Source organism: Strigops habroptila, chromosome 8 (genome assembly GCF_004027225.2).
Source record: "Strigops habroptila isolate Jane chromosome 8, bStrHab1.2.pri, whole genome shotgun sequence".
NCBI classification, from domain to species: domain Eukaryota; kingdom Metazoa; phylum Chordata; class Aves; order Psittaciformes; family Psittacidae; genus Strigops; species Strigops habroptila.
The window spans coordinates 8488091-8632269 of record NC_044284.2 but is presented as its reverse complement, the minus strand read 5'-3'; the positions used below and the strand labels follow the sequence as shown (position 1 = coordinate 8632269).

General features: G+C 42.6%; 1 protein-coding gene and 1 long non-coding RNA gene across 5 annotated transcripts; one reads left to right on the top strand and one right to left on the bottom strand.

Moving 5' to 3' along the window:
- The first annotated feature begins 46548 nt into the window (after window positions 1-46548).
- LOC115612022 lies at window positions 46549-119459 on the top strand. Its single transcript, XR_003992853.1, has 3 exons — window positions 46549-46797; window positions 95321-95436; window positions 119179-119459. It is a non-coding gene; the product is annotated as an uncharacterized LOC115612022 (long non-coding RNA).
- Window positions 110415-125159, bottom strand: PLEKHB2 (pleckstrin homology domain containing B2). 4 transcript variants are annotated; one of them, XM_030495811.2, is made up of 9 exons: window positions 125043-125156; window positions 124168-124173; window positions 121538-121585; window positions 120771-120923; window positions 119915-120017; window positions 118932-118971; window positions 116440-116529; window positions 115174-115288; window positions 110415-114580 (listed from the first exon to the last, which is right to left on the bottom strand). In XM_030495811.2, the coding sequence occupies exons 3-9, from the start codon at window positions 121572-121574 to the stop codon at window positions 114444-114446; spliced, it is 675 nt and encodes a 224-aa protein (XP_030351671.1). In that variant the 5' UTR covers window positions 121575-121585; window positions 124168-124173; window positions 125043-125156; the 3' UTR covers window positions 110415-114443. The 4 variants fall into 4 exon arrangements, with proteins under 4 accessions (XP_030351671.1, XP_030351670.1, XP_030351672.1 ...); XM_030495810.1 differs by lacking the exon at window positions 124168-124173 and having other exon boundaries at window positions 125043-125159; XM_030495812.1 differs by lacking the exons at window positions 124168-124173; window positions 125043-125156 and adding an exon at window positions 123927-124147.
- Between the last annotated feature and the right edge of the window lie 19020 nt (window positions 125160-144179).

The window sequence follows — 144179 nt, the reverse complement described above, 5'->3', positions numbered from 1 at the left end:
ACTGTATGGATCCTCCAGCAAATATGGGAAGCTCTGGAGGATCTGCAAGACACTTGGGTCACTAATGCTCACCTGCTGTTCCCTGTGCCTCTACTCACTTTGAGGACTTCAACTGCCACCATCTACCCCCAAAACTCCACTGAATGGAGATCTTGTAGTCCGCAAAGCTCAGCTTTGGACTTTGCTACCTTTCCAGCACATTCCCACCCTTGCCTGCAGCCCCTCTGCCTGCCTTTTCCAGCTGTCCCAACACAGACCTCTCAGACCAGCTGTTTTCTCTCTGCAAGGAGAGTAGTGAGAAAGAACACCTGCCTCAGCAAGTGCTGTCCCTAATGTGCTGTGCTACATCCTGCTTTGCCCTGATGTGCGGGAAGGAAGAAGGATATAGCTGAACATTTCTCAATGTGCAGAAGAAATGAGCCAAAATAGATAATGTGCCTTTTATTAAAATAAGCAGTGGTTAAAAAAAGCAAAGTGAAAATCAAGCCTCCAGGTCTGAATAAGTATAGAGTTCCTTTTTCTGCAAGATTTCCATTTATAGTAAGTTAATAAATGAGAAAGACATGCCTGATGTTTTTATAACAAGACTAGTGTGTGTTTATAGACCATTATAAGACGATCCAGAAAAAGTGTTATAGATGGTTACCTGCTGAGGTTACGATCAAGCTGTGTGACTCCCAACAGCTGATCAATTTTTAAACCTCTATTCCTCTTCTGAATCCTTTACAAACCCTGTGCAGAACCTTCACATGAAATAATGCTAAATATTGAGTGAGGTACGTATGTGCCACTTCCTGCTGGTTCTTGCACGCTGTGGGCTGCCATGCCCCTCGTTCCTACCAAATGGAGCTGCTGCTGGAGGCAGGCTGGGAATGGGGTGGATTTTGCTTTGCAGTAGCAGCATGGGGATTGGGAGTACTGGCAGGGGAAAGGGACAGGAGTAAGCTATTCTGATTCATTAGCCAAAATACCATGTTTGCAGCTTACACCTTGAGGGGCCGTAAGCATGCTTGAGGACTGATTGCGTGAATCTGGGCACACTGCAGCTTCTCCACCACTGTTCCTGCTAGCAGTTTTCTGACAAACAGAGAAAATATGCAAAAAGGTTTACATGGATAAAACTCACTTTCTAATTATCTCTCCTCGGAAGTCTAGCTCCCAAAGGAGTAGGAAGAGGGAAGGAGATTGCTTCTCTTCCTTTTTTAGGATCAAAACACTTCATGCTGGTTTCACTGACTTCCACCAGCATATGTCCTGTTTTGTCTTCCTCAGTGGTGTGTCTGCACCAGGTCCCATGTTCTCCTCAGGGCTGTGTCCATGTTTTGTCAAGGCCACAAACTCTTCCACACCCCTGGGGCTTCAGCTGCCTCTAATCAAGCCCAGCTCTGATATGATGCAGCTGTAACCTGGAATCAGGCTGCTGGGGCACAGCTGTGTGAGGCTGAGCTGGGACATGCCTCAGTGAAGGTTCCGGAGCTGCATTTGAGCTGCATTTGAGCCACATCAGTGCTGGTGTTCAGCCTTATGCTTTGCTGATCTTAACTTTGTCTTCCTACATTGACTTCCTGGCCTGACCTCGGACCTCCCTGCGCATTGCTGGGCCTGCTCTACTTCACTCTGCTCCCTTTGGTGCTGTGGGACTGTTTCCTGTACTTGCCTTGTTGTGGATCTTGACTCATCTCCTCTTGCTGAGCAGCTCACTCATGATACTTTTGGAGGTGATCCAGGTAGGAAAAACCTGTCTGAGATTCCATCTTTTTCACCTTGATAATTTTGAGTGCTTTCTTTGGTTTGTGGTAAGATACTGGGAAATGGTGTATTGAGTTTGCATGGCAAGGTTTTGGCAGCTGAGAGGCTACAAAGGTGGCTTCTTTGGGAAGCTGCTAGAAGCTTTCCTATGTCTGATAGAATCAATGCTAGCCAGCTCCAAGACAGTAACTGGTGAGTGATCTCTCCTTGTCCGTATCTCAGCCCATGAGCCTTTTGTTATATTTTTTCACCCCTGCCCAGTTGAGGAGGGAGAGTGATGGAGCAGCTTTGGGAGGTACCTGGTGTCCAGCCAGGGTCAACCCACAACAAATGGACAGGGCTACCAGTGCTTTTTCTTGATTGTATTTTGAGGTGCTTTTGCAGTATGGGATTACTTTTCTTCCTGTTTGCATCTTCAGTGATTCTCTTTTTAAAAAGTATGCTAGTTGCAGACTCTGTGTTTCTAATTGTTCTGAATTCTTTTCCTTCATTCCTAAAAGAAAAGGACTGCGATATTTTTGGGCCAGTTTTGTAGCACACACAGTCTGTTGTGCACCAGCAGACAGTCCCACCATCTGCCAAGCAATTAGCTGTTCTCACTTAAGCACCTCTGCTCTGTGCTCTCCAGGAGGAGACTTGGGAGTCTGCTCTTCACTCCTTTTGGGCAGGAGATGTTTCTCCCTTGGTCTTAAGTTGGTTGAGAGCAGCTGTGTGTACAGCGAGTTGTAATGAAAGTAACTGGCTGTGTAATGTTGCTCCAAATTCCTGCACCTTTGGCTCGATCCCGCTCTGTGTGCATTGGTGCTGGTACTGGATGCCAGTTCAGAGTTCAATGTAGTGTTTTCCAGGCTCTACCCAAGAGAAAACCATCAGATCCCCCATGGGAGCTGTAAAGCAAAATGAGCTACAGCCAGTGTATCCTCAAGAGGCTCAGCCCCACCTGGAGACATTTACAATGGTGTTAATAAGGAAGGGAAAGGCAGAGGCAGTTTTGCAGCCTCTTTTCTTTTTCACAGCAGGCAACACTTATGCAATGAGGAGGGACTACTGGTGGGTGGAGTGGTAATTCCATCTGTTCTTTGGCCTTCATCCTCTGCCCCAGTAAGTCTACAGTGGGTCTCCTGTGGGCCATAGGTTTCTGCCTACTGCCTCCCCTCACCTGCCGTTCTCTGCAGTCTCCAGAGCTTTCTATTGGGAAGGGTCAGAGGAGAGGGCTGCATTTTGTGGCTGGTATTAGATGGAAACAAGTTAAGCACCATTCTTAATTACAGATGCTGTTTTGGAAAGCAACCTAATTGTTAATCAGATTTGCAGGAAAGAGATCTCTCCAAATCAGCTCATTTGATTTAGACTCAGGAGTGATTGATTGTAGGCAGGTAGCTAATCCTTGGACTGAGGGAGTTGTGGGATTTGGTTTTCTGGTTAGTGTGTTTGTTTGTTCTATTATGTAGCAGGAACAGTTGTTTTAACCTGTAAAATGAAACTTTAGCAAAGTAAATCTGTATAAAATGCTGACCTATTTTTATGTAGCCCTTCCTTTGAGTGTTTCTTTGTTCATTATTGGGTATGATGTGGAGTGGAAACTGAGTGGCTTCATACAAGTAATGGTCTCTTAACCCACATAATCTCATATGGTAAATTTCTTCTTGTCTCTAAATATTGAGACCAATTCTAGGCTTAATATGCCAAAGGCTATTAAAAATAATAGCTGACTAGTGTATCTTCTGCAAACTCAGGATAGCAGGGAATATTTGCTTGAATGTAGCATTTTCATACCCATACCATAGCAGTTTGTAAAACCACGGTTTTTTTCATGAAGAACAATGTAAACAGGAAAGGCTGCAGAACTTTGCAGAAGTCAGTGTGGCTCCCTGGAAATGAGCTAGCTCAACCCAGCTCTCATTTTCCACCTGTCTGGGCTCAGAGATAGACAACGGGGTTTGAAAATCTCACTTGAAAACTTGTTCTCTGTTTCACTGCAGTGTCATCACAGGATATGAGCCTCTGTCCCAGTGTGGGAAGTGAACTGGCTTATGAACAAAAATGTTTCCCAAAAGAATCTGGACAAAATTGCAGACCATAATTTAATGCAAGAAAGAGGGCAGGCACTGAAAGGTCAATACGATGGTGGATGATATTTCACTCTGCTTAGAGTTCTGCAGCTGTTTGCTGTAGCAGGAGGGTGATGGGGGGAAAGACAAATCCTAGCAGTAGTGTATCAAAAGATTGTGTCAATATGTCATGTGGAAGTGCTTGCTTATGGAGGTGTCCACCTGGCACCTATTGATGCTTGCAGGAATGCTCTGCAACCCTGGGGAATCAATGGCTTTATGCTCTCACAAGCTGCAGGTACTGTAGTAGGGATTTATGGGGAGGCAGGGAAGCCAAAATAGGCCAAAAGCCTTCTTCCTTCCTCCTTTACCATTGTTAAAAATGATTCCCACACCACGTGGGGAAGGAGGCACCTTGCAGCCCTTTATTGCGACTGTAGCTGTATAGTGTAAGAGGTACAAGGCACACAGCTGGCTGAGAGTGGGAGTAATAGGGGACTTTTGTCTCAGCATGGAGCCCCAGGTTTACCTGTAAACAACCAGCATTTTTATTTCAGGGAGGCAGGAAGCAAGCATGTTTTCCTGCATGCCATGTCTTTATAAAATGGCCCAAGATTCAGAAAGGCATGAAAAAGATGTGGCCAGGAGAGAGGGCCTCTTAATGCTTTGCAGAAGCCCATGATTCAGCCTGCTCTGTGTCCCATTAAAGTCTCTGCAGATTTGTCCCAAACTCTGTGGTGCTTTAGAAGAAACCGAGGTCATTGTTCCTTTGGGGTCAGGGATCCATGCCAACCTACAGCCCCTGGGGTCTGCCCCCAGCATGGTGCACAGGCGGTTCAGAGGATTGCTCGTGGAAGAGAATTGTTAGTGGAAGAAGGTTGTGCTGGACAGTGTCTCTGTTGCACAGTATTAAGTGCAGCTTGCTTGGCACACAATTCCTTAGTGTAGAACAGGTAACTGTATTTGGGTGAGGCTGCACAAGTGATTCTTTTGGAAATTGTCAGTATCTGTCTTAGCTTTCAAAATCTGGTGATTGTCATATTCATCAAAACAAATGGCATCTTCTTTGGACAGATTAATTAAGGGGGAAGGCATAAGTTGGTGTGGTAAATCACTCTTACAAAAATGTGACTTTCCTGGAATTATACCTTAGTAATATATATATATGCTGCTCTGACTTACGCAGCTTTTATCATTATCATAATTGAAAATGCAGAAGACATTAACCCTTGAATACCCTTCAGAAGTTATTAGGCAAAGAACACAAATTATTCTGAATTCCCCTGCTTCCTATTATGCACATTTTTGGTCCTTCATTCTTTGGCATGAAAATAGAGTGGAAAATACACTACAGATAACAAAAAAAAAAATGTATTGTGGATTACTGCTTTAGAGGCGGGGGGAACCTTGTCAGTGGTTGAAGATATAATCCTGCTCAAGTGTTTTTACTAAGTAACTCTAAAAGTGTGTGATTTGTGGAAAGGAAGCTCTGGAGGCTTCTCTTGAGATTCTTGGTTTATTCTTAGTGTTCAGCACGATGCTCACATAAACTTCATAGCTTTCTCAGTGGTTATGGTCTTGTCATATATCAGCAACATTTTAGCATAGGGGAAACAAGTATCTTTAGGTTTAAAGGTGGTTTCCTCGTGTAGTAGTATTTGATTGCTGAGGTGCAAGAACTAGGGAATGCCCCCGATCAGGAGGCAAAAGGAAGTTAGCCAACAGAGATGAGAGTAACGTGATGTGTGAAGTACAAAGAGCTCAGACTGGCACAAGGAATATGGGGTTTCAGCTGCTGGTATGATCATCCACCTGCCTACCTGTTAAAGACATCTGCATATTTCACGATCTCTTGTTGCCAGGTAGGAATTGAAAGGCAAGTTGAGCTGTATGGTGTCCCGAGATGGGGTTCTTTCACTCCTCTCTTGAAGCTCTTCTGTATGATGCCATTACATGTTCTTTGGGCTGTAGGAAAAGCCAAGACAGAAACTGCTATCACAGTCTAGCAGCAGAACACTCACCTGAAATTTGGTGCGGGAAGTTTCCTCATGCCCTATCTCCTCTGCATGATGTGGGAAATGACAGGCTGAACCCTGTTTGCAGGGTGAGGTGTCTGATCCTCTCAGAGGAGCAGGCTTGACATCTCTCCCAGGCAGCTCCCTTCAAGTAACGTATCTCCCACCACATGAGACTGCAAAAACTCCTCTTTTGCTTATGTTTTGGCGTGGTTGGTGCAACTGCTTTCTATGTCCCTGTGTGTGAGACCTTTTCCACCAGGGTTGATGTCACAGGAGGTGCCAACTCTGTGTCTGACAAGTTATAGGCCAAGTGTCAAATCGCTTGGGCTTGTCAAGACTGAACAGGCAATTGGATGTGACCAAAGCAAAAACATGTTGGTGGCTGGGGAAAGCCAGGGTCTTGCACAGACCTAGACATATCCAGGATGGAGCAAAAGCTCTCAGAATTGCAATTTTGGACTGGAGTTAAATGTAGGTGCTACATGTGCCTCTCTCCCTTTTTCCTTTCCTGACAGTCTCCAAGTCTTTTTCCTGGATGTAGCCTTTGGCCTTTCCTGATTATTTTCTCTTGCTCTTTGCTAGGTTGGTGTGCCTGATTAGAAAAGTGTGCTCCTGTGCACTACCATGTGTGCTGCTCTAAGGAAAGTGCTGGGTAACAGTTGTATATATTTTGCTCAGATGTACTGTGCATATCGGACCATTCAAAAACTGAAGCTCAAAGTGCTGAGACTCCCCTTGCTACATGTATCAGTGATCCTAAATAAGTAATGACAGAAATGTAGTTAAGATGCAAATGTAAAATATCTTATTTTCAGCTTGGCTTGCATGAAGCTATTAATTTCCATTAGCATTAATGAGAAATTACACCCAAAGGTTTTCCCCAGGCAGGAGTTCTGATCCTCCTTCACAATTTCCCTTTTACAGTATCTTTCATTCCAGTATATTTGTATTTTGCAAACTTAATTAAGAATTAATTAGCAGTATCCATGGAAGGAACAGAAAATGGCATTTTCCCCATTTACCAGTGACTGAATAGAGGTTGCCCAGTGGGATGTGAGACTCCTGGCTCTGAAATTGGAGTCACCTGTGCCACCATCTTCAACTTACTGGGGACTTCCACAGGGTTGTGTCCAACTTGCATCCATATTTATAACATAATGTGCTTTGATACTTGTGTACTAAGTTGATATATGAGAAAGCTGTCCTTTGTAGCTGAGCCTTAGTTGTGTTTGTGAAAGAATCTCACTTGCACACAGCAGTTCTCTTATGATTGATGTTTCTGTTCAATACCCAACAGATCTGTTAAGACTTTCATATCTGCGTTTGTAGAAAAAGCAGACGATTTTAATGGTTATCTGCAGAACAAATTACATTTTGGCTGTAAACTGTGACTGATGCTATGCAACAGTACAGCAGGATATCTACCCTGTGATTACCTACTGGATATTCTCTATCTGAATGAACAGCCTTAGTGCTGTGCATTGTGGCTAGCTAATTTCTACATATTCATTTTAGGTCAAATTCCTATCAGTCAGATTTGTAAACCAAATTCACATATGATGGGGGAGTATGTTCTCCTTTGCAATTATGATGATTCACCAGTGGTGTAACTAATAGAAGAACAGGAAACTGAGAAATTATACCCTTCTGCTTGAGGCTGCGAGTGCAGCTTTGGAACAGAGATGATAGGAAACAGAAAGACTGAGAAAGAAGGGGAGAGGTTCAAAATACTGAAAAAAAGGCAAGGAGCTGTGGAGAAGAGAGACAAACAGTACGCTGGGACAAGAGAAGTGATTACAGCACACAGGAAAGGCTGAGGAAGCTGCTTTTGATAAAGATAGATAAAATAATGAATATATCAGAAAAAGCATTTCTCTTTCCACAAAGGGAAAGAGATGATGGACAGGGGCTAGCAGAGTTGAGCACATCTGTATGGCCCACATGGAGGAAGCTGACTGTGCAAGTGTCCTGTTGGTAGATTCCCTACAGTAAATCCCAAGGTGCTGCAGAAGCCTTACAAGGCTTTTCCCAGATAGAAAATCTGTATTATCACCACCAATGGCAACAGGGAGAGCTGGAGTGTTAGGAAACTATTGTAATATACCTTTCTTGTTATTAATTCTGGACATAATAGCTGAGGCTTATTAGTGCAATTTTGGTGTTAATAGCTTAATTCTTTAGTTTCTCAGGAGGTAAAAAACCCAACCTATGGATGTGTCCCATTTTGAAACGAAAGCTCAGTGGAAGTTTAACCTTTTTTGAGGAGAAAACAAAACCAAACCAAACAACTCCAAACTTGTGGAGTCACTGTCCCTGGAAGTGTTCAAAAAACATGTAGACGAGGCCTTTAGTGCCATGGTTTAGTGGTGGCCTTGGCAGTGATGGATTTACAGTTGGACCTGATGATATTACAGGTATTTTCCAGCCTAGTTGATTCCGTGATTCTGTGAATATCCCCAGCTTTGTGTACAGAAGCAGCCACATGTTCAAAGTCAAGCATTTGGCCCACTTACTCTTCTGATATTTTTTACCTTGACTCCAGGTATATTTGAAAGATGGGCTTTGGAATGTGTTCCAGAGTGCTGAAAGTTGCTGTTAGATTTTCCTCGTGCTGTCCAGAAAGATTCAGTTATTGAGTATTCAGTATAACCTTTTGGCTGTTCCTGATTACTACCTGTTAACTCAGGAACTAGCATTTGGATAAAGGAGCTCCTAGGATACGAATCTGAGAAGAATTTATTTGGTGAAAGTAGTCCTTGAGATACGTTACAAGCTGGGATCCTTAAGTAGATAATCAATTTATGTCGTTTGGTTTGATAATGGCAATGCAGAATTGAGGGCAAAATCAGTAGTCTTTCATTTATTTTAAATCCAAAAGGAAACAAAACTTATTTTTCCTAGCCATAGTAAGTTTTAAAGTGTTCTCCACTTGGTTTTGTTATGGTCTGTCTCTGATAACCTTACAGGTTGCTTCTTCCTGGCTTTGCAGTCTGTATGTTGGACAGTATCATAACTTCGGCTGCATTATGGATCACTTTCCTTAGAGTCCCTGTTCACAGGTCCATATGATCACGAATGTCCACTTTCATTTCAGAGTCTAGCTGGCATTGCCTGGTTGGAAACTTGAAAAGTGGACGCTAAGGACTCAAACCTAAAAGGAAAAGAAAAAATACTTGAAATAACTTCCAGTTGTTCAACATAAATAATAGGATCATCTTTTATTAAGACAATCTTGTAGCTTTTGTTGGATCTTAGTCTTTCTATACCTCTGGATTAACATTATTAAATTAAACCTCTTAATTTGTATCTTCGCATCTTAAAAATAGTAGGAAAAATAAAATCCACTCCCTTTCTACATGTACCTCTCTCTATTGAACTCCTGTGAACTTTGAAATCTTATTTGGAGAAGAAACAATCCCAAACTGTAATAAACATGTCTCTGCCGTTTTGTGCTGGTTGAAAGTTACTAATCCTTTTATGTCATCCTTTGTGAGGATGATCCTTGTCTAGTCCCATATATTGATTACAATTAAGCATTACGCAAAACCTTTATAATCTCAAAGGATAATCCTTTTATGATTTTCCTTTCCACCTTCTTTTTTGCCTTAACTTCTTGCACCCCAGCTGATCTACTGGCTGTCTTTTCTGTTTCTCTTCTAACAGAAATGTTGTTCAGTGAATTGATTTCTTATTTTGCTAATATGCAGCTTTGTGAGACATGCCACTGGACACTGCCACAGCACGGTACTGTCAGTGTGACAGTGGACATCTCTGGCTATGTCATTGTATGTCATATAGGATGGAGAGCCTAAGTCCGTTTATGCATATACTGATTAATAGGGATGATCACAAAGAACATTTAAACTGGTTTTATGCCATAGCATTTGTTGTGGTGTATTGGTTTATACCTATGCAGCTTTGCTAGCTTGGGCAATTGTCCTCATACACAGCCATGATGAATAATGTGTGGTTTGGGATGGGGTGGGAGATGTGTTTGTTTGGTTTTGCATTGTTGGAGGCACAAATTGATTTAACTACATCACTTTTGAAAAATCATGCTGAGTAGGGCATGATCTAAGTCATTCTTGAATTTGGTCTGTCTGGCCAAAACCGTATGTAATGTATGTTCTTTCCCTTTAGGACCAGGACATTAAATGCCATCTGTAAAACTGCAGCTCTTTAAACAATCGTTAAAGGCAGCCCCAGAGCACATAATTTCTAAACCAAACTCTAATGAACTGTCTGGGCACACTTCTCTTAACTCACCAGCCCCTGCAACCCTCGGTTTTGCTTCTAATTCTAAGAGAGAGCTTATCCGATACCTCCTGACCCCTAAAACCTAATATGCTGCACTAACAGATTTACACCAAACAGTTCTACTGTCTTGTAGTTCTAGTTCCTGCTGGTGTGTGTTACTCCTTCTAGATTGACCCTGCACCATGTTCAGAAGTTTGGGAAAGGCAGTCAAGCCCAAAAGAAAACCAGCAGTCCAGCCCTTGGGATCAACACGTTCTAACCATGGCATGGTGACTGCTTGTAGGCACAGCCACATCATCCTATGGCTCTGAACCCTATCACCAAGTTTGATTCAAGTTGCAACAAAGGGACTGAAGATTTAGGAGTTGATCCCACCAGACCACTAAGAGAAGGTGGGGTTGGTACCTTCTGATGCCAGGTCAGGAAAGGAGCTACATTTGGCAGGCAGAAGCCAGCACCTATGCTGAAAAGGGATAGTTGCGAGAAGCAATTTTAAAAATTCACAGCAACCAAACAAAATGTTTCAGAAAGACACGTAAGGAAAGGTACGCTACAGGGACCATTTGTTATCTCTGTGCGTGTGTTAGCTACTGCATTCTAAATAGAGATTTGTTTATAAGGAAACACTAACACAAGTGGGAAGGTAGGAATCCTCCTGCCTATCAGTGACTCATCAATGCAGGGCAGAACATGATTGGAATAGGCAGGCTATGTGGTATAGTTAGTAGGATACTCGCTCAAGATGTTCTGTGTGGCCTAGAGAGTCACGTCTACCCCCTGCTCTTGGGCTTTTAGCCTGAACGTTTTTCACACCTGTGAATTTGTATAGCATCTTGTCTTGGCTGGAGTCTCAAGGTGTTTCCGTAGCATGAACAATACGATAGTGCATTCACTGCTGTGCATAGCAATTGTGCTGTGCCAATAATCAGCATAAACAAGTTGGCAAAGTGTCTTGAGTACTAGTTCAAATTACCTCTGAATGCAAGATGAGAGTTATGAGAAGGTTAATCACCTGTTTAAACATGCAGTTTCTGTTTTGCCTTAGCAGGATGCTGCTAAAAGACTCTCTCCCAGGCTACCACTTAATTACAATTACTGTGGTTACAAGGTTAAGCAATAAACTCTCATTTGGTCTTTCAGCAGGTCAGATCATTCATTAACAACCTCAGGGTGAAGGCCAGCCTGCTCACATGCTTAAAACCCAACCGGACTTATCCCTGGCTTTGCTAAATCTCACTTTAGTCTTGAGGGTTCAGCAGCAGAGTTGGAAGGAACTAGATCTGCAGTCATTCCTTTTGGGCTACGCATTTTCCTTTCTTCCTTCTTCAGGGTTAATGCAGGAGTCCTTCTGGTATAGTTTCAACTTGTTAGGTTCTTCAGAACAGTTTGTATCTGTAATTAAGCATGCACTGACAAAACTGGCTTCAAAATAGCTGCTAATAGTTTTTTAACAGTGCTTTTTCTTCTGGTGTGTCTCCTATAAAGTTGTTTTTAGGTTTTCACTGAAACTCCAAACTCTGAAACTTGAGGTTCTTTCTGTCCCTTCCTACCTACTTATTGGTAGCAAAAATGGCAAAAAGTTATGCATTTGTGAGCATTATTCTGCTTGTTAATTTTTAAGCCAACTTTCCATCAAGTGTTTTGATCAAAAAACTATCCAGTGCTAAAATAACACTGGGTGCTACCAAGTAGAAGCAGTCTTGAGCTTCTCAGGACTGTCTCTTGAAGAGCCTGCAGGTAGCATTGGCATATCCCACGTCTCTAGGAATCAAATAATTCTGTAAGGAAACAAAAAGTAAAAGTTAATTTTGTGGTTTTACAAGCAAACCGACATCTTAAATTTTAACATCATAACATAATGCAAAATAACATCTAATGCCCTAAAACAACGTAGCAACTTCAGATTATGCAGGCTGTTCAACTTCAATGTGACAAAAAGCACTGCTGTAGAAAGCTAGATGGTGAGATACTAGATGAAGAAAGCACTAAGATATCTAACTGATGCCCTTGCAGCACTTGTTAAATAGCTCTTTTGATAAAGGCAGCTGTAAAAATACCTCACATGATTATCAAAATGAAATATTGAAGATAGATACTAGACAGGAAAGGTCTCTGTCATCAGCTGCATATTTTAAGAGGAACCCAAGATTTCTTGGTTGCTTCTTGCTATGACAGTCAGCATGTGGGAGGAATTCTGGCTCCTTGGGAGTTGGTGCTGCTGAAACACCAAGTGAGAGTTTATTGCTGAACCTTGTAACCATAGTAATTGTAATTAAGCATAGCCTGGGAAGAGTTCCATTAGCAGTGTCCTGCTAAGGCAAAGCAGAACATGAATGTTTCCTGTAAAGTAAAAGTTCTGCCAGAATTCTGTTCACAAACATAGAAAGACTTAATTTGTCTAAACAAAATGTTTCCATTTTACTAAAGCAGTAAGAGGAAATCAGGCTACACACTTGGACAATTCCTTGGTGAAAAATGACCAGCATTGCTGTATTCCTACAAAACAATTTCATTCTATCAAAAGTATATTTTGTGATAGGAAAACTTCTCCCTTTGATACACTTTGGCCAGTTGTGGCCATACATCTGACATGATATGCCTTAGCTATCACGCTGGTGATGATACGAAGCAATCGAAGCTTGAGTCAGGCAAACAAGACTGAGCAACCCCCTTGTCCCTGTGAGGAAGACTTTACTTACCAGAGCTTGTAGCTGAATGTAGTTGGACCTTCTGCTTTGTCGACAATGCCAGTGCTAAAAGAAGAAGGTCACTTACTGATTAAACAGTGTAGGACTTATTTTCTTCTGCAGGATAACACTTTCTGCATTTTACAGAAAGAGGTTTAGCCTTTGTGGATGGGACTTTGTAGAATCATAGAATGGTTTGGGTTGAAAGAGACCTCAAAGCTCATGTAGTTCCAACCTCCTGCCACAGACCAGGTTGCTCAAAGTCCAGCACCCCCCCTCAAAGACAGAACTATGACTTACTTTACTCTTAGTTGGAAGAAAACTCATTTAGAAATTAAGTATTGCTCTTAATGCTTATGATTTTGATATCTCGGTTTTCAGAAGGGAGGCATATATTACAAATAATGAAGTGGCACTGGCATTTTGATGCTGCTCAATTACAGCATGTGTCTCTCTTGAGGATGACAGTTCTCAGACTGTGAGTGTGCCTAACCGGCATATCTCTGGAGGTGACTTTTTGTTCATGCTTGAAAATTTATCATAAACGCTGTTGCCTTTGTCTTCCATTTTTTTTAGCTCTTAGCTTTATGGGAGGGAGGAGGGCAAGGGCAGGGGTGGGGAAGAGGATAACAAAGGAAAGACGATAAATGAGAAGAGTGATGTTTGGTATTCCAGGAAGGTAAAGAAGAAAGAAGGCCAATTCTGGCAGTGTCCCAAGAAGTGCCACTCAGCTGTGGCTGATTCTTCTGGAGAGGGTTAATTCCCTTCTGAAGCAGTCCCAGAAGACTGCTTTGAAAACTTGCATTCACAAGTTATTTCAAGGATGTTCCTTATCGTAATCAGGGCTGCATATCAGAAACTATATAAATTAACACTCATTAGAGACCATAAATAGCTGCAGTTTGTCTCTTAAGAATCACCTGAGAACCTCCCTTATTAAATGTAAATGCAGCCATCCCACCCAGTTACAGGGATTTTTCCCACAAAAAGAACAGAAAAGAAGGGGTCAACTGAAAGGGAACTCTTTTCCAGACCAGACCTGAAGGACTGGGGTTTCTTTCTCTCCAGGTGAAACTTGTCACTTGTGTACTGTAATGTCCTGTGAGTCAGTAAAACCAAAACCATGGTGTTTTAACATGCTGGTCAAAATTATTCCCTCGGTTCCAGTAAAGTCCTTTCTCAGCAGTGCTCATGGTGCCTGTTTTGATACTGTATTCCCTCTCAGTGGAAAACCAGTGATCAGAAGTTCATCACAGTTGTATCTTGGATTTGGATCCCCTTTTGCTGGCCCACTGATGTTCACATGCTGCCATGCTTCCACACTTAGCAGCAGCCAAAGCTTAACCTGCTGCAAGGCCCCTGTTTCTGAACTGCTGCAGAAAACCTGGTTCGTTGGTACATGCTTGCCTGGTTACCTGAAAAATAGAGACTTGTTATTTGGATGTTGCAGAAGACATGCCAAATCCAGGGCTGGGCAGGACTGTAGAGCAAGGAGGAAGGAACCAAGGCAGTCCTATGAGAAAGCTTATGGGAGGCTGGATGGTAGACCTGCCTCCACTACCAGGGGAGCTGCACCATGATAAGGGCCCACGTGCAAGAGCGCAGTGGCATTTGGGAACACATGCTGTGCAGAATTTAAATGTATCTCTTTTCTCATTAGTTATTGAGGAATTGGTATTGTAGGCTTTCAAAAGCAAATGCAGAGCTCCCCTTGAAGAAACTAAATTCCCTGGGTCACGATGCTGAAGGCCCAGCTTGAGCTAAGGTGAAAGGTGTACCACAATTAGCTGTGCTGGTTATCAACTACCAGGCAAGGTAAATGCAACATAAATGTTTTTACATGCTTCTGCTGGAGACATCCTTTCCAACTTCTTTCTGAGCTTGAAGTACTGATAAATATTTTGAAACCAGTTCTAGACATAGATACTTGACTGTTTTTTTCCAGAACTCCAGGGTTGTGTTTAAAAGCCTGCCCGTGGCAGTCAGGTCTCTTCTCTGTCCTCATCCTTCTTTATGACATTGAGCAACTGTATGATATTAAACAACATTTCTTGCAAGAGCTTTATCCAAAACTTGCTAGTCTCTCTACTGCCTTCAGTGGATTTTAGTTGGTACACATCAGTTCAGTCTTGAGAACTCCCTTATTCTCTTGGAATCTCTACAATTATTTTAAGCCCATTGACAATTGGCACAGCTGTTCTTTGAGTCCATTAAAGACCATTAGAAACAGCTCTCCATGGATCTGAAAACCACAGATTAAGAACCACTGAACTAAATACAATTTAAATAATCCCTCAAGCACTAATAGATACTTTTATTTGCTTTTCCCTCTCCCAACTCTGATCAAATCCAGCCTTTTCTGTTTTACCTTAAGGGGTAGAAAGTGGTTCAGGCAGTGCATTGCCAAATGTATGACTATAGGAAAGTGCAATTGCTTCGAGGAAGTTACCCTTCACATGAGCCATTTAAGGGGAAAAGAATAAAATAGCTTCACATAAAATTGTATAAACTCCATGGTTTATGGCCTAATCTAGGAAAAGGTAGTAAAATAATACCAAGTTGGAAATTTTTTAATTAAGCCCACGCTTGTTGTCTTAAAGTTTGTTTATGAACCTTAGCAAAGATTAATGTACAATAGCAAACCAAACAGTTTGTTATTGCAGAGCTTGTTGTCATGTAATTTGTGCAACTGAGTAGAAGAGAAATTATTACATTCAAACAAGCTTATGTTCTGTAGCTAAGGGAATTTCTTTTGGTTCTTTTGGTTGTTGGGTTTTGGCTTTTGTTTCATAAAGTAGGAGTAAATAAATAAAGTACTTAAGCTACTCTTGGAGTTTCCCTTGAGGAGTGGGATACACACACACGCCTCAGGCCATCAGGTCTGGATTCTATTGCTGAAGGCAGAAGGCTTGGGTTTCCTCAAAGCCATAGTTGTATATTGTCATAGATGTAGAATTAAGTGGATAAATCATTGGTCTGATCTTTAAAATAGCCTGTTATATTGAGGGAAAGACCCAGCATGAAAAATCATATGAGAACACATACCTTTATATTGGTTTTGGGTTCTCAAAATCTTATGGAAGAGGGTCAGCTGCAGAACTGCTCACAGGCAACAGTATTAAGTGTCAGAAAAGTGCAGAATCCTTACTGCCAGCTTCATTTTCTCTAATGAATTAGCTACAACCACCTCATTAAGGAGACTGTTCTTGATCAAACTTTTCTGTCAGTTTTCTTAATGACCAAATTGAATTTAACCTTCCTCAACTTGAGACCTATTATTCTTCACCTTAACGACAGGACTTGATTTAAACTATTTTTCTTCATCCACTATATTATTATAGTAAGTACTAAATGTTAAAAAGAAGCCATCCCAAGACCTTGCCATACTAAAATGGAAATCTTAATCTCACTAAAATTAAATGACAAAAAAACTCTGAGGGTATGGCTGGCTGAACAACCTCTCACCTCATCTCAAAGCCCTTTACATGTTTCCTCCAGTTATTTGTTCCTGACCCCATATGACATTAGCGCAGGAGCTCCTCAGTTGTGGAGAGGGTGTGCAGGCTGGCACTTCACTCTGAGCACCCAAATCATTGCTTGGGCACAGCAGTTAAGAGCAGGAGTTAAGGATGGGGAGGAATGGGAGCAGAGCAAAGAACCTCCTACCCTAGTGTTTGCACAGCTGTACATCACCACAGTGCTGCACTCGAGGAATGCTCTTATACTGTGGTGCATTATGTTTTCTATAGTTTTGTTGCTGCAGGATGTGCTGAACACGATGTGCTGGCTGTCATACAGCTATCAAACCTGGGGTTTTAGGCCATGAGCAGGATTTTACCCTTAATGCTTCTACATTATAATTTGATGATAGTAAACGATGACTAACTCTTTGGATGTCCTGAGCGAGACATCTGGGGAATGACTTTCACCATTCTCATAAAGCGTTGGGCGAGGCTTTCTGAATTTGGATGTCCCTATGGAGAAATGAGGCTGGCACTGGTTGTGGGATCATTCGGAGTTGTAGCATGTTTATTTCACTCAATTGAAATTCTTCAGGAAAAATATGAATCACCCTGAGAGCTTTCCCTTTGAAAAGTACAGGCCACCCTCCGCAAAGCAGCAGTTCTTGGGCTGAGTGCTGCTGTTGAAATGACATTCAGAACTCTCTTCAAAATACTCATTCTGCAAAACCTTGCCTTTATTGGGACTCAGTGCAATATCAGAAAGAGGATTTCATGAGGCAATGAATATAATCTTTTTTTTGTATTATGGTTTATTATTTCTTCCTCTTTTTGTCATAAAGCAGGAGTAATGTTCATGGCATTGGAGGACACATGCACAATAAACAGCTCAGTGGTTCTCAAACTCCTCAACTTTGCTTTTGCACTTAATCACTCAGAGGAAACGTTTATTGCCATGCACACTCCTCTGCTGTGAACATTATCCTTTTAATTGTAAAACATTGCACTGTACAAGACATACAGCAGAGAATGCAGAATAAAATCTGGTATCTGTTTCTTAGGCAGGAAGAATCTGTGGTGGGATCCTTGTCCCTTTGGTCTGCTTATCTTGACTTGACCTAGTACATATCTCTTCTCTGACTCCAGTGAGCCTTTGGCTGGCAGCCTCTTTGAATTGTGGGGTCCTCCTCTGAGACCTCAAGTCAGCTTCCAGCTTTGGGGTCAAGCCCTCAAAGATCGAGTTCTCCAGGGCCAGATTTTCTGCCTTTATTTGGTGAAGAAAAGGGAATGTTTGTAGAGTAAGCGACAGTACAAAGTAAAAGTCTGCCAGAATCAGACTTTGTCACTACTATAGCTTAACCCTTGCTTAAACCCTTCCTTTTCTTGGACTTACTGAATACCACTGTCTTGTTTAACTGTTGCCTTTTATGTTGGAAAAGAGAAAAAAAATCAGGAAGTTAAAGTCCAAATTTGACTTAAAAGGAGGTTGCAGTAAGTATTTTTATAGATTCTCTGTACCATGGGGAAGAACTCCTACTGTGTCCTTTCCCCCCATCCGTTGATGCATAGAGGCGTAAGAGGGACACAGTGGGCAGCTCAGGGAGAGGCTGTGCGGCCATCCCAGCCCCCAGTCATGTTCCTGGGAACAGGCATCCACAGCCTGCCTCATGTACATCCCCCTCTGCAGGAGTTTGGCTCCTTTGTCACAGACTAAACACAGAAATGCAATGTGGAAGCAGCTCAGCATGCCCCTCATGCCTCCCTGCCCCAGAGCCGCTCCCAGGTATGAAGGCACATCTGTACATCCTGGAATATATCTTGCACCTACCCAGTCCCACAGACAGCACAGCACAACCCCCAGCTCTGTGAGCCTTTCACAGTCAAGCCTGGAGCAGAGATGACATTCTCTGTGCAATTATGGGCATCTGACCAAACAAGACATAACCATAGCCCAGAGAGGCTTTTTCAGCATGTAAGCATCTACTGTCATTCTGCCCCCTATACAGATTCCAGAGCAGTATACCAAAACTCTGCATCACAGATTCCTACCTGCTGTGGTTTGAGTGCAGACATGCAGAGTGCCACGTATTTTATTTAACCTCTTCTGTGCCACCTTGGATTGTGAGACACAGAGTGCATGGTGGGAGGTTGTGCCTCATGTAAGATCCTTTGCTCTTCAGCTCCTGAAGACACAGGCTTTCATGGCTCCCCTGGCAGGGTGTGAAGCCCCAGCTGTCCCCCAGACAGTTCTACTGGGAGCTCCCAGGGTCCAGTGACAATCCAGGAGATACAGGAGTTGTCAGGCAGCAGTTGTTGCCCACAGTTCCATGCATAACTGGGGAGAGCTGACAGCTTTTGAAGAGCCAGAACAGTCTCCAGCTGCTGTCTCCCATGGCCTCTTTCTGGGTGCCCTCCTCTGTCCCTCCCCTCCTGCAGAGGAATGTGAGGCAGAAGGGATTTATCCACAGTTGGGTCTCCTTTGCTGGAAGACCTTCCTACCATTATTTCTGACGTCTTCAGTCTGACCCAGTGCTGTTTCTCCTTCTTGTGCTCATCCTAAATCCCTTGTGCTTAGGGCACTCTCCTTGATAAATGATTAGCTGTCACCTCCACTTTGTCTCTCCAGCTCTTTTTCACAAAGCCAATGGAGTAATAGGACCTTAGAGATTCCTTTTGAAGTGTTTTCATCTTAAATTCCAGCATCCCTGGATTCCTTCCTCCCTCCCTCCTTTCAGTTGTACCAAAGGAAAGATTTTTACATAATGTTGTAGATTCTGAAGCTCAAATAACAGACATTGGTACGGATAAGAAACAATCAGTCCGTAGGTGTGGAACAGAACTTCATTGTGCATCCCAAAACATACTAGATGCTACATAAGAAAATAGTTACGTTTCAAATTGTGATTGTACTTTAGCAACTGAGAGTCAGACATACTGCTGTCATTTTGTGCTAGCCCTTCTGGAAGGCACCCAGCATGCATTACCCAGTGATGTAACTGTGTGTGATGTGCTTCTGGTTTATGTATAGGTAGTAGAATAGTGACAGACAGCTTTTTCTATTTAGCAGCAGGTTTATAAGGATGAAGAAAAATGCCTGCATACCTGTATTGTTCCCACGGCACTTGAGCACTTAAATGTCTCTTTCTGCTTGACATCCTTTGTATTTTAATAACACACAGAGGCATCAACAGAGATTGGAACTATTATGTGAGGCACTAAATGAATATGGAGAATGGCAGCACTTGCTCCAAGTAGCTGACTGTCTAAAATAGACAAAATGGGCACTGAAAGCCCTATTATCTCAATTTATATGTGAGGCTACAGGATAAATTAAGACACAGTCTATAATAGTGATAGTCATTGAACACCTATCTATAGAGTCCCAGACTAGTATTTTTTAAACAGAATAACTGGTGTTTTCTTGGAAACAAGTTAACTGTCTTCATAATCAAGATGTAAGATGAAGTAATGCAGGTATTGAGACAGAAAGCTAATATGTTCCATTTTATTTCCATAGGAACAGACCATTAAGCAAATCAAGACTCTTTTTTTTCCAAACAGGTGAAGTGCAACATTAAAATAGAAAGAGCCCTAGTTGTCCTTTCACCACTTCGATGCCTCTTGTGTTCCCTGGCTTGACTGGAGTTACTTTAGTTTTAAACTATGCTAAGGAAAAGAAGAATGTTGTCCTAACAGTCCATCCCAGAGACTCGTTTCTTGAGGGATAAGACCTCAGTGCAGAGTTTGTTGCTGTGTTGCCTGGTTCCCAGTAGCAGTTTGCCCAGCTTTAAAAGAAATCCTCCAGTTTTCAAACGTATTTACATCTAGGTGCAGTAGTCAAAGAGGAGAAAATGGTCCCTCTCATTCATCTTAAAATGCTAAAGCTAATAAAGCCACTATTCCTTCAGGAAAGTCAGAGTGTCTTTTGAGATTATCAGATCCACTGCCCACTGTTGTTAAGTCTTATCTGCAGCTCTAATGCTTTATTTTCTGCAGCAGATGAGTAACTGCATGTGGCAGGTTTATAGAAAACGAATTCCTCACCTTCAGTGATACTTAAGGAGAGCATTGGTACCATCTGCACTGATCCCATTTCAGCCAGCTTACGGACAGCTGGGATGTCTAGGCATCCACTCTCCTCATTAATCCCCCATTCCACTCCGATAAACTTCTGCAGAGATGGCAACACATTGCAGATGGAATTAATCCACCATGGCAGGAGCTAATTAAGAGAACAAATCTGAAGCAGTGCCTTATGGCTTTAATTCCCTTTTTATACCTGCAGGGCAAGGACTGTTAAAAATGAAAAGAAGTTCAGCATAAGCTGATGCTGGCATTAACCATGTCTGCAATCTCAAATACTGTTGCTCCTGCTCATTTCAGCAAAGCCTTGGATCAGAGTCTAAAAAAGAAAAATAAATTTAAAAATTAATGAAGTATGAAGAGTACGGGGGGGGGAGCAGTTTTCATAAGGTATGTTCAAAAATCAACCTCACCACTCTCCTAAGAAGCTGATACAATTAATCTCAGCATCAAAGCCGAGTTTTGCGGGGTGGCACGTGTTTCTAGGAGACGGTACTCGGACAGGTACAAAAGGTCTTTTCAGGAGCAAGTAGAAGTATAAATTATCTGAGATAGTGTCATTTGTAACAAGAAATAGTCCTGTACAAGCTGTTGGTGTGCGAGGGTAAAAGCAACCATCTGTGCTTGTGTTTTCCAAAGGGGAACTCTCTTTTCATAGGTTTTGGAACTTAAAATCTTCAACCATTAAAAAAATAATAATCCTGAAGCCTTTCATTATCCACCAGTTCAACTCTGTAATGGGCCCCCCTGTCTAAAGCCAAAACCAGGGGATGATGAAAATGAAAACCTCTGCACATGATTTTGCAAGATAGGAGTGCCAGCATATAAATGACCAATAGCAGAGGAAATGAATGAAATGTGCAGAAGAGCATATGGGAAATGTTAGAGCTACTGGTGATGTGTGCAGTATTTATGTGCAAAGCCTTGAAGTATGTTTTCTGGATCAGAGCCTTACAAAATGTGTTATTTCAAACTTAAATAGCTCTATTTGTAGTGCACTGAAGCACGTGCTTGGCTTTCAGCATATGTTTAAGACCCTTCTCTGCTTGTCAAAACAGTTGGGCCTAAATATACAAAAGATATAAGCCTCATGATTAGTATTATATGATCTGTCTTAAGGACCCTTGCTATCACAGAGGAATTCCTAGTCCTGACTTTATGCTTTAGGCTCTCTAGGCGGTGAAGCCGCTGGTACCACAGAAACAGCTGTGGTTAGGCAGTTGATAAAGGCAGTTGTAGAAAATGTGGAGTAATTGCCATTTTCTTTTTCCAGGAACTGAGGCATCTCCTGCAGAAAAAGTTAGAGACTTGCGTCTCTTCCTGGAATTAATTTCTTATGCTCTTATGAAACTAGAGTGGTGACAAAATTAGGTCAGAGCTTGCTTTTGTTCATGACTAGTGATAGCCCTGGAACTTCCACTCCATCCTAGATCAGTGGTCTGAACACATAAGGTGAAACAAAAGTAGCTCTAGACCTATATGGCACTCTTAATTGCCTTGCAGCATCATCCAGAAACATGTCTGCATGCTGACATTTAGGAGCGAGAGACTATGTTAGACCAAGAGTCAGCTGCAACTCAGTAGCATTGTTTTAAAGACTGTGGTTCCAGCTTGAACATTTGCCAATACGTGAGGCTTGGTCATCTTTGTCCTCTTGTGGACCTGGGCAGTGGTCCCTGTGAGCCTGGACAGGGTTATGGTGGTGGGAAGCGTCATCAAAAATTCACTGCAGAGATTAGGCTTAGGAAGGGAATTGTGAGCCCAAAAGTGGACAGCCGAGGGGGAGCTGCGGAATTGCTGTCCTAGGGGGAGAGGGGCAACTGCAGCATCATTGAACAAAGCACCCTACAAACAGATCCACACTAGAGGCATCTGAGATAATTACTGCAGATCCATCTTTCCCTTACTAGCCTTCCTGGGCTTGGGATACTTTGTACGCTATTGCTTCATACTGCTGCAGCTTTCCTGTCTGTTGAAATCAGTGGAACTTCTGTATGCCCTGCAAGTTCAAGGTTGCTCTGAAGCGCAGACAGTAATTGGGTTGGTAGCAAGTCCTGCGCTGAGTTAGGGTCAGGCAGATATTCTTATAGCCCGTGCACAGAGCATCTCATTAAAAGAATGTGTCTGATCCCAGAAAAATAACAGCTTGTGAGCAGAACATAATACGTGCTTTTGGTCAGGGTATTTGCCACTTGCTGTCTGTCTGTTACTTGCAATAAATTAGAATGATGTATTCTTAAATCCAGTTGATAGCTGGTTCTGGACGATTAAGATGGTTTTATGTATGGATCCTTGGAGTCTAAGAACTTACGTAGGAACAGATACCTTAAATAGTAAGAGGTCTCATTATTTTCCAAACTATGCAAATGTCATATTTTTTACTGCTGGGTTATTTACGTCCAGCTGTTTACACGTAAAGAGGCAGAGTCTGGGTAAATTCTTGAAGCTGTGTCTCTGAGCATTGATGCTACAAAACTCAAAGTTACTTCAAAACCTGCAGACAGACAGGGCTCCTGGAGGTTTGGATTGTCTCAAAGCAAGCAATTAAGCTTAAACTGCTAGATTGACTTTTTAGAGGAATTGCTGTGGTGAAGAGGAAAAAATAAGTTACAGAGTCTTTTGGCCTTTGCTCTTTGGTTGTAGCTCAAGGAAGACTGAGTATTATTGATCAGGGTTTTCAGTTTCACATTGGAAAAAAAGATTGAAGACTTCATTTTACCTGTGGCAGGCAGGCAAGCAGCAGCCCCTGCGTGAGTAACTCTGCGCTCAGCAGGTGCTGGCCAGCCACAGCTTCACTCCCCTCCTTCGGACTCCACAAGAAGAAATTGCAGAATGCTGTCTCCAAAGATGGGATTTGAATAAGCACCAGACATTTGAATGCTTACTGCAGTCTTACTGAGGGGAAAGGACACGTTGCCTGTGTTGCAGAATGACGTTATCTAAACTGAAAATGTCCCTTCTTTTCTTTGTACACACCAGATTTTAGCTGGGATTGTATTTTGAAACCGTAAGCTCCAGAAATGCATGAAGGCGAGATACAAGAGGCGGAGGTGTCCCTGCCATGGGAGAGGGCTGGAACTAGATGATCTTTAAGGTCCCTTCCAACCCTAACCATTCTGTGATAGGGGGGCTATCCAAGCTCTTTCATATCCCAAAGGTTCAAGTCAGACTTAGTTTTGATTTGGGGTGCAGTTTTAATCCTTAGATTAGATGCAGTATGTTCTTACATTATTTGTTAATGAAGGTTTGCTCTACAGCTCTGCATGATCATTGACAAATAGCTTCTAAACCAATTGGACATTGGTTAGGAATGATTTAAGCAAGCAATTTACCATTATTTGTGTAAATAATTGGTCAGTTCATGTGAGTACCTGTGAATGAATAAGAGACTCAAATCAAGGGACATTTGTTCAGACCTTTGCAGATTTTTTTGAAGCAGACCCTTCTGTCACAGAGAATTACCGACTCCCTTTTCACTGATGGACAGTAAGAGGGAACAGCCCTCAGAGGTGGCATTGTGTGGAAATCCAAAATCAACAAGCATCTGCTTGGAGACATCCCGTGTCATATTAGATCCTCCTAGATCAATTTCTGGTTGACAGCACATGTGCAAGACTGATGCATGTGCATCAATCAGAAGCATACCAGTGATTCCCACCAACAAGTAGAGCCAAGTGGAAGATAATTACTGCTAATTTCAGAGAAGTTGTTTGATTCATAGGTAGGAGGAGCTGGACTCTGGATTCTTCTGAGTAGACAGCTCATGTGTTGAAGAGATAGGAGTCTTGGAACAGACTCTTTAGGCAGAAGATTACCATATTTATTTGTTCTGTAGGTGAAAGAGTATTTCTGACATTTGGCAATTCATGCAAAGGCTTTCAATTTAGTTTTTCTCTAGTGCTTTTTTCTCTCACTAGTTCAGATGGCAGGTTACTCTTTCATGTTTCCCAAATCAGTATGTCTTCAGATCAAATGCTTATAAAAGCATAGTTCAGTAAAATAACCCTGGCCTTCTGCAGAGAGTCAGGGCAAACATCAGAATCTCTTTGTTTTAACCAGCTTTGGGTTTCAGAGTCTGATGTTTATAAATCATGTGGTATATAACTGTTATTTCACTCGGTGACCTTAGCAGTTTTGTTTTGGGATTTTATATCTTTTAAATGAAGATACATTCTTGTAACTGAGCAGAGCAAGTGTGAACTATTTGTGGTGCCATGGATAAATAGCAAACCTGATTTAAAACAATATACAGTAGAGTTGGGGTGGGGGAGAAGGAAGGATGGAGAGGTCTCGGGTGCCCTTTCACCCTCAGGTGAAAGAGGAAACTTGGAAAGGGCTGTGTCCACCTTCCTTTTTGCCGTCATGTATTCTGCCTGGTCAGATCCTACACACACACCCCCCCCATCAGAAGTGAACATCCCCTGTGAAAGCAAGCAGCTAACTCTCTTGGCCAGTTTCTGCCCTCACCACGTGGAGGGAGGGTGGTGGCAGGAGGTGGAGCAGAGGTGGGGATGTCAGGTCCGGGTTGCTGGCTGCATGCTCTGTCTGCCTGGCCTGGAGACTTGATGTCCTCAGAGTCCTGGGGCTGGCATTTGTCCCAGACACCACCATGCCTGGCTACCACTCTGACAGAGTAAACTAGAAACAACAGAGGCTTTGAACAGACAATCCGGAGTTAAGCTATCCATCAAAAACCTCTAAAAAGCACCCTGGGGAGTTGAGTTCATAATAGAACGGGGGGAGGGGGGAAAGGGGAGTTTCTAGTCAATTCTTTTTTTTGATGTATCAAGAATAAGGTTTAAGAAGAATTTAAGCACTTTCTTAAAATAGTGCCTTTAGTTGTGTGTGTGGAAGTAACAAATCTTTCACCTCATAAAACTGATGCTTTGTACAATCTCCTGATGTTCACTTACCTTGGCTGTTAATGGAAACTTGCATTCCAGCATAAACTCCAATCATCCCACTGAAAGCAGCGGGGAAGATTTGTCCCTGGTGACAGCCATGGGCCATTAATGCACTATACACAGTGGATGTGCTCTCCCCTTCTGTTCACATGCTTCAAAGCTATCATAGCAGTGAGCACTAAATGATCAGAAGTGCACAGCGGGGTGGAAGCAGTGTGCTCCTACCCATGGAGGGAGGTGAGCCCATCTCTAAAACTGGCAAACTGCCTTGGAGGCTATGCCATGCCTACATTTATATCCCAAAGCATATGGAATGAAATGTGCCAGTAGAGTTCAGCACAAAGGGCTGGCCACCATGTAGCACCTTAGCTGCTGAGCTCACTAATTCCAAGGGCTGCCACGCATATGGGTTTTCCAAGACTTCATTATTCCATGGGAAGAAGGGAGCTGCAGTACCTCTGCATGAGTTTTCTTGACTCTGAATGGTGGTTTGTGCTGGTACCATGGCTGCTCCATGCCAAAGCCTACTGCCTGGGCTCTAAGCTGATCTTTGACTAGCATTTCTGGTATGAAAATCAATACTACGGTTATAGAGTTTATTCTATACTGAACAATTCACTCGTGGAAGAGTTTTGCAGCATGAAGCATTAGCCAGGGTAGTGGAACTGGCTGTCCCCTTTCAGGAGAGGGCAGGGAATTGTTCAGTATGGAATAAGCTCTATAGGAGAGCTGGGCACACACTGAACAACCAGGCTTGGGTTGAGGGATGCATAAATAATAGTACTGGGAGGACAGGAGTATGTGCCAGGGGAAAAGCTGGTCTTAAATTGGCTCTTGGGAAGGACAAAGGGAAATGTTAATTAAAGAATCTTGGAAGCCCTGAAGTTCATCTCTGCAGGTCAAAGTAGAGCCATACCAGTTACCTAGTACAGAGGAACTTGACAAAATTCCTTTTGCAGCTGTAACATCAGGCGGGAGGTTATGTGTATATATGGGGGGGGAAGTGTATATATGCAAATGTGGGTGTGAGTGTATGTATATATGCTTAAATCCAATTCCATTTGTGCACAACAGGCCAACATTTAACTTTCTGGCATGGCTGCTAATTGTACTATGTTGGCGTAAATCCCCATATTCTTACTGTAAACTGCTGCCAGGAATGAAACATTGTTCTTATTTTCTATTTCCTTTCTTGGAGGCAGTAAATTAAAAGGAAGATCAGAGTCACTGAACGCCTAATTTGCAAGAGAGGCTTAACTGCTTGTTCCCGGGATTTAAAATGTATTTTGCAAACTTTCATCCTGTTCAGATTGAATTTCACCGATTGGAAGTGACATGGGCAGCCTCGTCCCTGCGAGAACAGCGCAGTAAAGCAGATGGCTGGACAAGGCGATGTTCTATTATTAAACAGATCAGCAAGAAGCCTAGAAAGAAGCACACTTACAGCCTTTATATCTCACAAGGCCATATATTTTCTCTAAGATGAGGGAAAATTAATGTGGCCTCTTTATTGGATGGAAAAGGCTTTTCAGTTTAACCTTGAGCTATTTCCTTTTACAAAGAAATTGCATAAAAGCAACAATGAAAAATTTTAATCTCCTTACAGGATAATGGGAGAGAGATCATCTGGAGTTTATAAAGCATCTTAGTTAATGGATTCATTTTAACAATGACAGGTTTATCCACCCACATTGGCAAATCTTGATTTATTTTTTTTCTTGAGTGCATGCATCCAGATTACTCCTCTTAAAGCACAGAAAGGAAGTGTCACACTAAGAACAATACCAGCACTCTCCCATCTCTTCTTTCACAGTCAAGATGGAAAGTCCTAGCATCCTGGAACCCTGACACTCAGTTCTGCAATATGGGAACTACCTAAATCCTAATGTCCATGTGCAGCTGATTCATATTCCAGCTGGTTCAGATGCGTAACCTCTCTGTGTGTCCTTCCGTTTGTTCCTTTATTTTTTTACCACCACCAGCATTAACTGCTTGCCTTCACTTTAAAGGCCCAGCTTGATCTCTTCCTGTCCCCATAATCACTTCTCTTACGTTGTCAAGACAGTGTCTCCCTTTTCCATGCAGCCAGGGATGCAGCTGTGCTCACCTAACCTTAAACACATATCTGTGTCCTCTGCAGCTATCAGGCCCTTCATATCTGGAAGGACCTTCCTGCAGGCTGTGCCATTCTGCTTGCTGCTAACACCACTGCTGTGTTACCTCCTTACTTCCTTGGCTACCTTTTTGCTTTCAGGCACTGGTGTCTTTTTGGTCTGTTAAGAAGAGATTGTCTCTGCTGTGTCTGTGTAGCACATAGCTCTGTGTGTTCCTGGTCTACACCACAGCTCCTGGGCCTTACAGTAATACAAGTAATTAATAGCAGTTCTTTTCACCATCATCTGGAAATACTTGTCAGCTCTGTGGCATTTGTTGTTTAGTGAGCCTGGTGAAGCAAGTCTTGCAATCAGGGAAGAAAGCCGAGTTGGTTACCAATCCAGGAGTAATAAAACACTGATCTGTGTTTAGTGTTCATTTTATTTTTCACTCGCTGAATACATTACAATTCCTTAAGTGGGGCCTAACTTTGCCTCAGCAGATGCCTCATATGTTGTGAAATTCCTCTGTCTGGGATGCAGGTGTTTACCAAGGCTGCTGGAGTGTCTGCTCTTCTGCTCCTTGGTTTCTCTAATAAACAGGCATCCTAAGATGCTTGCTGGATTAATTGAGAAGTTGCTAGCAGGGAATCAACTCTGCTTGTGCCTGACCATTTGGTCGGCTCTAATGTGAAGGGGGGGGGGGGGGGGGGAACCTCTTTCTTCTTTGGGAAGACTCCCTGCAAAGGCTTTCTGAAGGCTCAGGGTCAATGAGGCTCCTTTGTTCAGCACCACCTCAGTGAGTATTGGGAGATTTCCGATAAGATCCCAATGCCTCCTTCGGGACGTTACTAACCTTTAATACTTCACAACAGCATACATGCTAAGCAAAAAACTTTATACATGTTGTGTGTACTGTAAGTGGTCACAAAACTACTCTCCTGTGCATTTCATTTTTCTCTGCTTCTTAGCAGTGCCATTAGTGGTAAAGCCAGAGCATTTCTGGGGAATGCCGCCAGTGCACAGCAGGCAAACAGCCCTCTACCCACCACCCTGGAGCCTTAATTTTCCCCAGTGGTCTGAGAAGGCAGATGTGCTGGGTACTGCTCCAGGTCTGCTGACCTGCTCCTCCTAATCCTGCAGATCTGGAGGAAACAGGAGATTGAAAGAGCAGCTGATTCGCTAAATTAGATTTCTGATCATGTTCCCAAACCTCATATAATGCAAATTACTCAGAAGCAAACGCTCACTTTGAAAAGAAAACTGCAACCAATAATTCCAGTGGGGTGAAATAAGGGTTTTGAAGGTGGAACCTGTGCTGGGAATAATGCTCTAAACTAACAAGCACAGGAGTGAAAAGCTCAAACTTGCTACTCTATTATTTTCACGTTTCCTCTGGATCAGTTTCTCCATTTCCCCTGCATTGTCTGAATCAAGGAATTCTTAATAGCCTAGATGTTGTCTCTTTGCAAAACTACTTAGGAAGCATAATGCAAGAAAAGTGAAAACAATCTTTGCGATACCAAAGCCTCGTTTAGTTTACTGGTCTATTTATTAACCTTACCTTGATTCATCACTATCAAGCTGTATCTTCCAAACCTGCAGAGTAGGTTTGGAAGGAAGAAATCTTAACCCTGTTTTCTTCCTTCTGTGAAGTCCAAATGGGCTAATTTTGGGAGAACTCTCCTTTCTTCTGTGACAAATTAGCACATAAATTGCACATAAAAGTACACGGCTTCACATCCATGTGCTAAGAGGTTGCAAGCCCTGGATGTGGAGACCAACGTGACTTTATTCTCTGCTGATGAATCACTTCCAATTTTAAAAACAGGAAGTTCACCTTATTATGGATGAAATGGCACGTTCTCCTTCCCCCATTTCATGAGCTGTGCTGTTTCTTGTATGCATATAAGCTCAAATACTTGTGTGCTCGTGTACCAAATCCTACAGTGGAGACACCAATACCCTTCCTCATTTCATGTGTACTCTCATTCCTTGAAGGCAAAACCAGATCTCAAAGAAGAGTCTCAGATCAGAAGCACAAAGAATGACAAGCCTCTTTACCCTGTGATTATCTTATTAGCCTCTTCTGGAGGGTTATCCATAAATGTCAGCTTTTTAATATATGCTAAAGAAAATTCTTCATTACCAACTAATTCTTCATTACCAAGTAATGTCAGACTGCACTGGATTTCATCTACTAGAACACTCAATCAAGAACCAAATTTTATTCTCTAGAGGTTGGGGAGACTCATCCCTGCATCCAAAATGCAGCTTACGGTGCCCTGAAACCTGCCAGTACTGACCAGAGTTTTTCAGGGTGAGATATTCAGATGAAGGCTGTCATTCTGCCCTTCTAAGTAACAACACTCTGCTGTAAGGAGCTAAGACCCCCTCTGTGAGCCAGGACCTCAGGCTAAAGGAGCTTTCAGGCTGATGGAAAGAAGCTGTGCTACTTCATGTACTGTTATTAAATATCCAGTGGTCTGGAGACTGCAGTGTGCCAGTCCCATGTGACTGAACCCAAGGTCACAACAGAACCATTCTCACTTTTTCTTCTTTTTCTATCCAGTGAATTTACAGTTACTCCATATGAGAGGAAATACCATTAGTAAGAGGCACGATGAACTCTGCTATGGATATTCTGTGGCCTAATGACATTCTCAGTATGGAGCAAGGTGATGAATTTGAATGTGAATTCTCCATGTCCCCAGGCAGCTCTCTGACTGCCAGGCTGCTCACAGACAGACAAGGCTCTGCTTCCAGAGCCATTTGTATCCATTGCTTTGGGAAAAATGTCTGACAGAGGTGGGTGGGAACTGCTGTTGGATCATCAGTACTTTCATTTTGGTTCAGTTGATGCGTTTGCTCATGTGTGACTTTTTGAAGTGATGTGTGTTTCTGCTACCAAACTGATAATTCCTGTATTCAGTTCTTTTCCTTCTTACTTCTCTGGCAGTTTTAATTCATATAGAGAAAGGAAAAGGTGGGGGGGATATGTGAAATAAATAGTTTTTGGGTTTTTTTTTCTCGAATGTGTTCATTAGTCAAAATTAGCCACTGAATAATTTACATGGATGATTCTTAGTTAACCTATTGTCTGTTAGCAGTTCGTTACCCATACTCAAATTGCAGATGTTTTGATTAGGTACATGAAATGCATCATACTGTGATCTTTCAGGGTAGTTTCTCTGATGTCAGCAGAGACTCTCCCCATTTATACTAACAGCAGACCTGAATTTAGCTCAATGTATATTTCTCTTGATTACAGAACTTAAGCAAAGCTTCCTGAAATCAATGTAATCTTAGTGTTCATGACTCTCAGGCTTGAGTGCGTTTTCAGCTATGTCAGGAAAATAGGAGGGTTTCACAAACCCAGAGACACCAAATCCTGCACAGCAAGTATGAGGGAACAGGCTTGCTTTTCTGCATGACCTTTCATAGGTTCTTGATCAGTAGCCCATAGAGGCTTGGTAGATCCTGGGCTGAAAATCATGGGTTTAAACCTCTAATTAGGAGTCTCAGAGTCAGGCTCTGGATGTGAAAGCCGACAGCTCTGAATTGGCTTTCCTTGGGGATGCCAGTGTAGTTATGGATACACTTATTTTACAGTTCTTTAGTCTTTCCTCTCTGCAAACAAGCTTTTCTTGGAACCTTTGATTTCCACAATGGCCTCTGGTTCATTTAGAAAGGACTGAAATATGTGTAGAATATATATTGTGAGAGTTTGGCCTGCCTGCATCTTCTCCAGGAGTCACCACCGGGCATCTCTGAGGACACCTTCAGAGGGTTTTCCTTAAACCCTCTTGGAACGCAGTTCTTCATCACCGTGGACAAATATAGCATTCTTACTGCATTTATGAAGCTGAAAAAAAGGTGAAATCATTATTGTTAGTCTACAAACAAGAGTTAAATGCCTATCATCAAATGTAAAAAGGAGTAAATATGGTATAAATTATTCTAATAGGTTTGCACAAAAAAGAGCAATTAAACTAATGCAGTTTGACTTCTTTTCAATTAATAATGTACCCAATCATTTCTACATTGTTTGGAAAGACTATGTGCAGATAATATTGTCTTATGGCCTAATTTTTTTCATGCAATTAGTTGCATACATTTGCTGACAGGCTAATTTATGAGCAATTGCTTTAAAAGCAGAACTATTTTGCATTTAATTACATTGGGTTGTAATCCATCTGTTGACAAATTTGTGTGTTTTGCTATTTATTTGCTAATGCATTCCACTGCTCCAACATGATCAGTCACACAAGTTGAATATTTTTTTGATTATATAAATACCATAGGGTAATTAAGGGCCAGATGTATGGCTGGTGGGAATGACTAGTTGCAGTATTTCTCCCCCCTTTTCCCCCTCAGTTGAACCTTTTATTACTGCTCTGTGGAGAGTGAACAAAACTATGATTAAAACTGGGATTCTGGGGCTGCTGCTCCTCAGCAGCTGCAGCAGGGGAAGGTGGGGAGATGTTAATCCGATGGGGCCCTCCAGTGCATTGTGCCCAGGACTTGCTGTTTGCTTGTGTGCAGATTACCTCTAAACCATCATGAGCAGCTTGATCCTGTTTTAGTGGGAAGCAGAAGGCAATCTGGGAAATCAGGTTTCTGGATTGAGTGTTTTCCCTCTGGGGAGGAGGAGGGGTCAGCTGGGTGGAACAGCCCCTCAGGTGAGGTGCCTTTGGATGGCCTTTGTTTCTGTGAGTTTCTTGCTGTATTGGTTGGCAATTGATGCCTGAACTGTATTGATGCCTGCTGTATTGATTGGCAGGGGGTGCAGCATGCAGAGTGGTAGTTGTTGGGAGAATGTTGTTTCTCTTGGCAGTTACTGCTTGGACTTACTGAAGAGTGGTGGTGGTTGGGTGTGTACCCTTGAGAGAAAAGAGAGGTATGAAGCTGAGGGGTTTCAAGGCAGGTGTAGTACTGGGACTTTGCGTCATCCATGGAGGAAGAAACAGGAAAGCTCAGAAAAATGTGGACCTGGTAAGGGGTAGGTGGTAGTTGCCTGTGGGTGAAGGAGCTTGCTTTCTTTAGTGAGTAGTTCCTTCAAGACCAGTTGAGTTTAGGCTGCTCTCACAAAAAGAACAGCAATGGATAATAAATCTTAAAGTCTTTGAAAAGTCACTTGCATCTGGACACCCCATAGTACTTGACAAAGCACAGTGGGACAATGGACAAAGCCACCTTCTTACAGCACCAGCTGCAGGGTGCAGTGTTGGATTCCCTCTGTCATTCTTTCCCATGTTGACTAATACATTACCCCCTAAGAAATCCCTTTTGTTTGCATGATAATTTGAGGCGAGCTGTACTATCCAGGAAAGAAAAGGGTAGCAAAACCTGGCTCTTGATAGAGCTTCTAAGACTGTTTAGTTCAAGGCCCCTCAAAATAGCTCTGCAGAGTGCCATGCACAAGTGGCAGTAAGAGCGACAGCTTCTGATGTACCAAAAGCAAAGATTGAAAAATGTGCATAGAAGCCTTTTATGGTGACAGTGCCTGTAGAGATGTGCATGAGCATGCATATGCTCTGGCTGATTCATTTGCGCTATTGTCATAGAAGCACAGGCTATTGATTCTTTCCCCAAAATAAAGGTCATTATAAGACTTGTGAAGGTAGGTGTTTGTACACTGGGTCTGTCTGCATTTACTTCAGGTTCAGATACGCATCAGCTTTCTCAGCCTCCGAGCAGGATTGAATTGAATACCACATTTTCAGGCAAACAGTTTCTGACTTTGGATTAAAGACAAAGGTCAAATTAGAATTCTCTTTGTATGCTTTGTGTGTTGGAGTTTTTTGGTTTTGATTCTTTGTGGCCTTAAATAACTGAATTTCTCTTTCTCCTGAGTATGAACAGCTGGCAGCTGTACAGATTATGAGAGTTCAGGCATCTATAAAAATATCAGTTCCTTTTGAAGTGCTTTAAAGCATAAATTATAGTTAGATAATATCCTCAGATGACAATATCAATCTGTGAAAAAGGATTTTCTTCCCCTACCTCCTTCTGCTTTTAATCTAGAAATTAAAGACAATAGGGACTGCAATTATCAAAGATGCCAAGAAAATATTCCCTCTTGGGGGTTCCACCTAGAAGTTGTAGTTTCTGCTCAGTGTACTTTGGGAAGCTCAGTTTATTGTTAATGTGCTTTTGTAGAGCTAACAGCCCCCATAAAGCATGGTGCTTAAAGGAATAGGTAGACACTTCGTGAGAGTCAGACAAATAAATAGCATGCTTTTTATTTGAAGCACAGATGACTGCAATTGTAACTGACTGAATAATTCACAGTGATTAATTTGAAGAGGTTTTCCAGGTTTTCACTGTTCTTTGTACATTTAAGCAGATGTATGGTTTATTTATACATATTTCAGGGTAATTGTTTGGTCTTGAGACTGCTGGAAGGCAACTGTCATTTGAAATATTCAGTGTATAGACAGATTTCACAAATTCTGTGGTATTTTTGCCTTACATGGCAGGGAGTTTACATGGAGATGGGTTTATTGCTTAAATTGCAAGTCACATGTTTGATAATACTGCCACTCTCACCATTTTGGCTGTCCTCATCAGATGGTCAGGGAGAGGAGACGATATCGTAGAATTCATGTAAGCAGCAGGCTGAAATGTGAATTTTGCAATCGGATTTATTGTTGCTCTTTTTATGGTAGTGGTTCCTAGTTACTGTTACAAACAAGGCAAATGATTATGTCGGTGTTCCAGCCAACTGGCATCCTAGAAGGCTTCTCTGCACTACCTCAAATCATACTTTTCCTGCCATTATCATCTTAACTTCTCTTTAGGAGCAATTTTCTCATTGCACTTAATTGATTTGGATATTGCTTTGTCCTTGTAAGCTGAGATGGTTACAGAGGAGAACAAGACAAAGATTGCAAGAGAATGTGAACCCCACCTTGTGCTTCTGAGAAGTCACTGATGAGCAGAAGCCATTGGGGAGGAACAAAAACAACCTCCTCGTGTCCCTGTGTTCTCTAGGTTTATTTGCGATCAAGAGCTGAACTAATATACTGTGGAGAGCAGGGGGAATGGGAAAGCAGTACAGAGGGAGCAGCTCTGAGATCCAGCACATCAGCCCATGTCCATACTCCTGCTATGCCAGTTGAGGGTGTAGGACTTTTAAAGTATTTAACACATTGCAGTTTCATGTTGCACGTTCAGTTTCAGAACTGAAGAAAAGCATTTTCTCCTAAGGTCTCTGAGCTGGTTTCCCAGCTGAAGAGGTCCAGAGAGAGTTTGTAGAAGTGGAAGTAAGGGAATTCTGAAGCATGATGAGGCTCATCTGAAACTTAATCACTGTTGGCCCAGTTTTTACATTCAAAATCCAAAGAGCTGCAAATACGAGTGTGGGAAACAGCAGTGATTCTATCCCATGTCTTTCATCATGAGATCCTAGTGCCCCCCAGAGTCTGACTAATAAAATCACTCAGACCAAGATCCAATGAATGGGCTTTCCTCCCTGAAACAGATGGAAATATTTCATGGCATGGTGCTTGGACTTTCCCAGTTGTTCTCTTAGCTGTCCGAAGTAATTGAGTTCAGATGACCAAGACATAGATGTTGCAAATTCTTCCCGAACTTATTGGCTAAAGGAGGGCAGGAATTATTTAGTGAGGAGCAAAGACACAGATCTGCAGAATTGTGAGGAGGGAGGAAGTGATTGCACTGCAACTGCCTTGTTATTTACTACAGCAGCATAATTTAGGCCACTCAGGGTAGGAGTGAGATGAAGATGGTGTTTATATCATTAACTTTAGACATGTAACTGAAGTACAGTTTGGTGCAGTCTCAGTTAGCAGCAGATGTTCCCACTGAAGTTGGAGTGATGGGCACTACCTGAGGGCCGTTCAGATCACAGAAGTTAGGTGACACAGCACCTTCTTCATTCCTTTTTGTGGCTCTTCATTCACCCAGGTCCCATTTACTCCTTTCTTCAGACTTGCTTCGCAGTTGCAGCTCATGTGCCTGAGACAGCTTCACTTATAGCAGGCTGTGTTCCTGTGCACTTGCTTCCCCTCAGTTGCTGCAGCACTACATCTTTAACCAGGAAGGTAGGCTGCTGCTCAGAACACTTTTTTTTGAGTACGAGGACAGTACTTCTGCTACATCCAGCTCACTTTCTCATTACACTTTATAAGAAACATTAATGTCTAGGAAAAAAGAAAAGGCAGATTTTATCTGTTCCCAAGTTAGAACATAAAACAAACATCAAGGCATTGTAACGCCAAGACATTTTAGGATGCTTTTCAGAACATATACTTGACTTCAGTCATTCCAAATCTATTTTGTAATTGCAAAGCCATTTTGTGATCCTTTGAAACCAATTCTAAAGCTATTCCACAGCCATTCTGAAAATATATAAAGAGTTTACACAAATATTTGTCTTCTGTATGTCTTTTTTTTCTTTTTTTACTGTGTTGATAATTTTGACAGTAGAAAAAAGTGTCTCTGCAGAACCCAAGGTACTCTTAAACCCCTCACCATGACCTCTCTAAATGGCTGCTTGAAGGAGTTGCATTCATCTGGGCAGTGTTAGTCCAAAAAAAGGAAAAGGAAACCCACTCAGTGCAAAGTTTTAAGGCCAGATGGAGTCATTATCATTTAGTTTCAACTTCCCCTATGGCACAGGCCACACTACTTCACTGAGGGTTCCTTTGTCAAGGTGAGCAGCAGAGTTTTACTAGACCACGAAGTTTATTACTGGCTGTAAGGTTTCATCAGCTGGCTGGAGGGCATGGCAGGCTGGTTTGCTTGCTGAATAGGAGAAGGGTCTAGTCTGTCTTGTCAGATGGTGAGAATAGTAAACACAAGATTGAAAACCACTAAACAGGCCACCCGCTTTAGGAATATCAGTGAGGTTTGGATCAGCACACTGCCTATTGTATTATTTTCTCCTTGCCAATGCTGTGTGAGCAACATGATCAGATTTATAAAACCATTCACTGTCCAGCTGTGTGTAACCCTGATGCTAAGTAGGTTTTCTTTGACTACCAAATAGCGTTGGCAAAGCACAGATCATCTACCTACTAGACACAGCCTATCTCAGACAAATTAAAGCTTTGTTTAGAAGCAGCCATGTTAAAGCATAATTCCATCATCAATGTGTAAGGGCCAGGAACTGAACGATGTGCATTTATTTAGAGAACAACCTAGTCACAGCTATATAATGCCAAGTATGAAAAGCACAAAGCAAAGGGGAAGGTAGAGATCTGCTTTTGCAACAATGTGCTATATTCACAATGCGAGAGTGTATGCACTGAGTCAAAATAATGTGTAATGAATTATCAAGTGTTATTATACAAAGCAGATAGAAATAAAACTGACATTACATAAAAGAGATATGATATTGCTACAGTAATCACTCTTGAAAGCAGAGGAAGGATAAACCAATATGATCTGGTTGTGATTTGAAATTGGTGGAATTTACATCCTCTGAGCATCTTTTTTGGCTCAGAAGGAAATGAGCAGGCTTCCCGCTCCCTGTGTTTACGGGAAAGGCAGCTGCATAGCTATTCTCTCACCCCAGTCTCATCAATACTGGCTTTCATGTTATTAGTTCTCGAGATTGCTCTCACAACCATTCAGCCTTTAAGATGTGGTTATTGTGCTTTTTATAAGTGAATTGAAAAAACCACAAAGGTTAGCTATATTTCTTCTCAGTGAATTCCTTAGCAGAAGGAAACATTCAGTGATCCCCCTTTCTGTGAATGTAGTCTGACAGATCAATGCATTTTCTGGGTTCTGTTACCCTGCTGAGAATTTATAACAGATTTTGAGGCCAGACCACATCTTCTCTTCTGGCCAAGGATAAGTTAATTGGGTAAACACGACCACACAGTCTCACAGAGTTGCTAGGTTGTCACTCTCTGCAGGGAGTTGGGGCATGTTGTCCCCTGCCCCACAGGAGAAGAAATGCCAGTCGGAGCATGTCTCTGCGTGGAGGTGCCATCTGCTTATGGGTCTTTTCCCCACTTTAGCAGTACTTTCTGTGCTGGGAGGGCTGTAAGCTATTTACATGCTGCGCAAGAGGGATACAAAGGTGAATTATTGATGAATGATACATAGATATTTTTATTTGAACTACAAGTCTATTCTCTGGGAGGGTTTTGTTGCTTTTATGCCAAAGGAAGGTATGATTTTGCTGATGATTTCTGCCTACTGACATAACTAATTACTTAATGAAGGGCTTTTGCTTTCTGTTTAGAGATAGCTGAGATATTAAGAGAGCACATTAATGCCCTCAGAAACACAGCGAGACTTGAGAAATCCGTAAAGATATATTTAGTGGTAAAAATTATTCCACATGATAATTTGTCAATTACAGTGTTCTATCAGATATCAGATGCTTGAGATGAAATCTGCTCCAGCTGGGGGAAGGATCCATTTTCTGTGCTTTCAGACGTGTCTGGAAAGAAAATGCTTTTACTTAACAATTTTTTTTCATGTTTGCTGTGTTTATAGGATTTGGGTTACATTAAGCATCAAGGTGGGTTTGCTTAGGGCTAGCAGGTGATTGAGAGGTATTCCCAGCATGGTATAGGCATAAGTTGATGTTTTCTGCATTTGGTAAAGGATGTCATAGAAAATGCTCCTAAGTAAACTGCCAATACTGGTTCAGAGAGGGATGGAATAACTTAAGTAGCCTGGTTCACCTGCCTCCTGAAAGCAAGACTAAATGATATTAAAACTATAAACAACCATAATAGAAAGTAACTTACAAGCCCAAGGGGTATTTGCCTATGTTCACAGCACACAAGCTTAATAGCATTTTGCTCCTTCCTGCAGCTGAGTATTGGATTGTTTCTTGTGTAACTACTCCTCTGACACATGGACATCACTCACATCCACAGAAAGGAGAGTTCAGCTCCTGAAATGAATCTGTGCCGGGCAGGCCACCCTTGCAGGTGGGAACCCTTGCTGCTGTCCCAAAGACTCAAGGGGGGCCTCGTCTTTTTAGGACCTCTATAGAGAGCAACTGGTAGAATAGTCTGTGATATCACTAGGAGCATCTGCTATAAATGGAGCCCTTCCCCTGTTGTATATAATATGTGGGTAATATACTGATTTGCTTTGTTACAATTTCTGTCATTTTCTTACCAGTTAGCAATGAAAAGCCATAGTTTCAGTGACAGAGAGGCTCATGCTCTGCTTTGACTCTTGTTTCAATAGGAAAGCTTACACAAGGAGGACTAATGGAAATTATAGCTATTTATCCACCAAAGCTATGAAATGATACATTATGATTCCCAAAGTGCTGGGTTACTGTACTGTGACAAATAGAATAGTTTCTGAAGTACCCTTGAGTGAGAACAAGTGTGCAAAAAGGAAACTAATACTGGAGTTGGGTTTTTTCCCCAACTATTTAGCTGCCAATAGAAGAAGTTATAACTAAAGTTTATATTTCTTAAATATCCCCGGGGGGGGGGGGGGGGGGGGGGGGGAGGAGGGAAGAGTGTGATGGTTAAAAGCTGGTAAAGGAGTGTGTGCTTAAAGCCTGTTGTGTTTTAACTGGGAGGAGGAATAAATGCAATTTCTACGCATTTAATTAAGAATTGTTTCTTACACTGCTTTTCTGGGCTGTATACAGCCACTGATCCCTGGAGCAGGACAGTGCTGCACCCTGTAGTCACATTGTGCTGTGGTGTAGGTAGGACTTGTTAGTGTGCTTGCGTAGTTCATGTTGTTCTTTTCATCGTTTGGTGCTCAGTTTGTTTGAAAGGTGAGCATCAAAATCAGGAAAGAGGCAATCTGTGGACAAACATGCTAATAACACTTTGAACTTGTGTTTGTTACACTTCTCAAATCTTCCCTCTCTTACTAAGCCTACAAAATGCATGAAGTCTAAGCAGCTGATGAGCTGCGACTCCTGCTCATCTTTCATTTTCTGGTCTGATTGTTTCTTGCTGCCACCACTGTTTCCCCCTGTATAAGTGGATTGAAAACCTGCTGAGGTACACATCTTTTTCTTAGTATATTTGGTTCTCTCCCTGGGTGAGTCACACTAAAAGCAATATTAAAAAAGAATGATCGTGGGATTACAGTGCTTAAAGAAACATGAAGCAGTACCCTCAGCTCTCCTCTGCAGAGGACTTCGAAACAAACTTTTCAGTGAGACATTAAAGGACATTAGTCTTGGCATTTGCCAAGGTAGGCTTAGAGGCAGGATGCTTGCAAGTACCTACATGTTAAGAGATTTCTGACCAAGGGCTTTTTGTTTTCCCCCCCCCTCCCCCAAGTCCAGTAGCTGAAAATGAAGTGAAAGTACTTGCACCACTTGCACAATGAGAGAAATTAGTGATTTATTTGGTGGTGAAATAAGTACTATAGTCACTTCAGATCAAGATGAGATGAGCAACATGTTCTAGGTCAATCACGAATGGATAGGTCTGATACAGATAGGACATGGTGAAGTTCTTTGTCCTGTATATAGTATGTCAGAGGAGTGCCCCTTCTGACCTTAACATCTAAAGAAATATCCTTTATCCTTTACCTTGTGGGTTTGTGAAGTATTCAACCAGATGAGGAGAGACAAAAAGCCTGGGAACAAGGTCTTTGGTAAGTGAGGTTTCCTTTCCCTACCTTTTCCCTGCAGATAACTTTGTTGATTAGCAGTTTTGACATGTGGCTTGGTTTGTTGCAGTTTTTTCTTAGTAATGAAGAACAAAAATTAGGCATCAGTTCCTGATTATGACTATTGTGCAGAGTTTTGAAATAAAATCAGTGGTATGTGGCTGAACCTGCCTGATAAGTTCTTTAAAAAAAAAAGTAATAATGTCTTCATCACAGCAATAAGGAGATAAATTGTATGTTAAATGGCAAAGCACGGCACTGCATATTTCACGCTCTGTAATGACTTAAGAGTTCATCATGATAAATGTTATTAAAATAAGCACCAAAGGGATCAAATGGGATGTTCTGCTACCTGTGCTGAGATCTTTTCAGCTCAATTCGTGCTGCATTGCCTTTTGCATAGCCACTCTTCAATATCACTTTTAAAGAATGTGAAAAGGCAGGAAAGTAAATCCTTTATGGTGAAAGGCTGCACAATTAAAGACAAAAGGGGAGTTGCCTTGAAGCTTTCCCACTGCCTGTAAAAAATGAGCTTTAGGTTTTACAGAGGTGGCATTATTTTTAAATGTCAGATCTGGGCCTTATTCCCCCCTTTAATATAAATGTCAGTGGCATTTTGCTGGGGAATCTTTTTGTTTCACTTTCTGCTTTGATAAATTCAGACTGGCTTTCAACCTTGCCATCTACCTTTGTGTATTAATAACTCTGTTGACCGAAGTTCTGCATCAGGATTTTTCCAGAGCCATGAATAAAACACATGTGGTGGACCAGGTATATTCCAGAATATCAGCAACAAGGTTTAGCATGAGGTAGACAAGTGCTGTAGTGTCAGTTGCAGGGGGGGATAAAATACCATGAACCCCCACAGTCGTAACCAACGCAGAGAACTTCATGAGGTGTCCCTGCCAATGGTGGGGGGGGGGTGGAACTAGATGATCTTAAGGTCCTTTCCAACCCGAACTATTCTATGATTCTGTGGTTAGCATTTGGGCCACCGGTTGAGTAGATGAAGAAAGAGCGTCTTCCTTACTGGGAAGGGAAAATAAAGCCCATAGCACTTCTGTGCTTTAAGTGAGTTAGTTCTTAGAAAGCTGTATAAGCACTGAAGAAAAATATGATGGTGTCAGAAGACTGCTGTTTGGCACCCAAAATTATCTGTACTTCCAGATCAGCTGGCAGGTGCTGCTGAAATACCACTGGCGGGTGGGGGAGGAATCACTTCATCATGAGTGCATTAATCCTGTCCTTGCTCTCTAAAAAGATTCAGTGCCTAGTACCTTCAGACACTTTTATAGCTACCATTCATACAGAATAACACACCAGTGGGAAGGCAGCAGTGGCCTGTTGGCAGTGTTATTGCTCACTTGGGCTTGAAGGGTGGAGGAAATGCCGGGCAAAGTATCCCCATGTGCTATCACTCACCTTAACATCTGCCCAGGGGTACTGGGCTAGAGGGACCTTTGGTCTCATTCAGTAATGCCATCTTTACTCTGGGGGCTCTTAAGAGCCGGGATTACCCCTTTCATTTGTATGTATTTTGATACTTTAAAAAGTATCCCAATTTCCTATGTGGGTGTTTCCCACCCAAAAATATAGTTGGTTGCATTTAATGCAGATAGCTTTGTCTAATCTGAAATAGCAACAACTGCCTTTCTGTATGAAATAAGTGTTGGCAAAACCTGTGCTTACCACAGCAGATTTCTGCCCTACCTTGCAAATGCCAGTTAGTTAATCTCCAAAACCCTCTAAGGCTCACAGTGTTGTTTTATGTCCTCTCTAAATGATACTAAAGCATCCAAGAGGTCTCGTATCTCATCATTCTTTCAATAGTTCACTACTAGCATCTCAAGACTGAAACATATATTTCTGTAAAACCTTTTTAAGCTGTCTGTAATGATGCATAAACTAAAAAGTAACATTTGAAGGATTGGCATGAAACCCCACTGTGTTCATGGTACATTGTCTCTGAGTTACAAGCTTTTACAGCCGATTTTTAGTGTGTTCAGATACTTAAAGGTGTTCAACTATATTATGCCAGAGCTGTTGGACATGTGAAGTCTCTACTTTTTCACATCTTAGAAACTCGCGTGGATCTGTCCCTCCTGAGAAGCCAGTTTGAAACCAGTCCTTTAAAGAGGCTGCAGAGCCTGTGCAGCTGCTCATGCTGCTTTGCATGCCCTGACACACCTTCATCTTATTCCACAGATGTACGTGCATGTGGTATTCTCAGTACTATGGTAGCAAGTACCTCTCTGGTACAGGAATCCCTGCTAATGAGGACTGGGTCATCAAGCCAGAGACAATTAAATACTTCATTTCCCACCCCCCCCCCCACCCCCGGCTCCGTTAATGTTCCTTTATAAACTTCTAAAACACCTAATTGTTCAGCATCCAACTTTGGCCCAAAAGGCTCTGTTGGCATGTCCCTCGTCTTCATGTTCTGTTTATTGCAATTTCACCTCCTTGAATGTAAAACAAAGACTTTATGCTCCTTTTGGGAAATGGGAGCTGAAGGCAGACTGCCAATGCTTGCAGAACAGAGAGTGCCTGAGGTGGCAGCCTTGGCTCTGCAGCTACAGCTGCTCTGCCTTCCAGGCAGGCTGAAGTGCATGAACAAACTAAAATGTCCTCACTGAGTAGAAATACACATGTTCTAACACAAGTGAAAGGAGACTCAGGTCCATGACTCGCTGTGGTGCAGATTAAGAAGACTAACAGCTCACTCTACTATCCTATCTATCTCATCCATGCACAGCCTTTCTGTCTTAGTGGCAGTGTAATGTTAGGCCAACAAAGTTAACCATGCATTTTTTTCTGGAAGGTCTACTTAGGTATCAGGACAACTAGGATTTGTAGATAGCAAAGCTCAGTCTTCCTTTTGCACCTTGGATTCCCAGAACTGAGTCAAGGCATGCACCAGGTTTGGTTTTCAGCCTGCCCTCTGGCTTACTCTGCTAAAGAAAGGAGGCATGTATGGCACTGTGATTTGAATCGGGATAGGATTAGCAACAACATTGTGTTTGAAGTGGACATCAGGAGCTTAATGGGCTCTACTGAGCTTTACGAACAAGTGTAAAGATTAGAGACTTGACCAGCAAAGATGGATCCCACAAAGCAGATTGACACACATGGACATTTTGAGGCTGTGCAGACACATAAGGCTAAGAATGGAGCCAAAGAGTATGGATCTAATACTGTAATGTGAGGCCTCCATTTTCAATGAAGCCATGGACATAGGAGAATAGCTCTTGACATCTAGGTTTTAAAACACAATTTAAGAAAATAAATGAAGGCAGTTGACTGAGCAGTGACAGTAACAATTTGTATGATATGGTGTGCTATTGTTTGTTTTAGGACCAAATTCTGACATATTAAGTAAAAGAACTCAGGGAGATGTCCAATGTGGGATTCAGCGGGATACTTTTGTATTAAGGTACCGACAAACAAGAGTGGCAAATTCCATTGGTTAAGGTACACTTCTTGATCAGAAAGGCTGGTGGTTGCTGATAAAGGTGGGTTAAGCTCTTAAGCTTTTGTAGTGGTGATGAAAGCTAAAATGTAAGAGTACACAAGGAGTGATTTTTGTTGTCAGATTCCTGTAATATGGCTAGCTGCCAGACTCCTTGCAAAAGTGCTGCTGGCAAGGGGTGTTCTCTTTTGCAAAGCAAAGCCCAGGTCTGAGCTGGCAAATGCCTGATTCACGTGTAGTCTTTGAATGTATTGAACAAAAGTCAGCTGTAATGCAAACTCACCTGAAAGGCTGCTCTGATTCAAATTTGACTGTTTCCCGTAGCCAGTTTTCGAAAATGTCTTTTACTTTGATGTGTTGTCTTTAAATATTTCTTTAACAACTTTCTTCATTGCCTTTGAAAAAATCTTTGATCTCGTAAGTTGAAAATACACCTGACAAAAATAGAAAAGCTGATGATGTTTTTATTAATATAAGTTTAGTCAATAACTTTGAAGGTTGCTCTTCCAGTCTGGGAAGGAAATACAATGCCAATGCAGCTGCATCTCCTTTTGCTACTTCGGTGCCTTTTCTTCCTCTATAGCAGTTGCTAAAAGCTAGAGTTCCAGCTTGGCCCAATTCCCTCTCCTCTTCTTGCATCTCTTCCAGCAGCTACCAAACATACCACACCATCCCACCACCTCCTTTCAGAGGATTTCTCTCATATCGCCTCCTTTCTCATTGCATCAAACTCAAATGTCTCATCTGCATTTCTTCCTTGGTTCCAGTTTTGTTCTGTTAGTCTGTTGCATTCCCTCCAGTCTGCCCATGGTGGCAGCTGCAGTGCCCTCTTCTGCTGATTTCTTTCTTTTTATACCAGAAGCACCCCTCTTTCTCATGTTCTATATGGTGATATTAAAAAACTTCACCAGCAAATGGAAATTCCTCCTCAAAAAATAGATGAGGAAAAAATGGGTATTTTTTTACTTGCCTCTAGAGCATCATGAGCTCAAATTGTTGTTTTGACCTAGAAGCCACCTTGTTCTCCAAAACCCCTTTTTTGTTGCCAATATTGCCAGGTATTCTTCCCAGGAAGGAAACTGTTCTAATAAAAAGGAAGCCTTGAGCGGGGAAAAGCTGGTGCATTCTGAGGTTGCAGATCACCCAGTATATGTGGAATAAAACAGTAGATTCTGCTCTCAGAATCTGGGCTAAGAAACCAGTTGGAAATGTTAGAAACAGGTTATAAAGACATAAATTAAAAGGAAGAGTCCAAAAGAAAAGAAACTTCTTCCCATTCACCGCCCTTCCAGACACAGGAGCCACATGGACACTGTCCTGGAGCAGGGACTGAGGACATGCAGGATGCAGGCAAAGCATTGCACAACAGGCTGCAAACTCCCTGTTTAGGCCTCCTGCAGCTGCACATTGCTGCCTGCTGTGCTCCAGAGTTAATTTACTCATATTTAGATCTGGGTGTCCCACTGTACAATTCTCCTTCTGGTTCTCTATGGCTTTCATTTTGAAAAGGAAGAACTTAACCTCAAAGGACCTTCCATGCTGAGGCTGAATATTTTAACAAAATTTAACTTTCTGGCCTGTTTTGTGGGAGCCAGTGAGTGAATCTCAGTTAGCTCTGCCACAGGCTAAGGGGGCTCAGAGGCTGACAGACCAAAGGGAGTGATACATCAGAAGCAAAATCAATGCTGGTCAGCCTTGAGTGCTACAGCGGAGGAGCACCATTAAACAGCTGCCAAGGACCATTCACTCTCTGTGACGTTCTTCCGTTTTGCTACATTACTTATGGTTTCCAACAATGACCTCTCTTGGCTCAAGGGATTTTTTTGAGAGAAATTTCTATATTTAAATTTAATGAGTTGTGAATCTACTCTAATGCATTGTGAATCTAATTTCAAGATTCTGTCAGAGGTTCGTTTGACACTTGACTGACTTGCTTGACACAAAAATAGTCCTGGAAAATTAACCCTTCTTTGCTAAGCCTCTATGCTGTGAGTAAATGGTAGCTAATGCTAGGAAAGGAATGAAGCTTTTCATGGGAGTCATGATGCCAGAAGAAGGCAGGACTCACTTCTCAGGGCTCACACAGGTGGTACAAAAAAGTAGTAATGGCTGTAAATAAAAAGGCTTAAACAATCTTCCCACACAGTAGTCAAGACTGGTGAAGGCTCTGGGGGAGAGGCATTTACCAAACTAGAACAGTTCAGAGATGTGTTAAAAATGAAGTAGCAATTGGTGTTGGTGGATCTGCTGGAGGTGCACATGCGTGTCCATGCTGACTTCTGGTATATACTCTGTGTTCCTGGAGTTAGAGATTCCTGTAGAAGTTAAAGATTCCTGTAGGGTGTTGCTTTTGTGGAGCCCAGTTAATGGTGCCCATTAACTTCAATAAGCCAGTTTTAGTCTTCCAGAGAATCTTGCACATGTTTCTGCTATCCCACAGACAGAACAGAAGCTCTGATTTCCTTATGTCTTAGTTCAATATCTTGGCAAGAAGTGATCTTCTATTAATGTCTGACAGTTTTGGATCATGTAAAGACAAACACAAGAGGCCAAAAATCAGTGGTGATGTTCACAATCCATTCCTCTATTGTTTCAATGAGCAGTTTGGTTTTGTTTGCTCCTGCATTTGACAGACTGCGAAATTACTGTCTCACTGTTAACAGGGCAAATGAAGAGCTTAGTAATGTTTGTGTGCATTGAAATACCTGCACTTCAAAAGAAGATTGGGTTTTCAAGAGCTTCCCATGGAAATCTCGCTCAAGTAGTTTATACATCTTTCATCATTGCATGTTTTCCTTTCCTTTGGTTTTACATGCGAACAGGAAACAGGAGCTTGTTTCTTGGGTCTCTGCTTCCTGTAAATACCAGAGCTGTTGTGTAATCCTAACTGAAAAAATATGCTGTAATATTAATTTACTTGTGTTTTTAAAAAGAAATCATGTTTTAAAAGGAAACAAAACCATTTCATACAATTTATGGGGGGTTTCTTGTTTGCTTTTTGTTTTTCCAGAACACTCATGCCTTTCTGCAGCAGTTCAATTGATTTCCACCATGGATACCACCAGAAACCTGAAATATGGAAAGCACTGATATACTCACTATCCTGAGAAAAAGCATCTGAAGGCCTTTACTTCCCTGCTGTCATGTTGCAGATACACACCAAGTGTTCCACCTTCTTCATCCTCTTCCTCTGCCCTGACTTTTGTCTGCTTGTCCACAAGATCAGCTCTGATGTCGTGCAGATGACTTTGGACCTACCTTATTGCTATGGACTTGTCTGATGTTCATGGGACTCTTGGCTGACCCTTGTACCCAGCATCCAGCCCACTGCCCTTCTTGCTTGGGCACAACGGGACTGCACCAGTTTGGGGAGGACACTGCCTCTGTTGATGCCTGTGGCTTCCGAATCATCTTTGCGGATCAGTCCCCTGACACTGGTAAGATGTGTACTTACACTCAGACTGATATTTTCTCAAGAAGTTCTCTAATCTTTAAAAAATTTTGCTCTCTGCATTAAATCCATATCTGAAAGAAGTGGTAGATCAAGTATTTCAGTCTACAAAGGAGCTTTTATTCTGCAGTGCACATGTTAGTGCATGCAAAGGTAGCCAGCTGCAGACCGCACTGCTACTTTCTGATTTCTGCCTATGAACTTGTCTCTCATGTGGCCACAAAGCCAAATGTGCAGGCTGCTATCTTCAGGGACCACAGTGAATCTTACCTGACTTATGTCTGGCTCCAAAGTCCACTTAAATAATTATAAATGTCTTGTGGATTGTGTGGGAGCATTTACTGCAGTAAACTATGTACTCTATTGTGCTCTTGAACCAAGACAGTATTTCAGTGCCTACTGCTCCAAGAGAGTAGTTTGGTTGACTGAAATTCCTCTGTTAAATTCTTATCAAACATGTTTGTTTAGATGTATTAGGGAGGCTTTTGACCAAATGTGGCAAGAAATCTATTGTGCTTATTGTCTGTATTTGCTTATTGTTTGTACTTGTGTGGAGCATCTAAGGTAATAGAGCTCTGCTTTAGCTCTTCGCATTAGTAAATAGCAAAAAATATCCACATCAAGCTAAGTGACATTCAGAGTTAGGCTGTGTCTGAACAGCTTTTCAAAGTCAGTGTTCTAATCTTCTAATCCAAACAAATAATCAAAGTAAAAATCCTCTTTCTGTAACTGCTAACCTAAAACACTCAGCCGGACCCCCCTTCTATTAACTTCAGCAAGGGGGAGATGGTCTTCAAAGGTGTTTCAACTTTTTAGATCAGGGTGTTTGGTTTTGCTTTTGGATGGTGGTGTTATTTGGTTTCATTTTATAATATTTAAATCAGATCTTTGCATGAGGCAGACTTGCAGCTACTTACGGGAAAGTCAAAGACTTTGTTAGAGCAGGAAATAGGCCTTTTAGTTCCACATTCAAAGGCACTTTTTAATGTGGCTGCTGAATTGGATTCATCAGAAGTAAAGGCTAATCTTCCCCTTGACATTTATGGAGCTGGTTGATTACTTCTCTTCTGAACCATCTATGTAGAGCATTGCAGGTTTTTATAAATTCTTTCTTGGAAATGCTTTATATTAAGAGGTTTTCCCAATTCCTAATTTAAGTTCTGCACATTCATAATTGAAAGCTTACAAGGAAAAGCATTAAAGAAAAAAAGCTGGCTCAAACCTGGCAGAGCACACTGGGAGAAAAAAGTATCACTGGGGCAAAACCAGCTTAACTGCAGTGGCCAGAATTCTGACCATCATAAATCCACTTCCTGACATTAACTGAAGGCTAATGTGGCAGGAGGGTGAGCTGGCAGCCTGTGCAGCAGCTGGTATTCATGCAGGGCTATGTACTGATATTATTACAATACTTACACTGCACATAGAGGTGGAACTGAACAAGGGGACCCACCACATATTCTTTGCTGAAGAAAAACCTTTTAATTTCTTCTATGATTTACACAATTTATTTGAATTTACTTCTTCCTGGTTTGGAAGTACTCTGGCCCTGTAAGAGGGCTACCTAGGAAAGGGAGATAGTTGTTAGTATATATCGTTAAATGCACATGTATATATATGCGTGTGTTTTATATTAGAATAACAGTAGTAACTGAGGAACCCATGTGAGAGTCCTACCTATATGTCCCACTATTTGAAGACTCTAGTTTGAGTAAGAATTAGTTACTGTACCACAGAGTTGACAACTATGAAGGCAGACATAATAATCATTTCTGTCCCTATTTCTAGGGAAAATGATGCAAAGCAAACATAAGGACTCAGATTTCTGTATGGTACATATCTTTATAGGCCTTGAAAAGGGATCAGATTTTCAAATTAGTTCTCTGCTTTTGAAAACTGGGCATAGCTGTTATACTGCAGGTATTAGATTTGAAGGTTTTCTTTAAATCTTGGCACGTATCTAACGTCAACCAGGCGCTCTCTAAGAAAACAAACTGGCAAACTCCCATCCCAGAGCTTACACCTCAAAATATTCTCCAGTGGTGCTGCTGCAACCCAGAAACAGGCATCTATGGTGGACCTTCTGGCTCATCATGCATAGCCCTCTGCTACTGCCATCAATCCCTTCTAATCCCATCTGTAAGTTTATTGGGCATCATCTTAAAACAAAATAGGTTCCTCCTTCCATTCAAGAAAAATCTAGTTTCAAGCTTGAATTTATCAGTGGTTTATTCATACTTACTTATTCTTGTCAGTGTTGTCCTTTAGGCATAGATAGCTCTTCCCCTTATGATTGCCTTCCTGCTTTCCCAGTCCCTATGTTGGATTTACTGGCAGCGAGTTCAGTTTGGCTTTGCCAAGGTTACATGAGCCTTATTTGGGTCCTCTCTTATCAGCTGACCTCTCCACAGCTCGTTATTCTAAGAGCCCTTCTCCACATCTCTTGCAGATTGAATAATTCTTTCCCCATTTGGGCTGCTCAGGCCCAGAAAATGGTGTTTCAGGCTCTCCTTATCCAAATACTCCATTCAAAAGTGAGAGGTCTAAGTTCGGTTTCCTTCTCTGAGTGAATATGAACAGCTATTTCACATAAACTAGAGACCAAACCATAAGGTATCGTGAGCTGGTTGTATTTTCAATCACTTGTAGATACTATTTCATTCACTAGAAGTTAAATGTTAACATAGGGTGGTGGTATCCCATAGCACTGCTTGAGAGTCTTAAGCATGAGGCTAGAAAGCCATTCTCTTTCCTATGTCAGCAATGTCAAAACTGAGGAGAGCCTCACCTCTCCTTCCTGCAAGACCTAAGTCCTGAAACTGTCGGAAGAGCTTCCTGGTAAATGTGTCTTCCTTTTCCCTCAAGCAGAGGCAGGAACTTAACCTTGCTCTCCCTATACCAAGGAGAAAAGATAGATGCCGTATCAACAGTTTTTCCAGGTTTAATAGCATCAAGAATAACTGAAAATTGAAAATTTCAGTCTGGTCTGGTTTTTGTTTAACCTCTATTAAGCCTGATGCACTGGGGGGAGGGGGGGGAAGGTGGGGAAAAAGTGGTTTGCCCTCTAACAGCCACTGGGAAGACTGGCTTTTTGCTCATCTGAAAGCTGCTTGGTCCCATTAAGAACGGATAAATGGGTGTGAACAAAGATGAAACACAGCTTCAACATTCATACAGTGGAACAATGCAGCCATTTGTTAAGAGGCCTCTTAGCTGGTTAAACACAAATGGTGAGAGTCAGCTCATGTCATTCATATTCTCTTATTATACAGCCTTATTACAGTAGGCGCAACTTACTGGTTTTGCACAAATGTAATCCATGATGACGAACTAGATTTTATTCACTTTGATCAGGGAGAAGACCAGAAGATTTTGGAACAGTATTCCTTTTTTTTCTTTAGCTTTTGGTAAGTAATACATTCCCCTACAAAGTTAGCACCACAGAATTAATAGCACAAGGTCAGAGTTAAACTTGTTATATGAAAATTACACTTGGTAATGATCTGAGCTTTAAAAACTATCTGATACCCATTTCAGAAACGAGACAGCTCAATTCCTTCCTACATTTCATTTGTTTTAAGGCAGAGAATGGAAATGGTATCAATTTTTCTGCCAGCATATTAAAACATGTTTTTATTAACAAGTAATTGCATTGGGTCTTGGAAAGCATTAGCAGCAGCAGCAGCAGAAAATAGTTCTGGAAAGCTGAAAAATGTATTTCAGGTTCCTTTGAATAAAAATGTGAAGCTGATCCAGCAGGGTATTTCCCTTCCCTGAACATAAGTTGGGAGAATTTTACATAGGTTCTACAGCCAGGAGCTACTTTAAATCTCGTTTTGAACTCAAGTAATCTGTTAAATAAGTATTCATTTGGGTGAAAAGACACCCTGTACTTTCCTTTTTAGACAAAGCAGGTACAAAATACCTGAAAGCTTAACAAATTCAAGTGAAAATCAGAGACAAGTCCAGATTTGAGTCCTATGTGGAATCGTTTTACTTCCAGTTTTGGACTAGTAGGGATCAGCAGGGAAGGGGAGACATTGATCTTCCCTATGGTAATTTTTTCAGGGCAGTCTTCTATGTGGATATAGTTATAACCATGTAAAAGTGCCAGTGGATTAGAAGAGAGTCATTGCTACATGAGACTTAAATGTAAGTAAATGAAGTGATCATCTAGCTTGTCAAAAAGAAAACTGAGAAACGACCTTATTACAATGCACAAACATGTTGAAATGAGGGAGAATACCACCTGCCAATAAACTTTTTGGTCTTGCAGTAAAGGTTGGAAGCTAAATTCAGATAAAAATCCATTATAAATGATTTTTAGAGTGAGAATGACTGGGACAGTCTACTGAGGGGTGCAGTGGATTCTGCATCTCTGATGGAGGCTGCATCTCTGGGTGGTGATTGCCTTTGTGAAAGACATGAGGTCCTGAGCTCAGAACAGGGCGAATGTAAGTGTAATAGTCTGAAAATAATCAGGATCCTGACTGGGCATAAAGACAGCCCCTCTTGTATGTAAACAGTCTAAGGGTTACATCTTATGTTTCATCAAGCACGTAGCTGCCATTCCTGCAGCTATGAGATCAATAGCTGTTGTGGCAAATGTGTTATTAAAACTCAGTGACAGGATTATGGCTGTAAGCAGCTGGAAGCTGGTTCTTTGGACAAGGTGTTAAAAATAATGGCTGGGATTTACAGGAGGCCTGCTTGGATCATGAGGCAGAATGTCAAGTAATATTCAGAAGACTTTCCTGGGGAGAGGAGTCTCCCCAGATTGCCTCAGGGAGTTAAAATAAAGGAGGTCCACTTACAGTGATGGTGTTAGTGGGCATAGAGATAGTAACAGCAGTAATTTTAATAGAAATTTATAGATGTGTGATTCAGCAGAATTCAATGGTGAGGTCCACTCTATTACATACCAAAAGAGATTGTGTCAGAATTGTGATTTATACAGAATTGGATTAAAGGGATTAATACAGAATCGAATTGAAATAATGCTTATAGAAACCAAAAATACAAAGGAATAAGGGAGATCCTCCCATTGAGTCACAAGGTTCAGACTAGACCCCCTTGCTTTCCAAACTTACTCTCGGAGAGGAACTTAAGCGTGGCTGGGTCCAGTCTTAGTCTCAGACCTGGCCAGCGGTTTACGGCTAAAGGATTACAAATGTAACTTAGCAGTGGTTTGTATTGTTAAAATGAATCACAACATTTGATTACTGCAGTTAATATACATGCACTTACAATTAAGTATCTAAACTAACACAGCACACTAAGATGGAGATATATGGATATATAGATGTATATACATACATACATATATGTATGTTAAAAATTTCCCTCGTGTGCAATGAAAAGGAATATACTAATACTATACTCACATCAGCTTTCTCAGCATTCCTCAGTGGGTGAAGGCTTGGGTGTCAGTGAGCAACAGTAACAACCCAGGCAGATAATTCCCCTATTTTATAAACTTGAGAGTTTATGGGCTCTGAGGGGCATCCCACTCAGAAGGAGATATGTGGTCACAGCTCGCTGTGGTCCAGGAGAGCTCAAAGAGACTTTCTCTTGGGACCCCTATTTATAGAGTTGTAAGATGATTTGCTTTAGTCAGTGTAAATTTTCATCCTGGCCTCAAATCTTTGTCAGGGAATCTGCAAAGGACTCCTGATATGGTGAGGGAGTATCCAGCCCTTCCTGTTATCTGTGTGGTCCTTCCTGCCCTTGTGAGGTGATTAGAGTTAATGGTCAGGGGGTGCCAAGCCATCCAACTCCTTGCATTTATGCAGAGGCTGACAGGAATTCTTGGGAAAGCAGGTGGGTCCAGGAGAGAGAGGGAGGGATGTACCACCACAATCACCTATCCTTTCCTTTTATTTCTTTCAATCAAAGTTCATGTAGCGATCTCTTTGAAAAGAGCAAGTGACTGGCTCAGTCCAACCCTTCTGAATCGTAATGGTAAGCCGCTCACTGACCTTGGCAAAACCAGAATGTCATCCTCGCTTTTTAAAAGGAAAGAAGGATGTCCCAACATAACCAAAACATTCAGTAAGCTTGTAAGGCCAAGCTATCCCATGGGAACAGTTTTCTCCTTTATCTCCTCTTTCTCCATCCAAAGGTAAGATTTTCTTTTAAAAGCCTCTGCAGACTGCTGCAGCAATTTTGTGATTTGAGGCTAGAAGGAAGCTGGAGTTTTCTAAGGGAATAAAAAAGCAGTTTGGTTAGAACATGGCAAACCTCCCAATAGCTCTTAAAATAGGTCTTTTGGGAAGTGTTTATATCACCCAATGGCACAGCTAGGACCTTGGGCATCTGGATGACCATCCATTCATCCTTAGATTTCTTTATGTTATAATGACAACAGTGAAAAAGTTGGAAGCCAGGGCTCAAACCTTTCAGACTCCAGGTCTTTTTTTCACCTGTTCTTACAATGAAGCACGTTCACATTAAGGCTCATACAGGAAAATAAGCGGGTGATGAAAATGTACCTTAGCCCTGGAGTTTGTGGTGGAATTTAATGAACTTTACTCCACAATCTGGCTGCATGTGTGTGGTTCAGTGTGTGGGTCCTTCAGTCTGGTGGCTCAGCTGGAGCGCCTGGAATTGGCAAGTGGGCACAATGAGTTCTGAACAGACCATGTTGTTTAGGGAATAAGCTGGACTTCATGTCCTTCTCATTCACTGGAGCAGCACATGTTCCTTGGCCACCAAATGCTGGCAAGACGTTTGTGAAGGATACAAAATGAGGAGGGTGGAAGAAAAAAAGATGTCTCTTAAAAGAGACAGATGGAAAATTTTATATATTGAAAAAAGATGTTTGTTTGGTGGAAAATGGGCTCTTAAGTCTGTTTGTTATTTTTAGCCAATAATGCACTTGATGAAAGAGTGTTCTTGATAAGGAACAGGCTCTGATGGGAGGGAGGGAGACAGGACTACGGCAGGTAGTTATTAAAGCCAGTTTGGTTGGCAGCTGTAAAAGTAAATAGTAGTGCTGCTCTTGGTTAACAAGCAGCAAATGGAGGGATTGAACAAACTTTCAGATCATTAAACAAACGTAAAGTTCAGTCAACATCAAAGTATGGTTGGGGTTTAATTTGTACTTAAAAGAAAGGCAAAAAAACACCAAACCTGGGACTAAATATTTCTGCAGGTCTTGTGCAGTCTTCATCAGACCTGCCTGGGAGCAAGACTGGTACCATAGAGAGGAAGGTTCTGTGTAACTCCTCTTTTCTGTGGGTAGGTCTGCAGTGATATCTGTCTCCTTGGACATCATTTCTTCACCCAGGTTTCACCTTTTCTGTAAAATCCTGTCATTCAGGTAGATGGGGACAGGAATCTATTGCTCAGGCAAAGAGCTGCGGCCGTTGGATTACCCTGAAAGCATGCCTCAGTCAGGCATCGTGCCCCCATACCCAGCCTATTTCCATTGGAAGGCAATGAAAGGACCACAGTCAGTAACATTGCCTAAGAAGTTTATTATTGGAAACAGGATGATGTTGATAGAAAATAAATGAAAACTTTAAAAATCAAAGGTTGAACAAAATCGCAACTCAGGGCTGTTAGTGACTTTTGTGTGATTCAATGTTACCCGTACCCCTAAACTTAGTCTCATGTGGGCACAGACTGTGTGCTTGCCTCCTCTGCCCAGGGATGAATTTGAGTCCGTAGTCTTCACATTTACCCATTCTAAATGTGAACAGAAGTTCTGTAACAGTTTCTTCATTGCAGTCTAAAATAGAAGAAAGCTCATTATTTACATACAGCATCAGACTTCCCCTTGATGTTACACGGGCACTTTGTGCTCTTTCACTTGCACTAAAATCTGTCTAAGACCCAGAGACTAATAGAGGGAGAAAATAGTAAAGCTGTTGTGTAACTTACTGCTGAAAAGAAGTTTGTTATTAAGATGCTTTAGTACTTTTTTTAATAGCTTTTTTGTAATTCAAATGTTCAGTAGCAAAGCCTGTGGAACCTTGTGTTATTAATCACCCTGAGTATCCAAACTTTCTTTTATTTTTAAATACTGGGTCTTTTAGCTATTTGGAAAAAAACCATAAATATGTGATTTAAGGGGCAGGGGGAACCAGTCGTCTACAACAAAGGAAAAAAGCCCTACAACGTAAAAAGAAAAAGAAAGGTAAAGACATGATTTCCCCTCACACTTGTACGGAAGGATGGCCATCTGATTACTTAGAGCTTTCAGATGGCTAGATCAGCCTGTGCTTGGGGTTTTTATCTTTTTTCTCTCTTCTCTCTCCTGCCTCTTGCCCATTACAGAGATGAGGGAAATCATCCAAATAGAAATCCTAGCACTAGTAGTAATCAAAGAACTATTCTGTTCTTATTTCAGAATCAAGTAAAAATCATTGTTCTTCCCCCACCACCACCTGTTCTCTCCTCTTGATGTAATGCATTATGGCCACCTCTTAGGTTCTTGTTCATTTTGGGGTAGATCATGATTTAGGTGACTGATTGCAGGGAGGAGCAGGAGTTCCCCTTTCTGCGCACAGTGGATGCACACCCAGGACAGGAGTCTCACAGCCAGTTTTAGCCAGCAGCAGTGATTTCTCTTCCTCTCGCAGCAGCGAAGAATCACTGGGGGGGTACCGTAAGGTTGCTCTGTGGGGCTTGGGCTGGGCTGTTGCCACCGAGCTTACCAAGGCTGCCCTCTGTTTTGTCATGACTCATGTTCCTCAGCCCACTCTTTTTTGCCTGTCTTCTGTCTCACTTCTTACACTCAAAATCACACTGCTTAGTGATTATGGTTTTCTTTGCAAGATAATCTAAAGTGTTCATTACTATTTTGTCTATTCCATTACCAGTTACAAGCCAAAAAGAGCACTGTCGCACCTGAGCAAGGCCTAGAATTAATAGGTTCAAAAGCAGCAGGTCCAGGAGATTCTGTTGAAGTAATTATGCCCCAACATTTCCTACAGGATAGAATTGAGGAAGATGGTGGCAGCTCCTATGGTTTGCAAGGAAGTTGAAAAACTATTTGTGCAAATTCTCGGGGCTAAATTTGGTCTGTTAGGGCTGGGTTTGAGGCCACTCCTCCCTAATTTCTAGTTCAGGACTGTGTTTATTATCTTTCAGCAACTGCACAGCAGTCAGCCCTGGAGACTGAAGAGAATAATCATTGTGTTTTGATCCTCAGCTCCTTTTCAGAGCTAATAAATAAGTTCATTTTTATTTATGGTTTATGCTGGTTTATGTAACAGTTCAGAAGCCCACACCATTCAAAGGTGCATTTCATTGGCACGGATAATTAGCAAACATTACCCCAGCACTATAATTTGCTGTTTGTTTTCCCTTTGAAGCAAATAGATATAAATTATTTTAAAGGGTAAACCTGTGCAAGAGAAAGCATTCAGGCACCCAAACACCACCTTCTGGCAATTAAAGAGATATTATTGGCATCAACAAGATTATTGTCATGTTTAAACTATACAGCTGCTTATGACTACAGTGCTCTTCTGGAAAGGCAGCTGATCACCAGCATGCCTGGCCAGCAAGCTCTGGGCTGGGCTAGGAATTGCCTACTGCTATGGCAAGACTGGTTATCTTGGAGGTCTTTGGCTGGGTTTATCTCTTGGTGCACTATTATTGTATTTTCAAGTCAGCCTGTGTGCCTTGAGCCGAACTTGCAGCCTGCCTTGCCTGCATATTGCAGTGGGGCAGCCAGATGGGAATTGTTAAATGAAACAGCTTTTCAAAACTGAAGTTGTTCTGTAGGAATGCAGTGAATTCGGTGAATTTCTAGGAGGCCATGCAGCTTGTGATAGGCTCTTGCTGGTCCCCACATGCCAGCCTGGTGCTTGAGTCAGGATGCTGCAGCGCTCCTGACCCCAGAGCAGGACTGCCCTGGCTCCCCAGTCTGAACCCGGAGGGTCACTCCACAATGGCTGGGCAGTGCTGCACTGGGAAGACAGAGGCTAAGCCTCGGAAGTCCTAAGCCCAGCCTTGGATTATCTAAGCATTGGAGACCCTATTTTACTGGGCTTGTCTCAGATTTTGGCATCCAGAAACCAGGTCTCAGCTAAGCCTTGGGATGTGCTTTAAGTTTCAAAATTGAAAAAAAAAAGAAGTGTGTTGTAGGTGAAATTTATTGGGTTTTCTCTGCTGTGAGAGACATCAAAGCTTCTGTCTTGTTCTGAAAGAGAACAGTTTCTCTACCTTTAAAGCAGTTTTGGACTTCACACTGAACAGACTTACAGCTTTCCTGTTTCTATGAATCTATAGAGAGGTCAGTGGCCCCAGCTCTGATGCTGCCCCACAGTTCTACTCCCCAGGATAGAGCAGCAGAGCCCCTCTGCTGCTACAGCACCACTGCCCATGAGAGAGACTGTCACCACTGTTTACACAGTTTTAGGTGAACCAGGAAAGAGACAGTAAGACAGCTTCCAGGCTCATTTATAATTACGCAGTGGGAAGGAAATTAAAATGACAGTATTTAAGTTTTTGCTCTCTTCTGGTTACATTTAGACAAGGGGTTCACACTTGGCAAAGTCAAAGTAATAAGCCAAGTACAAAACCTCAGACAGCCCCATTTCTTGTTGCAAAGCATTGTCAGTGGGCTGTTCAGTCCCTCTTCTCCCTTATACAGGTATGCCATTCGTTTTATTAGTCCCTTGTGAATTCTGTGGCAGATAATGACATAATTGAACTTAAACAAACTAGACGAGACTCTGCTATGGTCTAGTGAACATTTATGTCACTCGAGCACCAGGAGACCTCTGGAGAGGTTTGGGGATTTGTTTTTCTTTTCTTTTTTTTTTTTTCCCCTTAAATACTTCCAAAAAATCAAATGTCAGTGACATTTTCTGTAGCAAATAGTTCTAATGGACCTGCACAGAGATTTGGGTGGGCATCTGCTTTTTGTGTGCAAGAAAGAGATGGGATTAGTTTTACCCAAAAAGCAGAGTCACAAAGGTCCCCCACAGGCATCTCAGGAAATGCCAATTCTTCCAGACTCAGGTGGATAAAACATCATGACACAAATGGTTACATTCAAAGGAATATCTCCTTCACAGAGAGTAATTGTTTTTTCTTATATATATTATAATGCCAATGGATTAACAATCTATTACTTAGATTGAGAGAGGTGTATGTATAGCATGTTATATGTTGTTCAGGTAATTGGGAGGGGAGAGCATCTGTTGTGTGGGAAATTGCCTAAGCTGCTGGTGAAGTAGGGCCACCTTCTTGGCTGCGTAAATGTGTGTGGTTACAATTTAGGGCAGGAGAAATATGGCTGCATTTAGTTGGCATTGAGTTGAGCTTTGCTCTGAACAGGCATTTTATGGAAAACAATGTAAATGGTGGCGAGCTTGTTCTGATGGGGCTTCTCATTCATAGGCAGTTCTTACTGGCATCTGCAGTACCCAAAGGGCTTCCTTCTTGTCCACAGTAGCACGAAGACTAAAATGAGTCTGCTCAATGGCTGAGGTTGACCCTGAGCATGGAGAATCAATCCTAGACTGACTTCAGCTTAGGGCTGAAGCATCCTGGAGATACAACCAACCTGTATTCCCTGTGACACTGGCCTCCTGGTAACTGTGGGATTCTTTCTAGAAAGTGTTTAAGCTTTTGCCAAAACCACACTGCAGGAGGGCACTAGACTGTAGTAGGCTCCAAGGAGATGTTACAGTTAATCTTACGTCTAAATTGTTAGAAAAATTAGCATTTAAGAAGGCCTTGTGCTTTTTAGTTTCTTTTCTTGCTTTCATTTTCATTTCAGTGCACTAACCTTCGTTAGGTGGCTAGGACCAGGCATGGAGAATCACCTCCCTGTATGATTCCGTTAGCTGAGGCCCTCTCCCTCCGCATTAAACATTCATGGTATTTAGAATAAATGTTGCATGCATTCTTCTGTTGGAATAAGCAGCAAACTTCCTTAGTGAAGTAGTTAGGATGTGGGTCACAGGTTTTTATATAGCAAGTCAGACGTTATTTAACTTTGCACAAATCCTATGCTAGGCCTTTTATCAAGAAAGTCCATTTGTTTTTAAAAACCCTTAATCAATAAATCCTAATTAAAATCATATGTCAGATAACTGGTAGTCCTTAAGATTTTTGGTTTTATACCCAGGAGGCTTCTAGCTTACTGATGACATAAGTGTATTTATTTACTGACTAGATCAATAGCCTGCTCAGTAATTGTTTTTTGCCAAGGTTACAGGCATTTGGCTGGAAATAATTAGAACTGTTTGTGATGATGGATTTTTCTGAAACTTGCTGTAATACCTGAAGAAACTCCTGCCTGGGTGCCTTGAGGCTCAGACAGAGCTGTGTTTAGTTTCATGTGCAGCACTGTCCTCCAAGCCCTGTCTAATAAATAGAGTCTGTTTAATTTTCTATGACCTGGCTTCCAAAACTTGCCATCCACAGGGCCACAGTATGTGCCCTAAAGCTCATACGTAGAATCATATCACATTTACAGCATTTCCAGTTTTATATGTGGGGATATTTGTCTGCAGTGGTCAGTGGGAAACATTGAGGTTTGGCAGTGGGCTTTGATCCCAGAAACTTTGGAGCTTCTGGCTTATGGATGAGCTCTGGATGGGGTTATATGACATTGCAAGGACTTTAGGGGGGATAAAGATCATCTTCTTTCATTTACAACGTTTCTTAGCTGTCCTGTGTGGGCCTTAATAAGGGGTGATTACACTGTTCCCTGGAGTCAACGTACAGAAGATGGCAAAAGTGATTAAAAAGTAAGTACTGCTGTGAAGCAGCGTATACTTTTGTCAGCAAGTATCAGTGTGAATAGTGAGGATGGCTGGTAACTCCCTGCAGTGCTGTCAGAATGATGCCATCAGCAGCAGAGATCTGAGCTCTCCCAGGCCACTGTGAGGAGTGACAGTCTGTCTATGAGAAGCAAAGAATCTGGAGAAAATGGAAAATTTAAATAGCAGTTCGTCTTTATTTTATGACAAAGAGGCTCTAAGAGGCTCTAATAAAGATTAGATGCTTCTCTGAACTGTAGTTCCAAAAACCTCTTAAAACCAGCAAAGTGACTAAGAATACATTTGGTTTAACCTTAAACACACAAATACTTCCATTTAATTTTTTTTAGGGCTAACTAATGTGCACTGGATTTTATTTTCTTTTCCTGGATGAGGTTCCTTCGTTGTTAATTCCACAGTACTTTGTCACTCAGTGAGGCTCACACTTGAGACCTCCTTCTATTGTCCTTGCAATATACTGGGTCAATGAGGTCCCTTTTCAGTAATGGCTGAGCAATGAATCTCCACTAGTCAGAGGTTGTTATGCTAGCACATGCCTTCGTCGTGTTGCACAGCTCAGTAATAAATACATCTGACTGCTGCATCCCATCCTTTTCCCAGGGCGTCTGTTTGCCTTTGTGCACAGAAGCCAGCTATACATATTTATTACTGGATGGAACAATAATTAGGAAATCTTTCATTTCAGTTACGCTTTTTACACTGTTGCTTGCTGTTGTGCACAAATATATTGGGGAGTAAACACAACTTGATTACAATGACAAAAAGAAGGAGAAGAAATATCTGTTTTCAGTAAGGTTATAGTCTCAAAACTGATTATAGTGATAGCTTTTATCATGCTCTTTCTTCATCCCTTTTCCCGTAGGTTAAGACTCAAGTCATTGATGCAATATCCCAGAAATAACATTTCAGTTTATTCCCAGATGGCATCCTCAGCTGTGTATTTGGAGCCACTTGCACATAAATTACAGGGAAGGCTTATAGGAGCATAAAGTATTTTCAGTAAAACTTAAAACCTTTGACTTTTAAGCTTGCTCATGACAAACATCCCAACTATGTAAAAACTAGAGCACATCCTCAGAGAACAGAATGAGTCTTCATAATAATTTAAAAAGAAAGATATCACAGATGGGATGGTTAGAAATGAGCATCCTCCTGAAAGTGAGTGTAAAATGGCATCCAAGTGAGTAGTTGACTTTCACAGATTCAACCCTGGCTTTTAGTGTGTCCTTCATTAAAACTGGAGGGTGAAGCATAGATTTTATGCTTAAAGCATGTAAGTATATATGCACACATGTATTCTCACACTTGCATAAAGGAATTTATGTGAAAATGTGTTCTTCAAAAGAATTTTAATACCTTCAACAGGAAAAGCCACCAGGTTCTTGAATCATCTTTCCGTGACAATATCATAAACTTAAAGAACTACTTAGACTAAGTGCTTGCTTTTACTTGGCTACATTTAGGTAGGATGATCCACTCTTAAGAGCCAGATTTGCATAGCAAGACAATGGCAGTTAAGCATCTAAATGCCTAGAGCAGATTTTCCAACTTCCTTACCTGACAGAACTGTCATCGATCTCACTGCAAGATGAATTCTAGGAAATCAAACTCCATTTGTGGATACAAAGCATGTTGCAAAAACATAGCCCTGAAGTTTAATTTAAATAAGAACAACCATGTGGCATCCAACTGGTATTCTAAGTCTGAAAATGGACAATAGCATTTGCTTAAGGGAAAGAGTGTAAGCAGCAAGGGAAAATGGTATGATCCTTCCCTAGGCACAGCCTCCTAGCTCACCGAGCTCTCTAGGCATTTCTTTGTACTCAAGGCTGCACCTAGACCACTTTATGCTTAGCAACTACTGATGGGTCTGCTTTCCATGAATTTTTTGAGGCCATTTGCACTTTTGCTCTCTAATATACTATGGTGATGATTTCCGTAGTATAGTTAATATTTGCCTTCTTCAGTGTGAGAGCCTGATAAAGGTCTGCTCAGTGGAAGAGACATGGTGGGAGCATAGTTAGTACAACCTTGCTGGAAGTAGATTGCCACAGAAGTGTACTAGGGAATCTTTAGTTAGGGTCATTCTACAATATATAGACCAAAAGCAATGCAATAATTTTTTCTTGAAGTAGAAATGGAACTTTATGTGCTTTGAATGTGTGGCTCAAGTAGGGAGAGACAATCTTTCTTTCACCACTTTAGTTGAGTTAAATATTTTCTCTGAAGTTTTGCTTGGCATGTCTCAAGTTACAAGATTGTTTCATAAAAGCTGATGCAGTCAAACTATCCAACCATTGCTTGATGCTCCTTGCTTTCAGAGAGTCTCAGGCATGCTCATGGGAGCATGCCTAGTAAAAGGGATGCTTTCTCCAGTTAACCAGAAAATAGAAAACCAAGGACAACCCTTCCAAAACCAGCATCAACTTCACAGAATGACAACTTGCATATTTGGAAGGCACTGCATTTTGTGTGTCTGTGGAACTGGCAGAGTCGAACTAATAAATAATCATAAATTGGCTTGTGAATGGTTTTTCATCTTTGCATTCACTGTAACTCCTGCTGGCTTGGTGGCAAACAACTGAGCTTTGATACCGTCATGAGACCCTGTGCTCTGCAGCTCTCCGGGCACAGACCGATGCACAGGCACTCTTGTTCTCCAAGTCTTCAGGTTTATTCCTTGGGTTCAAACAGTTTGTCTGGCAAAACTTTTCAGAAACTGGCTCCTTTCCCTCTCAGGTTATTAGCCTTCCTTCAGATAATGTGTTCAAGAATTCATGGGTTGGGAGAAAACAGGCCACAGTCTGAGCAGAATGTATCTGCACCATTCCCTTTGCATTTTAAACAGTGCGAGAGCTACGCGTGAATCCTTGTTTCTGTTTCTTCCTTATTCAGATGCACCAGTAGTTGATCCTCACCCTCTAAGCAGACCAGGACATGTCCTCTCTGCTCCCATCTCTTTCTGTACAACTCTGGGTTTGGGTGCAGGTTTCCATAATAGTAGTAGAGCCCTTTGTAAAGACAGTTTGTCTGCTCTGTCAAAGGACTTCGCTCTCACTTTTTACTCTCAGGCCAGCAATTAAGTTTTCCGTCAGGAGATGAGCTGCTCACTTGCCCACCTGAGATTTGCTCTGGGCAGTAGCCAGTTCTTTGAACAAAAACATTTCTTTTTGTCTATAAGCTTATCAAGGCTTTACAGCCCTCCACTGTGAGTCTTGTGCAGAGGAGGTGTGTCCCTCCTGGCACTGCCAGGGATCTCGGGCCAACTGGGTTTCCAGAGGTACTGATGGAGGAGTAGATTTTGCACTCAAGGATGGCTGGGCACAGGGTGAAGGGCAGAAGAAAGCAGTGTAATAGATGGAGAACAATGCATACATATGCAGAAATGTACAGTCACTGTTTGTACTTCCACTGGCGTTCATTTCTTAAAAAAGAGCATCTGTTTCATAGCAGCAATTTGCTGTGATAACATTGCTGAGCGGTTTTGTGCTAACTCATTCTTCAAAACTTTACCCTGCACCATCCCATTAGATGGACTGAGACAGTTCCTGTGAGCTCACACAGCACTAATGTAGGCTGGGCTGGCGTGAAGGTGTGCAGGGCAATAGCAAAAGGGAGTACACAATCTATACAGCAACAAATGAATTCATTTGCTACCAAAAGCAAAGTGCAAAGAACTTCTGTTGAGCAGGTGTAAGGAAGCATTTAGTACCTTGCCCTTTGGAAGTCCAGATGAAAAATACTATAAACATCCAACTTAGTGTCATTCTGGTCCAGCATCTGTCTCTGGCAGAGAAGTTGGATTTTTCCCTGAAATCTGTTCTTGTTACCATATTAGATCCCTTCCCAAGCAGAATGCGGATGAGAGCACTAAAACTGTTTGGATTTGTATCTGTCACAGAATGGGTGTCATCCCAGTGAATTATCATTTATGGATACTAGAAAGATCTGAATAAACCCGAAGTAATCTCAGAAATAAGAAGGGATATGCAGCTGGTGTCCTTTGTAACCTACTGTAGTGAGCTCAGCTACTGCTTTTTAATACTGAATATTCATGAAGTCATTAAATGAATAATTGGGATACATTTACACTTTATTACTGTTATGGGATAGCCTGGGCACCTTAATAAGATGCTGATGATTCATTTTGGCATGACAGGAAGAGGGTGCAGAGGGAATTTGTCAGTATGACTTGCTAATGCAAAAATAATTGTTCCATTTTCCAACTTTAATGTCGAGAAAGACACTGATGTTTAAAAGTGAATCTGCCTAATAGTCCCTTTTGCTATGTATTAGAGATCTGTACAGAACCAGTGCTCTGCAGCTTGCTGTTTCTATTTCTGCAGTAACTGAAGAACTGAGGAAAAGGAGGTAGAAATACTCCCACTTCCCCCAAAACTCAGAAATTACTAAGAGCTCCTGTATGTCACAGATCAATTCTGATGCACTTGATAAATGAGGAGGATTCGATAAATAATATGATTAGAACGTAGTAGCGATGGAAGGAGCTTTTCATTACACTGAGACCTTGACTCTTGAAATATAATGAAGCTTTTATGGGTCAATTTAATTATATTTCAGCTATGCAAACATTTACTATGGCTACATATTGAAAAGTTACATCCCCTACTGTAGGTCAGCTCCATGAATATATGTGCTATAAAGATACAAAAATATTTATAAAGGTAGTAGAAATTAAAATTGAAATGAAAACTAGGTTGAAAACCTGGATTGACTCAATCCAGTGTGCTTATTTCTGTGGTTTTTAATCATGGTCATCTCCCATGTGGTGTCTTTCCTTTTACTAACATTGATGTCCTTCTTGTTATGAGATGTGCTAGCTGGCATCACAGATCTTGTATTGGGCAGTGTGTTGAATCTGAGGCTGACCTGTCCACCTGCACAGGACTTGTGTTTGCCTCCAGAAGCTCATGGTGGGTCTGTGTCTCATCCTGTGTCCGTTTCTTGATTGTAGAGGGCAAGAAAGATGCCACTGGAAGAAGGTGGCCTTGGCAGTGTATATGTCCGTGGGGAGCTTCCCCAAGATCTGAGAGTTGTCAGAAGGTGAACATAACAGACATAACACAGAAATAAAGGCATATGCAAGCCTTCAGGCAGCTCATCTACAAGAATTTCCAGACCATGTACTCTACATCTGGCAGACGGTTCCCATTATATGTCTTTGATAAATAGTGCTTATTAAAGAGTTAGAAATTTCTCTTTCCCCAGAGAAGCTGTTTCATACATTTTTCAATCTTTAAGCGAAATGAAAAAGTTTAATGAAAAAGCCCCCATTCAGCCTCCCCTAGTGAGCCTCCAGTCAAGATTTGCCTGAGTATATAAATTCTTAATTTGCTGTAGATAATGTCTATCAAATGATAGTACCAGGAGCACAAGTGGAAATTAAAGAGCATCAGACTTGGAACAGACGTTATTAAGCACTTTTTCATGAAAAGAAACATTAGTGTGTTGACTTAAGGCAAGGCTGTCAAGGCAAGAGAAGCCAACTCAGGTCATACAGAAAGGCTTTAGAAGGCTGCCTTCTGCAACAGGTCAGCCATGCAGGTGTATCTGGCAGAGGGTGTGATGCTCCCTTTCACTGGGTCCCAATGTGAAGTGTAGTTAAATACCCTCGTGAGAATAAAGGCACGTGTTGCATTGTATCACATCTACAGAGCATTGTCACACCTCAGAAAGGGGCAGGTTCCCCATGCGTGACAGGAATATCTGAAGCGTTGTCTGAGCTTCTTATGTGGAGACTTTCAGGGATACAGAATGGGTTTTTACATTTAGGTTGTTTAGTTAGCTATGTTGAGAGCCTAAAATAGGGGTTCTTTCCATCTTCCCTTCTCCACTGTTGATGGCTCTCACGTGTGAAACGGCAGTGGTGTTACAACTTATAAATACAAGATTTCTGAAGGAGTTTTTAATCTGTGTTGTTTTGGAGAGGGGATCTGTACAGCTTTTCCAGACCATGAAAAAAATGGCCTAGAATGTGATGTGTTTTGATGAATACCTAAAAAAGCACAAAAGAATGTAAGAAAATAATAATAAAATCCTTCTTGTCATCTAGTGAGGCTCACCAACAGCACTTCTGTGGTTTTGCACAAGGCTTAATATCTCATAGATGAGGAAATGGAGGCTAGCAAGAGGAAAGCAACTTGCCATGTTCAAATAATGAACCAGTGGATGAACAGGGGATAGAGTATAGGTCTTGATTCAGCAATCCAGCTGGGAGGCCTCAGGCCAGAAGAAGAGAGTTGGCAATTAGCATTTTATCAGTTAGAACATGTCATTTTTTTCCCCTCATATATTTAGGAAAAGGGATACTTCTTTTTAGATTCATTTTTCATTGTTCTTTTTTTGTATGACATGAATATTTCTTTAGGGGATCAAGCAAAGAACTATGAAATACTTGATCTGAAACAAAACATCATGTTTTCTTAGGCCAGTTACTGTAACAGCATATTGAAATGGAAACTGGAACTTCTGACTTGCTTTGAAAAGAGGTATTTTTGAGTCTGGCTTCCTGAGCTTTGAGTCTGGCTTCCTTTTGCTATATCCTGAAAAATGGCTGATTATGTGTGTGCTCACCTGTACACGATCCTGTCTGTGCTCAATCGCTTTTGAACCATGCATCTTTCAGTTGAGAAAATTTGACTGACCTCCCTACAATATATCAGTCAAGTGGGCAAATACGGTCCTTGTTTTGACGTTTGGCAAAATAATGGACAGCGCTGAATCCTGTGCCTGCTTGTTCCAACATCTTCCTTATACTGCAGCTGAAATTAACCTTAAGGGAATCTCTCCTATTTCCAAATGAAAAGAAAATCTTCATATTTTGCAAATGCAGCTATTGTTGTGGCTCTAATCAGAGAAATCCTTTTGAAGTGAATTCCCAATAAAGCAATAAAGCATACTGCTTAATAAGTTTACAGTGCAAAACTTATTTGACAATGCAATAAAATAGTATTTCAATCACAGAACAGATTCAAGGGTACTTGTTAAATGAGGCAGTGTTTCCTCTTTCCAGAAACTTCAGTTCTAATTTAGATGCAAGCTTGTTCAAAAAATACAGGTTTGGTGCAAGGTTATCCTTGTGAGAAGTTCCCAGCAGGGACTGTAGAAGCGATTATTATTTCTGGGCTACCAGTAATTTCTAGTGTAACGTCTCATGATGGAAGAAAGCTTCAGCACTGGAAACATTCATGGATTGAATTTAGTTTTAAAATGTCTATTAGTAACTTTGAAGTGATTTTTCTGGGGGCAGATCAGGTTTGTCAACAATATACTTGCATGTTTAAGACAAACATCGTAGCAGTAGAAAACTTATTACTATCATCTGGATTTTTTTAAATAAAATATTCATAAAGCCAGATCTGAATTTCAAAAAGAAAAATAGCCTTTAAATTCTGAAGTAATATATTCTCGCATCTCATTAAAAAGCAGAAATCTATCTTGGATCTTATATGCTCTTCCTCATTACAAGACTATTTATATAACAGTCTGATAGACATCAGCTCTTCTTAGGCTTACAGCCCTTGACAATCATATAAAATACTTTCCTGGCTGTTTTAGCCTATATATCTAATTTTTCATTATTTATGACATACACCAGCTTGACTCTCAAGGTCGCACTCGCAGAGAAGTCGAAGCACGTTTCTCTTTAGGTTTTGTTATATCTCAGAATTCCAATCAGCTGAAGGAAAAAACAGTACAGAAAATACAGTGTAGGCAATCAAGAACATAATATGGCTTAGCTAAATGCTTTTCAAGGGTGGAGAGTTACTGGGGAGCTTTTTAGATAACACTTTGCCTTAATGGTACATTTAACTAATGCCAAGTTGCAATGGGGCTCAAGTGAAAGTCTGTGTGACATGCATGTAACTACTCAAGAAATTCATTCTGACAGTTCTTTTGCAAAAATACTCTAAGACAAAAGGAGACCTGGGAGCTACCCCTGCTTTGTATTCTGAATCTTGCTTTCCTGAGAGTGTGCCCAGGCATTAATCCCAGGAAAGGTTTCGTATCAGTGCATTATTCCAAGAGAGCAGAGCAAAGCTCATGGTGAGCAAGGCAGGCAAAACTTACCCTGCAGTCACTGTCAATTGTCGGATGTTTGCCCCAGTGCACCAACTTTAACCCTGTTGATGGTTTGAACCTGCAGGCACTCGCGTATGTTTCTGTGACAGAGGACATGAAGTCCGGTGTATGGCAAGGGCTGGCTTCTTAGGAGCAGCTCTACCCTTTCAACTCACTCTCTGTATTCTCTTAAAGGCAGGATTAAATAGAAAAAGAACTATGTAGTAGCATTCTGTGGAGTTTGGGAAATTTGTATCAGAGATATCAAGGGCAGGTTGGACAGGGCCTTGAGCAACCTGGTCTAGTGGGAGGTGTCCCTGCCCGGGGCAGGGAGGTGAAAATAGAAGAGCTTTAACATCCTTTCCAACCCGTTCTATGATATAAACTGGCTTGCTCATGAAACAGGTTTTCGCTCATTTAGCCAAGGTGGAGCTGTGGCTGTTCAGAACATAATCACATCTGCAGCCATTGCTTGACAGTTCAGTGCAGAAACGGTGCTAGTTTCCCTGGAACATCCTCCAGACTCCATGCTTTTCCTTGTAAACCAGACCAAGACACATTTCACTGCAAACCCAAACAGGCACTTGTGTCTCCTGCATGTCCTTTCAGACCAGTGGCACCCCTTCTCCCCAGGCTCTCTGACCCTGTCACTGCCAGCCAGGTGTGTGAGCTTCCATGCAGAGCAGGTTTTGCACTGGCTTCATGGAATGAAGTCAGACGTGGTGACTGATGGTCTAAGTGCTGCCACATTACAAATCATAACAAAAAAAAATGTTAATAGGAAGGGCCAAGCATCACATGTGCACTCAGCACTCTCCAAAGAACTGGAACTAGTTTGACTAGGTGCCACAGTGGCTAAAGCCACATGTCCCTGTATATCCAGTGGTAATGATAGCAATGTGCCAGAAGAAAAGTCATCCTAATTTCTAGTCATTAGAGATTGGTTTAAACCATAGGCATGGCCCATGTTATAATTTCTAAAGCAAACAATTATATAAATAAATAAATGAAATTGAATGTTGTTCTCGTCCCTATAATACCCAGTTCCTCTAATTCTGTTAAAATTTTATGCTAGCATAAGAATGTGTTGTGGGCTGCTGGCAAAAATGCTAAATATTCAAAATTACCTGATTGTATATTTATGTCTTGGAACACTGTATGATTTATTTCTTCTTTTATCTAGAACATCTATTATCCAGGCTTCATTATTTATTTGTTTGTCTGATTTACTTTCTAATCTGAGAAGGGCACAAGAATGGTACCATGTAAAGAGGGGTGCTCATTCTTCATCTTAGAGGATTTGCTGGCCTGAGCTGTGTCAGCAGAGCTGAGCCAGATTCTTCCCTGGCTGAATGTAGGCCTGCAGCTCTTCTCATGACTTGCATCATGGGTACCCAGTGGAAATTAGATGAGAATTTGGCCATGGCATCCGAGTGCTTCACAGCTATCTTTTCTGATAATGTTGCTCTCATGCAAGGGGTCTATTACAGTTCAACACCATATCTTCAGAAAGAGTCCCACAGCACTTCACAACGTAGTTATGCTCTACCGCTGCCCATAATTCACCCGTGTCCTACTAAACACCTGCTAATGCGCTTGCTTTGGATTTAAATTCAAAACAGGTCCTTTACTTCTGCTACTCATCAGTAATAACCTGTGCTTATGGAAAAGAAAACAAATACATCTTATGTGAGTTTAAAAAAAAGCATATGGTGCTAGGACAACTTTATAGGGTAATCAAGCTTAGTTAGTGACTTTTCTACTATTTCATAGGCCAAATCCTGACATCTTTGAGCATCTTTTACGTTTGCAACAGCCAAGTCTTAAGTGTCTGTCTTTAAAAACAAACATTACATCGTCCTTCAGTTTCATCCTTGCTGAGTGTACAAGTCCTGCTGACCAGGTGGTTACTGATTTCACCTTGAGAACAATGTCTTGGTAGCCTTCATTTTCCTTTGCCTGTAACATACCATGGTGCAAGGTCCTGAGTTTACAAAGCCAGCTGCTGCCAGCTTTGTATTATATGTACATTACATTATATTATATACACATAAATATTATATACACATAATGTGCAACCCCAGACCAAAACACATTTTATTTATGAGGCTGCTTTGGGACCCTTATGTCAGATCAACAGCTGGGGAAGAGATGCCCTTATGAAGGTAGGGACAGAAATCCCTTCCAGTAACGGTGTGTGGGCAGAGTGCACATTTTGGTCTAGGGAAGCAGGGTAGGATATCAGGACATGTTGTGACAGGTCCTTGTTTGGCAGTGCATACTTAATACTGTCTGCACACTGTAACTAATGAAGTGCCATTCAGAGCATGGAGCAGTCTGTGGAAAGCCATCCAGGTGGCAGAAGGAAGCTCTGCAGACAAAACCAGGATAGTTGCTTCTGACAATAAAATTACTGTGTTGGGGATTGTTCACAACCTGTTTATGCAACACATCTTCCCAAAAATCAATCCAACTCTGGGCAATGATTTGCTGTGTGAACATCTACCCTATGGTTGGGGTCAGTGCAGATCCCTGATCCTGAAAGCAGAACAGACTCAGTTTCTCATTGAAAACTGCCCTTCCCATCACCTGGATAGCTCCCACTTTTAAGAGTCTGAAGGACTTCTCAGCCCAAGTGTGCTGCTACAAGGCTGACTTTCTAAGCTCTATATTGCAGCAGAGATCTGTTTGCCTTTGGTAATAGATCTTTATTCTAATGCACAAACAGAAATACTTTGTACTAAGTGGCACCTCCCACCTGGAAATCTCAAGGCAACTTAGAATCATGGGTTAACTGGAACAAGGTAGCCATATAGATGGGAAACTGGGGCTTTTGTCATTCAGTCATCTTGCCAAAGTCAAATGGGAAATAAATGTCAGAATTAAACCAGAATCCAGGGCTAGCTGCTAGTCTTGCTTCTAGTTACAACTCCAGCTGTTAAATGCCTGCTAACTGCATTTAAAGCACAGGCTGGATGGGTGATCTCTGTAGTAGAATTGTTAGCTTTCCTTACTACAGGTATCAAAGATACTGTGTTCTGACAAGTATCAGCTTCGATATGTGTCCAGCTGTGATTTTAACTGGCAGCAAACAAGGGAGTAGTGAGACACAGCCCATCACCATGCATATGCACTATCTATCTCTGGTGACGCACTTACCACGAGGAGACCATCCTTCTGCCTTCTCCTCTTTACAAGTAAAGTTTTTGTTGACCAGACATTGCCCATCCACTTTGAGCTGACAGTGGTTGAGGCTCAATGCAACTTGGAAGGGAAAATAAATGGAGAGATGAGACCTTTAGTTAAAATAACATTTAAAAAAGAAGAGAGAGTTTCAGTGATTTGTAACGAGAATTGTGACAGGGAAGAAGAGAGGTCACCCTGAAAAATTTAAGGACTTTTAAGCAGGGTTTAATTTGTACAAAAGGCTCTGCAGTACACCTTGAGGCAACAGAGCCATAAATCATGCCTTTCCAGGGCTCATTTATCACCATGATTCGCCCCAGGATTTGGAAAAGGAGGTAGAAGCATTCCAGCTGTTTTGTGCAGCAAAGTGTCATTGATAAACGCAAGTCTCCAAAGTAAACAATAAAATACCAATTATAAGTAAGACATTTGCAAGGAGGCTGCATAGAATTAGGTTTCTTGTGCATTGCAGAGTTGTCTAGATAGTGTCTCCTTCCTCAATGGTGACATCGATTCCTCCATACTGGAGCATTTCTTGCCCCTGAAAACAGGCAACCCAGGCTTCACACGCACCTTCTTGTCAGTGGCAGGTGGGCAAGGACTCAGCAAGGCTCGAGCAAGGAACTGGCCATGCCGTCCTTCTGTCCTTGCCGCGTGCCTGGCAACGCAGCTGAAGCCACCATTAACACTCACAGTTACTTGTCGTTGCAGAAGTCTCTCTCTGTTAAAGCCTAACGTTTACTCAACAACTCTGCACCCCCTTCCCAAGGAGGGAATGATAATGAAATTAATTCAAAATACACACGCTCAAATAAAGGCACTGATAAGCAGAGTACCTTATGGTCACTTGGGTTAGGCACTGCTCATGTTGCTGCTCCTGCACTGGCTGTGTGGCATGCTGGAGGCAAGCTGGGACACCTCACTGCTGCAGCAGTGAGCATGGGGAGCTCCCCAGGGCTGGACAGACCTGGGGTGATGGTGCCACCAGATGTGCCCATGAACCTCCTGCTCCCTGCTGTCCGTGTGTGCGACAGTCAGCCATCCATCATCTGCAGAGCTGCTGTGGTCATGGGGAGAGCAAAGGGGCATTTTGAATTCACTTTGTGGCATTCAGTAGTTAACATGAGGGAGGGGGAAACCTCACTATTTTAATTTTCCAGAATAACGTACAGGAATTTAGCTGCATGATGAACATCAAAGATTTTAATAACATTTTGTGCAACTAAATCACAGTATAATGCCTTGAAGTTCCACATGTGCATACATTTGTACAAGAGCACCCAGCACAGAGAACTCCCACTTCTTATAGCTCAACAAGAATAATAATCTGAGAGTCAGAATAGTTTGACATTTTCTTTAGCGAAGGCTTCTTATGTCTGTCCAAAGTGTTAGTTGCCATTGCAGGCTAAAGACTCCTGTAACTTCCCTGCAACTCATTTAATTTGTAACATTATGTAAACACACTAGATAAGAGAAAATGCATGGTGGGAAGGATTTAATGGGTGTAAGATTGCTGTGCTAACTGTAGGAAATTAAGGCGTTTCCAGTGTTTAGTCCCTGGAGGTGTGTGTTAAGCAGAGTCCTGCAACAGAGCAGTATTCTCAGTACTCCCTGTGCCCGTAGCACTGTGGGAGAAAGGACTTGCCCTGCATGGTTTCTGGCTGCACTGGGCACAAGAGCACACTGCCTGGAGCCTGCTGGGTGCCCACGTGTCTATGGGCTATACACATGCACCCATGGGTCACGTGTGCCTCAGCCTGTGCATACAAACTGCGTAAAGGCTCTTCCCTGGCCGCTGTTATTGTTGCAGGGGGCTTGACTGTAAATTCCATGACCACTGAGATGTATTAAAGCTTCCTGCATGTTTTGGTGGGAGTGGTGGAGAGTATCTAAGCTCAGTCCCTCCTCAGACTCATGCTTGCATGCAGAAACACTCTTCTAGACACATGCACTTGAAGAAGCAGCAGGGCGTGTGCCAGGCTTTGCTTGGGGTTGGTTTCCTGCTGGAAACCGTAAGAGTGAGCAACCATCCTGGGCCACCCTCCCTGCCTGGAGCTTCTCCTAAAGCCAACCTGTTTGACACCACCCTGTCGCTGATGGCTTGAAAAAATCTATAAATAAGGTTCAGGTCAGAAAATCAGCAGTGACCCACTCCCAGAGGGAATCACTAATGTCCCTAGCCAAGAGAACAAATCTTCTTAGGCACCCCTCTGAAGAGGTTTGCCTTATGCTGCTCTCCTGCTACAAGTGATACAAACCCAGGGTCATACCACAGCAATTCCCTGAACTGGTGCTGGTGCAACCGAGCAGAATGTAAACCCAAGGAAATATCCAAAGTCACAGTCAGTTTAGTAGAAAAAGAGCAAGTTCTTTATCATCAATAGATGATAAATAAAAGAATCATATAGACTTGCCATCGTATCTATTTGCTCTGGGGGAATTCAAGTCACAAATTATGGACGATTTCTTAATTGCAAAGATTTATGATAAAAATATTATAGTAGTTTCTCTTTAATAGCTTGCAAAAATTCATGAATATTGTTAAGCAGCAGAATTTTTCAAAATGCTTTTGGACATTATTTTGATTAGGTCTTATTGTATTGTAGGACTGTTTATGTTTTGCCAACAATCTAGTTACTGCGTTATTAGTTAAGCTCATTAGCCTACGTGACTGAAGGCAATTTGTGCGCTACAGAAAGCTCCTGTGTCTCTGCAGCTAACCAGCTTATTGCAGTCCAGCTTGTCTTGGATGCCTTCTGCCGGCCAAATTCATCCAGCCCGTTTTTAAGACACCATTGTTTCATGGTGGTACTGAAAACTATAGGGAAAGAGCAGGGATTAATGGTGGGTTTTAAATTTTCAGTTAGGTGGATAGTGAAGTTGTGTTTGAGTCTGTGTTTTTCTGCCATCGTAGTTCCAGCTGAGTTCAGATGAGGTCAGGGCTGCTGTGTGACAGGCACTCACCTGCACTGCCGAAGACTGTGTTGTTTAAACAAACACTTTGGAGAAGGGTTAAACTCCCTGTACGTATAGGTAAGGGAGAAGCTGCAAGGAAATCAGTTGGGCAAGAGGCTGATGAAGTGTGTTATTAATTTATCAACGTCTTGTGAAAATTCCTTGTTTTCTATAGCAACGATCAGTCCTTCTCCTAGAAAGCACAAGATGCGTAACCACACTGTGTGGTTAACCTCAGTAAATAATAAATAAACATAGCAGAAGTAAATGATTTAAAACACTCAGGATTAGGTAATTGGAGGGAAATCAGCCTGGTTAAACGTGGCTAATGCACAAGAGCTATGTGCCTTGATGACCTCTGTTTCAGCAAGACTGAAAGGTCTGCAGGCTCAGAGCTCCTCATGGGCAGCCTCAGATTGACCAGGGACAGGAGGTTGGGGCTCCATTAGCTTCCCCCAAACACCAGCCAGGCTCATGGCTACTCACAACTGCGCATCTTCACTCTTCCCTGTGTAGATCAGGGCTGCTGATCATAGTCTTGTCTTAAATAGTCTGCATTTATGGGGTTTTTTTACCTCCTGATTAAATTTGATTACCCCCTGATTAAATTAGGAGTGTTTTCTGGTTGCCCCTATCTTTATTTTTTTTCCTCTTTTAAGGAAAATTGATTCCAACCATTATTTCTAGGAATCTATTATCTGGTGTATCAGCTAGTTGACTTTTACCTTATTGTTCCTCAGGCTCTCGTTTGGTTTACAATTGGACAGTCCCAGTCAGTAGGCCAGGTTCAGCCCTGCTGTGAACCTTAAGGCAAGATCACAGATAGCAATTCTTCTGCGTCCGTGTCATGAAATCACTTCTGCTTGAGTTGTAGGGTCTCATCATCTCGCAGAATTTGGCTGGGAGGTTATAGGGTTATTAGTGTTATAGTACCCTTCTTCACTTGCTTATTAAGGAGAGCTGTACTAATTTATTCAGGTGGAAGCCCAGATAGCCCCAACCGAGCCAAGGTGAATTTGGGACCATTGTGGCAGTTGATAAGGCTGCCTAAATTTTCCTTTGTTTTTTCCCCAGCTGGATCCCCTTGTGTTGGGGCTTCCCAGCCTATAGTTCTCATCTGGGATGTAATTTGTCCTTTACCAAATGCTTACGCTGTCTGAAGTCCTGCACAGGATTGGATTTGAGCCTGGGTGAACCCTAATCACTACTTAATGCTCCAGATCTGGGTCTTTTTCTGCCCAGACTGAAAGCTGTGCTGAGCTATGCACTGGTGATTGGCTCAGGAAACTCCCCCCAAACATTTCCTGCCTTGCCAATGAACCCTAATTTTCTGAAGGCAAAAGGCCAGAAGATCTTTGTCCAGGAATTTAGCTGACCTCCTGCAGTCCTGATGCTCTGCTCCAGTCTGTTAACTTCATTGTTTCCCTCTTCCCATCACTCTCAAGGTGCAAGTTATTGATTATTCTGCCAGGCGTTGCTAAACCAGAAAATTTTGATATCTCAAATGAAAGTGCGTATCACAACTTATTTATTGAACTGCAGCCAGATTATGCAAGACATTTTTCTGTTATATGTGAGCAAAAATGACTGACAAGTTGTGAAAAATAACTGTAGCATGCTGCTTTATTTCATCTTAGAGGCTATGGCCAAATGAAACCCGACCTTCATTACTAACGATGGCTTGGAGCAGTCTGTTGCAGTACTGTCCTTTGTGGCTTCATCATTTTTCAGTTCTGGTTAATAGCCACATTACAGCGAGGTGGCTGTTACACTGGAATTGTAGTGCCCATTCACACAGAGGTACCCAGCTGTATTCTTCCTGTCGCCTTTACTGCCTTGTGCAGTGTAAAGCACAAACAGTGGTTGCTCCAGAGTCCGGGCACGTTTGCAGGATCCCAAGGAGATCTGGGGAATGGTGTGTGGAACATCTTGACTGCAGGCATGGCAAATCAAATTTTGGTGCTTCAGATGCAACCCAAAGTGGCTTTTGAAAAGTTTCTCCTAACAGGAGCAACTTTCATGCTCTTTATTGGCTTCCCCTGACTTTCTTGACTGTCATTGCTAACCTGGCCTTGGCTCTTGGTTTGAAGCAGTGACTATGATTTATGGACTTGTCCGAAGGTGTATTAGCTCGCTTTTCTAGTTTCCCAGATGCATTCCCTACAATCAGCAACACACAATAAGCACAATTTCAAAGTAAAAAGAGCACTGTGTTAAAAATAACAGTGCTCGGTTTGGGGGCAAAGCAGCAGCTTGTGCATTTGCTTTAAAAACATAAAAATAATTGTAGAAGTCTTGACTTATTTTAAGTGGTGACCTTCAGAATATATTCCACAGATCAGAGAACAGATCCTGCGTGTTTGACAAATAATTCCAAGATTGATACAGAGATATATCCCTGAGTGCAAGGACTTTAATCAGTCCCTAATCTTCCAGAGAAGCAGTTTGACTTTACCTGACAGCACTGTGAAAGATTATCTGCTTGTATGTGACTAGTATAGAAATAGTAAAAGCCATTTCCTTTATTTTTATTCAGTTTTTAGTATAGATCGCCCACAGTTGCTCAAAGCCACATTCAGAGCCTTCTGTTGAATACAAGAGGCTTTGGATCAGGCCCTTGGATACTTTCTCATTAATAAAGTAGACCTAATGAAGTGGGCGACAGCCCTCCAAGTCTGTAGGTCTTTGGAACTTCCAAAGTCCCAGCAGTTAAGCATAAGACTGAGAACACTCCTGAAAATGAGTGAGAGCAGGCAGAGAACAAGGAGCTGGGAAGTGGAGGCCATCTGAGATCTCCACTCTCAAATACTTTGCTTTTCTCTCTCTCTGCAGAGGACAGCTGCCCTGTTCTTTCATTCTTCCCAAATCATTTACAGCCCATTTAATTGCCTGCCAGTGGCTCTTGCTTTTCTGCGTGCAGGCTAAACCAAGACAAATTGTCTTCATACAGCCTCTTTTATGCATTGTCCAATAGAGATGTACAGCAGAACAAACGCAAACCCTTACCGGACCAGACCAGAGAACATCCTGCAGTCTGAGACCAGGAGGTAGGCCCAGGTTTGGGTACCCTTGCTGAGAGTAGTAGGGTTTGTTCTGCCCTTAGTGGGGAGCAGGGCATGCCCTGAGTGCTCTGTGCTTTTTATGAGGCAGCACAGCACAGGATGGTGGATTGCCTGTGAGTTTTCTTCACAGCATTGTTTTGCCGTTGAGCTAAGCCAAGGCAAACTGCTTGCTTTATTAGCTATCTAATTAAAATGAGAGCCCATAACATATCATTTGTACAAAAAAAGCCCCAACTAAATAACAAAAACCTAACAGCTTAGGCAGCTCTGTGAGCAGAGGTTGTTTAAAACTCTAGCACATTCTGACTGATGAGCTTCATTAATAACACACCAAGAGACCTGACATGTCCTCTGATGATGCACACAATGGTAACTAAAACTTTAACAATAGTCTTGTATAATGGTATATGTTACTTATTGTCTTATTAATATATTTTAAGAGCTTTTTACAATAGCACTATAGAGGATGTGAGAAAATAGCTGCTAATAAACATTTTCACTCTGGTTTGGTTCTCTTAGGTTTGGGTTGTGCAACTTAATATACATCCACAGCAAAACAGACTGAATTAATGGATCCGTGTGCTTACGTTTTGATCATGCAGCATGCAAAGTATCATGCAGTATCCAAATGTTTAACTTCACCTGCTGCGCATACTTCCCTTGAAATCAGTGGGATTATTCAGCGCCTATAATAATTAGGCCCACAGCAATATAACAGCCTTGTGAATTCTTACTCTTACCATTTGTTATGGTCATGGCTACATGCTATGGGAGAGCATGGTGCCGTTGTGCTTATCATTTTACATGACTGAAAGATTCCTGAAAGTACTTTATCATTTCAATAGAGAAGATAAGAGTGACCAGGCTTAAAGTAGGGAAAAAAAGACAAAGCAGAACTGGGAGAAAGGGAGCACATCCCCTGTGTCAGACATTCGTGAGGGACAGTTCCTTTGCATGAGGGCATGTGGTTTTTGACTGCATTACCAGGTGCTGCTGCAAGAGATACAGAAGGAGAAAAAGCTACTACACCCAGAGAAGGAGCCTGGTCTTTTATTTGAAGATCATTGCACAAGCCGTTTCTGTGGGGTTACCCACATAAACCTAAGTCTGAATTTCAAAACCACATTTTGCTGAAGTGGGACTTCCGAATTTAAAAGCTAGCATATGGCACTTAAGAGAGCATGGATAGATCCATTTTAGCATCCTGATTTGTATGGAAATGAGTATACAATATTATAGAACAGTTGCATTAGCAGATACATTTTCTTTACATTTAGATGTCCAGCTTCTGGTCTGAGAGCAAATAAGGGGAAGTTACTCTCTTGAGAATCCTGTAAGTGTTTCACAGGGTTTTCCAACAGAAGCGTCAGGATCTCCAGTGTAATTACAGACTTGCCACTGCACCAGGGGAACGCTTTGTGGCAGTCCTGAGATTATGCATGTGTATTTCCAGCAGATTAGGAATTTGCATAACCCATCCATAAACCAGCAAAAATCTAATAAGGAATCTAACCCAGTGTTGGCTATGGCCACTACATCACTGTATCTGAAGATACATCTCTGTTGTGCCTTGACCTTTTCTGTTTGGAATTTGGATTTTCCAGCCCCTCTTCCATCTGTTTACAGAACCAGCCTCTCTAGGAAACATTAATAAATAAATCTCTTCCCCTGTGCATGCTCATGACATCAAATGATGTAATAAAATGAAATTGCTCTCCTTCTTTCTCCCCTTTCAATATTTATTCTGGGGATTTATTGTTTTCCCTCCTTTTCAGGCTTCAAGGTTTCCCCCTGACAGATCACCTCACTGTGGAGCATCTCTCATACTCTCATGCAGTATCTTTCATGCTATTATTTTAAAATGTAGTTGGAGCTGCTCTAAGCTGAAGACAGTGCTGAGTTGTTCATCTTTCTTTCTAGCTATGCTGGACCTACTCCATGAAAATTTCAACTCCACTGTTAATTGCAATATTGTTAGCATTTAATAGTGATTTAAGTAAACACCTGAAGACTAAAAAACTTCTGTATATTTACATATGGGCTGTTCCCACAGGGTTCTATCATTGTCATAAGCAGTTATGCCTCCCTGAACTGAGTTCTCAGCTGGCATGAATGGGAATTAGCTTTCAAATAAAGATGGGCTGGTTTAGATCCTATGAGTATCTTGTATTGTGATGAAAAATCATAAAGTTGAGTGCACAGTCATTCGAGAGAAAGAGTTTTAATTTTGCCTTCTGTGCTGTGAAGAATTCCACAAAGTCAGTAAAAGTTATTACACAGTTCAGGGCATGCCTGTGCCAGTACGAAGTCATGTGTCAATACTAAGGCCAAAAATCAATGAACACTAAAAATCCACAGTCCCCTATCAGAAAACATCTCAGATTCTCTCACATAGAGAATCTACTTATAAATCTACATATAAATCTACTTATAAACTTGTCCTAGAGTTTCCTGCAATTAAAGTACAGTATTTTCCCAGTCATGATATTTTCCCAGCAATGTCCAACTGTCTGGCAGGGGTTGGGAGTAGCACAGGCTGACAGATTACTGCACAGGAGCGGTGGGATAGAGGCTTGTACCAGAGAAAGCTGCTTCGGAGAACATGGCACCTAAAAGGACATATCACTGAAAGATCATTTAACGATGCACTTTGTTCACCTTTGACCTATCAAGTCTCAAATTGAGGAAGGAAGCACCAGTGTTGCAGGCTGGCTTCTCCTTCCCATCTCCTCATTGCCCTTACTCTGTAAAATACAAGGCTGGCTCTTCCTGGGTGGGACAATGATATTTTAGAATCCAGATTAAGCCACAGACAATTAGATTTCTCATTTGCACCACAAATACAGCAGCAGTTCAAGTTATCCCAGCTCTGTTCAGCATCCCCGTCTCTTAGTGGAGTACAGGGGCCTATGCTTCCTGCTGCTGGCAGGGGCGATTTGTGCACTCCAAGGAGGAGTCACACATGGCCAGTCTCCATGGTTCATGTGCTTTGCAGGAATGCTCACATGGGATTATTGCTGGTAATACTCAAGCCTGTGTATATATGCTTGCTTTCAAGTGTATCTCAGTGTTGCTTAATCTTGAGGGGAAATTAATCAGCAAGAATATAAGTAGTATTTTAGATCTAGATTAGATCCACACAAGGGTTTAATGCACTGAATCCAAAGCACAGGAGCAAAGGAGCTACCTAAAGCAGGATTTCTGTAGTGTTTAAGCATCAGCCTTGCTATCCAGAAACATCCTTGAGCGTTGGTTTCCTAACTCACAAGGGCATCTCATTTCTCTCGCCCACCCCATGTACATCTGGGTCTGCCTGGCAGTGCCTGAGGTAGCTACCGCTGCTGTTGGGTGGGTGCTGCAGGTGGGCTTGCCACTGCTCTTGTCTCACTTCACTGCAGCTGGGGAGCCTTGGAGAGTATGGAGATGGTTTCTGCTGCTGCGGGGCCTGGCTGGGCTCTGAGCACACCATGGGCACGTTGTTGTAGCCCTTCACTGGCGTCAGACATTGGAGCTTTCTCATACAAGACAGGGAGTAAAGGTGCCAACTGTATTTATTGCAGAGATTTGGGGCCTTCTTTTTTCCTTTTGTGTACTAGCTGAATTTCCCAGTTGAAGAGCCTATTCCTAGGTGTTGCTGTGGCTTTTAAGCCTGTTGACCATAGGGTTGCTTTTCATAGTGCACTCTGATTGCTAAGGAGTGTGTCTAGGAAAGAGGAGAGAAACCTGATTTCCTATCTTTGCCTGAGAGGTCTCCCATAAAACAGTAACTCTTGCAGTTCTGGTTTTAAATACAGTCAAGGAAGTTTTAAGGTGCCCTGAGCCCTTTTACACCCACCAATTCTTTTCTTTTTTTTTTTCCCATGAGAAATCTGGAAAATCCTTCTATCCCATGAGTTAATTTTTCAGCCATATCAAAGTTTTAAGCTTTCAACAACAGGCCCATTGTTGAATTTCTCTGAATAATTTGCTGCAATAAATGCTACTGTCTTTCCCTGAGAGCTTCAAGGCAATGCAACAACAGTTGCTTGACCAAAAAACGATTCACTGCTATGTAATTAGCAGCTCATACAAGAGATAATCTTACTGAGAGAAGTATATACCATAGGTGGTAATAAGAATGTAAAGCAGTGACATATACAAAGAACTCATTCAGAAATTGAAGCATATTGCCTTTTATTTGTAGAATAGCTTATAAAAGTATTAGATGTGTCACAGTTGCAATATCACCATGAATATATTGCAGATGAGCTGTGCAAGTATGCGAGAGTTTACAATAGCTTTGCTTAACCATTTTTACACAAACTTTGTAATCACTCAGAGGGTGTCCTTGAGGTCTGCTGAAGAATATTGAATGTGAAATGCTGCAATTCTGCATGTTTAGGTAGAAACATGATTCTGAGAATCCTTTTAGACAGCTAGGATGCAAACAAGTACTGAGACCTCTCTGTTCTTTCAGAACTGCTCACATCCTGGGATGAGAGAAAACAGCAGATGGAAAACCAGTTTGCTCAGTAAGTTATAATGACAAGTTAAAGACAGTCAGAGAGGCCTTTTGCAGATGAGCCATTAGGAATTAAGTAAGATGTTTTTCAGGAGCACGGAATTGTTAGCCTGCTCCAGCTGGTGTCATGTTCCCGTTCAAAGCTGATGCTAGCTGAACTGGGTATGACTGAAGGAGAGAGATGTTTGTTGTAAGATCTGTTCTTCTAAAATAAATATATTCTATATCATCAGCTCTTCCAACTATCCATGTATTGAAATGAGCAACTAAGAACCTTGGAAACCTGTGCTTTCTGACAGTGGCTTGCAAACCAAGGTGGCCATCAACATGTGGCCAAAGCTTCTGTTTCTGGCTTGCCAAGAAAGCACAAATCCACATACTGCCTGCTTATAGGGGTAAGCCTCCCTCTAAGCCCATATTTCAGCAAAAATCACCAGTGCATTGCCATCTAGATAGCTTCTGACATTTCACAGTGTCTCTGATCTATAATACTTGCCTGTAGAGGTTGGCTAACAAATACAACTGTAAGCTCTGAGCCCACTGTCACAGTAGTTGCTCATTCTATTATATCACCTTCTCCCGAGAGTGCATAGCTCTGCTAGTTTAATTCACACGTGCACTTAGATAACACTATGACATGTGAGACAAAATACAGAGACAGGAATAATTTGTTTCAACTGTATTTCTAGGTCTAGTGGTTTTCACTGATGTTAAGCTACCTTCTATCATCAATTCTTCTTTCCCCTGACTTTCTTGGTGCTCTCAGGAAAGCTCACTCAGCCACTTGCAGTCTAGCTCACAGATACAATAAAGGACCAGGTTTATGTCTGTAATAAACTGGCATTGCTCTGTCTGGAATCAATAGAGCTGTATTGATACACTCCAACCACACACTGTCCTGTTGGTGAAAAGCTCAGTGTAGACCAAGAGCAAGTTTTAAAACTGAGCAGAGGAGTTTTAAAACTCGTTTTTCTGCTCTCTACCCTAATCTTTCGAAAGAAACATACCCGCACAAGCCAGAATTAGAAACGTTTATTAGGAAAATGTGGCAAGAGCAGGGAAGTGTGTGTTTGATAATTAAGCTCAGTTTCTGTGTCAGGGCACTCCTATTTTAATTGAAAACCTCCAAAATATCCAGATCCTGGTACAGTGTTCTCTGCTAAGGCATTCATTCTTATGCTGGACTTGGGTAATTTTGTTGTTTTGTCACAGATTTCATCCCTGCTTTCTCTGAGTGTTTGTGTTTCACTATGTTCAGTATATTTTAAACCATTCTAATGAATGTGAGGGCAGTCAGTGACACATTGGACATCAGCTGTGTATGTTAAAGATCATTCAAAAGTGAACAGTAATTTGTAATATCAGATAGCTTTGATCTCTGACCTTGGTTTCTCTACTTCTGCCATTGGTGCTGAATACATCATTTCTGTGATGGGATACATAAGCAATCCCATCATTGTTATGTGCCAGGAAAAGTGGAATGCAATGAGGCTAAAGTATAGTTGCTGAATACGCAGCATTTTATCATTTAGCAAAATGGAGAAAGATGAGGGCAAGGTCAGGGGCAAGAGCATGTTAACTGGAGCCATAGAGGTTGACCCCAGTGTCTCTGAAGGTTAATAGAAGGTTTTCAAATGGTTTCAGACAACCTTGTGGAGAAATCCCAAGCATAACTCAATAGGGATTTCTTGGGGTAATCCCAAGCACAAACACAGGTGGGGCAGAGACTGGATGGAGCAGCCCTGAGGGAGAAGGACTCGGGGGTGTTGGATGATGAGAAGCTCCCCATGACTCAGCACTGTGCACTCGCAGTCCAGAAACCAGCCATGTCCTGGGCTGCATCCCCAGAGCGTGACCAGCATGTCCTGGAGGACATGTACCTGTAGTCATAGTTTCTAGCCTTGTAGGTTATTTCACAGGGCATCAGATGAACAGGATTAAAAATGAGCGATGCAGTTCTAAAATAAAGCATGAGTTTTAGGAATGCAGTGAGCATGACGTAGCTCTCCTTGCATTGGAAGTACAGTGGGAACAGACTCAGGCCATGTCTGAGACCTCCTGAAAAATCTCATTGTGGATGTCCTTTTGATTATTTGCATCTCTTACATATATCATGTGGTGCCAGTCTAACAGCAGTACATAGGAATAGCTTCTTTTTTTACACAGATCCTTTAATTTAGAGACACCCAGCAGTATCCTAGTGTTCAGGTTCTTTTCTCCGCAATTTGTAAATCTAAGTCTTAAGCTGTAGTGCTTTATTGAATACAGTGACAAATAGGGATGTACTGCATTCTCCCTTATAGTCATAAAATTGATTTAGTATTTCAATTAATCTTTGCTACACCTGCTCCAAAAATTTATGTGAATACATTCTGAGTAAGTCATCTTCAAGACTTAAGTAAATACTAACATAAATATCACTTAATTTATTTGTTCTCTGTAAAATTCCTTTATATCACTCTTGCAGTCAAATGCAAGTATTGCTTCCACCAAACAGAACATGGGAGTATCAGACGAGGTTGCCTTAACAAAGGGATTTTCACATGTTCATTAAATCCTTTTGCAGTCACAGTCTGGTTTCCATATCCAGTGTAATGGTTCTTCACAGCTTTGCAGAGGATAGAAATTATAATGAAATCTATGCTTTTATATCAAATTAAAATAAAAGATTTTTAAATGAATTTTTCTTTCTGGAAAGGAGAAACGGAAAGGCTGTCATCTTAGGGCTTTTCTTATTTTCCCTCGGATACAAGATTGCATCTGGGCTGACAAGATTTCATGAAGCATTTTTGTGTATGTGCATTTTTGATGTGAAGTGGTGTGGTTCATATTTTTTCTGTAATGATCCTTCATGGTCATAATTTGATGAAGAGGAGACACACAACTCCTACTATACGATGCTAAGGTAGTCCAGAAGTGGCGAGATGAATAGTATGCGGATGGATGTGTTGTTAACATAAGATGTCTGAAGTCTAATGCTTTTTGCATAAGTACTTTTCCTCTAAAGCAGAATCTTAAATTCACTAAATGTAGCAAGCAATTAACTGTGCATTAGCAACCTATTCATGGAAGCACACAGTATGAATCCCCCCCTCCCAAGCTCACCGACAGCCTCTCCCTGCAGTCATTGCAGTCCTTGGCAAGGAATGTACTGACTTTAGTAGATTTCAGATCATTCCCCAGTAGTCTCCTACTATGAGCAGTAAAGAGTTGAATTAAAAATCAGGTTTTGGGTGTTCTGTGAAATATAACGTGCTATCCTAAAAGGTAGTCTCTAATGAAAATACATAAATAAAATAGTGTATAGGGAAAAGGGCATTTTTTTTCTCTTTGTGGGTATGCCTTTCTGGATATTCTTACAGAGCTAGTTTGTTGACCTAGTGATGACTTTAAACTTTAATGCTGTTTGAGATCCAAAGTAAGGCCTCCATTGGGGTAGCGATGGTCACAAGCAGCAAACCCCTTGCTCAGGACCTCCACTCCGAGTTGCAGGCACAGTGCAGGATTTATTTCTTCACATTTTTTTAGGAGGAGTCCATTAGAAAGCGGTTTGGGTTTTTTTTTCCTTTCTAAAACCACAATTGATCCTATTTCTAAGAGTCCTAGGGACATATGCCGGTGGTACAGGTTATATTAACAAAAAAGAGGGTGAGCTCTCTGATTGCACACCATGCACCGAGAAGTGGTCAAACTGCCCAAATAAAGATGATGGCACTTCCTTGTGCTTACTCTGAGCAGCAGTTACTGGTTTTCCTTACTACACTGCATACAACTTGTAAACGATACTTCCCTGGAACATGACAGCAACAAAGAGTTAGACACATTTACAACACTGGAATGAAAAAGTGCCCAGCATCCAGGGTTGAAAGAATAGTTGAAATAGAGATTTTTTTCCTCTTGTGTTTTCTCACAACTTCCTCATTTTGCTATCTTTCCAGTTTAAGAAATTCGGGCAAGGGCCTAAAACTACCTCTCAGTTCAGCTTTTTGAGCTCAGCTGTAATTGCAGAAGCTGACTGCTCACTTGGACTGATGGGGAAGGAGAAGATTCTCTTTGAAGTGGACCTGGAGGGGAGGGGAGCCAGTAAAATGGGAGAACCTGCTGGGAGAAGTGGCAGAGATTACATCTGTCTTCTTGGTAAGAGCAAGCACACTTAGTGCTTATTATTCCACTTTACAATGTAGAGACATATTAGGCTCTCGAATATTTGTGGAAACAGTGGGTACAGCTAAGATAGTTCTTTCATCTGTCTAATGGAAAATGTACAGAAACGTTCAGGGGCAGCGCTGTTATCCGTGCATTTGAGGCTTTTAGAGTCATTAGACAATTATATGGCACCTAACAAGGAGTCTAACTTGGGACCACCATCTGTAAACTTCAGTTAATGCACAGTGTATCTGTCCATTTATTAAGTGGTGCTTTTACGCTTGGGCTCGCTGGTCTCTGCCTTCCTGCTGCTGGTTGCCAGATGGAACTTAAGTCTTGCTTCATTAAGCCCTAAATGGCTTGGGCCATGTTTGACTTACTTGCCTTGTGTTACCATCGTGCATCCTGCAGAGGCACACGAGACATCAGTGCCATGCTCCAGAAGCTACTGAGACCTTTGTGGCCAATCTGCTAGGAGGAGTAATAGATTCTCTCCCCCTCTCAAACCAGAACCTCAATGTCTTGATGCTCCTGGCACAAGAAAACGCTCATCCCTTCTTGCACACATCTAAAGAAGGGATGGAGTGAGCTAGATCAAGGCTGCATGGAGGCGAATCTTACCTTAGGGGGACAGCCAACCAAAGCAGACGGGGAGGCTAGTGTGAAGAGCTGTGAGGTGGGCAGGGAGACCCTGCAGTAGTTTGTGTGTGGTGCATCTGAAGTAGAAGGAAATGAAAAGTTAAACTCCCATGAGACGTAAATGTTGATATTCTGATACTCGCTAAACATTCTACCATGTTGAAGACGTGGGTCAAATATAATATTGGCATAACATTATCCCCGTGAAGCTGATGATAGTTCTATCCTACCACTACTACCAAGTTCTGTGCACAATTATAGAGGTTCAGTACAATTAGCATCACCTAAATTAGGTTAAAAATAATCAGTAGGAGATTGTCATTTTTGTGTGTCAGTTTAGATCACACAGGGGCTTTTTGTAAATCTCAGTGAGAAGAAAAATACTTGGTTCTTTTCCATTTTGGTTCACACAGTGAGGGCACAGATGTCTGGCATCTTTTCAGCTGGGTTTTTGCAAGTGGCACCATGTTGCCACAGGGTGCGGTGCCAAGCTGGCATCCTCGCACTCCTCTCTCCCAGCTCAGGACTCTAGCAGTAGATGAAGTCCTCACTTGTTCCTCCTCTCACCTGCCAGCATGGGCTGGCAGTGGGCAAACATGGCACAGACCTATGTAAAAACAGAACGTTGCTCTTTTCTTTCCTTCTTCTAGGAAGCAGTCTGCAATATGCAGGGATTATACTCCTTTTTAAACACAGTGGGCAACGTTCCAACTTGCATCCCAGAGAGCCCCAGCGGCTTTAGGAGGCTGAGAACAAATGAGGTCTCCTGCAGTCACGTAACCTGGGCTGATGTCTGACCCCTCAGTGGAGGCTCTGGCAGTTTCCCCCAGGTGTGCTTGCTGCAGCAAACCGGACGGGATCCATCCTGGAGCCCTGCCTGAAGTGAAGTGGAAGTACCAGCATGGCACACACAGTGCAGGCAGGGACCTGACTTGCGTGGGATGCTCTGCATGCAAGAGATGGAGCTATCTCTGTTTTTCGCTTGGGGCTAACTAGTACTTAGGGCTGAGGAAAGGGGTGGCATGTACATGCTCTGGACAGCTGAGACCACTCAGCCTCTCCTTGTACTTCCCTGCAATCTGCTTTCAGCTTCCTGCTGCACTCTGGCTGGCCCTGGCACCTCCTCCCTGCTGGGCTCCCTGGGCAGAGGCACAACGGGGCTTTAAATTTTGGAAACACAGGAGGGGAATCCCAGAAGGAAGACAGCCAAGGAGAAGAGAAGCAAAGTGCTGAATGCGAGGGGAGTGTTACCCAGGGCTGTAGCTCTTGTCCTAGTCTCAAGCTTTGCCCACTTTACCAGGTGCTTTGTGTCTTCTCCCATCCACTCTGCTCTCCATCTGCACTGGACTAAACCAGTCCGACCCCTTGCTGCCAATGCCAGCAGCTTTTTGTCATTCTGCATTAGTTTTGTTTTCCAGCATTTTTTTTCCATGTTACCTCACGTTAGCAAAGATCTCCTTGGATGCATGCTGCCTGCCGCCTTCTGCCACATAAATATCTCTCTGGAGGGGCAGAAACTTAGCTGCTGACAGAGTAGGGCAGGGACGCAGGCTCCCAACACCTCTCCAACTCTGCACTCTGCAGAAAAGCCAGCAAGTCACTGGCCACACACACTGCTGGTGAGCACCACGGGAGGCCTGTCCCCTGGGAACCTCCTGTGACCACCATCGTACCTCTGAGCAGATTTTGAGGGTCTGTAACAAGGCAAAATCACTGCAAATTATGAGAAACAGCATCATGGTTGCCTTTTGTGTGTGCCTTCCTTTCCACAGCCCTCTGCCAGCAAAACCACTCTGAATTCGTGGTCGTGCAATCATACTGCAGAAGGGCAGAAGAGTACATTAATGGATTAGCTTTTCAGTCATTTACATGTTAAGGGTTAAATGTGTCACAAAAAGCCTGATTAAATGTCCTTTAAAGCATTCCTTAAGCTTGCTGCTCTCCTTGATGCATAGCCAGGGCTTTGCCCTGCTGTGAGGACAGACGCTCGTGTGTAGCTGCCAGCTCTGTGTACAGCACAGGGCAGAGCAGGAGGTACGGAGCCCGCGGCTGCCCACTGCCCTGACGCTGGCACACTGCCCACGGCGGCCAGGCCGGGGCTTGGGCACGCTGCTTTGACTTGCCTGTGCAGCTTTCTGCAGTTCAGCAAGAGCAGTGAGCGTCCCGTGCATCGTAGCAGGAATGGGGATGTTGTATCATGTGTCTGGGTGGTCAGTGCAGTGGGCTCCTGGAGAACAGACTTGGTGACCTCATGGTTCACACACTGAAAGAAAGCAAACCAGTGTTCTGTAGACACTGACGTGAGTGAGGAACGCTAGGGATCCGTATGCTCCAGGCAAAGTGTATACAGTACCCTGGTGTTTTCAGAAATTTTTCCACATCTGGAAGGGCCCATGGCACTGGAAGTCCTCATCTGGCCATGATGGTGCTTTTCGTGGGCTCGGTGCTGATCCAGCCCTTGGAAAAGAGGATCCACAGGGAGGACAGCAGCAGCTGTAGCTTATGCTAAGCTAGAGAGGTGCCTAAGCTCAGTGTCAGTCTGCAAACTGGAGGCACCTGCTGGGTTGTGGTCTTTTTTCAACTAGCTATTACAAGAGCTGAGCATCTGGGATTCCCTTTGAATCTGGAATGCTTCAGATAGAGGCCAGCTCTGGCCAGCACATGGGTGTTAATCAAGCCACATGCATTACTTGTACACTAGCAAAAAGGCAGAGCCACCTTTCTGAAAGGAAAATAGCGTTGAATTTCTTGTATTGAGGTGTCCAGGCTTCCATATTGATTCTGACAGCTCTCCCAAGCACCTGGAGTAGTGGAAGCAAACAGTTCCTTGTTTACTGACATAGAAGAAAAATCAGTATCTCCATGAAGATTTGATCTTTTTTCCTTTTGATTAAACGATACTGCATCCACAGAAGTCATTAGAGTTCCAAATACTTTGCAATTAATCATGAAGAGAGTAAATGAATCATTGATTTAACATTAGGGGAGCTTTTTTTTATTTTTGGCAGTGTATTCTTCTGCCAACTTACATTACCAGTAACTATTCAATAAAGAATAAAATCATACATTTGATCTGTGCCTCAACTTTATAAATATCAATACAGATACAGCCAAGCAAATCTTCCTGCCGATTGTGAGCTGTAGCTGACAATATATCTAGCAATAAAGGTTTTCAGCAGAAAGCAGTGATGGATATAGCTTTCTGTTGATACAGTTGGGGCAGCTGCATATGTATTTGCATGGTTTAGAGATAGCTCTTTCAGTGAGAAGGGTATGCATGGAGGTGGCAGGAGGATATTCTCTGGCCTACACCAAAAGATATTCTAGCTAGTAGTGTGTGTTTGTGTGTAAGCAGTGAAAAACTGCTTGAGAGCATATGCCCAAAAATCCACATAGGTTTGTGTGCTGTTGGCTGAGAATGTATTTGTGTCCATATGTAGACTAACTTCATTTGAAAGCAAATCCAGAGAACTTTACAAATACTGCACATGTACATAAAAGGTGAAGTTTATGCACTTATGCACTCAAAACTTAGGAAATGTGCTCAGTGCTCTATAAATAACCTGTAGATCTGACTGTTGTGTATCATAGAATCACAGAATGGTTTGGGTTGGAAGGGACCTTAAAGCTCATCCATTTCCAACCCCCTGCCCCCTGTCCAGGGACACCTTCCACTAGAGCAGGTTGCTTCAAGCCCCGTCCTGGAACCTGGCCTTGAACACTGCCAGGGATGGAGCAGCCACAGCTTCTCTGGGCACCCTGTGCCAGTGCCTCAGCACCCTCACGGGGAAGAACTTCTGCCTAATGACTCAGAGAGTGCGCCTTCTGGACAAAGGTCTCCCTGGTGTTGGGACATTTGGCATTTGTATGTTGAACCCCATGTAAGTGCAGAAGGCTGCATCAGGTGAGTGAGGGTGGAAGGGAGATCTGAGCCTTCCACTCCATGTCCTGCATCTGTTGTGTCCAGTAGTTGTGTGACCACAAGCAGTTGGTCCAGCTTGCTGATCTGGAAGAAAATCTTGGTTTTATTCTGGTGCATTACTTTTCTATGAGCTCAGTGAGCTGCTCCATGCACTGCACGGTTGCACAACCTGACGCAAGGGAGGTTGCCAAAGCATGTGGCAGGAACAGGAGAAAAGGGACAACAGGACCACTTATTTCAACACGAGCCTGCAGCCAATCTGAATGTAATGAAATCCAGAGCCGTCGCCTTAAGAGGGAATATTGCTCATGTGTCTAATGGAGCGAGAAGTCCTGTGGCAGCCTTACCTTCATTAACATGGTCTCTCCTTCCCAGACAATTCCCTATCCTCAGTTTACAGAAACATCGTTGTACTGAGATTTTTAGTCATCTGTGAAATACAGTCTTTGGCCACTGGGTCACAGTGGGTTAGTTCCTGTGCAGGTGCATGGAGGACTGTGCGCTGGGAACCAGGTTATCAAACCAGGATTGCTTCCTTTCCTTCTTTTTCGTTGCAAACAAGATATTACATATCATCACTGAATAAAATAAAGAAGCAGGTCAGAGAAGATACTAGAAATGACAGAAAAGGTGCCCTCAATTTAGGACATAAAAGTGAATATTTGGACATCCAGTGTGTATTTTGTATCAGGGAAAACTGTCAAAAGGCCAGGGATTTATCCAGCACAAGAAAAAGTGCATTAGTCTATAATGTGATCTAGTAAGATCCTGTAACTTTATGCACATGAATATTCACCATTGAAGTTAATGATACAGCTTTTGAAGTTGGGTACTTGATTTTAGATACCCTGCTCAATCAGAGTCCATTGTATCAACTTCTCTTAATGACTTTTGCTTGGATTTGGACATAGAAATTTTTTATGGGGCTCCAAGGTTAATCTGCCAGTATTCTCCTTTTCTTCCATCCCCAAAGTGCCATAATAACATCAAGCTTCCTTTGTACCTCATTTTATGTTTTTGTCATCTTTGTTGGTCCTTGAGCTTAAAATTACTCTCTTTGCCTATAATATGTGAGGGCAGGAGGCAAGGCAATTGGGCAAGGGTGTAATTATCCTTTTCTGTGCATTTCAAGGCCCACTATCACCTACAGGTGAACTAAAATGTCAGGCTTATAAAAATATAAAGAATAGTAAAATATGTATATATCCATAAATCTAGTTAAGCAGAATCAGTGATGGATGAGTGCGTTTAAATTTTAGAATCGTATTTCTGCTAACGTACTGGAAGAGGAGTCCCATAATTCACTGGAGAGTCTCATTCTTGTGAATTATCGTCTTCATCATTTAGGGAATATTTCATCTCCTGAAGATGATCTCCAGCCACTGTAACCTGTATTTGGCTTTCAGCTATATTTCTTTATCTTCCTTAATATATATGATCTTGTGCAGTTCAATCTGGAAAATTGGAGTCCCTGCTTTCTAGTTTCAGGAATTTGTTTGTTCAAGAGTACTATTTAAATAAACACAGTGCAGCAGTATGGCCAGCTTCTATTTCCTCCCTCCTTATTTCTGATCATCACTTGTTTACTCCACATCACCATTACTTGCAGCTCCTGAGCTACAGTGTATGTTTCTTACTGCTAAAGGAGGTGACCTGGCAGTGCCTTAAACACACATAATGTGCTAAAAAGAAAGCTGTTCAGTATGCCTAAATGTCCAGTCATTAAACTAGTGACAGATATAGTGACAATATTTTGGTCTTGCAGGTAAAACACTAGGCCTGGTGACAGGATGACAGCGGAATTCCTGGCCCTTCCACACCTTGGGCGTGTTACCAGTTGTTCTGTGGCCTTGCATCTCAAAGTAGAGGATAATGTCTTCTACCCTTTGCCTGTTTGCATTAGCACTCTAGGCTGTGTCATTACATCTGCTGTGCCTGCCGCAGGGACCCTAACTGTAGCTGGGCTTCAAAGCACTGAGTAAAGCTCATCCTGGACAGACTGGTTCAGAGAGCAGCCACAGTCTGTGGTGCAGATATTTAATATTTGTCCTTTACTCATAAATGCAGTAGTGCTGGCAAATGCTGCAGTTGGCAGGGAAGTGTTTTAAGGAGCAGTGTGGTAGAGGTAAGGAGGGAGCATTAGGCCGGGCACAGTGCTGGGCTCTAACCGCAGCGTTCGGTCCAGGACACCAGGAAGGAGGGAGACCCCAAGCTAGCCTGCACTATGTGATTCCCAACTTAAATCCTCCGGGGAAGAAGCCCTGTGCTCTCAAGTCATGTCTTCTCATCCTCGTTCTGGAAACTGAGGATAATACTCAAGCTATCTTCTCTGAGTTTTGCTTAGTATCTGAATAGCGCCTTGATCCCACGGAGTGCTGGGGATTATTGCTCTGTGTAATCCCTGTAATTCTATTATTCCTTGAGTGAAGTGGTTCAAATAAAATTGGAATCGTCTTTTATGCAGATCCAGAGCCAAAGCAGAACTGAAATTTTGTATCTGTAGTTAGAGGAAGAAATTAAGCTCAACCACAGAAAACTAGTTTTTCTTTATGAAAGTCTGGGGGGGTCTTTCCTTATTCCAGTGGGCTTTTAATGGGAGCAGCAGAGACAGGTCTTAAAGCACTTCCCTGCCAACTGCAGTATTTGCCAGCGCTACTGCATTTATAAATAAAGAACAAATAATAAACACACAGACTGTGGCTGCTCTCTGAACTAGTTTATGGTGGCACTTACAGTTCTCCTACATGGTGTTCACTATTGCCCAGATCCCTTGAAAGCTCCTTGTGAATTTTTGTGTTTGCCAATCTCCATGAACAGAAGAAAGGAGTAAAGTAATTTCCACAAAGTTGCTGATGCTATCCTCTGAGCTAGGCATCAAATCTCAGGTCTGAGTCAGCCCAAATTCCATCTCAGTCATATGGCCCAGACTCATCAATAAGCTATGAACATCTGCCTGGGAAGTTTTCATTTTAGCTCTTCCCCTGCACTTCGTTTTTAACCAAAAGTGCCTTTCTGAAACTTCTCAGAAATGTTTGTATCTGATGAGAAGTGGAGCCACTGGAGATGGGTCAGTGAGTAGAGCAAGGATATTTAAAACGGATGATAAATGAACACCATTACAAAGCTATTACTATCGCACAATGCATAGCTTAAATACCTTGAGGGTATGCATGGTTTTGCTAGTAGAGAAATTACTCTGTGAGCAGAAGACATTAGTACAGGAGTGATTATGCTAACAGGACTGTGCTGGGCTTGTGAGTGAGGAGAGGGGAAGCAGAGGTCCCGGGAAACCTCAGCACCCTGAGACTCAGCCTCCCCATTTGCAGTGGGTATAAACAGTACTGTGTCTTCTTTCAGGCATGATTTCTAATTGCTAATCAAATACTGTGGCTGAGATTTTATTATTGCTTAAGAGAGTGCCACAGGGTCATGTAGAAATCCAGTCATCCAGTTTATACCCCTGTGCAGTAGGGTGTGTTCTTGTGATTTCCTGGGTGCTCGGGTTAGTGCACTGGCCGTGACTGGTACAAAGGTTGGTGTGAGGCAACAAATGAGGTATGTTCCTTCTTCGCTCATGCCTGACTGAAATCTGTGAGATACTTTCTAGAAAGGATGAGCGCCTTCTTGAGATATAGCCATGGGAAGCTTCAAGGGCCACCAAGCACTGTACCTGCAGGGCCACCTCTGAGTAGCAAGGAGGTGATTTCCAGTTTAGCTGGCTTCTTGCTCCACCACCCAACGACGCTGCCAACCATCCCGCAGCCCTCAGTGCCTCTGAGTAATAACACAATGTTTTGCTTCTTAGTAAATATCTTTTTAACTGATGAATTCAAAAAGCACTTTAGATGACATTTAGAATTTAGAACCAAATGACTGAGCCGTAAATAATGATTTTTGCCTAGTAGATGGATGGCACGTTACCGTGTAATTCTCTCCCTCTCAGTCATTGTCAGCTGAAGCATTTTTCTCTTCCGCTTGGTTTCCCTCCTTTCTTCGCTCCCTCACCCCCAGTATACACAAGGCCTATTCAGAAATGCTTTATTTTGAAGAGCATGTGCAGAGGGAAACTTTCAAACCAATCAGACCTAACCACAGATCCATTTTTCTCCTTCTCTTTTGATCCTTACCTGAGGGTTGGTTATTTATGATGCCCATCTTTAAACCAGGGCTTTCTCTGCACATTGGCCCGTCCTCATCCTTACCCTCACGTTTGCCAGCAGTGTCTGCTAGGTGCACAGCCATCTCAAACTGAGCTGGGCCACAGGCACCTCGGCACTGGGGAGAAGGGAAACAGATCCATGACCTTTCTGTTGCCAGGCCTCACAAATTAGGCAAAGGGGAATAATGAAGTAAGCAGGAATCTCCATCAGATGGAAGCAGATGATGAGACTCAAGTTTTTGAGCTGCCTTCAGCTGACAGTCAGTTCTGTAAGGGCTGTATTTCTACTCCAGAAAGGCTAGGGGCTGTCAGCTTTGTTGCTGTGGGCTCTGCTTAGATAGAGTGGGGGAAAACAGCTCTGCTGTTTAGATAGAGTGGCGGAAACGCCTTGCAGCATATAAGAAGTCATGCTAAAGAAGATTAAAATCTCTCTGTATTTATTATGGTATTGGTTCCTTTTGCATTCTCCATTTTCATTGATTGAATGTTTCTGTTCAGAGGAATTTTCAACATCCTGTTGCATATTATCTCCCAGTGCTATTATCTTGCTCCAGAAGGAAGCTGTGGAAAGTGCTCATTTTGGTAATTGCTCTCAGGTTTTTGAGGTGGAAATTATTTCTAGTGGAGGATGATCAGGCCGTGTAGTCTACTGTGAGGATCAGCTGCTGGCCTGACCAGTCAGACTGGAACAAACCAGCAAAGCTGGATGCAGGCCTTTGAGCCCTGCTACCCTGCTTTTAGGTGCCTGGTTGTTCCCTTGCCTCCACCTGGCAGTTTTAATGGTGCTGTGGTAGTGTTTGAGTCCTAACTCCAGTAATTTCCACCAAAGGACAGAAGTAGGAGCAGGCTCAAGCTGGCTCACACACAGCTCAAAGCAGGAAAGGTTGTGTTTGCTTCTGTTCTGCTAATTGCTCTGCTGAAAGTAATTTCTCTAAGGTAAAAAAACCTTGCATCTATGCCTAGTGAAGTCTACTGTTTTGCTTGTGCCCTTGAGACTTTTTATGAGTCAAATAAAACATTAGTCAGGAAATAACAAGTTTTAAGACTAACAGATTCACTCCTTTGGTTGCTGTATGGGTTCTTGAAACTTTTTTTCCTCTCTTTTCAGGATTTCCCGTTGTGTCAACACCCACATTAGAGCCTTTCATGTGAGAAATGCTATTCTTCTATGAAGAGTTGCAGAATATTTGCCTAGAGCAGACATTAAGGAAATGCCCTTGAGTGGTAAGTACCCTCTCAGAGGCTAGTGCTCTAGCACTAGTTCTAATCTAATTCATCATACTGTAGTAGGATGAACTTCTAGCTCTGTACAGCATCAAGTAGCAATCAATGGCTGTGTTGCTCTGTATTTATGAGGAAGGTAAATGAATGCTGCAAGCTGTTGTTTACAAACCCTGCTTTCACATCAAAGGAGCAAGGTCAAAGGGGATTTTTTTATTATGTATTTTTAGTGTATGTTAACTAAGGGTCAAAGCTGCCTCTCCCTAACTCCTTTGTATGCATAATAACAATGCAGAGCCAGTCTTCAACGTGGAAAATTGTCTTTTGAGGCAGTTATGTGAAGCAGTAGCCAAGTAGCACTGACCACACCTGAACCTTAACCTATTCACACCCTGCAAACCTTAGCAAATAGTTAGTCTCTGCAAAGTTACATGAAGAGCAATAAAACTTATTTTTGTGAGCAAGGAGAGGAAAAAAATCAGTGAGCCAGACCCTGCTTTCAATGTCTAGGTATCCCAGTGTAGTTATGTCTAAGTAGTTATGTCTGTGTAGTTATGTCTATGTAGTTAAGCCGGACTTGGAGGTGGTCAGAGGAGAGAGAGATTTCCCCTTGAGGATGGTATAGCTGAACTGACATGGGCAAGGGTGGCTGGCACAGGGCCTGTGACTGTTTGGAAATGTCTCAATAAACATAAGGGAGAAGCAGCACTGCAAATCCTGGCATTGTTCCAAATAAAATAACATTAGTTTTTTAAATGAAATCTGGGAAAACTTAGCTGAGAATTTTAAGTCAGGAAATGACTTAGTGGTAGGCATTGGATTGCTTTTGAGCTCTGAACTTGACTGAACCTTATATATTGATTAAGGTAATATTTTTCTAATCTTGTTGTTAACACTTATTTACCCTTCATTAAACTCAAGAAGTACTGCTGGACATAGGCATTTAGGACTCAAAGTAGCTACAACTTTCTACTGGTTGACTCACTTTGCACTTGAACTAAGTAAAAATACATAACATGGTGCAGTTGGGTATATAAGGCAAGCTGGTATCATGAAGTGGGAAGAGACTCAGGTTTTTAACTATACACTGGGGTTATGTTCAAATAAATCAGTATTCTGTACACACATCACAGAGCATTGCATCCTATTCCTGAAATGAAGTTTATTGCCATGGCATGTAGACTAGGTAAGAGCTTTTATGTCCCAGACATTGCAGGCTGCAAATAGGAAGTATAAATGGAGTGACTGTAGTTACAGTGCCTGTAATAGTGTCAGAGCATGATGTGGGAGTTGCATTGTATTCAACAGCTATTTGCTAAGGCCTCAGAAGTATAAATAAATGGTTTCAAATACTAAATAGGCTGTTCTGCTGAATTGGTTTTAACCAGAAGTGTCAACAGAGCACACAGGCCCATGTGCTAGTCCTTGGATCACTCTTCAAGAAATAGGGCATATTTCTGTAGGTCTTTTTTATTCCATTTGTGCTGGAAATGCTTGGAGTAACAGTCTGCTACTGTTAACACAGTATTTTTACTTTTAAGCCTGTCTAAAATACTGAATAACAAAGGATGAAAGACAGACACATTAACCGAAGATCATTTCTGGGGTACTGATTTAGCTCTTCTGACTACTTTTAGACAAATAGACTCCTATTTGCAGCTCTTCTGGGTTTTTTCCTTCCCTCCCCACAAGGATGTTTCTTTCCTGGCTGTAAACCCTTCCTTAACTCCTTACCTCACAGGTCAAAGGAGAAAAAAGGAGAAGGGGGCACAATCAGTGTTTGTATATGCTCCGAATGCATGATCTCTTGTAAAAGACATTGTACGTCATTGGAATAGATGCTGAGAATGTGACCTTTATGTCTGAGTGATTAGAGACTGTGAGCATTGGTTCAGCACACGACTGAAGAGTTTACTTAATCTAAGTAATCACCTAATAACTTTGGTGGTTTACTTGCAGTCTGTGCTATGTCAGGGCCTAACACCTACAACTGGAAAAGGTGTTTCAAAAATATTAGTTGATTTATTTTAAAGAAATTTTTTTTTATTTTCACTCGGAAAGTGTTCTCAACAAAATGTTTTATTGCAGCATCAAATGTTCTGGGAACATGATTAACAAAGAGCTTGCAGGAATTGAATTAGCAGGCAAGAAATTGCTTGTATTGATTTACTCTATGTATATGCAAAAAATTGTATCGTGGCACGAGCTGCTTCTCCTCTCCCCACAATTCCTGGCAGCAAGTAGAAAGCAAATTCCCACCAGATGGTATGAGGGCAGTTCAATTTTTGTGTTATGTATGTGGTGACACAGGTGGGGCTGTAAAAAAACAGAAGGGCTCACCGATAAAAGCCAGCATATTGCAAACTATGGCCAGGAACCAAGAACTGACTCTTCCCTTGAGCTGTTACTGATACTGGAATTACTAAAAACGGTTTTGGGGTGTGTTCTGTTGCTGGCAGCTGTCTAACAGCTTCTAATCCATGTGAATAATGGATATTGAGGTCTTTCCTGAAACCCTTTAAAAGGAAAACTGTGACCATAAGAGAAAGTTTTCTGTTATAAACTTCCCTTCCCTGGGAGTGCATGTGGCTTTCTAGATATGCTGTGAACCACTGTAAAGCTACTGAGCAGCACAGGTCTGTAGCTTGCCCAACCTGGGTTGGATCAACTCAAACTTCCCCTTTCAGGGAATGATGCTGACATGGCTGATCTTGGCCCTGCAGTGCGAATTGCTGCAAGTAAAGGGAATGCTTGCTGTAGATTTTTGCACAACCAGTCCTGTCAATGATTTTTCTACTTCATTTATTTCATGGGAGAGCTTGCAGTGTCTGAGCTTGGACTAAATATACAGGACTGTTTTGGACATGCCTGAATTTCCACTGAGTATTTGTCTGCGTGCAGTCCGGGGTGCTGATTTGATGTGTCAAATGTAATGGAGGGTGTAAATCTTCATCTTGCTTCTCATCCAAACCATAAAAATTAGATAATCTAGTTCATTGTATAGCTCATGCTAAAATGAGTCGTGTGCATATAGTTATATAGGGGTCATTACTGAAACTCCTGCTGCTAATAAGTTCCTAAAAAATCCTTTCCAAGGGAAGTAAGCCAAATAGCTTTGCTCTCTCATTGTTCCTACAGAGGCAACCACTGGGTCCCAGCAGGGATGTTAGCATCAACCAATCTGTGTTTTGAGTGAGACACCAGGAAGCATAGTTTTCTGGGCCAGTATTTCAAAAAAACATATGGCAGCGTTTGCTGCTCATGAAAGGCAATGGTGTAGTCAACTACTGAAGCAGGACTTTCCCACTGTACAGGCTTAGAACAATACAGCTTTTCCCACACCACTGAATTCTAGCGCAAAGTTATTTTGCATTTTCTACTGCAGCCCTAATAGAAACTTTTTTGCAGCTCCCTCATGTGGGATTTGAACACCCCATCATCAGCACTGAAACTAACAAAGCTCAAGTCCATTAGCTTGGCCTCAGGAATAGATAAGTGAGGTTCTTACACAAGGAAACCACTAAAAACTGTCTTCTATTGTAAGCTGTATTTTAATTTCAACGTTTTAACAGCCATCATGCTAGATGGAGTTGCTACAGGGCAAACCCTGTTTCTGATATGCTGTTAGTATGATGAATGGGCTAGCACTAAAAAGTAAATCTGGGGGGAAAGGGCACTTACCACCTCTGTATCGTTACTGTTCGAACTTGCATTGAAACTCATTTTGGTCTGCCACCCTGATCTTTTGACATTTCTGCCTCTGCTGTGGTGCTGTCCACATTGAGCTTGTTTGTAGTTAGGTGTGGAGATAAAGTAGCTGCAAGTGGGGCTCTAGACTTGAGCAATAAGTTTATATTAGTTAACTTATTCTGTAATACTGTCGTGTTCTGACAGCTGCTTTTAACAACAGAAATAACTTTTATGAGACTCAATTGTATTCTTTTGCTTGTGTCACTTTCACAACTGACATTAATGACTTGGTTTCTAGCAACAGAGTATTCCAGTTTCTTTTGAGATCACTAGCATTTGGGGCATCAGGTGACTGCAGGACAGCAGGAACTTTACTTTTTAAGCACCTGCCATAGTCTTACCTGGCCTAGCAATTTTTCTATCCATCAGGAACCAAGAGTAAAGCAGATCTCCCTTCAATGTGGAATGACTTTGTTATGCAAGGTAGTTTTCTTCCTTCAGTTTCAAATGATGTTTGGGTTTTTTCCAATCTGTAAGCAAAGTATCAGCACAGTGTCAGCTGTAGGTGAGATTATAAGCAAGAATTGCCAAAGCATATAAATATTAAGTATGAATATTCACGCAGTCAGATGTTGCATGGGGGTTGCCTTCATTAAAGTACTGTATTAGTAGCTTCCATTGTGTTGCTCTCCTGCGGTGCAAGCATTCTGGATCAGAAGAGACCTGCCATTTCACATATGCTCCAGCTGTTCCTTTCACCCACCACAGTCAAGCCTGCTATTTTCTTACTTTTAATGAGTTACGTGTGTGGAAAGCAAAAAAAAAAAAAAAGGGCAGAAGGAGATTGTTAGATTGTTTCCAGCATGAAGAAGCTGGATGGGATCATAGAAGAGGCCAAGAAAGTTTTTCCCAGCGGCATGAAATGCAGAGCTGCAGGGCTGACTCATTTCCTTGGCCACTCAGTGTGATGGACCCACAACAGGGTGGTTGCGTTTTTCCCCCTGTGCTTTTGTTTCTGAGAGCACTGATGACTGCTGCGCCATTTTCTAGTCTCCTTTTCTTCTTGCTCTTCTGTTTTCTGAGCTCTTTATTATTCTGTTTTGATTTTGGTTTTACTGTCCTTCAGGGATGTTTCCCATCTCTTTATGTCTCTTCTTAAAACTACACGTGATTCAGGACTCCAACAGATGGCCCCAGGATGCCCAGTCATGGCTTTGATGCATGTCATAGTCAAGCAAGCTGAAATCCCAACACAAATCAGTGCACAGCCTGAGACAACTCTTATGTTTGTCATGCAGTGAAGAAAAGCTGTGCCTGGTGAAGCCAAAGCAATAATGAAAATAGCATTCCTTCATAAGGACTGGTCCAAGGCCCTCACCATGACACAGCATGTAGAACCCCTGCCTGCCTCTGGCAGCTCTGTGTATCTGTGCTCAGTGGCACGCTTGCACTGTAGCACTGTGCTTTTGTACCTTGTCTTCTTCTAGCATCATGCCTCTTTCACCCAGCAGAGCCCTCCCAGAATAGGTGTAGATCAATCCTGTAGAATGTGCTGACAGTCAGGGTGATCTGTGGGTATCACACTGATGTTCAGTTCTTACCTGGTGGTGTTTGGATCCTCTCATCCCATGCTGTATTTGAGGCAGGAGCTTGCAGAGCAGGACTGCTGCTCTGGTTTGAAAGCCTGCTCCATCTTACAAAGAACCATCATTATCATGACTGCAAATGAATGCCACGCTTTTCCTTGTGCTTCACATCCCTTGCAACTTTGACTAGTTGCACAGCAATTTTCAGAAAGCTTTCTGACAATGACACAAACACTTGCTGGCCTGTGTACAGGAATATCACAACTCTGGGCATGCAACCAGCAGAGCATCTAAGCTTCTGTTTCTCTCTTTCTTTGAACCATCTTTCTGCTTCAAATAATCTTCAGAGAAAAGGATTCAAAACCTCCATATCAAAGTCATACACCCAGTGGTCATGAAGAACTGCAGAATAAACAAGATTTGTCTTGTAGGAGGGCTATTGGGAGGGGATGCTGTTACTTTCGCATTGCTTGTCACACTCTTAGAATGGAGCAGGGCCTGTGAAAGTGGCACTGAGCTGGTACAGGTCAAGCAGAGTAGCATTTTAAAGTCCCTACCCTCTAGCTATGCCTGATCAGCCTTTACAACATTAGTTTTTTCTGTACTGCTTCAGACCCTGCTGTGAGGGAGTAATCCAGCCCCTGCAGTATCATTTGGAAAGAAGGATGAGTTAAAGCTCTGGAGGTTTGATAGCAGACCACCAGTACTTAAAATCTGAGAACTCTGTATAGTCTGGAGGCCTTTATAGCTGTGCTGAATTATCGCTGGCCTAAAATATTGCCAGAATGCATTACTTGTCTCTGGAAGCCATTTGTTTTCATTTACTGCACAAAGTAAAACAGGGCCAGGGTTACAAACAGCTTGGTCTGCACTGGGGCTGTAATTCTGTTGCACTGGTAAATGCCATTGTCACATCTAAGTGCCATTGTTACTGACATAACACAAGCAGCTTCTCTAGCTTGGTGGTAGAGAGTAACAGCTTGGTCCTTATGGAAATGGATGTTTAGACCTGCCTTGGCAGAGGATGTAAGGAAGGGATGCACAGGGAGGGTTCTTGTGACAGGCCTTGGAGGGAGGAGGTAGATAAGCGGTAGCAGAGAGAGGCTTCCTGTGCCTCGAAGCCTGCTTCTGAAGGCACTGCCTGTCTCGTGTGTTTAAGTAGCCTGTCCAAAGACCAAACCTGTAATTAGAAGGAAGACACTTAGCTTGTGTGGTGAGTAAATGAGCACTTAACGAAGAAGTGTGTATCCACAGCAGACCTCTTTAGCAGCCCCGTGCTGCCCTGGCGTAAGGTTTGGGTGTTACAGCTAGCAATTAGCTGTGATGCTCAGCATCACTAGTACCACTAGCCGAGAAGCTTGGAGTGTTTCATTTTAAATTGCACTGTTAAGCTGAAATAAAGGGATAATAACTCTGTTTTACAGAAGGGGAGTCTCAAACGAAGAAGAGCTTATATAACTGTCCTCATGGAAACCTTTTTAAAAAGTAGAATGTAAGCAAGTCAGTGGTTAATCAGTCCATGTGCACTGGATGAATACAATCATTTAATGGGTAGGATATGTGTCTAAATTCTGTTTCTTATGAGGAATTTAATTCCTAACAACCAGAGTAGTACCTAATGTGCTGAAGAGAGCTTCTGGAGTGAGAAAGATCTATTCTTGGTAGAGGAGGATGAAGCTAGAATACCTTTGAATGAGCTGGACAGATGCAGATCCTTGGAACCTGATGGGATGCACCCAGAAAAAGGGGGAAATCATGCCTGGTCAACTTGATAGCCTGACTATGGTGGACAAGGGGAGAGCAGTCACTTCACAAGGGACCTTGATGGGCTGGAGCAGTGGGACAACAGGGACTTAACAGTATTAACCAAAGGGAAATGCTAAGTGCTACGTCCTGCCCCAGAGTAGGAATAACCTTGCCTACCAGTACACTCTGGGTGCTGGGAAGCAGCTCGACAGCAAAGGACACCAGTTGAGCAGGAGCCACCAGTGTACAAAGGTAAAGGCGGCCAACAGCATTGTGGGCTGCATTAGGAGGAGTGCTGCCAGCAGGCTGAGGGAAGGGATCCTTCCTCTCTATTCGACACTGTTGAGGCCGCATCTGGAGTGCTGGGTCCAGTGCTGAGCTTCCCAGTACAAAAAGCCACAGACTTACAGGAGCAAGTTCAGCAGAGGGCTTGGAGCATCTCTCAGAAGAGGCTGAGAGAGCTCAGATTGTTCAGCTTGTGAGAAAGAAGGCTCAGGAAAGGTCTTATCAATGTGTTTAAATCCCTGATGGGATGTGTAAAGAAGATTGAGCCAGATGTTTCTCAGTTGTTATCAGTGAAAGGGCAAGAGGCAATGGACACAATTGCAGAAATTCTGTTTAAATGTAAGAGAATTCTTTTACTGTGAGGGGGGTCAAACCCTGGAACAGGTTGCCCAGAGAAGTTGTGGGGTCTCCATCCGTAGAGAGATTCAAAACCTGACTGGCGACAGTTCTGAGGAACCTGCTGTAGGTGTCAGTGCTTTCAGAAGGGCATTGTACTAGATGATCTCCAGAGGTGCCTTCTGTGACTCACTGAAAAGGCAATGGTTCAGTGCAGGCGTAGTAATTGGAGCGCTATCTTTAACATAACTCAGTGCTCTGCTCTTATTCCAAGAGGCCTGTCAGCAATCTAACTCTGAAATCTGCATTTCCTGGCTTATGAGATCACCCATGGAGGTAAACTCTCATTTCCTGGAATGGTAAGAATCCAACAGATAAGCAAAGGGCAAGAGCTTGCTCAATCTGTTAGCTATATAAGCACATAAATATAACAGTCACTTTTCCTAGCATCAGGTACTTACTGTGTAATTGGTATCACTTAATGTAAAGCACTGTTCTCCATTTCCCTTCTCGGTTTTAATGGCTGATGTAAGTGCAGTTTTGCAGACCATGGTAGCATACCAATGCAGTTGCTTCTGTATAGAGTGAAGTACTTGGAGCTATTCACGATGCAGTAGTGTAAGGCTCAGATAATCACTGAAACAGGACCAAAATCTGGATGCAGATGACTTGTTTGGTATCCTGAAAGGAACAAATACTAAGACAATCCTTGAGAAAGAAACCCACAGTGCTTAAAAAAATAGATACATGTAAAATAAAAATATTAATATTTTTATACATTAAATACGTTTTTTATTTCATTTACAGAAATTGCTGCAATATTAACCTAACTACCTGAATTTTCATGTGGGATAGGTAGGAAATTCCACTATAAAGAGAAACCCTGTAGATAGCAGAATGCAGAAGAGTTACAAGATGTGTTAAATAGTTGGAAAATTCACAACTGCTATAAGGTGCATGGCTCAGGGGTTTGAGCCAGCACGTCAGCTGCTCCTATCTCTGTTTTCTTCAGGGTGGAAAATGAGTCTCTTTATACAAATAGCAATCTGATTAATACTGACCCTGATGGAGAATTAAAATTGCTCCGTCTTCTTTAGTCCTGGTGGTAATGCCTAGCTGGTTGCAGTGCCATTTGCTGTCTTTCACATATGTACCCACCACTGTGTAATACAGTTAGCCTTGGCATGTCACTCAGTGGGTGGCTTTTGGATATAAATGAGATGATCATAAACTCAGTCTGAAGCTGTGTTCAAATGGCTTGCACCTGATGCACTGAGGACAACTGCTTAATTAGAGGAATATGGTAGAAAAGGAGATAAGTTGTAGGATGAAATGAAGGGTTTCATTCAACCTTGCCTCAGGAGTTGATCAAACTCAAATGTTCCTGTGACAACCCCTGCTGCCACCTGGCCTCCCACTGCACAGAGAGGAGCAGAACTGGAGATATGGTGGGGGCACCAGTGAACTGATGCCTGTGGATTTGCCAGTTGGTGTTACAGTTATCCCCTTAAGCTGCAAGGCAAAAAGCTTGCTGGATAATGAGAAGGTAGGCTTAGCTGGGGGAGCAGGGACCAGCTCTGTGTGAAACTCCTGCATGTCTGAATAATGCTTTCACAAGAGCTGGTCAGAATAGGAATTTTCCAGCAAGAAATACTCATAAAATCTCAACTTTGCCTGCTTTGTACTGGACACTGATGTTTCCAGTTTTGGGGTGGGGGAAGAGGAAGGGAATTGCTGTACTTCATTGTAAAGGAGAGTGAAAGCTCCTGCTTGGACATGCAGGCAAGGTCCTTATGAGAGCTGTACTTTGAAAACTTTCCACAGAGAAGAGCAGGGGTTAACTCTGGTCTGAATATTAAGTCAGTCAGGTTTTTTACTGAAAGGATGCTTTCATCTGCAGTGAGGTCCCACTTGCAACTGTTCATACCAGCAATATTCAGGACCTCACCATCAGTCCAATGCAGGGACGGGAAACTTCCCTTCCCTGGAATTGCCTCACCATGTCTCATTAACTCAGGTTTACTAGGATTTGATCAAAACTGTGATCTTGCCTCCCTGCCCACAGTGCCTTACTACGTTTGAGAGAAACAATCGAACACAGCTCTGAGCTCATTTTCCCCATCTGCCACTACAATATAGTGCAGTGTGCTGCAACATCTGTAGGTGATTCCATGCATGAAGGAGTATATAGACGCCTCTGCAAAATGCTAGATTGGGGTCACTTCTGAAGCATTTGGTAATACTTCTGCGAAGGGAGAAGCAGACTGTTTTGTTTACAGCACAGGCATTTCCTTTACTTAAAATGGATCTTTGAGAGCCTGCCTTAGCTGTAAAACAAGGGTGCAAGCTGGCATGTGGATTCGTTAGCGTTCTGCTCATTTACATTGGTGCAGATTTTGGCCCGTTTTCTTGCACCATGTTACAGACAAATCCAGCAAGGGTTTGTCCCCACTTCTCCACACCCCAAATGACTAATTTCTTCTTGGGAGCTTTGCCTTTTACAAAACTATTGGTTTATCCAACAACACAAGCGCTTGAAGATGCAATGTGCAGGCCATTCAAGTCAGTGCAGTTATTTCCATGCCTAAAGTTAAGCACACTGGCTGCTAGGGCCAGCACACTGACAGAGCTGGAATAATGGGAATATTTCTGGTTTTCTTTTATGTGGTGAGGACAAAGAAAGCACCAAAAAATGTTTGTTCTGCTCAATTCACATATGCCCATCCCAGAAAGTAGTTGTTTTGCAGGGGTTGAAATTATGCGAGGTTTTCTATTGGAATTATATAAGGAAAAGACATCCTAGCCTGACTGATCATAGGTGCATAGCTTTAACAGCTCTTAGTTCCACTGGTTGGTTATTTGAACTGATCCGTGGAAATTATAGGTTCAGACAGGAGCTGCCAGTGATATTGATCAGGAAAAAAGCTGTTTGGATAGTGACATCTGAAACAATTGTTTTAAACCAGTCAGAAATATAGATATTGATTGACTGAAGGGGATTCTTCTGGCCTGTAACTGTACTGTTTTGCTTTCTTAACTCAGCAGGATGCTGCAGTGTCAACTTTGAGAATAATCTCTTTAAAGAAAGTTTTAAGGAAAAAAAAATGTAGCAGGGGTGATGGAACATCTTTCAGAGAAAATTATGGAGGAGCATAAGAAGGCAGGGTTATTTTCCTGATTATTTCTCAGCTATCCAAATCCGAGATTGAAAACGTTACTTAGATTTAATTGGGAAGATGTACAAAGGGCCATTGTTTAGAATCTGTCTGGAAAGTCCATATGCACATCACTTTCCTGACTTGGAGATAGGTAAGTCGTATTTGCAAATGGAGGAACATGGAAATAGGAAGTGGTCTGTGGTGTTGAGCAGCTGATTGAGAAGTTGGTACTAGGATTTGTTCTAGAGGGATTTTACCCGGATGTATTTTCTTCAGGCCTCTGATTATCTGCCTTAATTCATAGCTATGCAAAGGGATGGTACATGGCATTATATTGAACCTCCACATCAGGAGAAATTTCAGGTAGCGAAATGGTTGCCTTCAGTATCTTTCAGGGTAGTTAAAGAACAAATGTCTCTGTTTTCCGCCTTTTGTCAGCCAGTCATAGCAAAAGCAAATAAATTTAAAGTACAGTCTGAAAAGGCTCACGATCCAGACATCCAATTCATGTGTTTAGAGTCTCTCTGTTACCATGCATGGCCTTTCCTGGGATTCCTTTCCTTCTCCTGAATTACCAGCCCTTGCTCTCTGTATTCTAGGCTGTTTCTAATTTAGACACTGTTAAATGTTGTCGTTTATGATATCAAAGGCATCTAAACTGTCAACCAGGACTGATAATCCCTGTATCCTCAGTGCATGCAGAGTGGAATGGCTTACAGCTTTTCATGAAGTTGTCTGCTGCTTTTTTGTTACCGTCCCTCTTTTGGTAGTGGGAGAAGTCAGATGTGACCATGTAAAGTGGCTTTTTCCAACATCATGCAAACTGCCTGTGGCAGAACTGGGAAAACTGAGCCAGAACATCCTAGTCCCAGGCCAGGGCTGTCGGCCCATTCCCGTGTGTTAAAGCGCAGGCTGGGAAAAGCCACATCCCAGAGCCCTGCTATGTGTATTGCCAGCTTTCATTCATCTCATCTGCTCGACCAGCCCCTGTGTAAGACTGATGCCAGTCTCTTTCCAGCATGGTAGCAACACTCCAGTTTGGGGGGCTGAAGTTTCCGAAGTGTGGTAGCTGCCCAAGGATTAGATTTTGGTTAGCGCAAAGCCAGTTCATCTGCTAGCTTGGCAGAACAAGTTGGAGAACCAAAATACCCCTTCATTTCCAGTAATAGAAAAATCTTGTGACTCTATCATCAACAGCTCTTCAGCTGAAGCAGCTAGGGATTTGAGCATGGAAATTTGGCATGGAGGTAGCCTTTCATTACAATCATGTCTCTGAGCATTCCCATGAAAAACTGCTTTAGATCAGCAGCAGGCTTGGCAAGTACTACCTTGCAGAGATTGCAACCCTGCACACTGCAAACCTGCAGGTTTTTTTGATACCCATGAATAGGATCATTATCCCAGACTATTATTTGCAGGGCAGGAGTGCTTCGGAGCTCCTGTGACAGCTGAGACAACACTGATATACACCCTTTTATAAATGTGGAAGGGGAATGCTGCTGCTTTTCTGCAGGATTGTGCTTACACAGGGGGGATGGCTTTAAACTGACAGAGATGTGGGAGATTTAGATTAGACGTTAGGAAGAAGTTCTTCCCTGTGAGGGTGCTGAGGCGCTGGCACAGGGTGCCCAGAGAAGCTGTGGCTGCCCCATCCCTGGCAGTGTTCAAGGCCAGGTTGGACACAGGGGCTTGGAGCAACCTGCTCTAGTGGAAGGTGTCCCTGCCCGTGGCAGGGGGTTGGAACTGGAGGAGCTTTAAGGTCCCTTCAACCCAAACCAGTCTGGGATTCGCTCCGTGCTGCTGAGGGGCAGCGCGGGCAGGTTCCAGCGGCGGAGGGAGGTGTGCTGCGGGCAGCGTTCGGGCCGGCTCCCGAGCAGCGCCCGCCTCGGGGCGGGGGTGCCTGGGCCGGGGCTTGCCCGGCCGCGCGCCGCTATCGCCGGTGTTGCGGCGCCATCTAGCGGCGGCGGCGGGGCTGTGCCGTGCCGGTCGGGCGCGCACGAGGGGCAGCCGTTGAGGTCGCGCGGCGGGCGCGAGGCCGGGCCGTGAGGAGAGCCGGGCCGGGGCACGGCGCAGCCGCTGCAGGCACTGAAAATCCCGCCCGCCGTGGGTAACCTGGAGATGGCCTCGGCCTTCCCGGCCGGGAGTGCCCGCGGTGCGGGTCGGTTTGCTGCTGGGGCAGGGCGGGGTGCGGCTCCGCGGGCACCACAGGCAGGGTAAGCTCCTCTTTGTCCCTGAAGGCTTTGGGTGCTTGTCGGCGATCATTTTGGGTCACTCTCGCCCTTCCCTGTGATGGTGGTGAGGCCCTGGCACAGGTTGCCCAGAGAAGCTGTGGCTGCCCCATCCCTGGCAGTGTTCAAGGCCAGGTTGGACACAGGGGCTTGGAGCAACCTGGGCTAGTGGAAGGTGTCCCTGCCCGTGGCAGGGGGTTGGAACTGGATGAGCTTTAAGGTCCCTTCCAACCCAAACCAGTCTGGGATTCTGTGACTCTTCTTGATGTTACTGGTTCTATCTAAAGACTTACTACTTGGCAAAACACATAGTTAACTGCGGTACCTAAACTATGTAGAGAACTGGGCAGTATCAGTATCAGTATCATCCACCATATTCGGTCAGATTAAGCTCAGTATGGTCAATCTGAAAGTTTTACAGACATAAAAATCATGATCAAATGGATCTTAAGCTTTAAATGATTAATGCAGACACAGTTTGATTTTTTTATTTGTCCTGTTGAGTCTTGGAGCCTTTTAGAGATGCTTCAAAAACTTTGAAACCTAATGAGATAACCTGTGGTAATCAGAAGACTCCCAGATCGGTGTCTTAGTGTCAGTCTGTTGTTACAAGCTCTCATTTGTAGTTAGTAAGTGCTTATAACTTATAGGGGGAGGGTGGCAGGGTATGGAACTTTGAGCTCCACTGAAATGGAGGGAACAGCAAATGTTCCACATCCACTTCAATGCATTGTAGTGGAACTGCAACAGCAGAGAGGGACAAATAAAAGTACTTTTAGGAATACAATCCAAATAAATTGCTGTGGTTGCATTCAGTGACCAGAAACAGGACAGGGAATGCAGTAGCAGAAGGGAAAGCAGTTACAGAAGCAAAGCCCATTCTCTAAGCTATTGCCAGTTCAGGAGCATGGCAGTACAGGAAAGTATGGACCTGCTAAGCATTGCACAGCAAATTTAGTTCCCTGAACTGTTGTGCAGAAATTTCAGTGAAGGTGGGCTCTATGGTGGGCAGGCTTAAGAGTACATGACAGTCTGCTTAGCCTAGTAAACCCATCATATGGAACAGATGACTGATAAAATAAGCATAGCAAACATAGCATGCTGGGGAGAAGAGCGACAGGTACTCCTACATTAACTGATTGGTTGACATAGCATTTTTGTTTTCATTCTTCCCCCAGATTAGTGGCTAAAAAAACCCACCACCCCTCAACAGTAAGACAAAACGTGCATAAGCAAGGATAATGGTTTACAAAATGTTCTGGGGTCCTTCTGACAAATAGTTTGATTCCCAGCAAATGCAGAAGATAGTCCACCTTTAGAGGAGCTAGTTGTGGTCATTTAGCGTCTTTGTCTACACAAACTTATTGATTGCACCCAACTCCACCGAAGCAATTCATAAACAGGAAATACCAGTACAGCAACCAGTAGCATTTTGCCCAGAGCAACATCTGTGCTCCAAGCTGCTTACTGTAACACTGAGCAGTACAAATCCGTTGCTTTGATAACACAGTGTCTAATGGTAAATCTGGATCAGCATTGCATATATCCAAGATTAAGCATTTCTGAGTCAAAGCCTTCAACTCCATTAAAAAAGAAGTAGGCCTTAATTCTCATCTTGCTGTAGTGGTGTCAGTGCAGTTACTTTGCTGATTTCACAGACATGACATCATCTTTAATAAATGGTAACTGAGATGACTGAGGTATGTCAGCCTGAGCTGTAACTCCCAGCAGTGGCAGTTGTCTTAGTTAATTTTTCTACCAACTGAAGTCACCGTCATAATTGCTTAGGAAAGACTGAAGAATGCACAGAATTCATCATGGCACTGTTTCCTTGCAAAGGAATCCTCCTGTAAGCTGACTATATGTTTGAAAACATATATCCATCTACAGATTAACTAAGTGAGAAATGTTGAACAAAGGCTAGTAAATATGGCAAGACAAAACAATTACACTTAAATTTAAGAATTTTATTGCTAAGGGTATTTTGCCATAAATTAATAATGGGAATGAGGGCATGTAGTAAAAGCAGCAGTTAAGATAGAGAGTGCACAAGAACATGAAGGATCAGGGCAGGGGCAACATTTGCTGCATGCTATTATCCATGACCTACATAGATCTTAATCATATCATGAGGAAAAGCCACAAACACATCTGAGGAAGATGGATGTGAATCTTCTCCTATACTCAACTTGCTCAGGTGGTTCCATCACCTATTGAATCTCCACTGACAGTGTTGTGTGACGTGTAGGGCAGTTCCATCTAGATGCAGCTCAGAATGTGCTTCAGCATTAGAAAAGATGAGTCTTTGCCAAAAGTCAGTGCAGTTGCTCTGTACATAAATACTTCACACCGCCGCCTCTCTAGTTCCTAAGCCTTTATCCACTCACTAGAAGAAGCTGGCTCCCTAGCTCCCCATGTTCAAGCAAAAGAAGCCAGTAGCCATGTTTTCATATTTAACTAAGAATAGGGGAGGGGAGCTGGTTCACCTCTTGAATGTGGTTGGATTTATCAGAAGGCTGAGCATTTCTATCCCACTCTCTGGAAGCCTGGCTCTGTCCAGCTGCCCATAACTGAGAATCCAAAAGTACCTAGACACAGTGAACGCAGACTCATGAGCTCTGTAATTCTGTAAGTGCTATACAGCAGTATTAGTCATCTTTAACTGACAGTGTACACTGCAAGAAACAGTGGCACTGTAGTGGCTGTAGACCTACCATAGCTTTAGGGAGGTCAAGTCTTGGGCCCCAGGTAGGAAAACATGTGCTTGGGTGCTATGCAGGTATTTACTGGAATCACAGCATCATGAATAGCACCATTCAGAAACAAAGACCTGTTTAGGACTATCATTTAATCTGCTTTGAAAATGATCTTGCAGCACTGCCTCTTCATATCACTATGGTATCATCTGCAGAAGCTGGCACAGCAGTCCTTCCAAGCCTCAAAACCACTGTGGCCCCACTCCTTCAGCTCACACCAGCATCTACACAACCTGCAGATACATAAAGTCTTGGACTGGGCATAGAAAGGCTACTGAGTAATGACTACGTATCTAGCCAGACATTATTCTAGATATGTCCAAGCCTCCACCCTGTTCCTGAGCAACAGGAGGTTATGGACATGTCTTCAGGAAACAAGTCTATGAGCTTTAACAACCAGTGAATTCAAGTGGCCATCCCCATGCTGCTGCTTTGTCCATCAAGACATTTCCACTTCTATTTCTGCAGTGAGATCAGAAAGGCTACAAGCACCTACAATAAGACTGCTCTCTTGATTATATGCTCTGGCAAAGTTTTGTACACTTGCTTTCAAGCTTCTAAATGCCTGTGCTAGCAGGATAGAAAAGTAGCTCATAATTTCTGTAGAAAAGCAGCCTATTGTTGTTACCAAGATGGAACTAGAATCTTCAGCTTCAATTTATCTTTTTTACCCTTGGGAAGGGATAAGGTTATTTCTTTAATGGAGACTTACTTTAATTTGAATTTTTAAAAAGATCAATTCTTGCTTTGAATTGAAGCCAGGAATGTTTTGCAATCAACAGAGTCTTTATCTTACATACTTCACTGGAAGAAACTGGAGGCATAGATGCAGTTATCTCATGAGAGAGCAAGAGACATGTTCCCCTGCTGTGATCAACAGCTGCTGAAGAAACAAAAAACCAAAACCCAACAAAACCCCATAAACCCACACAATAAAACTTTGAGCTTAAAATGACTGATTCACTTTGATCTATTCTTTCACAATTATTATGGAATTCAAAAGAAATCACTATATTGTTCAGTTGTTTTATTCTCTCCCCCCCCTTACAAGCTAATAATCACAGAGGGACAAGAAGACATGGAGGCATTCTGCAGAACTAGTTACATTGCAAAGTGCAAACTAAACAGCAGTGTAGACCTGTAATCAGCTTCAAGGTTATCTCAAGGTTTAAAAAGGATTGAAAAGCTTGTTCACTTGAGTTCCAGACAGTCACAGTCTCTTTCTGACCTCAAGGGTACCAGACCTCTCAGAGAACTTCAGCAGTGTAAACCAATTTCTTGTGGTTTGGACTAGCAATAGGAAACTTTCACTTTAGTCCTCTTTTGAACCTCCAACAAGTCCTTTCAGTACATACCACTGGCAGAACATATGCAGCTTGTATTAATCAGTGAAAGGACATGCATGCATATTAGTGTACAGCTCTGAGCCAGTTTCTTGGAAGACATTTACATTCCTTGGATTAGGCCCACTCTTAGTAATGCAGCCAAGATTACATCTGTCTACTTCCAATGATTTCAGTTTGTTGAGTTTGTTCGAAGAGTCATGAAAGCTTAGTGCTTCCCCTGGCTGCTACCCAAACTCTTGTCCAAGACCTCTATTGCTTAAATACGCAGGGTAGACCCAAGACAGCTTTCGGATGAAATGGAAAAGGTTGGGGCTTGATCTAAATTTATATGGGTGCAAGTTCTCAGCTATTTTCAGCTTTCCTGACATACCTGAAACCCCATGAACCTTAAGGAAATTAACCAACTTCTGAATGAAAGCATAAGAAAGACTTAACATATTAAACCAGTACGAATACAGGAAGCTGAAAGTGGAAGTATAAAAATAAGTCTTCTTACTATAAACAACTTAATTAGGCACCCTGCCTCTTTTACCTGAATAAGAAAGCACGTGAGTTTCTTCAGAGCTTTCTTTCCCCTGCCAAGCGCAGCTCAGCATGGATTTTAACAGGATCAGGTAATAGGCCACATCACATAAATAACAGTTGCACTCCAGGTTACAGTCCATAGCACAGCAGTTTGCAGGAGCATATTGTGTAAGGAACCAGTCAAACAAGCAAAGCCAGCCAGGTTCCTTGGAGTGTTTTCCTTAACAAGTTATGGAGGGAAGACAAGACCTGCTGAATGTGAGGGGAGAGTGTGCATAGAACAAACCCAGGCTCAGCTGTGCTCAAAACTAGTTGCAAATAATGAACCTGGTTTGGGAAACCTTGGAGGCTAAGAGGCAGACACTGTATCCTAGCCTTGGCAAGGCAGCTGATATCAAAGAGCCTGTGTGCAAGGTCTGCTTGTGCTGTTTGTCTCTTCCCTCTTGACTGTTACTGCCTGCAGAGGAGTTCTGATAGGCCCAACAGGACAAGGGTTGTTCAAGTTAGTTCTCCTCCTGCAGCCTGCAGAACAATAGCAGTACACTGGACAGTGGTCTCTTCCTCAGCAATGCAGTTGGTACAGTGTCTGAGGTGACTGTTCTACAGACAAGGAAGACCACTTTCAAAGTCAGAGATCCATTACTTCCATCTGACTAGAGAAGAGTGATTCAGGATAAAGAGGGAGGTGAAACAACAAACATTGTTCTTCCTTGCTACTGGGCATTCACATTCTGGGAGAATAAAAGAACTGAGGAGTGCTGCTGCTTCTTAATGGTTTGCTTATACGTTCTCAAAAACAGCTTCACCTGGATGGGGTGAGAGACAGGTACAGGACTCCAGCTAAGAAAATACACTACCATCTGCAGGCAAGTTTGATAACATAAAAATCCTCAAGCATGGTAGACTACCTAATGCCAAGGAGTTTCTGCTGAGCTGTGTGTTTGTCCAGGGAATGTTTAGAGACAGTAGTACATATATGCTAATACAGGGCTCCTTTAAACTTCCTATTTGGACCAGATTTTAGATCCCCCCCAAATTTTTCTACAGTGTTTATAGTAACAGAAGCTGGTGACTGCTACCATGTTACATTGGTGCTCACATTGATCCTCTTCAGTACAAATCCTTGTAACTCCAACCATCAGAACAGAATTCAAGAGCAGCACATGCCATCTCCAATCACTTAACTAAACGGTGCCTTTAAACTCTCCTTAAGACAGTTAAGAATCAGTTATTAAGATGTCACTACTGAAAAATAACTATTGCATTTCTTAAAGTTTAACAGTAAACAACATTGCCAATATATTATTGCACACAAGAAAGGGTTTTGGAACTACAAAGATAAGGAACGGGTAATCTAGAAGACCCAGAATAATGATCCCAGAGCCATTCCAGTCGCTGCTCCAGCAAGCATGCCCAGTGCAAGATCTCCATCGCTGTCACGGTAACGCTCTCGAATGATGACATGGTTTGCAGGGGGCTGGCCATAAGGTCCTAGGTGATACAAGATTGTTAGGAGGAGGGCAAGAGAAATGTCTCTCTTAATACCATGTGCTGCAATTTCAAAACACTATTTCACCTTCTTCCTTCCACTGATGATGCCAGCATGCGGGGAAGGAAACAGTTACAACCATGCTTTGGGAGTGGATTTGCCTTTGAAACTTGCACTTAATTCTGAGGCCATAGCTGAAGATCAGTGTTGAAATAATTAAGCTACATATAAGAGAACGGATGAATGAAAATCTTCATCAATGCCCAATTAATAATGAATCAATCTTGTTCTGGCTCTTGTGTCTTTCCTTAGAAAACATGCTGCCTACTGTAGTTAAGAGTTCTGTGTGCTTCAAAGAGTTTATGAAGTCATGAGATCATACTGGGCAGGTTAAATCACTTAATACAAATTTCACTGCACTCACTCTGTTGTGAAAGGGTAAGGGGTCTTGGTTCTACCTACATGTCAGGTTTCTTTCCATCACTGTTGTGCAGGAGTGGTGCTTGGTAAAGGATGGTGATTAAGAGAATTCAAGACAAACACTAACTCAAATAGCTTCTACAGGAAGGTGAAGGGTATGGTTGATACTGATTACCTTGGTATGGATACTGGTAGGGAACAGCATAAGCTTGTCCATTGGAGGCATAGAAGACTTGAGGACCAGGGGGTGGATACGCACCATTGTACTGATCGTAGCCATAGCCATAAACCTGGTGAAATTAAAAATGTCCATTACAACAGTATTCTTTGCTTTGTACCCAATTATGCACCTTGTTCAATTCTCCCTCATTTTTAATGCAGTCAAACTTTCACTAAAATACCCAGTGTATACTGATATAGTCTAACTACTCCCTGGAAAGGATTCAGAACAGCTGCTTGAAAAAATAAGCGCTCCTTAGCAGCATTCACTCTCTACCCTTCCTGGATGCTGAATGGCAGAGGCAGGTTCTGGATCGTCAGGCAGAGCCACAGCAGCCTTACCAGCTTCTCCTCTCTGCTCTCATGCCAATAAGAGCTCTCTGGAGAGCTCAGAAGTGTGAGGTAGGCAGCAGCTGATCCCAAGAAACTCCAACCAGCTTGTCCCTATCACACTGCAAGTAAATGTCATATGTGGGACAAATACTCTATAGCTGAATGTTTGGAAGCAATTTTGTTCTCTTTGGAAGAGGAGGCCCGCTACCAGCCCTGATACAGCTCCCAGTACCACATCTAGTTCTTAACAACTATTTCTAACAGCGAGGGGCTGGAGCAGTACACCTGTAATGCAACAAGTAATACTACCCCAAACTATCCCTTTGTGTATCACTGCACATCAGTCAGAACATCCAGAAATCCACAATGTATATAGGTTCAGCCCCAATGCTGCTCCTTCTCCACTGCAAAAGAACTGTGCATTCAGGAGCTAGTTATTGTGTTGCTATGACATCTTGGATACAACAAAATCCTTGTGTTAAACGTGACAGCTCCAGTCATTAAATCCTATTTTTAAAACTCCTCATTTTGTATCCTTCCAGTGCTTACACAATGTGAAAGCGTAGTCACGCCTCCTTATGTTAAAAGCTGCATAGCCAGTATCTTTTAAGATCAGCTAAATAACTTCTGCCCTGTCTCTAAGAAGCTATATTTTCCAAGTTCTCTGAGCAGCCATCCTTTATATACCTCCCAATCAAATCTGCCTCATCCCCTTCAAAGGAAATCTATCTCAAACAGGAGTGACAATAGATTGTTAGTGCCTTACTCTGTCTCCTTTTGTACAACCCTCAAAGCTGGATATAACTGTGAAACACACAGTTATATCCAGGAGAACAGTTTGAGTGCTTGAAGGACTAAATGCTTAATGCTTCCTGACTGCAACTCTTACCTCAGGTGATGGTGTGGCATAAGCTGTATAGGGAGGAGGGGCTGAGGAAATGGCTGTCTCATCATATATCACATCAGATCCCACGTAGCCCTAAACACCATAGAAAGGTAACAGTTAACACCTTTTCCTACAGACACCCAGTTAGAGCAGTGCAAGGATTAAAACTGAATGACCCCAAAGAAAGAGTAACCTTTAGAGGTACTGTGAATATCTTATAAAGCACTTCAAAAAGAAACTACTTGGAGAGCAGACTTGGCAGAATAGACACACCTCATCAATCGCAGGAAGGAGCCATAAGATCTCTTACCTCTGTGTGCGCACACATGCACACATGTACATGGAAGCACACTGACTCCTTCCATCATTTCATAGCCTCAGTTTTAGAAATTACCTTCTTGTTCATCTTCTGTTTCCAGATAAACAAGTTTTCTCAACTAAGCTAGCTGCTTCCTGGTGCCCTAGAGTGGTATCACCAAGTTCTGCAAGAGCAGATAAGAACACAAATACAGTAGGCAGAACTGGCACCTGGACATTACAGCAGAACACAGTCACAGTTCTTGGCCGCCTCTCGTCCTGGCTGTGAGAAGACTTTAAAAAAAATAAAGTAAGAGAGGTTTAACTGTAGGGATTTGGGGGGCCTGGTTGTTTTTAGGGAATTACTTTGCAAATGCCACCTTCAATTCTGGTCCTTTTTAAAGGCAGCTATCAGGCAAAGGTGATAACTTACTCTCAAAGACAATTAAGATTGGTTACAGTAGCCTTGTATTCTTGCACAGAGTATCAGAAATATACAGTGGTGCTCTTAGTGCCCTATCTCAAGAAAAGAAAGCAGGTCTCTTTTTTTTTTCATTTACAAGTGAATGCTCCTATTGTGTCTTGTACATGGACCTTGAGGGCATAGTATGTCCATATCCCAGGTCAGTCTTACACTGGAGATTCTAAGGATTGCTTGAAACACACTTGAAAGCACTATATGAAGAGGCAGGTATTTTCACCACCTGAGAAAGTGTCCAGCAGATGCTCCCATCTTAGCAGTAAATGTATTCTGTGCTGCTACAAGGAACTCTGAACAGGCATGTGACACCAGCCTGCAAGCATCTGTAAATGACATAGTTCTCAAAGCTGGGGTGATCACCCTCCTATCGCAGTAAAGGCACTGCTGGATGCTCGGTATTTCTGACAGCTGTGTCACACACTTACAGATGGACTCAAACCCAGTTACCCAGTTACTTGAAGTCCTTGTTGGGAATCTGTAATAGCTTTGGAAAGTGCAAATTTATGATACTACTTGTGCAGAGAGCTACCTGCCCTACTTTCAGTAGCAGGGTCTGCCTTGGCTGACAAAGGTGATGCATTGGCAAGTTTTGAATGCCATCCTATCAGGGCTGGCAGCCAAGTGTAAAAAGACATGAAAACCAGCAGTTCCTTACTCCTACCAGTTCCTGAACTCCTGGTAACCAGGAGTCACCATCTCCCACATAAGCAAAATAAAGCCCCTAAAGCTATAGCAGACAGACCAGGAGTGTTGTGTTCCCTGCATGAAGACAATTCCTTCACTTCTCATTTAACACCATGAAGCAGCATAGCACGGCTGCAGTCAGAGGCAATTCTGTCCAGGGCAGTCAAAACTATGACAAGCGTTTGCTTTGGATGTCTACAGATCTTAGTTATATCATAAGACAGATGCCTCAGTACAGTGGCAATATTAATATGACCTACCAAAAACTGATATAAACTTCTACAAAAGTCAGCATTTCCCCATGAAACAGGAACATCTCAGGTGGGTTTAGTCAGCCATCTAAGGAAAGCTAGTGCTGAAGGGTACTCTGGAAGGCCGTCTGGAGGAAAAAACCAATATCCACAAGTGGATGGATGTGGTTCCCCAAAGACAGAGTTCTCTAGAGAACTCCAGCACTCACAGAGAGAATTTTATGATAACTGACCTCTTCATTCTCCACAGCTAGCATGCCAATGCAGAGGTAATGTACTCCTTCTCAGCATGCCTGCATCCCTTTCAAGCACCTCTTGCTCCCCTAGTCTCCACCAAGAAGCATCCCACAATGTAATGAATCTACACTAACAAACAGCTTCTTTGCAGTAAGCTTCCTTTAGCACTGTACCTGGTAGTCAGCAAACACTAGGAGTGGAAAGTGCATTTTTACTGGTTGCAGAAGGTTTACTTCTTTCCCACAGCTTCAGTGCCACTTCCCTTACAGACCAGCTTCCCAAACAATCATTTCCACACACACAAATCATTCCTGAAATCATTCACTTCCTCCCAGCATGTATTTGCCTAGGCTTGGCTGCAAGGATGACATGTACTTTTGACCCACAGGATAATTCTTCTCCCCACCCACAAGCTATCATGCTTATGACCCTGTTTTTCTATAGCAGAGAAAGATGGAACATGATTTCAGAAGTAAACTGCTGAACCACACATAACTCCAATGTGCTGCTTCTCTGACAGTATAAAGTCCAGCCAGTGAACTTACTGCGTTTGTCCTGGCATCCTGGAGAGCAATTTTCCATGCCCTGCAAAAACAAGCCCATTGCTTAGTGGAACACTGATAAAGATTAACACCACTTCTTATTTTTAGGACTATTAAAAAAACCAAAGGTTAGCAACTAGAAGTACTGCAGGAGCACAGTTTAAGCCATTGCATATGTCAAAGCCCAATGATCCACTAAAATGAATGCACAAAGATGTTACACCAAGACTGACAATTACTTTCTTTGCAGAGCTGAGAAGGCATGAGGAGGAACACGAGAAGGAACAGATGCAGTTTTGAAGGTCTTCACTGCAAGCAGAACAGGTAGGTGATACGCAGCCGTGCTCAGGATAAGGTTTGGAATAGGAACAATAGGAAGAGAACCAGGGAAGATGTTTTTCCTGCCCAAACAGTTGCATCTGTGCTGACTAGAGAGTGTGGGTCTTGACGCTATTACAGTTTGAACAGAGGGTACATACACTTCACACAGACACTCCCATGCCATATGGCTGGGAGCATGCTCGAAGCGTACGTGGCAAACACATACTTGGCAAACACTGATGACAGAAGTTATCAAACTATATGGAGCCAAGCTCAGCTGAAAGTTCACAGTAATGGAGTATTCTTCCTTTCACCACTGACCGCGATGTCCTTGAGCCATGCAAGGTCATGTACTACTTGAAGAATGGGAAAAGTGGGAAAAAACCCAATCTGTTCAGCAAGTCTTGCGTTAACCATATTAATAAGATTCTTTTACTCCTCACCTTTCAGTGTTTTCAGTGAGTTAACTTGCAGTTAGTTTGCATGAGCTAGACAACTTCTAAGAAATCTATGGTTTTTGTCACTGAAAGACTGCTTTTATTTGCTTGAAAATTTTCTTAAAATGTCTCTGAAAGTCTGAAGGAACAAAAATAATTAGGAAGAGAGAGAAAAAGAAAGAGAAATGAGGAAAAGGCAGCAAAACCAATATTCTCTGGCAGACTTACAGGCAGTCATCTGCACTCTCTGCACAGAGGTTGACTGTCTTCCCATCACGGCAAACAATCTGCAGTAAACAGTCTCTCTGCTTCCCCTCTGGAGGCTGGAAATCTGAGTCAGAAAAAAAGAGATGAGTTATGAAATATCTATAACCAGAATTTCATGATCACATTTACAAGAAGGGAGACAGTTTATGCAAAAGTCTGGACAATATAAACTAGGGCCAGTTGTAGCTGCCTTCCATGGTATCAGAGCAATTTACAGAAGGAAATAATCTGTTCTTGCTCTTTAGAGAGTCCTGAAAGTAAGTAGCTCTGAACATCATTCCTACGAAATTCAAGTGTCTTACAGCAGAACCAATTCATACATAGCAATAAGTACTCTCCAACACTTGTGTCAGTATCAAGTGGAGTACTAACAAGTGCTAGAGTGAAATTAGTAATACTTGAAGAAAATCTGCTGAGGTTTCCCATTTCTTGTCCTGCCTCTCACTCCAGCCAGCACTATAATTACACCAGTAACGCTATAATCAGACACACAAGTCTACTGTGAATATCCCATTCTCATGTGCATGCTTGCCACCTGCATACATGGTACCCATTCCTCACTGAGTTTTAAAAGGAAGTATCAAACCCTAATTTAATCTGTTACATGGTGGTACCATGCCCTGGTTGTTTATAAGGAAACTTAATAGTTGGTTGGGTTGGGGTTTTTGGGGGGTTGCTGGGTTTCTTTAACAATAAGGAAGTTGCACACTTCTTGGACAAGTTTACTTCTGCAGTAGTGTTGTAAATGGTATGCTGGTAAGGCACTGGAGTTGTGAAGAATCTCTAAATAGACAAATCCTGAAGGGTTCGTTATTACCTCGACATTCATTCCCCACTCTGAGGTTGATGCAGTGAATTCGCATGTGGATTTTATCTTCTATATCATGGCGATTTTGATCATCATAGAATATTAAGCGGCCATCAGACCACAGGTCAAACCAGTTCTTCTTCCAACGCCGCAAAATAGTACCTTAAAAATCAGACAGTCACTTTTAAGAGCGTATATTGGGAAGTATTTGTGTCCTAGAGCTAATAAAACCAATAGATCCTTCACAGCTGCCCCAGATACTCTGAGGTGCCAAGCAAAATCCTGTACTACAACATCCCCACTTCAGAACACTACAGAATTGGGTTCCATATTTTATCTAGTATTCAAAGTCACAACTAAGTTTATTTTAAGTGCATAACCTGGTGCTTTAGTTCTGACTTGCTGCAAGAACAAGGAGAGGGCATGACTAATTGAAGGCATTAATGTGTCAGGTAAAGTTTCCAAGTCTCCATTTATTCAGCACTAATTACAGAGCAGCATCTGAAGCTGAATGCCAGTCAGACACCTCAGATACGGTATATCCTGTTTCCAACTGGTATACCCAAAAGGTCACATGGAAATGCTGTCATGACAGGTCATTTTGTGAAGTGTCCTAAAGGTCAAAAAAAACCAAACAAAAAAAGAGAACAGAACAACCCATAGAGCTACAGACTTTGTTTAAGAAAGACCTGGGAATTGCTAAGTTGCTCTGATGTCTTTTGAAGAAGTTAGACACACTGGGGAGAAAAGGAGGTAAAAGGCCCACTGTGACTTACTTTGCCGGAGCAGCCATCCACTCTTCACAAATGCCATTGTTGCTGAATCTAGTGGACAGAAGAGGAAGGTGAGGGGGAGAAAAGCAGTCTTCAGTATTTCACAATTATACATTAGAAAGAGGCACTTCAAGGTATAGTATCATATATTACAGCTGCGTGTACCCAGCTACTATTGCAGACAGACACAGCAGATCTCAGCTGAAGATACTCAGTAAGGCACAATTAGTATGTTAGGACTTAACAAATGTAATTGTAGCAATCCAACATGACTATCAGAGATCACTTTTAACTTTAACTGGAAAATGCACAAGCTTACAGCTACCACTCTTGCAACATGGGGAATAGACAGGCTGCAGTGACTGCTTCCTGACTTACCACCAGTTCCTTTCAAAACTGTTCTCTTGACATACGTGTGCTTGCCGTATTCCACAGTCTCAAGTAACTAAGCACCCTCAATTCTTCCCTACCTCCCTTTTTCTGTACTTCCTCTTCTATTTTATTTTTAATTCACGGGCTCAAAGTCCAGCCAAAACAAAAGCTGAAATAGTTTATCTTAAACAGGAAGGAGAAAGCCAGTTTTATGACCTGTGTTTCTTCCAAATCATAACTAGCTTCCTCCAAGATGAACTGCAGTAAAAGTTAAGCCCCTAAAGAGAGATTCTCATTTCTCCTTAACTTTTGAATGAAGCTTGAAAGGCATGGTAAGGACCCTGCATTAAACTCATGTTATCATACATCACATTAAGTACTCAGCCACTGCACTCTGTTTTATGAGCATGCTAAAGAGAAGAGATCAAGCATCGGATATACTAGAGGATGAGTTTTTATTTTACAGCATAATGATGCAGAGACTATTGTTCTAAAGTGGATTAATAAAACCACAACTGTCTGGATGCAACTGAACAAGAAAAGCGAGAACAGAAGCATTTTAAGCCTCCCTTGAGAAAGCCGCCTTTTATAGAAATTATCTGTGAGGCTTGTAAGCCAATATGAGAGATGGATATTTAAACCTACTAGGTAACATTCTACTTGTAGCAGCATAAGGCGGGGGGTGGGAAAGGTGGCATAGTAGATTTGATAAATAGAGGAACTCATCCCAGACAAGGAATGTCTTTAAGGGGGGGGGGGGGGGGGGGGAGGAGAGAGAGAGAGAAAGAGTTTTGTTGTCTTCATCTTCTAGTAAAATATAAAGCTGCTAGTAACATCCAATTATTTTCTGACAGATGGGTATTACTTGTAGCTGTGTGCTCTTCACAGTACTGGGCAAATACTGTAGCATGCAAGACTGTAGCAGTACGATTTTGCACTGAAGGAGTGCCACATCCAGCACAGGCTTGGATGTGATGGTGAGAACCACGTGCAGTTAAAGTTTTTTAACTCCAAGATAAACCTCTTGGCTTTTGTACCAGCTTGCTGGGAAAACAAACATTTAGCTTACAGCCCACTGAAAGGGAGTGTCAAACTCCTACCCTGCTTTAATCCTGTCACCCAGTCCTGCTCTGAGGTCTAAGCATGCTATTGTCACCTGCCTACAGAGACAGCTTCAGATATAGAGGCTGGTTTATTCTTCCAAAGTAACAAAGCGCTGTAAAGAGCCTGAGCCTCATCCTCCCACCACCCCAGTGTATTTTCTTCTCTCCCTTGATAATCCTTTACAAGGAAATAGTCTTCTTGCTCCTTGTTTTCCCAGGAATGGGTCTCTCCAATGGTGCTTCTATGTCTTCCAGTTTGCCCACTAAGGTGAAATCACTGTATATTTCCAGAGGCCTTTTAATAGTCTAAGAACCAATAAAGAACTTGCATGAAGTTCTCTTGCAAGTGCTAGATTAAGCCATTGAATGCTTGTTGCTGCCTTTAACCTACTCTGTTATACGACAGCACAATTAGATTTACCTTACATACAGAAAGGTGGAGGAAATGAAGAAGAAAACATTTCTCTTTACAAGTTTTGCCTGTGATTACAGAATGGCTTATGATCAATCTCACATTACAGGATGGCTCACAGCTGTCTAGGGCTACAACAGCAAAAGAGGCTTCAGCTGCTGTACAGCACCTCACATGTAACCCCAGATGCAACAAGGACATCTTCCCAACATAGAATTTAGTGCCCAAAACTTCAACTCTGCATAGAGAGCAAGGAATCACACAGAACAATCTGTCAGCACTGAAGTAGGAGGTGCAAAAACAATCAGATATTCTTCTCTGGTCCTTTTTAAGCACAAGCACTCACTTCAAGTATTCACAATCAACCCACATTATGTTTAAAAGAATATTTGCAGAGCGATGAGATAGCTTGGCAAGATCAGTTGAGTATTATTTGTTAAACTAGCTCAGTGCAACCAACATGGGAAATGGGATTTAAACAAACATAGATCAGTTTATCACCAACCTCAACAGAAGTTCCTTGGTGACTGAAATCTAAAAGTAGTAACACCCTAAACTGTACACCGGTTAAGAGTAAATGCAGCAAAGTGGGTGGGGCTATTCTTTCCTGCTTCCTGGAATAGCAGTTTTCCTTTGTCACACAGAATATGTGGAATATCCAACAGTCTTTTTCAGTTCACTTCTTATTCTCAAATGCGGTTGGCTGCTCAGAAAAGCAAACCTCAAAACAGATCAAGTGTTTCTACCTGCAGCTTGTAATTACCACAGCCATGTTGTTTAATGCAGTCAAAGTAGCAATGGACCCGATTCCGTGGTCTAAGCAGAGGGAAGGGGTTTAACCACAGACCTGAGTTCCAGGCGACCGGCTGTGCCTGCTGACACCTTGCTGTTACTTCATTCCCGAGATTTCAGGTAGAGAACTATATGACGCTCAGAGGAGTGTTCAAATGTAACCCTATTTACCCTTTCGCCCCTTAAAAACAAAGCAAGTTTTCTATTTTTGGAACTTTCTGACTCTGCAACTAGCTCCATGCAGGCCTTTTTTCCATGACGCTGTCTTTAGTTTTCACTAACCAATGGCTAGTTCTACTCAGAGGTGCGGCTCTCAGTTCAAAACCTGTCCACCCGTGAGCGAGTCGGTATTCGGAACAGCCGCTTTGGAGAAGCACCATCCCTCCTCTTCCCTCTCCCGCCAGGGACAGCTCCACCGGACAGATCCCGGGGGGCCGTGCAGGCCCCGGGCCCGCTCCCTCCCCTCCTGCCCAGGCAAACGGCAGCGCCGCTCCACCGCCTTCCTGCCGGGCACTCGCACGCTCCCTGCCCGTCACCCGCCGCCGGGCCGCGGGCTGGGCGCGGCCGGCTCTCCGCGAGAGGCCGTCGAGCCCTGCCCGAAACCTCCGTCCCTCCCTCCTCGCACTCGGCAGCCGGGCCGATAGCGGAGACCGCGACAGCGCTCCCGGGAGAGCCCCCTCCCGCCTCGGCTGCTGCAGGCCCGCCGACCGCGCCGGCCCCGGCCTGCTCCGTGGCCCCGCTGACCTTCGCGTCAGGCCGGCCTGGGCCTCCGCTGAGCCCCGTTGCCCCCCGCCGAGCCCAAGCCGTGCCGGGCCACCGCGGCACCCACCTGCCGCTGCCGCTGCCGGCCCCGCGCCCGCCGCCCGACCGATGCGCCAGCGGGCAGCGCCAGCCCGGCCTGACGTCAGACCGCCGCGCTGCGCCGCCACGGGTTCCGGGTTCCGCGGCACCGCGGGGGGAACGTGCCTGGCCCTGTGCGGGTGCCGCCATGGGGACGGGCCGGACAGTGACCCCGCCACCGGCCGCGTCTGCCTCCCGCACGAAACGCGGTGTCTCAGTATTTGAAGGCATGCCCTGCACAGGTCAGCAGCCGGGTCAGTGGCAGCCCCATCGCGCTAAGACATTTGGACTTTTTTCTTCCTATCTTACTTACAAGTATGAAAGGGATATTTTCTATCCCATGTCGTGGAACTGCATCAGAGAATGGCAGGGTCCCTTGTTCAAGCACTCGCACAAGTATTCAAAGGCAAAAAAGGCCAGCTAGTCTGTAAGCTCTTCTATAAAACAGACAGAAATTGCATCTTAGTGATTCTTGCATGACAGCACTAAGTTGTGTTTTTCAGCCAAGACAGTGGCAGTCCCATTATGCTAAGACACATGGACTTCTTTCTTTTCTTCCTATAATGTTGTTCATGGCTGTAGTGTAGTCCATCCTTTGATATATCTTTGAAATACCGTAACAGTGGTGAAGGCAAGAACAGGAGCGATACCAAGAGATCATCTATCTGTGAATAGAACTGCAGGTGTCAGAAACAACCAGTAAATGAGATTTGTGTAGATCAAATTCTGTTTATGTAGGAGTCCTTTCTCTGAGGCTAGAACTGTCCAGCTTTCATTGCTGAAAAGGTGTTTTCAGAAACTTGTAGGTATTGGGTTAGAGGTTAGAAGGCAATACAATCTTTAGATGGGGGAGGGAGCAGTTTTCTTCTGGAACAAAAAAAACTCCTTGTGAGGATTTGGGGGCCTCAGCGAATCCTGCCCTTTTGTGTATGTGTTCAGAGTGTTGGCGCTGTTCAGGGTTCATATAAAACTTTAGTTTTCAATTAGGTTTAAAACCATTTTAAAATTCATTGAGAAACTGTCGTCCTGTTTCCTGAGTTAATGACCTCCATGGGCACAGAACATCGAGATTTTGTTTAGTAGCTTTTGGGGACCATTTCCTATACCTTGTTGACCTTGGAAACTCAGTTAAGGCTGTGAACCCAGAGTTAAGGTCATTGTCATGGAAGTTTTGTGCCACTCAGGTCCTATCTGAGGGTCCACAACAGAGGCACAAATCCAGAACACATCAGATCTTCAGTCTGCCAGAAACGCAGGTATTGCTGGAAACCCATGCAAACATATATGAGGCTTATCATCTCATTAAATTCTCAAATGTTCGAATGAAGTAAATACATTTGGTTCTGCACTTGCTGATGAAACTTTCATCAGGAAGTTTTTAACTAGCTGTGCTGCAGAGCTGAAGGCCTGAGTCATAGTACCCTGAGTGTTAGATATATAGAGTAATTAGACTTGTGAGTTGCTTTAAAGTAATTAGACTTGTGAGTTGCTTGATTTATGTTCCGTTAAGCCTGTTGCTAACAGTTTGAAACTTGCTGAGTTTTTTAGTACCGCATAAAAAGTCCTGACAGCAAAGACAGACCTTGGCCGAGCTGGGTGTCTGCACTCAAGGCTACTGGAAAGTTTGGTAACTAGGATGTGGAGATAAATATATGAGACTATCCAAGCGAAGCAGTACTCCCCAGGCGAAGCAGTACTCCCCAGGTTACTTCAAAGCAGAACCTTTAAGATAAGAAACGAAGATGCATACCAGTACCAGTCAGAAAGAGATAAGAAGAATGCTGGTGAAAGCATCATCGTTGGAACCTATCCAGGACTCAAAAGGTGAAAAGTACACAGCGAGGAAGACGTCTTACTTCATCTGAGGAAGACTACTTACTTCATCTTGAGACCCCTGCCCACGACCATCAGGAGGCACTGCGCAAGCGCAGAACATATGGAAATGACTTTTGTACTCATTATAATACGAAGCGGGGATAGGTCATGAATATGTATCAGCATAGTGGGAAAGGTGATGCATATGTAATACTTTACAGGATAAATTGTGAGCACGTTGTAACGGTCTTCGGAACCAGATTTGGGTGGGTACCCCTGGTTCCCGGGGCCTCGGAATAAAGCACCACATATAACCTCCTTAGAGTGGTTATGTGTTCTTCTCTCGGCTAACAGTTTTGGCGACCCAGATGGGACCTCGCGGGCATTGCTGAGGCGGCTCGCGCATCGATTCAGCTCCAGCCGGCACCGAGTGATTCTCGGGGAGCCATCGACCGCGACCGACCTCCGGTGCTCTCGACGGACCAACGGCATTGGTAAGAGACGGTGCTTTATTATTTGGTATTGGTACCATTTCCTGGTCTGGTAAAAGCCTGCCTGTTAGACACGGCGAAAGCTGTGCGTGGTTGGGCTACGGAGCTCCAGGGGAAGCCTAGGCGCCGTCCGTCAGACAGTGGCGAAAGCCCTGCAGGTTCGGCAACAGTGGTCTGGTCTGGTAAATTATTCGGTATATAGCCTGCAGGTTCAGGCAAACAGTGGTCTGGTAAAGTATTTGGTATACTTTCATGGTCTGGTAAAGTATTTGGTATACTTTCATATTTTGAAATTGAATTTGTCTGTATTAGCCTGTATTGAAATAAGCTTGGAATGTCATCAATACCAAAGTCGTCGCCGTTAGGGTGTATTTTGAGTCACTGGAAGGAGGGGCGGTTTGGACAAGGGATGCAAAAAGGGAAATTAATTGATTACTGTAATGTGTGGTGGACGCAATATGAATTAGAGGATCAAGTCCGCTGGCCGGAGAATGGAACTTTAGATTATGATACGATTATGCAATTAATGTTATTTTGCAAACGGGAAGGAAAATGGGACGAGGTCCCATATGTGGAACTGTTCTTTATGTTAAGAGACAATGATGAATGGAGAAAGGCGTGTGGAATAATGGTTGTTAGTGCAAAATCGAGTGAACAATGTAAAGGCTGTGTGGGTGAGAAGAAATGTATGGGATGCATGGCTGTGAATAATGTTTTGCTTTCCGGACCTTGTGGAGAAGGTACGGCGCGGCAGGAAGAACGGGGCGACTTCCAGGGCGCAGCCTTTACCGGCGGAAGCCCCCCACCTTGCCGCCCAGTCCCACCGTGCTCCACCGGGACACGCGGTGGCAGGTGCGCCCAGGGACACGCCGCCGGGATGGAAAAACCCCGAGCGGCTGCGGCGCGGTGATGTCCCGCGACCGGTTTGCATTTTCCCATTGAAAGCGCCGGGGATGCCCGGTGTCGCCGGTGAGGAAGAGGGGAGGTAAACACAGAGGCGGCCCCGGCGCGGGAGGCGCCGTCCGGCGGTGTGACAGTCGCCCGCCGGTGTTGCATCAGTCTGCGCCCCGCTATCGGGGGTGGGGGGGTGTGTCGGGAGGGCGCGGCGGTGCCGGTAGCTCCGCCGTGTCCGCGGCGTTCGGAGCAGGCCGTGGCAGCGGCAGCGCTCACGTCCCGTGCCCCGTCCCACACACACTGCGCCCCCCCCCACCCCGCCGCGGGTCCCACCTTTGTCCGCGCGCGCCCCCCCGCCCCGCGCGCCTGGGCCACGTGACGTGTCCGCGGCGCGGCGCCGGCTGCGGCAACTGACGTCGCCTCCCACCTCCGCAGGCGCGGCGAGCCCCGCCGCCAAGGACAAAAGAGCGGCAGCGGCAGGGTGAGCAGCGCCGAGGTGGGCAAGTTCAACATTTCAGAAAGATGATGATGATTCTGATTTGTTGATAGCCCCACCAACTCCGTCAATCCCACCTGCCTTAAGAAGCAGGAAAGTAAGGGATGACAGTGATGATGAGAACCTAGAAGTAAATAAAGGATGTGAATGTAGAAAAGAACGGGAATGTCCCTTCACCCCGGTTTCACATCGGACCCGACAGCAAGATATGCAGGGTAAAGAGGCAAGAATTCAAACGTCTAGTGTGTTATTGGCGCCGCTCCATCAGGGAGTAGGTACAGAGGGACCTGTGTATGTTAAAGTTCTTTTTTTCTCCGGGAGATTTGGTGCTTTGGAAACAATCCACTGGGGCTTATGCCAAGAACAATAAATTGGTCAAAGTTATATAATGTCAGACAGGAAAGGACAGAATCTCCGTCCGTGTTTTTGGAGCAACTTAAAGAAGTGGCCAGGAAATATACGGATCTGGATGTAGAAACGGAACAGGCTAAGGCTCAGCTGGCTCTAATTTTCCTAGGGCAATCTCAGGATGATATCAGGAAGAAATTGCAGAAATTAGAGGGTGCTGAATTGCGTGATTTGGATAAGCTGCTGGAAACAGCCTGGAAAGTATATAATAACCGAGAAAGAGATGGTGTTCAAAGGCAGCAGCGACATCTATTGGCTATAATGCAAAGCAGAGGACAAGGTACCCCTGGTAATAGGGGTAGAGGTAGAGGAATGATGCGTGGGGGGGGGAAGAGGATTTGGAACACTTAATAATCCAGGGTCAGGATCAGGCAGATTAGGCATTAATCAATGTGCCTATTGTAAACAGGAGGGGCATTGGAAAAATGAATGCCCTCAGAGACTGAGACAGAACCCGCAATCTGGATACTCCTTCGGGGAATCCGAGGTGGCAAAAGCCATGGTTCTGGGAGAATATGGGAGTCAGAGCTGACTAGAATCGGAAAAGGGTGAACCACTAGTAAAAATAAGGCTGGGGGGAGAGGAGGTACAATTTTTAGTCGATACTGGTGCAACTTATTCTGTGTTAAATGACCTGTATGGGAAAATAGGGGATAAGACTACCACAATAATAGGGGCCACAGGGAGAGAGGAGGTGCGGTCATTCATGCGACCCCTGGAATTACGGTTTGGGGGAAAGGAATTGATACATGAGTTTCTATACATGCCGGACTGTCCTGTTTCCCCGTTGGGACGAGATTTATTATCAAAATTAAACGCTAAAATTATTTTTGAAAATGGGGAATTGATTATGCAGGTACCGGAATCACAATCCGGACAGATACTAGTGTTAAAGAACAGTCCAAATGCCCGAATACCTAGGGAAGTAGAGGAAGCAGTGATTCCCACAGTTTGGGAGACAGAAATTCCGGGAAAATCAAAGATGGCTCAGCCGGTAGTAGTGGAATTGAAAGAAGGGGCAAGACAGGTGCGGATAAAACAATATCCCATAAAATTGGAGGCACGATATGGGATAGTGAAAACGATTGAGAAATTTTTAAAGTTTGGAATTTTAGAAGAATGTGAATCAGAATATAACACACCAATTTTTCCAGTAAAGAAACCGAATGGTGAATACAGGTTAGTACAGGACCTAAGGGCAATAAATGAAATAACAAAGGATATCTATCCGGTAGTGGCTAATCCATATACATTGTTGACATCTGTAAAGGAGAAATATAAATGGTTCACAGTAATTGATTTAAAAGATGCTTTCTTCTGCATTCCCCTTGACAAAAGTAGTAGGAAACTCTTTGCCTTTGAATGGGAAAACCCGCACAATGGACGTAAGACTCAGTTAACCTGGACGAGACTCCCACAAGGATTCAAGAATAGCCCGATGCTTTTTGGAAATCAGCTGGCGAAAGAATTGGAACTCTGGGTAACTCAAAGGAAAATTCAGGTACCAAGAACACAATATCTCTTATTGCAATATGTAGATGATATATTCATTGCAACTGAACAAGAATCACTGTGTGTACAAGTAACAATAGAGATCCTGAATCAATTGGGACTAAATGGGTATAAGGTTTCGAGGGAGAAAGCCCAGATTGCCTGCACTACTGTAATGTATTTGGGCTGTGAAATCTCCCAGGGACAACGGAGGTTGGGAATTGATCGTATAAAGGCAATTTGTGCTATTCCAGAGCCTCGGAATTTACATGAACTGAGAACATTCCTTGGAATGGCGGGTTGGTGCAGGTTATGGATATCGGACTATGGACTGATAGCTAAACCTTTATATGAGGCACAGAAATCTCAGACCTTCATTTGGGAAGGGTCCCAAAAGGAAGCTTTTAAGAAGCTAAAAAAAGCGTTAATAAAAGCACCCGCCCTGGGATTACCGGATTTAACCAAGGACTTCCAGCTGTTTGTGCACGAGAGACAGAGATTGGCATTGGGAGTTCTGACGCAGAGACTGGGAAGCTGGAAGCGACCAGTGGGATACTTCTCCAAACAGCTGGATCCGGTAAGTGCTGGATGGCCATCGTGCCTACGAGCAGTAGCAGCAACAGTGACATTAATACAAGAAGTAAGAAAATTGACCTTAGGAAAACATATTGATGTATATGTGCCACACATGGTAATGACTGTCTTAGAACAAAAAGGGGGGTACTGGCTATCCCCAAGTCGGATGATGAAATACCAGGCGGTATTAACTGAGCAAGATGATGTGACTCTAAAGACGACTAACTTGTTGAATCCAGCAGCTTTTCTAGGTACAAACACAGAGGACGGCATATTAGAACACGATTGTGTGGAGACGATTGAATATACATATGCGACGAGGGCCGATTTGAAGGATGCCCCACTTGAGCAACCTGATCAGGAACTTTTTACTGATGGAAGCAGTTTTGTGGAAGGTGGGGTCCGTTATGCTGGGTATGCAGTAACTACACAAAACGCCCTAATAGAAGCAAAAGCTTTGCCCCCAGGGACTTCAGCACAACGGGCAGAGATAATAGCTCTCACCAGAGCTTTAGAACTGAGCAAAGGAAAGCGGGTAAATATATGGACCGATTCGAAATATGCATTCGGTGTGGCCCATATACATGGAGCTCTATGAAAGGAACGAGGACTCCTGTCCTCACAAGGGACAAACATAAAATATCAAGAGGAAATTCTGAATTTGATAACTGCTGTGCAATTACCAAAACAGGTGGCTATCATGCACTGTAAAGCGCATCAAGGAGGAAGTTCTAAGATAGCCGAAGGAAATACATTTGCGGATCGGATGGCTAGACGAATTGCACGACAGGTACGGACAGTTATGGCTCTGATACCAACGAAGGTAAGCCCATTACAGAATTATATGAACCAAAAACCAAGATATTCAGAAGAAGATGTTAAATTGGCTGAATTAGTAAAGGCCCGATTGAACTCGAAAGGATGGTACGTAACCACTACTGGACAAGTGGTGGTACCACCTGCTATCATGCGAACGATTCTACAAATTGAACATCAAAAATGTCATTGGGGGGCAGAAGCATTGGTAACATATTTAAAACGAGGAATGATCTCTACACAGATGTTAACAATGGCAAAATCCATAGGATCTAAATGCGAAATTTGTTTGAAAAACAATCCAGTAGTCAAAAGGAAAGTAGAAATGGGAAATATCAGAGTAGGTATAGAGCCGGGTGACTATTGGCAAATTGATTTTGTGGAATTACCCAAGATACAGGGATATCGATACTTGTTAGTAGGGGTTGACACTTTTTCTGGATGGCCAGAAGCCTCTCCCTGTCTCATCAATCAGGCTAAAGAAACAGTGAAATGGTTGTTGAAAGAACATGGTGTTTGTGGATATCTCAAGGATAGAGCCGATCACTGCTGTGTGCATATACCAAACGTAACTGCAGATATAGAATATGACATTGCTCAATTAGGGAAAATTGAAAAGGAAGCTGAAAAGGAAAAGGAAGAAATAAGTCAAAATTGGGTAGGAGCATTATTTGATGGATTGGGAATTCACCTTACTGGGTGGATTCATTCCCTCATAGAGACAGTGTTTACCCTATTGCTTGTGTTCCTCGTAACCTATTTGGTATATTTTTGTATTCAAAGAGAAATAACCCGGAATACCAGTTGGACACATAAAATCATTGGAGCAGTGACTCGAGAATATCCACGACACCCAATAACTCCTCCTCTTACCTATCAGGAAACTACTACATGAGTGAAAATACTTGCAAAAGATGAAGTATTTTCAAAGGGGGGAAATGTTAGATATATAGAGTAATTAGACTTGTGAGTTGCTTTAAAGTAATTAGACTTGTGAGTTGCTTGATTTATGTTCCGTTAAGCCTGTTGCTAACAGTTTGAAACTTGCTGAGTTTTTTAGTACCGCATAAAAAGTCCTGACAGCAAAGACAGACCTTGGCCGAGCTGGGTGTCTGCACTCAAGGCTACTGGAAAGTTTGGTAACTAGGATGTGGAGATAAATATATGAGACTATCCAAGCGAAGCAGTACTCCCCAGGCGAAGCAGTACTCCCCAGGTTACTTCAAAGCAGAACCTTTAAGATAAGAAACGAAGATGCATACCAGTACCAGTCAGAAAGAGATAAGAAGAATGCTGGTGAAAGCATCATCGTTGGAACCTATCCAGGACTCAAAAGGTGAAAAGTACACAGCGAGGAAGACGTCTTACTTCATCTGAGGAAGACTACTTACTTCATCTTGAGACCCCTGCCCACGACCATCAGGAGGCACTGCGCAAGCGCAGAACATATGGAAATGACTTTTGTACTCATTATAATACGAAGCGGGGATAGGTCATGAATATGTATCAGCATAGTGGGAAAGGTGATGCATATGTAATACTTTACAGGATAAATTGTGAGCACGTTGTAACGGTCTTCGGAACCAGATTTGGGTGGGTACCCCTGGTTCCCGGGGCCTCGGAATAAAGCACCACATATAACCTCCTTAGAGTGGTTATGTGTTCTTCTCTCGGCTAACATGAGCAAAAGAACTAGATTATTTAAATTAATACTATTACAAATGTGGATTGTTTTCAAACTGTTTGCCAATGAAGTGTGGAAGCGAAGGCTTCTGTTGAAGGACCACCTTCCCTCTGAAGAACTACAATCCAGACAGGTCTCTGAACAGTATTGTCTTACATGTGAGGAGCTGAAGTGAGGGGCCCAGATTATTAAATCTCTTTAGAGTTTTTTTTCCATTCACATTTTCAAAACATAAATATAGCATAAATACACCCAAACATAACATGTAATTGCAAAGCAAAACGTATCTGTATACCCTATCTGGAAGACAAAGTTTGCTTGCAGACTGCACAAACATTCTGCTCCAGCTGGGTGTAGCTACTAATAGACCCCAGCAGTGCAGACTGTGCCATGTGCTCACAGCCATGCTCCCAGGGAGCGTGGAGGCATATTGTGATTGCAGACACACAGGAAGGGCTCTGCCACTTGTCTTCCTAGCTCTTGTTAACCTTGAGAGCTGGATTTTCCTAGAGGCGATGGGAGCAACAACCTACTGTGTTGACAGAACAGAGCAGCATTTTCAAAGTAATTCAAGAACTTAGACATCTATGTCTTGGGAAAATCTGTGGGCTGAGGCTTCAGAGTTGAGAAAAGCCTAAATTGCTTTTGAAAATGTGACTTACCTTTAAGCAGAACAATGCCTGATTAGATTTAGCATACTGACAGCAACACTGAGAGACTCGTCCAAGTGCTGTGGTGGAGGATGCTCCTTCTTGACTTGTAACTGAAACCATGGTTCCTGCCATTTGCCTCCTGGCCTGTGGTTTGTGGAGCACTCCAGACACCTCAGTATGCTTCTGCAGTGAAGTGATCTCTTCAGACACTTATTCCAGAGGAAACAGTGTGGAGAGTTATATGCAAATAACATGCTGTCTGCAGGTTCCTGGTGCGAGGCCAGTGTAGCTCTCCAAGCAGCAGAATGCAGAGTACAACTGACAAACAAAACATCCAGCCAAAAGCTGAGGAACTTTCTGGGTGAGACTCTGGGATTTCATTGTCAGCTTCTATTGTTCTGATCTGATTAAAACCAAACTGGCAGGAGAGAGACTACATGCTTATCAGACATCCCTGCAGGTCACGCCACTGGAAAGCCATTTCACTGTTAGTGATGTGGCCTTTTTGGCAGGAACAGAGTTTCGGATTTCACTTGTATTTGTGGGCAGTTTTAGAAAACACAGGATTATCAGGGATGGGCTAGCTCTTTTCCAACTTGCAGAGAAGTTCTTGTCTCATCGCAGCCGTTCTGAAGAGGAAGAGGAAAAAAACCTTGTACAACACACTTCTGTTTTCCACTAATAGCTGTGTTTGGGCCCAAGAGCCAGCCAGCATCAGTGGGAGTGTTTCCTCTGAATTATCTGCCTCTGACTCTCAACTTTATATTGGCTGTACTAATCCATCAGCATTTAAAGACAGTGCCTCATACCCAAAGGACAGGATTTACACTCGTAGCCAAAAGAAAGACATTGCAAGGGAAGAGGGAGAAATCAAGAGTAGTTGCACTCCACTTTCATTGAAGGGACTAAAGCCCAGGGACAGTAAGAGTTAGACACAGTCACTTAGGAAATCTGTGCCAAAGTAATGAAATGGATCTATACCTTCCATTGCCAAGCCACCATATACTTGCACTCTGTCTAAACAAAACTGTAGATTGCATATCAAGCTGGAATGGTCCATCTGTGAATCTGACAGGCGTGCAGTGTAGTTCCCTTCCAGTCTGTACCTAGGTTTCCCTCTTCTAGAAAAACTGCAAAGAATGGAAGTATATGCCTAGGCTGAACTAAGAATCATCCCTTCTCTCCCTCACCCTTCACGTGATAGCACAACAGTGCTACAGGGTCTGGCAACCTAAACTTTGCTAAGATAACCATACTGGATTTGAGCCAGGGGAGAGATGTTACCTCCTTTTGTTTCCTTACTGTGTCAGGTCTGGAGGTGTTTGCAGGTTGCTATAAAACGCCATCAAAATTAAAATTGTGAAGATTTCTATTTGAAGCACTGAAGGTACTTCCCTCTGTTAATGTGTTGGGCCAGCACTGGAAGAGACAGCCCTTAATTAGAATGTAGTGAAAAATACTACAGACCATGCCTATTTGTGCAGTAATTGGTAAATATAGAGAGGATAATGTTCTCCATAGTGTACGTTCTTTGCATATACAAAAGCTTAAGATACAATTACTTGATAATTTCTATGTACCTTGCAGAAAGCATTCACTAGAAACTAGTGATGGGAACAATCAAGCTCCAGGCATGGAGCCAGTATGCAACCAATTTTTACAGAGTGTGGATCAATTGCTGAAAACCCCATCTATATAAAAAAAGGCTTCTGAGCACATACTAAAAGCTTTTTGCATGACTTGACCCATGATCTAACAACAACCAGAAATGGAAAGTTCTATTGTTCGTATCACAGTAATTACAGAGGCTTGGGCATCTCTGTGCTCTGTATCTGTGCAGACAAAGAGGCAGCCCTTCCCCCAGTAACTTATGATTTAACAGACATGGTACAAAAAAGGAGTAATACAACACATCTCTGAGAACAACTCACTGGATAAGATGCTGTTTACTTATTTTGGAACAGGTTGATAAGCTGGCTCTAACGCAGAAAGCTGTTTTCCAAAACCATTCAAGCAAGAAAAATAGATAGAGTGATTTCAGGGATTGTGGTTTCACTGTAATTTTATTGCCAGCTGTGTCTGTATTTCAAGGTACACTGCCTGATTGCCAACTCTGCATTAACATTCAGCCAACATCCATATCTTCAAAGAAAGTATTTCAGCCAAAGACATAAGAGTTAAGGCAATATTTCAAACGTTCTTTGCTCAAGTGTCAATTTACTCTAAAATAGCTATAAACCTTCAGAAAAATGTAAGATCTGTGGGATGTGGATTCTTCCTACTATATTTTGTGTAGTACCCTACACAGTGGGTTTTGGTCTCAGCCAGGCCTTACTGTAACATAACTATGAGGAAAAATTCTTGTAGAACAGGCACTTATAAAGTTTAAGGCATAACAAAAGAGTTCATCTTCCCTCAACATTAGCACAGTTTGAGATCTAGTAGTCCTAATTCTGTGTATAAAAGGTGTCTACTTCAGGCATTGATTTTGCTGGGACTGCTCATATTCATGGCGTCTGTGCTGAATCAAAGCATTAGGACAGTGAAATAAAAATAAAGAAATAAATAAAAGCCCCATCCCTCAGGTACAGAAGGATTGGCTCCTGTCAACTGGTGTTTGACAACACCTCAGAGACTTGGAGCAGACACGGGATCTCCATATAGAAAATCCAATTTTCCATTTATTAATGTTCCTTCCACAGCATTTGCAACAAACACATCAGCATGTCTATACATCTTCCCTAACTTTTCTTGAGCTCTGAGGTGTTTGTATCTAACCAGGTCAAGCTTTCAAATGATAATATTCTACCCCTAAATGAAATTCCTGGCATGACAGAACCTGAAATCTCTTAAGTTGGTGTTGAGAGTCTTGCATTGCAGAGAGAATATTTTAACAGGTGGTTTTGATGCAGTGGCATAGTGAGTAGTTCCTGAAATTAACTGCTTATGCTCACTGGTCTTTCTTTAAAGTGTTAAATTCAAAGTGGGACAGCTTTCTGAAGATACGCTGTAAAGGAGATGGAAAACATGCTGCATACATGGGTGAACATGTAGTGGACTCAATGCATAGAAGTTCAGATTAATCAAATGTGCTTTTGGCTTCAAACACTATGAGTCAATGAAGGTAATTGCTAATCTGGAGACATTTCATTTCTGAGTCCCTTCATGGTGCCCTTTTCTTTGCCATCCACTGAGCCACTGTAATGTGATAATTCCACTGAGCCTAAATGAAGCCAGCCAAGTTATAATGTGCAGTAGGATTTCCTGGAAGCTTCCTTAGGCTGTCCCCATTTGTACAGCTAAATGTCCAGATCTGACAACTTACTATGTGCCTAAAGAAGCAGTTAGGAATCAATTTTATAAATAATCTAAGGAGGTGCATCATCTTGGTTCTTAACTATCTGAGGCACTTTTCAAATACTTCTACAGTACCAGTTCATCCCATCAAACTTCAGACACTTCATTTAGACACTGGGACAGTGCTTTAGATCCCCTCTGTAATCTCCAGGAAACAGAAAGGCATCTCCAGGGGGCGCTTTCACCCATCCTGATTTCAGTCACTCTTTAAGGGTGCTGTTATCTCTCTCTGAATAAACAGAAAGCCTAGAGTGATCCTTCTCCTAATTTAGGTGTACGAGGGGCCTACGGCTAAGTAGAAAAACCCTGGATCTAGAGTTTCTCATTGCATCTTGAATGTTTTCAAAATGGGGTCCAAGTTGACTTCTTCCTTGGGGAGCACAGAGCAGGGAGGGTCATTCATTCCCTTTTACCCAAAGAGAACATTGCACTCACTATTGCTCACCTGAGGTGGTTGCACTGCATAGGAGCAGTCATTTCTCCCAATCTTGCACAAATATCTGTTAGCTCTTCTCTTGGCAAAGAGGGAAGGGCTTAGAACTATATATAGTACTCTCATTAATATTGCATTACCTTACAATAGCACAGAGTTGTCCATCCCCCCTATACCTAAATAATGCTTGTCCCTATAAAAAGAGTAGTTATATTTAAAAACTGCTGGAAGGCATTAATATTTATATTACCCTTAAAATGCACAGAAGCAGGTGATGACAGTGAGTTCTATTTCTTTGTCTGAGTCTAGTATGCTTTCCTTTTGCTGAGCTGAATTCCCTAGCACTTGTGCACTGTAATAATCATTCCTGGAAACTTGTGTCTCTGAGGGCTGGCTGCTGTCATTGCTGAGGCGTTCTGCTAATTGACTTGCATGCTTCCCTTTTGTTTTTATCCATTGAATCTCTGTATGTCATTAATACTCTCACCCCTAGCCTCTGTGCTTTGAATTCAAGAGCAGGTGATGACAGAAAGAGTTGTAAATTAGGTGACCTACAGCAATACCCTTTTGTTATGAGACAGTAAAAAGCATCCCCAACAATTTACTCAGGAACTTGCTGGTTTTCTTTTATACTTCATTCATGGAACATGCATGGGAATAAAATACATCATCTCCACATCTAATACATAACAGAAATACAACACAGACATCAGGTTTTGCAAATTGATTTTTTCCTATTTACCTCCATGCACTTGCCCTCATCATAACTTTACCTGACCTCCTGGGAGCCCTTTGCTTTCACACAAAATGCAGGCAAAAATGATGCCAAGTTCAGACAGGACTCCCATTCTATACTTGGGTCAAAAGACTGCCAGCTAGGGAAGAGGAGGGTATCTGGTTCCCGCTGTCACTCTTTATACCATGATGAAAAAATCACCACTGCTGGAATCATCTCTGCCAGCCTCAGCTGAGAGAACTGGCAAGAAGTAAGGTACAGACTGATGGGATGGGGACAGTAGCCTAATTATTTTCATGTCAGTGATACACTGAATGCACCCAGTTTACCACAGAATAAACAGAGCTTTCAAGGGCATGAGGACAGCTGAAGAGAATACTCTTTTGATTTACATCCTCCAGCACTCTTGTCACATGCTTAAGTGCTATGAAAGCAGCATGCGTATGGAAGATGCTTACCTCAGCTGAAAAGACATTAGTGGTTTCTTTAAAAACTCAGTTTCACAGGAAGACTAAATCCAGTGTAACAAAGCCCATCATGACTCACTTGTGCAGAGAAGGGTTCTCACTCTAGGAGCTGTTATTATGGTGAGATACAGTTGTTAGGAGCCAGCAATATCTTAAAAATGCCTGACTGCCTGTCTGAATAGAAAACTTGTAGAAATATAACCCTCAGAGGATATGCAGTCTACCAATATGTGCTTAGCAGCAGCATGTCCATAGTTGCTTTGGACTTGTTTGAAAACAATTGTTTAGGGGATAACTGATTATATTGTTTATGTATTTTGGTTCACATTAAAACCTGTACCCGCTTTAGGCTCCGTTTCAGCAAAGCCCAGCAAGGTGCCCTGTGTCTGTAACATCAGGGCAGTTTGCATTCTCCCTTCATCCTACAGCCCTGGGTGTCTACAGCAGTTTATGCCCTGGCTGTAGCCAGGAGAGAAGATGGAGAGAGGGGATGGCTCTGGGAGCACACAGATGTGGGCAGGGGCAGTGGGAGTGCAGATAACTGCAGTCATGTGGCTTAAGGAGATGAATTAAGCATGGACCAGGAACAGTGCGACGGCAGCCACCATGTCTGTCATGAGCATCTCACTTTTGAGGGCTTTGTTTTCTTCTTAATCTTTGCTGCTGAATGCTTCTTCATTGGCAGAGAAAAAAACTGACACTGAGGTCAGCCAGCTAGATTGGGAGGGAAGTGCAGGGGAAATTCCATGGAACTGATCAGACTTGTACCACAAGGTCATGTACCAGGAGGTTGTTTAGATAGGGTGTATCTGGCATTTTCTGTATACTTGGAGAAATGCAGTAGGGAAAGGAAAAGGAAAAGCGAAAGGGAAAAAGAAAGGGAAAGGAAAATGAAAGAATCACAGGATTACATACTCCCAAGGTTTAAAAAAGCATAAAACATCTGGTTGATACACAAGCTTTTTGTTGCTGGTTGCAGACTTGACACATTAGTTATTCACATGAAGCAGTAATGGAAAAGCAGTAGTGTTCTGTTCTTATCTTGAAAATGTGACGTATTTTACTTGGTAAAATCAATTGTATTTTAGGCACTTAGATTAATAACTGTAGGAAGAGTTTCTGCTTGAGTTTTTTAAAAAATCTGCTAGCAAATTCAGAAATGGAAATTTAAAATCCAGGGCACCATGAAGATCTGAAAGTCTTAATTTTATGTGGTAGTTTAACATCAAGTATCAGAGATCACAGTTGAAAACACTGTTCATATCAAGATAAGCAATGCAATGTTTTTGTTTAATTAATGTCTCATCGGTCAGTATCAGCAAAGTGTCACTCTTTGCTTATTCACTAAACAGAGCCACATGCAAAACAGCATATGGTAAATGATGGTTTCAACTGAGAACCGTGTTTTCCTGTAGTAGAGGGCTATGAAACATGAGCTGTTTCATTAAATGTAACCTAACCTCATCATTAAGATGTTGGTTTGGACCTGTTTTTAATGAGGGAGTTAGTCAAAATAGGATTTCATAATTTGAAGCATCAGAATCATGAAAACTATCCCTATTGAGCAGAGTCTCAACATGTAGTAGTTCCCTATATATTACTCAGAAGTAAGAAACAAGCAATGCAGAACGTGGTATGGAGGGTATACGCTTACCTGATAAAGGTTTATGTCTAGAACAGATAGCATAAGGCTGGTAATTATGAATGAGAGGGAGGCCACCAACTTGGCAGGTCAGGCTTTGCACTGGAAAGTGAAACGTGTTCAGTGTTGTCCAAACCAGACACATCTAAACTCCATTTCCCTGTGCTTACATCTTCATGGCTGTGGTCAGCCTTGTGGCTAATGTCTAATTAACAATTAAATAATTGACTCTGGAAGTTGGAATTGGTGTTACAAGAACAGAGACTTGTCCCTGCAAGCCACAAGGCCTGGCAATATAGAGGACTAAGGAAAGTTTTAGGTATAAGCGTGATAGAGAGTGAACACATGGAAGAACTGTTTGGTTTTAGTAAATATTAAGTTCTCCTAATTGTAATAAAGTTCTGACAGCAGTTCTTGTCTCTGTAGGGCCTTATTATTGTCACATAAGTGTCAGCATTTGGCTGGATTACTTGAACTTTCCAAGCAGGATATATTGATAGGCAAATGGAAACCACTGGTGAGCATTATCACAAAGGAGGTGCAAAAAGCACTGAATGGTCACTTTTTCTTTAAAATATCATGGCAAAGTATGGCAGATAATTATCATTTGCTTTTCTACAGTAACTACTCCAAACTTTCATCTCTGCCATTATACACACTTGGACCAGGAACTGTCAAGCAGAGTTTAGCAATTTTAGTGGATGTTCCTGCTTTAAAGTGCTTCAGATGTGTATTTGAGTGAGACAGGTATCTATCAGAGCAGAATGTGGAATCATTACCATCTGAAAGTGTCTCAGTGCAGTGTCTCACTGTTAGTAATTTCAATAATTCAGAATAACTTTAAAAACCCTGTGGAAAGTGACAAAGCGGAAGGGCATTCAGCTCTCAAACAGCACAGCTTTTGCAAAGGAGTTTGTCCTCCAAAAGAAGAAAAAACAGCAAGTTCAGGAGTCTTCAAATGATATTTCTTTCCATATAACAATAACAACACTTCTTCCCAATGAAATAGGTAAAAATTGCAGCTGATATAAATTGGACTCTGTGTGTTGGTGTAAAATGAACTGCTGGCTTGTAAGTTGGTGTATATAACAAAAAGGAACAAACTTATTGTATAAAAGATGAAAAAGTAATATCAAAGAAATGTAAAGACTCATAAGTTTCAGTGTATATCCACATGCCTGCAGCTCTTGGCCTCCTGCCCTTCTTTGAATGAAAGGCTTGGTGGGACAAGTGAAACTGGTCATCAGTTTTCACTCCCTGAGGTGGGGATAGGGATAGAGGTCGAACAGATGCAATATTTACTGCCGGAATCAGGATTTTAATCACATCTTTAATGGAACTTCCAACCTATGGTAACCAGACCTATCACTCACTGATTGTCTAGCCTTAGCACACTGAATATGCCAGCCCCATTTGTGTACAGATACCTGGTGAACACAGGGGATCCAACACAGCATTGCCAGGTGTAGCATGTGTGTCTGTTAGCAAACACTTCTGTGACTCCGAGCATCTGTCTCTGAAGGGGTTTTGCAGCACCAGAATGATTCCCTGAAGACAGACAGATGGTACCATCTGTGTAGTCTTCTGATTTCCAGCCTCAGCGCTTGCTGCAATCTCACTGAGTACATCTTTTATTTAGGAATAACTTGTTTTCAGTTCATGCTGCCAACTGATTCCCATTTAGAATTTTCCTAAAAATTTCCAGGGCGAGTGGTCATCTCCCTGCCTGTTTTGTGGTTCTCAGGAATCTTGTTTTGATGGAAATGAGTCATTTCCTTAGAGCATGCTTCACTCATTATATTGTCAAAGCAGAAATGCAGATAAGGAAAAAATGTACTTGAGGAGAATTACCAGGTCATATACTTAGCTATGACACAAAATCACCTGAAGCGGACATAGAAGAGAAAATGTTTAGCAGTTACAATTTAGTAAATAACATAGGAAAAATAGTAAATCATATTGTGCTGTGGTTCTTAACAACACAGTATTTATTATCCTGGCCTTATCTTCACTTGGTTGCAGTTTAAACACTTTGCACAGTAGCTAAAAATACAGCGAACGTACTGTGCATTCGTAAGAGAGGCAATTAGTCTCCTACAGAAGGAATGTCAGATATTGCTTTCCTCCCAATCAGGGCAGTTTCAAGATGAAGCTAAACTGGCTTTTTATTTTCTATCCCAAGTTTCCGTGGTAACAGCATGTAATCATATTTGTAAACAGCAACTACCCATTTAACTTCACAGCCACTCTGAATATCCTTGAAATGTCAAACTGTCTTACTGCCAGTATATATAATTACTTGGGGATAATTCTATTTATGACATCCTCAGTAGCACTGTAACATGTATGTGTATAAGTGTGTGGTGTGTGTGTACAGGCATCCGTGCACAGATAAGACATATTTATGGTGAACATTGTCTGGCAATGGCACATCCCATTATAAATATTTTCAGCTTCTTATAACTCTGCCAAGTTGAGGCCACTCAGGTTGAATGCCATTCAGCCCAATTTACATACCACAGATTTCTTTTGTGCTAAGAATTTGAAGTTTCAGCTAACCTTTCTCAATCATAGCCAAGAATGTGGCTATGGAACATTTTGCCTTCATGGAGACGATTCTTACAACTTTTTGGGAAAGCCCTGGAAGGGGGCTGTAGAGCACATGGATGGTGCCTTGCTGTCACAAACACAGCTTTTTGCTGTCCTACTAAGAATTAACCCGAATTTGGATAAGTTTTGTGTGAAAAATTTCATCTCTACTATATGCAATCTTGCCTTCCTAAAATTCACAGCTTAAATTTGCTGATGTTTCTATCTGCCCAAAGCACAGTTTAGTCACTGGGAACCGCTGTGTTCTGACTAGCTGCATGTGTGCCATCCCCAGTTGGCTGAGCATGCACTAGTCTACTGCTCCAGAGCTGAATGACACTTGACCTCTAACTGCCTTTGCTTGGGTTCAGTGTAGACTGAAAACAGAAGCAGAAAAGCAAAAGGGAGGTCTCTGGTGAGACCTGCACATATGGTTATCATTATACAGGTATTTGAAGGCTTTGCAGAGTAAGGATGCCGTGCATGTTTTTAACAAAGCCATTTCCCCGAATCTCTCAAACCACAACCCTTGCAAACTTTCCCATTTCTATCCCATCCACCTTACATCCCCAGAACAC

Excerpts from the sequence above, each read along its gene's own strand:
- PLEKHB2 (XM_030495809.1), bottom strand. The coding sequence starts at position 121,649 with ATGTATAATTGTGAAATACTGAAGACTGCTTTTCTCCCCCTCACCTTC. Across the intron at positions 120,924-121,537 it reads TGGATGGCTGCTCCGGCAAA|GTACTATTTTGCGGCGTTGG; the intron begins GTAAGTCACAGT and ends CTGATTTTTAAG. Across the intron at positions 114,581-115,173 it reads CTACCAGTATCCATACCAAG|GACCTTATGGCCAGCCCCCT; the intron begins GTAATCAGTATC and ends TGTATCACCTAG.